Source organism: Podarcis gaigeae (assembly GCF_964106915.1).
Source record: "Podarcis gaigeae genome assembly, chromosome: 2".
Taxonomy (NCBI): Eukaryota; Metazoa; Chordata; class Lepidosauria; order Squamata; family Lacertidae; genus Podarcis; species Podarcis gaigeae.
This window is the reverse complement of record NC_139679.1, coordinates 22,388,069-22,532,247: the sequence shown is the minus strand read 5'-3', so window position 1 is coordinate 22,532,247 and position 144,179 is coordinate 22,388,069. Positions and strand designations below refer to the sequence as shown.

The following is a 144,179-nucleotide window of genomic DNA, read 5'->3' as shown; positions in this document are numbered from 1 at the left end:
GTCTTGCCTCAATGAAGCAGTTTTGAGGACTTCCCAGCGCTCTCTAAGACTCCTCCCCAGCAACCTGAGGCTGCTTTGTCTTGTCTCTCTTTGCTCCACCATCGTCAGTTCTCTCTGTGTTCTGGGAGATCAGGGGAGAGGGAAACAGGTCACATGACGAGATGGAGACTCCCTGTCTTCTTCAGCAACCTGCCCCCACACTGGCCCCCTCTTCTCCAGCCTCTGCTTCTGCCTTTGATTCTGGACTGCTCTCTGCCACAGCCTCTTCCTGCTCACTAAACCCTGTAACCTCTTCAGCTTCCGACACCTCCTCCTCCCAGTCTTCTCTCTCTGACCACACTTTGTTGTCCCACCACCAATCCCCTGGCTCTGAGCCTTCTTCCCCTGGCAGTTCCTCAGCTGGTGCCTCCCACCACTCCTTGGCATTCGGCGAGTCCATGACAAGGGAGCTGCTGGAGTTGTGTGTGCCATGTAGCCCTAAACTAGCCAGCTGTTGCCCGCAGCTGCAGTGGAGGATGCTGAACTAAAATTACACTGCCAGTCTAGACGACTTCTGTACTTGAAACGAAAGTGGGCACCATCTTGTCCTTTGCCTTGGGCAGCAAAAGGTATTGGTGTCAGGCATCAGAGGATCCAACCCCCCACGGTAGGTTGCCAGGAATGGATAAGACAAGGAGATTTCTTACCAATATTGTTTATTCAATATTCACAGAGAATGGCTTAAAAATGCAGCTTCTTGTAGTAAAAATTACAGTGGTACCTTGGGTTACAGATGCTTCAGGTTACAGACGCTTCAGGTTGCAGACTCTGCTAACCCAGAAATAGTACCTCAGGTTAAGAACTTTGCTTCAGGATGAGAACAGAAATTGTGCTCCGGTGGCGCAGCAGCAGCAGGAGGCCCCATTAGCTAAAGTGGTGCTTCAGGTTAAGAACAGTTTCAGGTTAAGAACGGACCTCCAGAATGAATTAAGTTCTTAACCCGAGGTACCACTGTATTATATATATAATGCAGCCTTTTGGAGTAATGATGTTGCTCCGAGTAAATCTCCACCCCCCCCTTCTCTCCTCCTTCCTTATTCGTCAACAGCACCACCCACCTTACGGATACCACTTAGGGCCATCTGTCTCCGAGCCCTTTGCTCGCTGGGTTCTGGGAGATGGTGGGTCTGGAATGCTTTCTAGTGATAACATGTTAGCCAGCTGCCCCAGCTCTGCCTCCCTCTCCCCCATTACCGTATTTTTCGCCCTATAGGACGCACCGGCCCATAGGACACACCTAGTTTTTTGGGGGGAAATAAAGAAAAAAAATTATTCCCCCCCCAGCTGCGGGGGAAGCCCGAGCTTTTAAAAGCGCACCTACCGTAGTTTTTAGAGAAAAAAGGATATCTTCCCAAAGCGCGGGGCGCTCTGCTTCAGCACGCCCCGCGCTCCGGGCAGCAGGCTGCTATCCGCAGCCTAGGGAGCCCTGTGGGAACTCCCGTGGGCTTGCTGATAGCTTCCTGAAGCCTGGAAAGTGAGAGGGGTCGGTGCGCACCGACCCCTCTCACTCTCCAAGCTTCATCGAAAGCCTGCATTCATCCCATAGGACGCACACAGATTTCCCCTTCATTTTTGGAGGGGGAAAAGTGTGTCCTATAGGGCGGAAAATACGGTATTTCTCAGCTTTCCCCCTCATCTGCCTCTGACCTGTGACCTCCTGCAAACCACTGTTGTAAATCTATATTGTCTTCCTCTTCTCTGGAAGGGACAGGCTGGGGAGGTGGTCTCCACCATTCCTCCTCTGTCCAGTCCCTGACAATTGGACTGGCCCTGTTTTTGCCTGTCGTTTGCCTGTAGCTTGGCTTGTCGAATAAGCCTCTGGTCTCCATCTGCCCTCGGTCACTAACAGCGAACAACAGTTTTAAAATTATACGTCTCGTCTGCAAGATGCTGAGGCTCCATTTACAACTTGAGGCAGGTGGATTGGCTGTCATTGAGATCTCCTGCTGTGAGTGCTTGCCAGATGGAAACCCAGTCAGATGGACGGTGTATTATTATTATTATTATTATTATTATTATTATTATTATTATTTTATTATTACCACCAGTCTGGTGCTCCACTTGTATGAGCAGGCACATGTGATGGTTCTATCCCAAACAGAATTGCATTTGGGGATCCCTCTACTTCTTCCACTGTTTCCTCCTCAAGCCTTAGTTGCAACTGGCCTGAACCATGTGGGCATCTTTTCCATGCATGTGTTTTCAATGGGATTGCAGCCAGCATAACAGGTGATCTTCACTGAAGTTGGGTCTCCAGAGGGAAGGCTTTGTACAGCATTAGATAACACCTTTTGGTGCACTCTTGCTGCCGTCATGAGATCCTGCTGAGGAGATTCCAAGTTGATCTTGGTGCTTGTGATGAGACGGAGACTATCAGGTGTGCAGGGATGGATGCAGGCCAGTTAGGGCTTTGGCACGGCAGTCCTTAATAGTAACAACAATAGCAACAGCATCATCATCATCATCATCAACAACAACAACTTATTTATACCCTGCCCATCTGGCTGGGTTTCCCCAGCCACTCTGGGCGGCTCCCAACAGAATATTAAAAACACAATAAACATTAAAAACTTCCCTGAACAGGGCTGCCTTCAGATGTCTTCTAAAAGTCAGGCAGTTGTTTATTTCCTTGGCATCTGATGGGAGGGCGTTCCATAGGGCGGGCGCCACCACTGAGAAGGCCCTCTGCCTGGTTCCCTGCAACCTCACAGTGAGGGAACCGCCAGAAGGCCATCAGAGCTGGACCTCAGTGTCCGGGCTGAACAATGGGGGGTGGGGGGTGGAGACGCTCTTTCAGGTATACTGGACCGAGGCTGTTTAGGGCTTTAAATGTCAGCATCAACACTTTGAATTGTGCTTGGAAATGTATTGGGAGCCAATGTAGGTCTTTCAGGACCAATGTTATGTGGTCTCAACGGCCACTCCCAGTCACCAGTCTGGCTGCCGCATTCTGGATTAGTTGCAGTTTCCGGGTCACCTTCAAAGGTAGCCCCACGTAAAGTGCATTGCAGTAGTCCAAGCAGGAGATAACCAGAGCATGCACCACTCTGGTGAGACAGTCCGTGGGCAGGTAGGGTCTCAGCCTACGTACCAGATGGAGCTGGTAGACAGCTGCCCTGGACACAGAATTGACCTGCACCTCCATGGACAGCTGTGAGTCTAAAATGACTCCCAGGCTGCTCACCTGTCCTTCAGGGACACAGTTACCCTGTTCAAGACCTGGAAGTCCTCCACACCTGCCTGCCCCCTGTCCCTTTGATCCATCTAACTCAGCATCATCCACACATACTGGCAGCAGCTCTCCAAGGTTTGAGATGGGGGTATGTGTTTCTCTTTCTCCCAAATCTACCTGAAGATGAACCTCAGACCTTCTGCATACAAGGCCACTGAGCTATGGCCTTTCCCCAAATGGACGGAAAGTGCTCCAACCTCCCCATCTTAAGAAGGCAGAGTATACCATTTTGCCCAGACCTAAGTCTTCCAAGCAGCCCCAAGCAGTGCATGTTGACATTTTCCAGCCCCAAAGGTATAAAGGTGTAAATTACAGTTGTGCTGGGAGAAACAGCCATAAGAGACTTGCCTGGGTACCCGTGTTTCTTCGTGTTTCTTACATTCTTGCCTTCTGTCTTTGGAATGGCACAGCGGAATCCGTGTTTACTATTAGTACTAGATCAATAAATTATTCTCTGATTTCCACCTCTTCTGTCTGAATGAGATCGTGGCTTGCAAAATTAAAAGGACGTGTTATTGCTGCTTTCCTCTAATTGCAGGGCATTTAGTAGTACCTTGCAATAAATCACTTTTCATCTAAGACATATTCTCCTCTATCCAGTAACAAATATAAATAAAAGTTAGTTCAATTAATCAAGCCACCCAGAGTGGTTGGGGGCAACCCAGTCAGATGGGCAGCATATAAATAATAAAATTATTATTATTAATTAGCTAGGAAGTTGGTTGCTTAAAAGAGGTATGATTTCATATATTTATATTTTTTCCTGAACTAGAAATTGATTAATGAAATACTCTGTATGTTAGCAGTTTATCTCAATTTCTCATTTGTGCTTTTGCCCTTCTGGAGTTGGGGGTCTCATATACCAACAGTAGCTGTACACACACACACACTGTGTGTGTGTGTGTGTGTGTGTGTGTGTGTGTGTGTGTGTGCATGCGCATATATACACACACGCACAAAATAAGACCCTTGCGTTCCTTCCATGATGCGGGGGGGCGGGGAGGAAGCAGTAATATGTGAGTTTGGTGAATTCTTATTCCACAGAGCTGAGTTTGGGCAGGCAGCAGGCCATGAATAAATTCATAGACTTTCCCCTCTGCCGCACCAGCCCTCCCCTTCCCAGACGTGGACCTTACTGTCACAAGCCCATCTTACGACTGGCAATTCCCACATCTCTGGAAGGGGGCGAAGAGGGGGGAGGGCTCTTCTTTTCAGAAGCCGAGACGGGAAGGCCCAGTGGGCTTGGGAATTTAGATGAGCCGGGCAGGCAGAAAAGGGAATGGCTTAGTGACGCCACCTTTTGCACCTGTGCTTCTGATCCATCCATCATGGGCACCCCAGAGGCAGCTGGCCAGCAATTAGGCATTCGCCGCCAAGCCTCACCCTGCCCTAAGAAAGACTGGTAGTGGCAAAGACCTTGAATTAAATTTGTATTTATGGTGTGAGGCCCCCCCCCCCATGCTACCGGCCAAGTGCCGTTGTCACTCTTCCTTTGCCAATGTCCTTGTATGGATTGTGGCTGCCTGTCCCGACACACACACATTTTGGGTTTATTATTTGAAATCATTTGCTCGCAGTGGTATAAAGAGGTCCATCTGTCTTTCTGAGGTTAGGATGAGGCTTGTGATTAAAGAGGGATGCTGTTGGTTTCGAATGGAGAATGAATGAGTGCTTTGTAGCAGCCTGTTCATCAGCTTGCTTTAAGGACCTACCATTGGCCCCAAATAACTGCTGGAAAATGAATCCAAACACTGGTCACATTGCACCTGATTGAATAGTCATGGGGAAACGACCAATGGAGGCGAGGACAGGATAATATGAAAGCAGTTTCCCCCTTCCTGTCTGAGATTTGCAGACTTGGAAAATGGAAGTTGCAAAGAATTTGAGGAATAAGGTAAAGGTAAAGGACCCCCGGACGGTTAAGTCCAGCCAAAGGCGACTATGGGGTTGTGGCACTCATCTGGCTTTCAGGCCGAGGGAGCTGGCGTTTGCCCACAGACAGCTTTTGGGTCATGTGGCCAGCATGACTAAACCGCTTCTGACACAACGAAACACCATGACGGAAACCAGAGTGCACAGAAACACCGTTTACCTTCCCTCTGCAGCAGTACCTATTTATCTACTTGTGCTGGTGTGCTTTTGAACTGCTAGGTTGGCAGGAGCTGGGAGCTCACCCCATCACAGGGATTCAAACCGCCAACCTTCTGATTGGCAAGCCCAAGAGGCTTAGTGGTTTAGACCACAGCGCCACCCACATCCTCATTTGAGGAATGAAGAGCCTGACATCCCATCTAGAGGTGCAAACAAAGACCAAGGGTTATGATTTCCCATTCTGCACAGCCAGTGCAGCAGTGAATTCCAGGGTCAGATAATTTAGGAAACTCTTTGGAGCAATGTTCATAACATGGCATGCTGACAATGGCTTCTAATGCCAAATTGGAATTCGGAGCCTCTGAGTTTTTAATAGGAGCTTGTGTCTAGCCTTCAGTCATGATTGCAGAGGGGTATAAGTGGCTTCTGCCCAGTCCTTCCAGGAGTTGCCAACATGGAGCCCTCCTGATGTCGCTGTGCTCCAAAATCCCACCATTCCCAGCTGGCATGCCCAATGGTTGAGGATGATGGGAGTTGTTCTCCAAATTAACTGGAAGGAACCACAGTGGCTGCCCCTATTATAAATGACTGGGGGTTCAAATGGGAGTGCCAGTGCTTAAGCAGAGTGCTGGCATTTGCTCATCAAAGGTTGTCATAATTGTAGAATAGTGGGTAGACATGGCAGACGACACAGCGATTTCTCCAAAGCTGCTCTTTATTTTGTAAGCTGGAACAGAAAACTGAACAGCAAACAGCTCAGCCGGCCTGCTTTTATAGGCAGCCAGCTATCAACATTGTAGCAACAACAACCCAGGGTTTCCCACCTAAAATAACTGACGTGGACCTGAGTGAAAACTATCTACAGACCTGAGTGAAAACTATCTACAGTATCCCCCTGCTGGCCCAGGGTGAAACTTCACTACATAACAATAATCCTCAACATTTAATATTGTAAAGGGCTCTAATATGTGCCAGGCATTGTACAAAAACAAAGACAAAAGTAAAGGGCAAGTGTTGTTGTTGTTGTTTAGTCGTTTAGTCGTGTCTGACTCTTCATGACCCCATGGACCAGAGCACGTCAGGCACTTCTGTCTTCCACTGTCTCCTGCAGTTTGATCAAACTCATGCTGGTAGCTTCGAGACCACTATCCAACCATCTCGTCCTCTGTCGTCCCCTTCTCCTTGTGCCCTCCATTTTTCCCAACATCAAACCGATCTATTCTGAAGGAAAACAGCCCTGAGTGCTCACTGGAAGGACAGATCGTGAAGCTGAGGCTCCAGTACTTTGGCCACCTCATGAGAAGAGAAGGCTCCCTGTAAAAGACCCTGATATTGGGAAAGATGGAGGGCACAAGGAGAAGGGAACAACAGAGGACGAGATGGTTGGACAGTATTGAAGAATTGAAAGCATCAATTCTTCGGCGATCAGCCTTCTTTATGGTCCAGCTCTCACTTCCATACATCACTACTGGGAAAACCATAGCTTTTACTATACGGACCTTTGTTGGCAAGGTGATGTCTCTACTTTTTAAGATGCTGTCTAGGTTTGTCATTGCTTTTCTCCCAAGAAGCGGGCGTCTTTTAATTTTGTGGCTGCTGTCACCAGGGCAAGTAGAAAGTTCCTATTCCTTCTCCTTCCCTTTTCATGCCAGGGGCCTCTCTCCACTCACTTCCTGCACCCCCTTTGTCTTTTACGGTTTCTGAACCACAGTTCTTCTCAGACCACATCCGGTTTATTAATTAACATTTTGCATAATCATTCTAAAAATAATTGTGCAACTCAGATGAAAATGCAGACTAAAATATGAGCTCTTAAGTATAGGGACAGAGTGCAGGAACTGGAGTGGGGCTCGGATCTTTGTGTGGCCAATAGCTAGCGAGCATTGATGCTTGCCTTTTCTTCTCAGTCCTTCCCTTCTTTAAAATGGGAAGATTAATTCATTGGCCCAGAGTTGTTACGAGGATGGCCGAGAAAAGGACTGTAAGACATTTAGCATGCTGAAAGTGCTATAGGAATGATTAATAGGAATAATGAATGTATGCAAATGTAGCCATTTGCATAATGTACTCTTAAAAATGGCAGATTAGCATAATTTTATTTGCTGGTCATGAGATTTTAAAAACTTTTAGTATGGAATCTTAGGCATGCTAGCCAAGGTCATCCCAAGCGTGGTGATTATTCTAGCTATCTATCCTGGCCTGGTGTTACCCAGCATACATCTGAGTTGAGCAGGGATTTGAATCTGGGGCTCTCCAGTCTTATCAATGACTGCACAAATATACAGCAATGGATAAAACACCGTTCATTGACATCTTGGACCTTTCCAGGCAATCCGATCATAATTCAATAAATGTCAATTTATTTATCCCTCATTTGTTGCGAGAGAGTCAGATATCTTCCTTCTAATTAGTGCTTCTAAAGCAGAGATCACATTCCTTTGCATTCAGGTGACAATATTTTCTTACTAGAAAACTGTCATTCTCCAGGCCTTCACATGTACATCCCAGATCATTTTCTTCCTCCCCTCACCGCATGCAACAATACATACTTTCCCCTCTCTCTTAACTCCTTGTCTAAATTTCACCTTGGTTTGACAATCTATATCAAGTACAGTGGTACCTCAGTTTTCTAACGTAATCTGTTCCGGAAGGCTGTTCGAGTTCCAAAACATTCGAAAACCGAAAACTCAATACGGAAAATTCAATATGAAAAACTCAGAACAGAAGCCATGTGGCATGTTCGACTTCTGAGGCGTGTTCGAAAACCAAAGCATTTACTTCTGTGTTTATGGCATTCGAAAACCAAAACGTTTGTCAATGGAGATGTTCGAAAATTGAGGTACCACTGTATCTATATCAGTACTGTGAACTCCTGAGGTCAGGGATCTGTCTTTCGCTTGTGTTACTTTGTGTGGCTGTGTACATACTATACCTTTAAAGTACATTCAAAGCACATTTCCCCCTTCAAAAAATTCTCGGCCACTGTAGTTTGTTAAGGTTTGCTGGGAATTGTAACTTGGCAAGGGGGTAAGCTACAGCGCCCAGAATTCACTGAGCGAAAGAATGTGGTTTTTAAAGGCACAACCTTGCTATGTACAGTGGTACCTCAGGTTACAGACACTTCAGGTTACAGATGCTTCAGGTTACAGACTCCACTAACCCAGAAATAGTACCTCGGTTTAAGAACTTTGCTTCAGGATGAGAACAGAAATCACACGGTGGCGGCAGGAGGCCCCATTAGCTAGAGTGGTACCTCAGGTTAAGAACAGTTTCAGGTTAAGAACGGACCTCCAGAACGAATTAAGTTCTTAACCCGAGGTACCACTGTCCACTGATGGTACTTTCCCACTAAAATAAGGTGGTGAGTACCAAAAGGACCGGAGGCAAAAAAAGAGCCAATGAGAAGCAAGAGCGAAGCATCTGTATCCTTTAGACAACTGTGAGGTTGCATAAAAGGTAAAGGTAAAGGTACCCCTGCCTGTACGGGACAGTCTTGACAGACTCCAGGGTTGTGCGCCCATCTCACTTAAAAGGCCGGGGGCCAGCGCTGTCCGGAGACACTTCCGGTCACGTGGCCAGCGTGACAAGCTGCATCTGACGAGCCAGCGCAGCACACGGAAATGCCATTTACCTTCCCGCCAGTAAGCGGTCCCTATTTATCTACTTGCACTTTGACGTGCTTTCGAACTGCTAGGTTGGCAGGCGCTGGGACCGAGCAATGGGAGCGCACCCCGCCGCAGGGATTCGAACCGCCGACCTTTCGATCGGCAAGTCCTAGGCACTGAGGCTTTTACCCACAGCGCCACCCGCGTCCCTGTGAGGTTGCATAAATACCCCCCAAAGAGCATCCCTTCCCTGAAGCAGCCTAAAGAGGACTGTGCATGCTCAGTAACTGCAGAATCAGTGTCAGTTGGAAAATAAAAACAGGGGGGGGATGGGTGGGAGTGGAATGCCCATCTTGAGCTTATTACAATCCATAGTCTTCTAGACCTAGAGGGAAAGCCTGGCTGGCTGGAGTCCTGAGCAATGACACAGATAGCGCAATGTGTTCATTTGCCACCTGCTTAATGTAATGTGTGTACTTCCTCCTCTCCCCTGCCTCACCATGTACAGCCTTGCATTTTTATGACAGGTGGACGTTGCTCTGGGACACTGTCTAAATGAAGGGTCAGGCTGATTTCTGGACCCTTCCAGGCTCCTGTGTGTTGCTGCCTGAGGCTCCGCTTCTCAGTGACCCCTGCAGCTATTTGCCTCCTCTTTCTTCCCCTTGAAACACTCACTACAAAGTTTGGGGCGGTGACACTCTGCATGCTTCTGAGAAGGAGGGCTGGAGTGTTGGGGGAACGGTGGCTGGCTTCTCATTATCTTGCCGGGATTATTGCTCAGGATCATAACACCTATACGTTTAGTCTCCTGGGAGTCTCCCCGTTGCCTTTCCCTTTCAAAAAGACCCGAGTGCTTTTAAATCAGTCCAGCAGGGGATTCAAAAGACCCTCGTAGCTCAGTGTATTTTGAGTGGGTGATAAGCAATGAGACGCAGTCATAAGAAAGCAATCATATATATATTAACTGAGCCTCCAGTTAACAATGGCTGTGTAGCTACAATGAGGCTAATGAGAAGCGAGAGTGCGGTGTCAGCATTCTGGGGGGGGGGGGGGAAACTAAGGTTCTTAGAAATATATGTTTTTAAAAAACTTTGAGAGAGGGAAATGCCTAATAACAGGGCAAAGAAAACAGCCCAATGGGCATTGAGCATGCTTAATAATAATAATAATAATAATAATAATAATAATAATAATTTATACCCCACCCATCTGACTGGGTTCCCCCAGCCACTCTGGGTGGCTTCAAACAGAATACAGTCGTACCTTTGTTCTTGAACAGAATCAGTTCCAGAAGTACTTTTGACTTCCGAAACCATTCAAAAACTAAGGCTTGGCTTCCGATTGGCTGCAGGAGCTTCCTGCACTCAATTGGAAGCTGTAGAAGCCGCATCGGATGTTCGGCTTCCAAAAAACGTTCGCAGACTGGCTCACTTTCGGGTTTGCAGCGTTTGGAAGCCAAAAGGCATTTGAATTGCAAGGCATTGCAGAACCAAGGTACGGCTGCATTAAAAACACGATAAAACATCAAACATTAATAACTTCCCTAAACAATGGGCCAAGAATGCGGAGTGTCTGGGGGAAGGGGTTGAAATTGGGAGAGGATGTGCGCTAAGGGAAATGGGATGGTGTATTCTGAAAGAAGGCATGGCTGTCAGGCTGCAACACTGAGCTGCAGTGCATTTTGCTGCAGGTCCCACCTGTAAATCCTGATTTTTATTCTTGGTCCTCAAAGGGGAGTGTGACCTAGTGAGAAGTAAGAGCCAAAGCTACTGGGTTTTGTGCTCATTCATCCATGGGGCTGGGGTAATAATAATAATAATAATAATAATAATAATAATAATAATAATTTATTTATAGCCTGCCCATCCAGCTGGGTTTCCCCAGCCACTCTGGGCAGCTCCCAACAGAATATTAAAAACACAATAAAACTTCAAACATTTTAAAACTTCCCTAAGCAGGGGTAAAACCTGTCAGAAGCTTCCTTATATTAAATCAGTATACTGCTCTGACTATTGTTGTTGTTTAGTCATTTAGTCGCGTCTGACTCTTCGTGACCCCATGGACCAGAGCATGCCAGGCACTCCTGTCTTCCTTTTTTTTTAAAAAAATAATTTTTATTAACTGGCCAAACACATCAAATTAAATCACATAAATATAAATTCCGAATTACAAAGCCAAATTTCTTAAATTTTGTTGGGGGAACCCATACTTCAAGATCCAAAGGGGGATTCAGATCATCTTCTTATTATTGCGTTAATGTCCAAATCAGTCCCAATCAGTGCAAACAAAGTTCATAATTCTATCCAGTCTTATCTTGGTGTTGCCACATCATATCTTGTTCGTATAATTTCTCTTTTTCCTTTACGATCTCTTCTGTTAGTCTCCTTAAGCCGATAGCAAGCGTAATAATCCTGTGTGGATTTCCCGTTCCTCCACTAAGTCCAGATGGTTTCCATATATCTCCTTCGTAGATAACATCACTTTTTCCATCGTAAATTTTGGCATTTGTCGCTCTTAAGTCCCACCGAGAAGTTGATTCACGATATGTAAACAACTCTGTTTCTCTCTTTCTCCTCCCAGACCCAAGAGCTCCCACAATGCCTCACAAAATGGCGACAGCAATTCCGAGTGCGACACTCCAAAACGCTTAGCTTTCCAGCTTCATCTTGAAACATTGCTTTGGATCGAAAGTTTATCTCCACACAGCCTTAAATCCACAGCTTAAGTCTTTAATTTCTGACTCATTAGGGGAGGGGGATTCTTGTTAAGTCACATAAAAAGTTAAAGGCAGGTTTTTCCCCCCTCCCCCCTCAGTCATTTCTCATACCGTATCTTGACGTTCTTCTCGTATTTTATTGTTGTCTTGTTATCAGAGATCTCTTCTGTCAGCAGTATTTACTCCCCTTTTTCCTTGATGTATGTGCAATTAATCACGTCCAAATTGTTTCTTTTAAAGATCATTGCAACCAGCGGCGCGAATTGGGGACGGCGTCGAGGAGTGCCGAAAATCCCACAGGAGGGCTTTGTGCCTAGTGCCCCCACCCCCACAAATTCGGGGGTGGTATAGGGCACAGCAGGCAAGGGCCGTCCCCCCCATAATCCTGGGGGGGTTAGGGAGGCTAATTACCCCCATCATAGCCTCCAAATTACCTCGTGTGGGTCGGAGAGATGTTATGTCAGCCATCTTCCGATGCGCCACCTAGTGGCCCCCGGCACTCCTGTCTTCCACTGCCTCCCGTAGCTTGGTCAAACTCAAGTTAGTAGCTTCAGTAACACTGTCCAACCATCTCGTCCTCTGTCATCCCCTTCTCCTTGTGCCCTCAGTCTTTCCCAACATCAGGGTCTTTTCTAGAGAGTCTTCTCTTCTCATGAGGTGGCCAAAGTATTGGAGCCTCAGCTTCAGGATCTGTCCTTCCAGTGAGCACTCAGGGCTGATTTCCTTCAGAATGGATCGGTCTGATCTTCTTGCAGTCCATGGGACTCTCAAGAGTCTCCTCCAGCACCATAATTCAAAAGCATCAATTCTTCTGCAATCAGCCTTCTTTATGGTCCAGCTCTCACTTCCATACAACACTACTGGGAAAACCATAGCTTTAACTATACGGACCTTTCGTTTAGTTTAGCTTTGACTAGTAGCTACTTTCAAAGGGCTCAAGCACAGGTCTTTCAGATCACCACATGCTTTTAACGGGAAATTGAACCTTCGACCTTCTGCGATGCAGAGCGTGTGTTGTATTCCTCTGGAGCTACGCTCCTTCCCTTAAACAGATTGGGGAATCGGCATTCCTGGACTGCATCTTGAGCTCTCGGTGCTCAGCTGTTTCAGCATGTGTAAGTGACACGAAGTTGCCATCTAACATTTTCTCTGGCCGCTTGCGTGGGGCAAGAAAGGGAATGTTTCCTCTCTCGGAGCTCATGTTCAGGAAGGACAAATGCTGGCCAGTTCCCTTATGAGAAACAACTGCCAAAAGAAATCGAGAATGTAACCATTTTAAAGGATATTTTGCTGTCACTCTACCTTAAACCTTAGTTAACTAGCAAACAAACAAATCTCCTGCCCAAAAGGTCACTATACCACAGGTTACCAAATGCTAATGGACAGGTGACGGAGGAGACCTATTGTCTTCATGCCACCTACTCATTGCCAGGAGCTCATTTCTGCTGCACAAGGTGGGCTCCCCACCCCCTGAGCTAGCAAGGCAACTGGGCTTCTATTTGTTGGGAAATCTGCATTCGAAATGACAAGAGAAACACCCCCTGCCGTCACCTGACCTTGGCTCATGTGGCGAAAACAGCTTGTGATGGAGCCACTGTGAAGCTGTCAAGAGGGGGAGATGCTCAGGGTGTGGGATTCAAGCCACATAACACTTCCTGGGTTTAACATCATGTCCTCAAAGCCTCACGGGTAGATTCATCCCTAGGCAGGAATGGGAATGCAAACGTCCCAGGTCCCAGCCTTTTCCACAGCTATGACTGGCTCCATAGGGTGGAATTTGCTGGGCTCCTGACTGCTTGTGCCTTGGATCAATCCTGAAGACAGTTCTTTGTTTTCCCTGCCATTGGAGCGCAATGACCATGTACGGGGCCTTCTGCGTGGTGGTGCCAGCTTCAGAACTCACCCCAGGGACACTAGCCTGGCATCTAGCAGCGCTCTCTCTCTCTCTCTCTCTCTCTCTCTCTCTCTCTCTCTCTCTGCACTAAGCGAAACCCTTTTTATTTCCCTATGCTGTTTAAATCTATTGACGTGCTCTACTCCAATAAATTATGCTTTGGTGTTTTCTACTACTTCGTGTTATTGTTTTCACTTATTGATTTCATTGTGATAGTTTTGATCTTTATTGTGTGCTGTCAGTGCTTTTCTTCGGGGGGGGGAAAGTGCTGGTACTCACCGTGAATTTGTCACAGTGCTGCACTTTTAAACAGTGCTTTTGTTCTAGAAAAAAAGGTGTTGGCCTGTGTACCCTTTAATAACCCCAGAAAAAAGGCACCGTGTCCAACATAGTGAATTCCTGAATTGAATTTGCAGGGCCTCCCTTGCTCCTGCAGTGCTGTCATTTCTCACTTTGCACTGAGCCCCAAATAAACATGTGAAAGAGTTGGCGTGAGAATAATATTTACATGATGTCCCAGATCTCTGATGTTAAGGGATGCACTGAGGTTGTCCTCGCTGAGAGTCCTGAAATCCCAAAGCTCGGAAAGTCTCTACAGTCTCTTAGCTTTCAGGAAGGTGTGCTTCAGGTTGGTAGAATCTACATTGTTTTTTGAGTGTGCTAGATTCCCAAGGTCCACTAGGTAGAGTAGAAAAGGTAAGGTAAAGGACCCCTGGATGGTTAAGTCCAGTCAAAAGCAACTATGGGGTGTGGCGCTCATCTCTCTTTCAGGCCAAGGGAGCTGGTGTTTGTCTGCAGACAGCTTTCCGGATCATGTAGCCAGCATGACTAAACCACTTGTGGCACAATGGGACACTGTGATGGAAGCCAGAGCGCATGGAAACGCCTTTACCTTCCCACCGTAGTGGTACCTATTTATCTACTTGCAGTGGTGTGCTTTCGAACTGCTAGGTTGGCAGGAGCTGGGACAGAGCAACAGGAGTTCACCCCATCATGGAGATTCAAACCGCTGACCTGCAGATCAGCAAGCCCAAGAGGCTCAGTGGTTTAGACCTCAGCACCATTCTGTGTAGTGTTTGCACAGTGGCTCAGTGGAGCCAACAGACATAGAATTATGGAAGGGTAGATAGCATTTCTGAGTTTATGTTCAGCCCAGGAATTTGATTTCATTATCTGAACTGAGCTCTCAGATCTTTCACACAAAAATCCATTCCTGGTTTCTAAGTTTTCTTCATTTCAGGAGAAGGTATGTGTGTGGAAAAGTGGAAGATTTGTTGCTATACTTATTAAGCTTGTTAAGTGAAATATACTCGGAGTCAAGAGTGGATTTCATGCTCTTTATTCAGCTCATAGTGGTGAGGAGGAATGGAAGTTCCCCCAGAATGTCTTCTTTATATACATTATTTACACAATGGCTCCCACGTGATTGGCTAATTCAGGGATTCTCTTGTAGGCCAATCACTTTCACCTGGAGCTGGATTGGGTGGCTTCTGTGGACCAATCAGACTGCTGCATTCTGGATCCTATTGTTCTAGGACCAATCAGGCTGCTGCATTCTGAATCCTATTGTTCTAGGACCAATCAGGCTGCTGCATTCTGAATCCTATTGTTCTAGGACCAATCAGACTGCTGCATTTTGGATCCTGTTCAACTCAGTACATAACATTAAGCATACCTACTTCAAATAATCCAGAGATCTAGGAGTGTATCCTGATCTAGCTTTTGCCCACCCATGTTAGACTGCTAAGACCCTATTGCTCCCTGCCCTCAGAACTCAGAACAGATGCCCGTGCTTTCCAATTTTGCTCCCACTGCACTCCATTTCTCTTTTAGGAATGAAAACAGAAGCTAGGAATCTCTTTGGCTCCCCGAGTAAGAGGTGTTCACTAAGCTTTTCCTCTATCTGCTTCTTTGTGAATGTGAGTTAGTCAGGGCTGAAAGATCAGGTCCTGGCCATCCCTTCTCCACCCCCACCCGCTCCAAACGCTAGGGGGGGGGGAGAAGAGAATACAAATGGGCTAAGAAACCTCTTGGATATTATTCATAATGGGGAGGAAAAACCCACAGCCCTCTTTGCCATTGTTTGCCTTTGATTTCTGATCCCTCACTCTCCTCTCAAGAGACAGATGGTATAAAAATATTGAAGCTGGGAGTCTAATTTGTCACAAAACACGGGAAAACTACAGCTAGCCTTTTATCAAGCCTTTTCAATTCTGTTTTGAGGTCTGTATACTGCGATCACACCCTCTGGTTAGTGCAGAATTGAGAGCTCTGACTGGGATGCAAAGGAGACTGAGTTGCATATTTTGCTTTTCTCTAATTAACCTGCAGATTCAATTACATATTACAGTATTTCAATAAAGATGGTGATCACTGATTAAATTAAATTGACAGTTTCTCATACAGTACACTGTCCATACTGGTCCCTTACATGTAGTGTAAGACAATAGAAAGTCAGGTATTTGAGTATAGTTCGGCTATGAAATATAAAGAAGCTAGATTTCAAGGTGCCATCTCTTTATTTCTGCTTTGAAGAGTTCTGTGTAGGCTGAAAGCTTGCTTCAGGCATTTTGAATGCTAGCTGTTCCAATAAAGGCATTGCTTCCGTTGCAGACAAATTCCTCGCTGCTGGGGAACGTATCACCTTAAAGCATTATTGCTTGGATCAAGAGTGGCACGCAGTTTGTTTACAACACTAACACCCGAAACTCTCTCACGGGAAAGGGCAATTCCACATTTTGCATGTGTACGTGATCAGTGAACAATTGGATTATTTGTATGGTGGCATCGATGTCCACAAAACCCTCTACAGAGTTGCATAAACAAAAGAAACAGAAAAAAGAAAGATTCTTCCTTGCCTCCCAAGGAACAGTGAAGAAAACAACAGAAGCTGGGAAGGGAGAGAAGGAAAGCAAGGGATGAATATGCTATCAGAGGTAGGTTACACCTAATTTGGGCTTAGTTGCAGTTGGGGGTGAGGATTAAGGGGTTCAATCAAAGCTTCTGGGAAAAAGTGAACTTCTGAGAAGGAATCTGAAGGTAGGCATTGAAGGATGGAGCCCCAGGCATAAGGAACAGAAAGGAAGAAGTCACTTAAAAGAGTATAAGTCCTGCGAGCAGTTGAGGGTTGAAGAGCTGCATGGGGAAAGGTCACAGGCAAGGACGTCCATCCAGTCCGTGCTTTTAGCCATAGCGGTACAAAGACAGAATCTTGGACCAGGATACAAATCCAGTTCCCTTTTCAGTCACTGTTTGGGTCCCTGCATCTTTCTTCTTGTACGGCTTCTGTTAAATGTGACCCCAGATGGGCTCTTTGCACACCCTCCCTCCAGCCAGCCCATGTCAGTCAAGGTTCTGGTTTCTAAGGGCCATGGTCAGGATCTGTCTGACATCCTGTGCAACTGCACTGCTGTCTCTAAGAGCAGAAAGAGAGAGGCAAATGATCAGAGGAAGGATGGATCAATAACAGGGCCTGGACCCAGCTCCTCTCCAGCAGCAGGCAAAAGGTTTTTTAAAAAAAGGTAAATGGTCCCTGAACGCTTAGGTCCAGTCAAAGGTGACTACAGTGGTACCTCGGGTTAAGAACTTAATTCGTTCCTGAGGTGCGTTCTTAACCTGAAACTGTTCTTAACCTGAGATACCACTTTAGCTAATGGGGCCTACTGCTGCCGCGGCCACAACTGCGGCCGCACGATTTCTGTTCTCATCCTGAAGCAAAGTTCTTAACCCGAGGTACTATTTCTGGGTTAGTGGAGTCTGTAACCTGAAGCGTCTGTAACCCAAGGTACCACTGTATGAGGTTGTGGCGCTCATCTCGCTTTTCAGGCCAAGGGAGCCGGCATTTGTCCACAGACAGCTTTCCGGGTCAAGTGGCCAGCATGACTAAATTGCTTCTGGCACAACAGAACACCGTGACGGAAACCAGAGCGCACGGAAATGCTGTTTACCTTTCCATCACAGCATTCCAGCCATGTACAGTATATGTGTATTGGTGTGTTTGTGTCCCAGTATTCTTGAGGCTCAGGGTCCCACAAGCTGCTAATCGTTGCATGCCTCAGAGAGACGTATAGCTCCTAGCTGACCGACCTTGAGGGTGGCACTGTGGTCTAAACCACTGAGCCGCTTGGGCTTGCCGATCGAAAGGTTGGCGGTTCGAATCCCCACGACGAAGTGAGCTCCTATTGCTCAGTCCCAGCTTCTGCCAACCAAGCAGTTCAAAAGCACACCAGTGCAAGTAGATAAATAAGGACCACTGTGGCAGGAAGGTAAAAGGTGTTTCCATGCGCTCTGGTTTCCGTCATGGTGGTTTAGTCATGCTGGCTGGAAAAGCTGTCTGTGGACAAACACCGTCTCCCTTGGCCTGGAAGTGAGATGAGCACGGCAACCCCATAGTTGCCTTTGACTGGACTTAACCGTCCAGGGGTCCTTTGCCTTTTTTTTAACCTTTTCTACAGTTTATGTGTATTGGTGTGTTTGTGTCCCAGGGTTCTTTAGGCTATGGGTCCCACAAGCTGCTAATCGATGCATGCCTTAGAGAGACCTATAGCTCCTGGCTGGCAGGCCTTGCCTTTGGGAAGGAACTGCAGACCTCTGGGACGAAGCTTCCAAGTGCGCTACGTAAAAAGAGGCTTCTGGCATTTTCATATTTCACGCTGATCGTACAAAATTGATTTCTTGAATGCGGAACCTGTGAGCTGTGTAGGAAACGAATCCTTGATGCACATTCTCAGCCATGATCCATGTATTTGCCATGCACTTGTGCAAGGAATTTGCACATATTCCCTTTTGTTGTGTGCATTTGCTGTACGTTGACAACTCCCGAGAACAGGAGACACAAAGAAAATGCAAACGTTTTGTGTGCTTATGTTTTCCATTTGTAGGCTGTCTTTTGGTTGTAAGTGAACCTTGACTGGGCTTCAGTAATTCACTTGCAATTTTTGTGATCGCGCGGGAAAGCATGGCCGGCATGCCAGAGTTTCCAACTAATGTGAAACTCGGCGAGGGATTGGATTTCTCACATCTTCCCCAGTTGTCAGAAGAGATATTTTCAATGAATCTGTATCTTCGCTGTGTTGTTTATGGCTCTGCCCTTTGCAACTAATGGAGCAGACATAGGGACATGGGGAAACTGTCGCGCCTGCAACTTGGCTTGCCGTGGGATTCGGCTGCCTCTCATCAGAGCTGGTGTTGTGTTAAAGAATTTCAACCCGATATCTGTCAGAGAAGGTGTCAGGAGGTCAGCCAGGACCCTTGGGGGATCCCCCTTGATAGCCTGCCCTGTCCTTAGGAATCATACACACTGGGTGCCTATTGTCATTGGGCAGAAACAAAATGCTTGCACCCTGCCCTAGAAGGGAGAGAAGCAGATGGGGGTCAAGAGAGCCAGTTGCTTGCTGGCGGCATTAACACAGAGAAGGGGCAAGGGTTCCCCAGCTGGTACAAAGCTCAGGCGCAGTGGCTGGAGTCAGGCAAAAATATCTGGAAATGTCTGATAAGCCAGCCCTTACCTCGAGGTGACCTTTGGAGCAAACACCTGTACGCAGCTGTGAATCTTTGGGTCTTGTCCTCCTTTTTCACAGTTTGGGATTCTGTGCAGCAGGAGGAAAGTAAAGGGAGCTCTGTGTTTTCCAAGGAAGTTTCAGTATTGGGAGTGATTCTGAGTGAAAAATATACTGCCTCTGAAGAATGATAACTAAAAAAAATTAAGAAAACAATGGTGTGGTGTGTGTGTGTTTTCCACAAATAATACAGGTTCGAAGGGAGAATTGGGCCATGCATTAAAAAAGGTAAAGGTAAAGGATCTCTGACAGTTAAGTCCAGTCACAAACGACTCTGGGGTTGCGGCACTCATCTCACTTAACTGGCCGAGGGAGCCAACGTTTGTCTGCAGACAGTTTGTCCGGGTCATGTGGCCAGCATGACTAAGCCGCTTCTGGCGAAACCACAGCAGCGCATGAAAACGCTGTTTTCCTTCCCGCCGGAGCGGTACCTATTTATCTACTTGCACTTTGACGTGCTTTTGAACTGCTAGGTTAGCAGGAGCTGGGACTGAGCAACGGGAGCTCACCCCGTCGCAGGGATTCGAACCGCCAACCTTCTGATTGTCAAGCCCAAGGCTCAGTGGTTTACACCACAGTGCCACCCGCGTTCCTGGGCCATGCATAATTTAGTTGCATATGAATATCCAACAGATTATTGTTCTGTGATCACATTTCATGCAGAGATTCCTATATTTTTCCCCCTTTGCATTTGTAGTTTTCTCTGTTGTGAGGGATCCAGGCTGTATTGTGGGCTTAACAGATAACAGGTAGCCTATTTCCTCAAAGATTACCAAGTTTAAAAGGTGCAGGAAGGCAAGTAAGGGCTGGATGAAAGGAAACCATCATATAAACCAGGGATGTGGAACTACAATTCCCATGATCCCTGACTGGGGCTGATGGGAGTTGGAATCCAACAACATCTGGAAGCCACAGGTTCCCCATCCTTGATATAAATGTACGTTGCACAGGTAGGTGCATCCATTCGGTGGATCTAATCCTTGGTGGGCAGAAGGCAAAGATTAAGGGAGAGATTGAGGTATTAATATATTTGATTTTTATGTATGTGTGTTTGTGTGTTCTTTCATCCTTCATCTCCCCCCCCCCAAAAAGAGAAAATAAATGAAACTTTCATAAACAGTTGGAGAACTAATCTGGGGTGGGTCAGATGTAAGTAAGGATGTGGGTGATGTATCAAGTGCTAACCAAGAGACGTCAGGCTTTTCTCAGGCACCCTGGAAAGCTTGCAACATCTTTCTCTTCCACAGAGCTTACTCAAGGACTGTAAAATGTGCATGAACATAATAATAATAATAATAATAATAATAATAATAATAATAATAATAATAATATATTTATACCTCACCCATCTGGCTGGGTTTCCCTAGCCACTCTGGACGGCTCCTAACAGAATATTGAAAACAGGATCAAACATCAAACATTAAAAGCTTCCTTAAACAGGGCTGCCTTCAGATGTCTTCTAAAAGTCAGGTAGTTGTTTATTTCCTTGACACCTGATGGGAGGGCGTTCCACAGGGCGGGCGCCACTACCAAGAAGGCCCTGTGCCTGGTTCCCTGCAGCCTTACTTCTCGCAGTGAGGGAACCACCAGAAGGCCCTTGGAGCTAGACCTCAGTGTCGAGGCTGAACGATGGGGGTGGAGACGCTCCTTCAGGTACACTGGGTCAAGGCTGTTTAGGGCTTTAAAGATCAGCACCAACACTTTGAATTGTGCTCGGAAACATACTGGGAACTAATGTAGGTCTTTCAGGACTCGTGTTATGTGGTCTCGGCAGCCGTTCCCAATCACCAGTCTAGCTGCAGCATTCTGGATCAGTTGTAGCTTCCAGGTCACCTTCAAAGGTAGCCCCATGTAGAGTGCATTGCAGTAGTCCAAGCGGGAGATAACCAGAGCATGCACCACTCTGGCAAGACAGTCTGCGGGCGGGTAGGGTCTCACCCTGCGTACCCTGTGTTCAAGGGAGCCCTGGTGCTTGGAATCTATCTCTTCCTTCAAACCTTGTGGCCCTCTGTCCTTTCAGCCCCAAACCCTCCAGTTTGGAGACCCCCCAACTGGATCTTAATCTTCCGAAGGGAAATGCTGGCCGCCTCCTCCCTCCTCCCCTCCACCTCCCAGGGTCCAGCAAGTCTTCGCTTGAAGCGGGCGCCGTCTAGAGAAGGGGGAGAGTCGTCTTCTTTGAGATGCGCCCATTCCCCCAGTAGGCCTGACGGGAAGCAAAGTAGCGGAACTTTCCCATTCGGAGGGCTAAACTGTGCCTCTTCCCTCTCAATTATTCTGTTGTGACGGGACCCGGAGACAAATTGGCATGTCAGAGGCAGCTGGAGTGGGTTTGGAAGGAGAATTGTGCAAATGAATACAGATGGGCTTCAGGCGGCTGGGCCGGCTCGCCATTTAATCCAGGGCATGTTTGCAATAAAACAAGCGCTTCCACGCCGGGGTCTAAATTGGATGAAAATTGTCCTTGAACGGCTACATAAACCAGGAACTGTTGGAGAGAGAGAGAGAAACAGGGAGGGGGCAAATAAACACTGGTTGTTTTTTAAATTAGGGCTCCCATTTGTCTGGATTTACCCGGACATTACCTGGATATTAGGCAACTCAATTTAAAAAAAAAAATCACAATTATTTTTTTGGCAATTTTGGGGTGTTCCTAAAAAAAAAGCTCAACTTTTGGAATGTCCTGGTTTTTCCTTTTTGCAACCATGGTGTACGCGAGGAGGGGCAGGAAAGGGCAGATGCGCCCCCCCCCATCAATGAAAATCAATAAAAATACATAGCTAACTGAGTTTCTGCCCTGCCCCCGCCCAAAATCCTGGCTACGCACGCCCATGATGGCAACCCTAGGCTAGGTGTACAGATTTGGAGAGCGGAGGTTGGGGGGCGGCTTTATTTTTGAAAGTGGGTTTGGACCGGTTTGGGAAGGAGCTGCACGTCTCCCAGGGCAGCCGGAAATCCATCTGTCTCCTCTGCAAAATGTAAGCAAAGCAAGGCGAGGGCCCGGCAGGGCTTTATTGAAATGAAAATTGACTTGATTGTTGGGGATTACGGAGCGTGGCATGGAACGGCGCGGCGGATAATAGATTTGTTAGCATAATAGAGCCCGTCGCCAGGAGCTGTTAGCGTCATGCCTGGGTGGAGAGCACGTTTTTGCGGACAGCTCGTACATCACAAGATGGAGCCCCTGGAGAGCCCACCAACAACAAGGCAAACAGCGCGCGCCGGATCCGACCCCCCCTCCCTCCGACATACCTGCTGACAAGGGGAGGGGTGTGTGTTTTTGTATGTGTGTTTGTAGGGTGGTGCATTAGGGAGCCAAGCGAGAAGAGGTGCAGGCCCGAGGTGTGTGTGAGAGGGGCTGGCTGGAGGGCAGGTGGGAATCGCCGTCAAGCTTTTATTGGCCGATGCTCAGCAAAGTTTTATGGGATCGTAAAATGCCCGGAGGCTGCAAGAAATGAGAAGGCGAGGGGATGCATAGAAACGGCACACTTCTCGCCCCTCTGGTCGCCGGCGTGGATGTGGGGCATCTCGCAGACAAAGGGGAGAAGATCGTGGGGATTAAATAGGCCAAGGCAGGCAGAATTATGCTAGGGTTGCCATATTATGAAGAGCAAAAAAGAGGATGCTATGACGGCTCTCATTTCAAATCCCCCTATTATATGTAGGCAATAGAAGCTGCGATATATTGCTGAGGGTGGGGGGCAGGAGAAGAATAGAAGAAAGCAAGATTTCGGCCACCAGTTTTGTCTAAGTCTCATCCAGAAAGTATAGCAAGAGACATTTGGGCAATTTTTTTAAAAAATCCACCCAGACAGAAATTTTACCCCTGAAAAAGAGGACGTGTCCTGGAAAAAGGGGACACATGTCAACCCTAAATTAGGTTAACATGTCTCTTTCTTTGGCGACCACTCGTAGTCGAGTAAGATTGTTTTCCATAAACACAGTTTTAGCAGTGAATCCGTAAGTGACTGTGGAGTGACAATAGCTTTGTAAACTTTTACCCTATTGGTCACCCACCTCTTCACACGTTCCAGCTTGTCAGTATCCTATGGTGCTCAGAACTGGAATTGGTACTCCAGGTGCGATCTAACCAAGGCGGAATAGAGTGAAACCTATTACTTCCCTTGATCTGGACACTATACTCCTGTGGGTGTCGCCTAGAATTGCATTAGGGTTTTTTTGCTGCTGCATCACACGGTTGGCTCATGTTGGGCTTGCAGTCTACTATGACCCCTGGATCCTTTTCATACGTAGTGCTGAAGTCAGGTCAAGTCAGGTCTGGGTTTTATCATTTGGTAAGCTAGGCTGATAGGCTCCCTAGCTGAGGAGGCAGGGCTGGTGTGCCCGTATGTGCATGCCGGGGGGGAGGGTGTTCGTGGGAGACTATGGTGTGGCCTCACCCACTTTTGCCCACATCCACAGCTGGCATGCAGCCCCACCTCCTCCCCCAGGCTGGCCGTAGGCGAATGTGGACTTTCAGCCACTCTTGATGTAGGGGCCGAAGAGCAGGGTTCTAAACATATCAAAAGAAGCCTGGCACTTTCCGCAGGTGCTCATGTGCCATATAAAAGTATTGCCCCGTACATACAAAAGATGAACAGGTTAAATCTGCAATGCTACTCTGGGCAAGGGATTTGGGGCATAATGGAAAACAGATTTGAAATTCACGGCTTGTTGTACGCTGAAAGAAAATTATATGAAAATGATGTACCGGTGGTATTTGACTCCTAGTAAACTAGCAAAAATGTCTAGAACAAGTACAAATACCTGCTGGAAATGTAAGGAAGAAGAAGATACCTTTTATCATATGTGGTGGTCGTGTAAGGTAATAAAGGCTTTCTGGGAAATTATATACGGTATACTGTAATGAACTGAAAAAAATGTTTAAAATAATTTTTGTAAAAAAAAAATCCAGAAACCTTTCTATTAGGAATTATAGGTACCAACATTTCAAAGGAGCAGAAAAGACTTTTTATGTATGCAACAACAGCAGCACGGATGCTACTAGCCCAGAGATGGAAAGAAGAAAGAGACCCAAAAAAGAGACAAATGGCAAACCAAGCTGTTGGACTACACCGAAATGGCAAAACTGAACGGAAAGCTCAGAAACCAAGAAGACAAAAAATTCAAGAAAGAATGGGAAAAGTTTATAATTTATCTAGTGAGAGCTGGACCATAAAGAAGGCTGATCGCTGAAGAATTGATGCTTTTGAATTATGGGGCTGGAGGAAACTCTTGAGAGTCCCATGGACTGCAAGAAGATCATACCTCTCCATTCTGAAGGAAATCAGCCCTGAGTGCTAAACTGGAAGGACAGATCCTGAAGCTGAGGCTCCAATACTTTGGCCACCTCATGAGAAGAGAAGGCTCCCTGGAAAAGACCCTGATGTTGGGAAAGATGGAGGGCACAAGGAGAAGGGGACGACAGAGGACGAGATGGTTGGACAGTGTTCTCAAAGTTACCAGCATGAGTTTGACCAAACTGCGGGAGGCAGTGGAAGACAGGAGTGCCTGGCGTGCATGGGGTCACAAAGAGTTGGACATGACTAAATGACTAAACAACAACAACAACAGGAGACCACTTTAGCAGATGAAAACATTAGCAAGATTTTAATTTCACTTTTAATGTAACAAATGTCATGGACAATATGGATAGACATAAAATATAGATTACGAAATAATATGCAGTTGAAAATGTTGACAATAGGATCCATGGAGGGGATGGGGAGGGGAGCCTTGAGACTCAGACTAATCTCTTTATATGGATGTGCATTTGGCATGGTTATGAATTCATATTCGTAAAATCAAATAAAAATGATTTTAAAAAGAAGATTTGGAGAAAGTCACTCCCATCCCTCCAGAATGACTTTAAGCCAGGGGTCAGCAAGGTTTATCTTGCCTGGGCCAGATCGGTCCTGCAGAGATCCCTTTGTGGGCACTTGCGATTATCGGCATCAGTGTAGACGCGGTTTTCAGCACCACGGAAGCAAGTCCCCGCGTCGCACTGCGCTGGGTTAGCGCAGCGTGCGAACAGGCAGCTCAGTTCAGGGGCGACTCGTGGGTCAGTCAAATGACCTCCGTTAAGCAGTAAAGTAAAGGGACCCCTAACCATTAGGTCCAGTCGTGGCCGACTCTGGAGTTGCGGCGCTCATCTCGCTTTATTGGCCAAGGTAGCCGACATACAACTTCTGAGTCATGCGGCCAGCATGACTAAGCCGCTTCTGGTGAACCAGAGCAGCGCACGGAAACGCCGTTTACCATCCTGCCGGAGCGGTACCTATTTATCTACTTGCACTTTGACGTGCTTTCGAACTGCTAGGTTGGCAGGAGCAGGGACCGAGCAAAGGGAGCTCACCCCATCGCGGGGATTCGAACCGCCAACTTTCTGATCGGCAAGTCCTAGGCTCTGTGGTTTAACCCACAGCGCCACCCGCATCCCTAACTCAGTGATAGGCCACCCCCAAAACAGAGGAACGGGAGGCTTAGTTGAGGAGGAGCACCCATCCACTTAGTTGAGGAGGAGCCTTGAACCCATTTTCAGTGCCTTCCACCTGCACCCACAGCTCTGCTATTCCTGACTTTGTCACCCCTATCCATGTGCATGAATACACACACACACACACACACACAGAGAGATACCACTTTATGTTGTATAATATAGTATCAATTAAAGTGTTTGGCCCTAATTGGTGATAATGAGCCAAGCCTCCCCAGAGATGCTGCAGGCAATTAGCAGGACCCGCCCCACCCCTCCTCCCCCCCAGCCCCATATAGTGGGCTGCCTGGCGGCAGGCCTGGCTCTCTGCCCGTCGGCTGCTCGGGAAAGCTGCTCTTTATTAAGGGCTCCTGAGGTGCAGGCAGGTCCCCGAGCTGTCAGCCCGGCCCGCTTTGCAGTCTTGTCACGCTGTTTAAATTGGGCTCAGCAGAAAGCAATTTAAAGAGTGTCAGGGCAGGCGGCTGACTCTGGTGGCAAAGGGCCCCCATGCCGGCGGCTTGATAAACGAGATCCAGCCTGCCACAGCGAGGTCGATAACCAGCAGGCTGAGCATGCTGTGGCAGAAAAGGGGGACGGAGCTGGGGGGTGACCCACCCCTCGCCCCTCTGAAACCCACTACCCTGCCTGGCAAGCTTGTGCCGTTCCTCACAGTGCCCCCTACTGGAAGTGGAATGTAGAGCAGGGCCTGAAATGTTATCCTGCCCTATCCGGCCTGCCTGGGCTGGAGCAACGCAGCTAAATGAAGTTAACCACGTTTGGGGAAATTTAGATTCACTGCATACATTTAAAGCAGGCTTCCTCAACCTCGGCCCTCCAGATGTTTTGAGACTACAATTCCCATCATCCCTGACCACTGGTCCTGCTAGCTAGGGGTCATGGGAGTTGTAGGCCAGAAATATCTGGAGGGCCGAGGTTGAGGAAGACTGGTTTAAAGCACAGCCGCATTCAAGGCATATGACTTTCCTCAAAGAATTCTGGGCGCCGTGATTTGTTAAGGGTACCCATGTGTTTCAAATGGGCATTGAATGGACTTTAAACATGTGGTTTGGCTTTTCCCCCAGTTTATGAGTGGAATGAAGTCAGGGAGGACATGACAGAATTGCATAAATTTATGCACAGTGTAGAGAAAGGCGATAGAGCGAACTGTTCTTCTCTTCCTCCTCTCTCTCTCTCTCTCTCTCTCTCTCTCTCTCCCTCATTCAATGAGGCCCAAAGGTAGAAGATTCAGGATAAATAAATTAGGGCTGCCATACGTCCGGATTTTCCCACTCATTACTGGGATTTCAAAGGCGGAATTGATGGGGGGTTTTTTCCCCAAAAGACAGCGCTTTGTCCTGGATCTTAGGCAAGTCAATGGACTTTCGGGTTTCCTTAACAGAAGCTCAAGGAAAAAGCCTCAACAACTTTCGGGGTGTCCTGGTGTTGAAACTGAATTACTCCTTCACAGAACACATCCTGGTCTGACTGCACTGGCTACCAGTTAGTTTCTGGGTTTGACCTATAAAGTCTTAAATGGCTCAGGACCGCAATACCTCAAGGACCCCCCCCTCTCCATATGAACCTCCCTGGACCCTGAGATCATCTTCTGGGCCCCTTCTTTGTGTGCCTCCTCCACAAGAAGTCTGGGAGGGAGGCAAAACGAGAAAGAGCCTTTTCTGCAGTGGCTCCATGTTTTGGCCGGCACCTTCGTCATACACCTTTAGGTCAGAAACTTTCTTCTTTAACCAGGCCTTGGGCTGATTGACATCTGATGCTGTTTTAAAATGTGGGTTGTCTTTATTTTTATTATGTATTTTCTGTTTCTTATACAGTGGTACCTAGGTTTCAGAACAGCTGAGTTTATGAACAACTTGGATTAAGAACACTGCAAACCCGGAAGTAGGTGTTTTGGTTTGTGAACTTTGCCTTGGAAGCAGAACATGTTCCGCTTCCTGTTGAGTGTGTTCCATTTGTAAATTGAGTCCCCCGCTGCTATGGGAAAGCATGCCTTGGTTTAAGAAAGCTTTGGTTTAAGAACGGACTTCCGGAATGGATTAAGGTCGTAAACCAAGGTACCAAATCACTGGTCGTACGATTACGATTGGTCGTAAACCAATCACTGTATTGTGATTGTATGTTGCAAACTGCCCTGAGATCCCCGGGTGTAGGGCAGTATAAAATTTTAAATTATTATTATTAATATTATTAGTGGTTCGCTTCCACAAGGGTGTGTGCGTGTGAAAGGCATCAGGGCATCACACTGGAGACTCGGGTTTAAAAGGATGTGTGATGTTTGTGTAGTTCAGAGAATGCAACTGAGCAGGGCGTCACTGTTCCAGTACTTCATACAGTATCGACCACCCCCATGCAACTTTGCACACTTCACAGTAGATGCTGTAGCTATCCGTGCATTATTCTAAGACGCTATCACATTCTCCAAGGTGCAACACATTGAGTATCACTGCGTGCTCGGTAAATGCAATATCCCTCCAGTGGAAGTTATCATCTCGACCAAAACACACACATATACTTTGAAACAACTGCGCTGTTAATGCTCAGTAACCCAATTGTACAGAAAGGTCCAATGTCTACAGGCCTTTTCTGACCTTCCCCTTCCCTGCTGACATTTTTAAAATGTGTTTAGAGAAGTGGCCAGAAAGTAACTGTGGATGCTTGTCTTTTGTCATGCTGGAAGGGTCAGACAAGAGGATTTAGTTCTCTCTCTCTAATTTTAATTAATCACAAAGAAACATTTCAACAATAAAAAAGAATTTAAATAATTCTCACATATCAAACCTCGAGTTCCCTATCTCTTTTTCAGCGGTTCCATGAATTTACCCTCTTTCTTCTTCTGCATATCCCAATTAACTCTATTTATTCTTTTTCTCCTCTATTTCACATATGTTTTAGAAACTGTAAGTTTTTAGCATAATCCTGCTAATGTCTTAGTTTGTTTGCAATTTGTTTGTAAATATTCAATAAATTATTTCCATTCCTTAATAAAAAGTTTGTTATCTTGATTTCTTATTCTTCCGGTAGGTTTTGCCATTCCTGCATGGTCCATAAATTTCTGTAGCTATTCTTCTTTCAACAGGACTTCTTCTTTCCATTTTTGGGCGAATGTCATTCTTCTGGCCGTAGTTGCATACATATATAAATATCTATCTTGTTTAGATAACTCTGATCCCTTAATTCCCAAAAGAAAAGCTTCTGTTTTTTGTTTACAAATGTAATCTTAAACATCTTTTTCGATTCATTATATATCATTTCCCAGTAAGCTTTCGCCTTATTACAAGACCACCACATATGAAGAAAGTTACCTTCTTTCCCTTTGCATTTCCAACACATATTTGATTTTGATTTATACATTTTTGCCAATCTACTTGGTGTTTGATACCATCTGTATAACGTTTTCACATAGTTTTCTCTTGAACCATAACGAGTTCTGTATCTTTTAAAGGAAAAAAACCCTACTTTCAGAGGTGTTTCCATAGGAATTGCCTAGCAAGATCAGACTGCAGCATTCTGCTTCAAAGTGCTACATGCCTTTAGACATATGAAGGTGATTTCTATTCAGTAGGGACGCGGGTGGCGCTGTGGGTTAAACCACAGAGCCTAGGAATTGCCGATCAGAAGGTCGGTGGTTTGAATCCCTGCGACGGGGTCGAGCTCCTATTGCTCGGTCCCTGCTCCTGCCAACCTAGCAGTTCAAAAGCACGTCAAAGTGCAAGTAGATAAATAGGTAGTGCTCCGGCGGGAAGGTAAACGGCGTTTCCGTGCACTGCTCTGGTTCGCCACGAGTGGATTAGTCATGCTGGCCACATGACCCGGAAGCTGTACACTGGCTCCCTCGGCCAATAAAGCGAGATGAGCGCCGCAACCCCAGAGTCGGTCACAACTGGACCTAATGGTCAGGGGTCCATTTACCTTTATCCAATATTCAGAGGTAGACTGCTGCTGTAACTAGAAGGTCTGTTTACATCAGAGATGGGGAGTCTGTAACCAGGAGGTCTCTAGGCTGGTTGGGGTGGCGAAACTTTTCAAGAACTACGGAGCACTTTCCCAAGATTTCCCACGCCATGAAGGCAGCTGTTCACTGAGTGCGACCCATTGACCTCATGCTTCCTGACAAGAAAGCCGGCTGCAGATATGAAGGGGCCAGTAATTTCACCTGTCACTCAGGCAAGGGATACGTTATTGAGCTGTGTGGCAAGTGAGATTGCAGAGTGAGTGAGGCCAGGATCCCAGGGGTGTCTTAGAGAGTGCCTGCTTGTCTCCCTGCAACACACCTAAAAGCTTTGTCGGGGTTGCAGTGATGACGGTGGTGCTTAAGGTTTATTAAGAAGTCCAATTCCAAAGAGCAATTGAGCTCAATCTTGGACCCTAATGCTGCAGAAGAACCAGATAGATCCATTTGTGGAGGGATCCAGTACGTGTGTGGGGTGAAATCAGAGTAGTGTCCTTGTGGTTAATCCGCTGTCTTGAGAGAAACACTGTTCAGCGAACCCAAACGCTACCTGGGCAGCCTTTCCATCAGACAGTGGCAGAGGAAGAAAGGGAAGCGATGGAGGACCACTCATCAACACAGCTGAGAGACTAGCAACTTTCCCTTCCTCTTCCCCTTGAACTGTTTTTTGTCCCAGCTGGTTATTAGTAGAACTTGCAGCTAAGAAGTTTTCTTTTTTTCCCTCATCCCTCCCAATCAACTTTCCTTTCGTGCTGTGTCTTTCAACAGTAAGCCTGTTTTTATCGATCTGCAAGCTTTTCTGGGGAGCCTGTTTTGCAGAAGGATGGGCCTAAAAACCCTTTCAAACAGGTAAGTAGAGGAATAGCCCAATAACTCTTTGGTTATGGAGAGTTGGGAAACCTGGTGCTTCCGTGGAACTTTGAATGCAGAAGGTTTCCCTGGCGAAAGCTCCCTTTTAGCACTCCCATCTGCCTGCAGCTCTGACTGCGAAGCTCAGCTGGGCTCCTTGAGCTCCGGCAGAATGTTTTATGGCACACGTTAAGGCTGGAGGCAGCCTGTCAAGAGAGGAGCCTTCTCCCTGGGCAGTCACGCCTGTTGCCTTGACAGGCTGGGAGGAGCGACACAGAACTAGACACCTGCCTGCTTTTCAACAAAAACAAGGATGGGGGAGGGGAATTTCCCCTCCCCCTGCTGAGCGTCACCTCTTGCCCATGCTTAATGAAATATTGAAGCAGGTTGCTGGTGACAGACAGCTGCCCGCCGCAGGCTGCACAGCAGCAAGGGATGGGGGAAGCATTGATATTAGATCTGAAGACTGACAGGGGCTAATGGATGGGTGCAAGGAAGCAGGCCGGGTCCTGAGTGGAGAGATTCAAAAGTCCTGCTGAAAAGATCCGCAGGGGGCAAGGGGCAAGGGGCAGAGAATCCCTAGATGGCTAGAATGCTGCAGGGGCAATGCTCTTGACTTGGTCACCATCCTTTGTGAGTGCCTGGAGGCGGTGGGAGGATGGATGGCGGCTAACAGATTGAGGTTGAATCCTGACAAGACAGAAGTACTGTCCTGAATGGGATAGCTGTGCCCCTGAAGGACCATGTGTGCAGCCTGGGAGTCATTTTGGACTCACAGCTGTCCATGGAGGCATAGGTCAATTCTGTGTCCAGGGCAGCTGTCTACCTGCTTCATCTGGTACGCAGGCTGAGACCCTACCTGCCCCCAGACTGTCTCGCCAGAGTGGTGCATGCTCTAGTTACCTCCCGCTTGGACTACTGCAATGCGCTCTACGTGGGGCTACCTTTGAAGGTGACCCAGAAACTACAGTTAATTCAGAATGCGGCAGCTAGACTGGTGACTGGGAGTGGCCGCCGGGACCACATAACACCAGTTCTGAGAGATCTGCATTGGCTCCCAGTACATTTCCGAGCACAATTCAAAGTGTTGGTGCTGACCTTTAAAACCCTAAACAGCCTCGGCCCAGTATACCTGAAGGAGCATCTCCACCCCCATCGCTCACTTAGATCCAGCTCCAGGGGCCTTCTGACGATTCCCTCCTGCGAGAAGTGAGGTTACAGGGATCCAGGCAGAGGGCCTTCTCGGTAGTGGCTCCCTCCCTTTGGAACGCCCTCCCATCAGACGTCAAGGAAATAAACAACTATTTGACTTTTAGAAGACATCTGAAGGCAACCCTGTTTAGGGAAGTTTTTAATATTTGTTGTTTGATCGTGTTTTTAATATTCTGTTGGGAGCCGCCCAGAGTGGCTGAGGAAACCCAGCCAAATGGGTTTGGTATAAATTATAAAATAACAACAACAACAACGAACAGATGGGAACGTCTGGCTGCCCCCCCAATACACACACAAACACACACACACACACAAGTTGAGGGGATGCTTCTGGCAAGTCGTAAATGGGAGAAGCTACAGCCAAGTTACTCTCAAAGGGACACAAGGTGGATGGGTGGATGGATCGCGGAGCAGTGGGGAAACTTGTGGGCTTATGCTCATGATTTAACAAGCAATGGTGTTCTTTTTATCTTCATTAGTAAACGGAATGCTTTCCAAGGAGGAAATCAAGGGAGATATAATAATAGCAATCCTGCTACCACCAGCTTGACAATCAGAGGCACCGATAACGGATTCTCTTCCTCCGTTTACAAGGCAATCCCATGCATATCTGTTCAGAATTGAATGGGGCTTAAAGGTAAAGGTAAAGGTACCCCTGCCCGTATGGGCCAGTCTTGACAGACTCTGGGGTTGTGCGCCCATCTCACTCAAGAGGCCAGGGGCCAGCGCTGTTCGGAGACACTTCCGGGTCACGTGGCCAGCGTGACATCGCTGCTCTGGCGAGCCAGAGCCGCACACGGAAACGCCGTTTACCTTCCCGCTGGTAAGCGGTCCCTATTTATCTACTTGCACCCGGAGGTGCTTTCGAACTGCTAGGTTGGCAGGCGCTGGGACCGAGCAGCGGGAGCGCACCACACTGCAGGGATTCGAACCGCCGACCTTTCGATCAGCAAGTCCTAGGCGCTGAGGCTTTAACCCACAGCGCCACCTGCGTCCCTTGAATGGGGCTTACTCAGATGTAAAGGACCGTGCTACTTTACAGTGCAGTCCTAGGCCATTACTCCCATTGCTTCCCACAGCTTTAGTCCCAAGTCAGCCCTCCATTAGTGTTGGGGCAGAGCAGAGTTGCCTTGCTGTCCTCTGTAATCTTGAATATGCAGATCACCCACCATCTACCCATTAGGCAAATCTCACATCACAAGAAACATAACTTCTTTTTTTTTTTTTTACAGTGTTTTATTACAGGCTTGAATTTTAATTGCTCCTGGGAGCAATGCAAATGCATCGGAAGGGTGGGATATAAATCTCTCAAATAAATAAATAAATGTGTGTGGAATTTCACCTGTAAGGTCATGACGCTAGTAGTGATGGACAACACAATCCTCATGCGACTCCTCTGAAATCGGTCCCATTGTAGTCAGTAGAGTTTTTGTTGTTGTTTAGTCGTTTAGTCGTGTCCGACTCTTCGTGACCCCATGGACCAGAGCACGGCAGGCACTCCTGTCTTCCACTGCCTCCCGCAGTTTGGTCAAACTCATGCTGGTAGCTTCGAGAACACTGTCCAACCATCTCGTCCTCTCTTGTCCCCTTCTCCTTGTGCCCTCCATCTTTCCCAACATCAGGGTCTTTTCCAGGGAGTCTTCTCTTCTCATGAGGTGGCCAAAGTATTGCAGCCTCAGCTTCAGGATCTGTCCTTCCAGTGAGCACTCAGGGCTGATTTCCTTCAGAATGGATAGGTTTGATCTTCTTGCAGTCCATGGGACTCTCAAGAGTCTCCTCCAGCACCATAATTCAAAAGCATCAATTCTTCGCCAATCAGCCTTCTTTATGGTCAAGCTCTCACTTCCAGTAGAGTTTACTGCCAGGTAAATGAGTGTTGGATTGCAGCCTGATAGTCTTCATCAGGGATTGATGGCCCTCCCATCATTGCTAACCATTTGCCAGCCTGCCTGGGGCTGATGAGAGCTGCAATCCAAGGTTGTTGCTGTTGTTGTTGTCATTTTTATAAGGAGGGTGACAGTTTCCTTGCCCCTGGCTACTACAGGAAAACATGTTAAGAGGCTCATACAATTAGACATAGTGCGGAAAAAGTGAGCAGAGATTTCCACACACAAACATCTCAAAATGCCACAACTCAATATGCTGCCCACAGAGAGCAGCAAAGATGGTCCCCCTTCTCTAACCTTCGTCTATTTGGTTGGTTGCAAGTCACTTCGTATTGTTGCCCTGGGCAAGATAAAACGACTGATGAAGTGACTGAAAACTTTAATCAGTAATAATGATAAAACAGTAATTGTTGGGGACCAGCTGATTTTTCAAACAAGAAGTCCAGAGAGGAGAGTTTGGAAGCATATTTTGCCCCACAAACTGAGTGCTTCACAAGTGGGCAACCTTGGATGCCATCTAGCATAAGTTACCCTGCAGGCTGTATATTGGCCCTCCGAAGTTTTTTGTGGCCCCCAAGACTACCCCAAATTTGTCCTTCAAACAAGCAAATAAGCAAACAAACAAAAAACAAACAAAAAAGGTCTAAATGACCTTGGAGGTTTTTAAGCAGAGGTTGGATGCTATTCAAACCTCTTTTCTGTGGACTTATTCCACATTCAGCCATGGGGGCAGTGTGCGGTTTATTATTATTATTATTATTATTATTATTATTATTATTATTATTATTTATATACCGCCCTATACCTGGGGGTCTCAGGGCAGTTCACAGAATAAAATTAAGATATAAAACCACAAAATACCTAATCAAAATGAAAACAACAACCCAATAGCACCCCCAACAACCCAGTAGCCCCCCAACAAAACCCCCCACATTTTTAAAGGGCATAGGATGTAAATTGGATCAACCAAAGGCCTGGTTAAAAAGGAACATTTTTGCCTGGCGCCTAAAGGTGTACAATGAAGGCGGCAGGTGAACTTCCCTGGGGAGAGCATTCCACAGACGGGGGCCACTACAGAGAAGGCTTGCTCTTGTGTTGCCACCCTCTGCAGGGGCATCACAAGGAGGATGCAGGGAATGTGGTCCTCCTCGGGTGACATGCCTAGGGAGGGTGACAACAAAACCCCCTGGGTGGATCGGTGTGGTGGTGCTTGCACCCCCGGTGGGCAGATTTTCACGATTGTTGCGATTGTTATTGTGAAAATCTGCCTGCTAATCGCACAGATATGCCCATGTGCAGTGCTGACACCCCCGGGAGGATCGGGCACCATCAATGGCGCCCCTGGGAGGATTGTCCCATCCCTGGGTGCACGTCATGTTTGCCACTGGGTTCCCCAGCGGCTCCCTCCACCACTGAGCCTCCAGACCTCTCAAGGAGGAGGCACACACAGAAGGGCCTCAGAAGATGATCTTGGGGTCCGGGTAGGTTCATATGGAAAGAGGTGGTCCTTGACGTATTGCGGTCCTGAGCCATTTAAGGCTTTATAGGTCAAAACCAGCACTTTGAATTGGGCCTGGAAACTCATTGGCAACCAGCGCAGTCGGACCAGGATTGGTGCGATATGCTCAAATCGTCTTGCAACCTAACCACCGAATTCTGCACCAGCTGAAGTTTCTGAACTGTGTTGCCCCCCTCATCCTGGTAAGCTGAACCCACACAACTGACTCTGCCCACATGTTTGGTAGCCTTTAAACCAGAGCTTTCCAAACCTTTTCATGTTGGCGACACACTTTTCAGACGTGCATCATTTTGTGCGGCACAGTAATTCAGTTTTACTAGCTATCCGGAGGTTAAACTAACTACTTTCCAGCCTCGGAAGGAGCGTTCACACCAGGGGTCAGCAAACTTTTTCAGCGGAGGGCCAGTCCACTGCCCCTCAGACCTTGTGGGGTCCAGACTATATTTTGGAGGGAAAAAATTAACAAATTCCTACACCCCACAAATAACCCAGAGGTGCATTTTAAATAAAAGCACACATTCTACTCTTGTAAAAACACACTGATTCCCGGACCATCTGCAGGCTGGATTGAGAAGGTGATTGGGCCGGATCCGGCCCCCGGGCCTTAGTTTGCCTTCCCATGGTTCACACGACACATCGACACACAGCAGCCGACACACTAACATAGTTTGGAAAGCTCTGCTTTAAACATTCATGCTATGAAACGAAACTGTGGGGAAGCGGCTCTGTTTGTGGAGCGCCATGATTTAGGAGGTACCTTTTCATCACTTCATAATGTGAACTCTGTCTCTTGAAATTCTCCGGCAGAACAATGCCATCAGGCTCCATGAGACAGGATTGCTCTGTTGTCTTGCTCCTTGCAATGAATAACTTAATCTCGTCCACCTGTGTACCAATTTGGAGGATATGACAGGGAGCAGGGGACATGTGTCAGCACGCAGGACATTTGTTCTATGAATCAGTGGGGCGTATCGGCTGAGTTCTCCTGAAATTAATGAGCATGACTCACTTGGGTCCATTGCATTTCATGGGCCCACTCTTAAGGCTGTCTAACGTTGGATACAACCCAATATTTGGACGACTACCACCCAATATCCCCTCGCTCTCTCGTTTTGGGAAGCTCCGCCAAAAAAATTGCGGTCACCGCAAATTACCAACGTTGGTTCTAAAAAGCATGACACAAAAGGAAACAAGAACAGGAGGGCAGAGGGGAAAACAAGCTCAAGCCCAAGTCCTTGAAATTACAGCTGATGTCAGTGACAGTTCTTTTTTTATATATAGAAATTTATTTATTTGGTTTTTCAGATTAAAATTTTACAGTCACGTATCAAACATACAACATAAAAACAAGATTCCAGGGATTTACCTCCACCTCTTTGTGGGTCCTATTGTTACTAATTTCCTCCTGAATCTTTTATGATAATCCAATTCTTTTACCTCTCCGTTGTGCCCACCTTTAAGCTATAAGTGATATTCCATTCCTACTAATGATTTAAACTGTTTACAATGGTTTTTAAGAGGGAGAGGGCCTTTTCGGTAGTGGCGCCTGCCCTGTGGAACGCCCTCCCACCAGATGTCAAAAATAAACAACCATCTGACTTTCAGAAGACATCTGAAGGCAGCCCTGTTTAGGGAAGTTTTTAATGTTTGATGTTTTATCATGTTTTTAATATTCTGTTGGGAGCTACCCAGAGTGGCTGGGGAAACCCAGCCAGATGGACGGGGTAGAAATAATTTATTATTATTATTATTATTATTATTATTATTATTATTATTATTATTAGATAGGTTATAAATTTTTCCCATTCCTTATTAAAATTTTGGTCTTTCTGATTTCTGACTGTTCCGCTTATTTTAGCCATTTCGGCATAATCCATCAACTTGATCTGCCATTCCTCTCTGGTAGGGACATTCTCTTCTTTCCATCTCCGGGCCAATAGCATCAGTGGCAATTCTAGCTGTTGTGCACTTGATAAAGAGCAGTCTGTTCTTGCAAAGCAGTCTTCCCCCTTATATCAGATCCAGGGGCAGAGTTGTCCCGAGATATCCAGGCCAGGCCAAAAGGCAGCTCCTGCCGCACAGTTATCCCCTCTATATACTGCCTGCCATCATATTAGATCTCAGGGTTGTGGTCAAAGCAGAAAAACAAGCTATCTAAAATAATATAGGCAGACCCTCAGGCCTTTGCATTTGGTGGGAAAGGGAAGGTCATCATCATCATCATCATCATCATCATCATCATCATTTATTCATTCATTCATTCCCTGCTCATCTAGCTGTGTTTCCCCAGCCACTCTGGGCAGCTCCCAACAGAATATTAAAAACACGATAAAACATTAAACATTAAAAACTTCCCTAAACAGATGTCTTCTGAAAGTCTGGTAGTTGTTGTTCTCTTTGACATCTGGTAGGAGGGTGTTCCACAGGGTGGGCGCCACTACCGAGAAGGCCCTCTGCCTGGTTCCCTGTAACTTGGCTTCTCACAGTGAGGGAACCGCCAGAAGGTCCTCGGTTCTGGACCTCAGTGTCCGGGTAGAATGATGGGGGTGGAGATGCTCCTTCAGGTATACTGAGCCGAGACCATTTAGGGCTTCTGTCTCTCAGAAGCACCACCGGGATATTGGCTTCCAGCTGCACCTCACTCTTTCTGCCCTGCTCCATCAATTAGGGTTGGCATACATCCATATTTTTCCGGACACATCCGGAAATTGCGCAGCATTTTGGCGTCTGGGCATATTTTTATGAAATCGGCAAAATGTCGTATTGCAAAGGGGGGTTTGAAAAAAAATCCCCAAAGCCCCCAAACTCAATTTTCTCGGGGGGGGGGGGGAGATGTTCCCCAAGAAAGCTCAACAGCTTTGTCCGGATTTTTAGTTTTGGGAATATGGCAACCCTGTTGTTGTTGTTGTTGTTTAGTCGTTTAGTCGTGTCCAACTCTTTGTGACCCCATGGACCAGAGAACGCCAGGCACCTCTGTCCTCCACTGCCTCCTGCAGTTTGGTCAAACTCATGCTGGTAACCTCAAAAACACTATCCAACCATCTCGTCCTCTGTCGCCCCCTTCTCCTTGTGCCCTCCATCTTTCCCAACATCAGGGTCTTCTCCAGGGAGTCTTCTCTTCTCATGAGGTGGCCAAAGTACTGGAGCCTCAGCTTCACAATCTGTCCTTCCAGTGAGCACTCAGGGCTGATTTCCTTCAGTATGGAGAGCTTTGATCTTCTTGCAGTCCATGGGACTCTCAAGAGTCTCCTCCAGCACCATAATGGCAACCCTACTAAGGACTATTCCCCCAAATGAGGTGAGAATGCAAACGAGATCCATCCAAACCACTGTTGTTTTTCGGAATACAGTGGTACCTCGGGTTACATACGCTTCAGGTTACAAACACTTCAGGTTATAGCCTCCACTAACCCAGAAATAGTACCTCGGGTTAAGAACTTTGCTTCAGGATGAGAACAGAAATCGTGCTCCGGCAGTGCAGAGGCAGCAGGATGCCCCATTAGCTAAAGTGGTGCTTCAGGTTAAGAACAGTTTCAGGTTAAGAACAGACCTCCAGAATGAATTAAGTTCTTAACCTGAAGTACCACTGTATTTCCTCCTAGGGAACTTATTCGCTAAAGCCTTGCTGCTCCCCTAACCAGAGCCAGGCAGGGGGAGAATGATGTCTATTGTTGGGGAAGGCAGTTTTTGTGTCCCCGCTCCCTCCCCACTTTTTCTCAGCTGGGATTTACTGTCCGAAGAGATGCACTGCGCTCCAGACCATATAAAATTAGTCATTTCCTAAATCCACCGGCCCTGCGCTAATAAATGGCAGCCGGGCCGTATATCACCTGCATGCCAGCAAACGCCAAGATTGATATCTGCAGGGCGGCCTGAATTAATTCCTTGGACAAGCGGCATTTATTAAGCATTCTGAGGATGTCAGATGAAGAAATCCATCCTCCCCTCGCTGGCAATTAGGCGGGGAGCGAAAGATCAGGGTGGATAGATGGGGCTCCCAGCGGGGCACAGATGCCAAGGGTCAGTGCCTGTCCTAGGCAATAAGCGCTCGGCTCCCAAGAAACGGGAGGAGGCCCCCCCCCCCGCCCTGCCCTTGCTTGCCAGCCCTACACTGCTCTGCAGTGGGCACAATGCTACTAGGAATAGCAAAAAATAGAGGATGGAGACAGAGTTCCTAAGTCCAGGTTGGATTTTTGTGCTCTTTCCGATGCCAGAATTCCGCAACTGTGCTTGGAAATAGTAATAAAGAAGGTTGTCTCTGAGCATATGGAGAATGCTTCTCCCCTGCCATGACAATGGAGTGATCACAATGATGCAGAAACCTGTTTTAAGATGTGAAATTATTTCCTATGTATTCCAATGGCAGTTGTAAGTGAGTTGTAAGTCTTTTCTAGCCAGTGTGGTGTAGTGGTTAAGAGCGGTGGACTCGTAATCTGGGGAACCGGGTTCGCTTCCCCGCTCCTCCACATGCAGCTGCTGGGTGACCTTGGGCCAGTCACACTTCTCTGAAGTCTCTCAGCCCCACTCACCTCACAGAGTGTTTGTTGTGGGGGAGGAAGGGAAAGGAGAATGTTAGCCCCTTTGAGACTCCTTCGGGTAGTGATAAAGCAGGATATCAAATCCAAACTCTTCTTCTTCTTTTTCTTTTCTAAAAAAAAGAAAGTCTGAAAATTGGGGGTGGGAAGGAGGGCAGCCTGTGTCACAGAATAGGGGTATATAATGGTATAAAGAGGTGTGGGATATAGCTATTAACGATAAACTAACATGTGTCATTAAGGTAAGACAGAGAATATGCAGGAAGAAAGATGTTGAGGAGATATGGAGAGTGTTTGTAGAATTTTTACTGTTAAAACAGAAAGGGGTCAAACCATCGCAAGTCTTGAAATTTTGGGAGGTTGGATAGTTATAATAGAATGGTGCACATTTTTATTCTTATTTATTTATGGTTATGATTTTGTATATAAAAAAACTATTATCACCTTTAAAAAAGGAAATAGGGGTATACTTCACAGGAAAATTTGGGTATCCAATTTAAGTTTTGCTCAAGCACTGTTCTTCACATGGGATGTGCACATAAGAAGCTCTGTGAGTATACCTGATTATGTCAAAATGTGAATGGGGGAAAGACATGTTTCCTTCAGCTTTACTAGTTAGGGATGTGGGTGACGCTGTGGTCTAAACCACTGAGCTTCTTGGACTTCGAATCCCCATGACAGAGCGAGCTCCTGTTGCTCTGTCCCAGCTCCTGCCAACCTAGCAGTTCGAAAGCACACCAGTGCAAGTAGATAAATAGGTACCGCTGCGACGGGAGGGTAAACGGTGTTTCCATGCACTCTGGTTTCTGTCACGGTGTCCCTTTGCGCCAGAAGCTGTTTAGTCATGCTGGCCACATGACCTGGAAAGCTGTCTGTGGGCAAACGCTGGCTCCCTCAGCCTGAAAGTGAGATGAGCGCCACAACCCCATAGTCACCTTTGACTGGACTTAACCATCCAGGGGTCCTTTACCTTTTTTATCTTTACTAGTTAGGGAATCAGGACGGTCCACATCCACCCTAGGAATTAGATTACTATTACTAGTAATACACTGTGTGTTCCAAAGCTAACATATCTTGCCTGAAAAAGTTTGTGAGTATATGTGTGGAAGCCTTCTTTTAAAAGCCCCAAACACCTCACTTTGCTAATCTTTGTACATGTTTGAAGCACCGACTGGCTGTTGCATTGGTATCATAAAAATAGATCCTCTCTCTGTGAATAATGAAGTCATAATGTAGCCAATTAGATTTGACTTTGTGATGTCATTGAAAACCTATGAAGCCAATTCACTGCTTTGCCCTCACTCTGAATGGGAGTGCTGGCATCCAAATGACGCCGAGGAAGGGAGCTTGGCTATAAATGCATGGATATTTAGATGCAGAAAGGACAACACCTCTGCTGTAACATTTTTGGACCCATGTGAGCCCAAGTCGAAAACTAACAAAAAGAGGTACCCTTCTTTTTAGCATAGGGCCAACAAACTATCTCTGAAATGTAACCTCCCCAACACCTTTTTGGCTCACATCTCCTCATGTATGGGGAAACCCAGCCAGATGGGTGGGGTATAAATAATAAACTATGGTGATGATGATGAGGATGTCACATTTGTACAGTCATACCTCGTGTTGCGATAGCTGCGGGTTGCAGGTTTTTGGGTTATGGACGCACTAAAACCTGGAAGTACCGGAAAGGGTTACTTCCGGGTTTTGGTGCTCGCGCATACGTGGAAACACTAAAGCGCGCTTTGCGCATGCGCAGAAGTGCCGAATTGCATCACGCACATGCGCAGACGCAGCGCTGCCAGTTGCGGATGCTGCGGGTTGCAAACGTGCCTCCCGCACGGATCACGTTCGCAACCCGAGGTTCCACTGTATATTGCATTTTACAACACATTTAAGGCTTTTTATTTGCAACTGTGTAACTGAGTCACATGTGACAGCCCTTAAGATATTTGAAGATGGCTATCATATCTCTTCTCACTCTCCTCTTTTCCAGGCTAAACATACCCAGCTCCTTCAACTGTTCCTCATAAGGCTTAGTTTCCAGACCCTTGATCATCTTGGTTGCCCTCCTCTGCACAAGTTCCAGCTTGTCAACATCCCTCTTAAATTGTGGTGCCCAGAATTGGACACAGTATTCCAAGTGTGGTTTGACCAAGGCAGAATAGAGCGGTACTATTACTTCCCTTGATCTGGGCTTCTGTGGATGCAGCCTAGAATAGTGTTAGCTTTTTTCTTGCTGCTGCATCACACGGTTGACTCATGTTAAACTTGTGGTCCGCCAAGACCCCTAGATTCTTTTCACATGTATTGCTAAATCTTTTCTGAGGGTTTCCCCAAACCTCTGGAGCAGATCTGGGGAGGGCATTGAGGGAGAAAAGAGAGTCCTTTTGCGCTAGCGGTTGCGTGTCGAGGTCCCCAAGCCACCCCCAAAGAAATCACAATCCACACAGAATTTTTGTTTAAGGTTTTTGGCATAATTTTGGCCACAACTTTATTAAAATACATAAATGTGAGTGGTTGCTTAGGCATTGGTTGTGACTATCTGTCCCCATTCAGGGACAGAACTGACTTCCGGGTTCCAGTGAAAGCCAGTAAGGGAAAACAATATTGGGGAGAAAATGGAGCCGGGCACCAGACCCTCACCTCTCCCCGCATGCTCCCAGAGGGGGATTCGGATGAAAGTATGGCGAGCCCCTGGATTCCTTTAACAGAATTCCCTTGCAGCAGCAGCACTGGAGGGGCAGGCACTGCCAACCACATCCCCTCCACCAATCAAAAATTAACCAATGCCTAACCACAACCTTACAAGTTGTGACGATTTGCTACGCAGTAGGCAAAAACCAAATGGCACCAGCCAATCAGTCAAATGGACAAAATTCCGACCAGGCCTCTGCCCCAAAAGCAGATGACCCCATGACAGGCATAACAAGATCAAACGCAAGAGCCCTAAATTAGGGAGGGTGGGCGGGTAATCCACTGCACGTAGCAAAAGAGAACGCTCAGTGCTGTGTGCCCTGCACATAAAACCCACAAATTGGACACATCAAAATTAGCCCAGTACCCCAAACAGCCCAATCACTGCCAATGGCCATCTAAACGATCCCGACCAGCAACTGAGGGGGTGGTCTGTCACACCCCACCACAACACGTGCTCTCCATGAAGGAGAATGTTATGTACTGAAGTTCTCACCCTGGGCCAGCAGGGGGATACTGTAGATAGTTCAGGTCCACATATGCAAATAAGGGATCGAAAGTGACGTTCAGTGATTGGATAGTTACAGAAAATGCTTACGGTTGCGTTCTAGTGGAGCTCTATATAAGCAGGCTGGCTGAACCCTTCAGTTCAGTTCTGTTCTGGCCTGTGAATAAACAAGAGCTGTTTGAAGAATCGCTGTGTCGTCTGATATGTTCACCCACAACTTAACAGAGAACACGCTTAATCCTAACGCCGACGGAACAAGTTAGTAAACTGGTGCCCTTTGTCTAGGGCTGTGGAGACCCAGATTCAAATCCTCACTCAAACCATTAAGTTCACATTGTGACTTTGGACTAGTCTATCTCAGCCTCGCCTACTCCCTTGTTGCTGTGAGGATAAAACAGGAAGGAGAATAAGACTTATTAGAGCCGAGCCATGGCGTGAGAACCAGGTTCTTGGGCAGTGCAGTTGCTCAAACTGACTCCCAGAGACAATATTCCTGGCAGGACAGGCCTGAGGCATTTTGCTGCCTGAGAGGAAGAACAAGATGGCACCTCCACAGTCACCTTCGTTCCATGTACCGAAGCTGACTGGACTGGCAGCGGAATCTTAATTTCAACAAAGGGAAAGAGACAGTATGCTTTGCCACACCTGAGAAACAGAGTGGCAGATCCGACCCATACATTCAGAGCACATCCAACACACAAAGAAAGCTCATGAGTCGCCCAGAGAACCCTGAGAATTGTAGTCCCCCCCCCCCCACAGAGCTCCAACTCCCAGCACCCTTAGCAAACTACAGCTCCCAGGGTTCTTTTGGAGAAGTCAGGTGTGGATTTAAATTTATGGTATGGATCTGCCAGTGCAAGGCAGACAGAGGGGAATATGCCAGAAAAGGTGGGGTGTGGGCAGGTCAGGAATAGCCAGTGAAGGGGGTGGTTGCTGCCTCCTGCTGTCAGGGACTGTGCTGAGGAGGGCTGCACTGAGGAAGAATGGTGGGAGCCATCCCTTCCCCCTGACCCTGAATCTTCCCAGGAGCAGGAGGACAGTATAGATTTGGAACAGTGGTTTGCAGAGGGGCATAGTTCAGAAGGCAGAAGGTGGGAAATACGGGATAGGGAACAGCTAACAGAACAAACACTGGAAGAGAGAGGGTTAACAGATTCATAGTTTCTGGATAGTATTCACCCCCCTTCCCCCAAAGTCCTGGAGAGCTCAGAAAGTGGCAGAACGGAAAACACAGCGGATCCAAACTCAGATTACAAGACGTAGGAGTGACATAGATTAGTAGGGACGGGGGGGGGGTGTTCCTTAATTGGGAGCACTGCCATTTCTAGGAGACGTGCTCTTTGTTCTCTCACTGTGATTATTAAAGAATCTAACTGGCAAGACGCTCCTTTTGTTTGATCTTCTTATTTACTGCAACGGGGAGGAAGCTGATTCCCCAAAGCCTGACACCCGCATACACTCCAGCATGGCTGCTGCCTAAGGGTAGGGCTGCCTTGTTTTATCCCTTGCTCTGCACAACACCCTCTGGTGGCGTAGCTGTTTCTGGGGGGTTCTTTGCAGAGCCCGTGGTGCCTTAATGTATTATGAAACAGGGCCCTCTGAGGGAACAGCCTTGCCAATTATCTGGAGCCAATAAGTACCCCTGCTTGGCTTCCTACAGAGTCTGTAGGGTAGAATCTACCCACAAATTTTAAAAAGCTGTGAAAATGCTTTAAAAAAAACACAACGTTTTGAAAAATACTTTGAGTTTGGCATGGCTCGCTCCCGCCATCTAGTGTCACATTTGTATATTGCGCTTTACAACGTTTTATTTGCAGCTGTGTAGCTGAATACTAGGTCTGCTTCCTTCTCCTATGCACCTCCTGTGGGGAGTAGAGAGCAGCTGGGAACCAGACTTCCAACAGCTGGGCTTGGAAGTGCCAGGGTATCCCCCTCGGTGTGGGGGGGACTCTTGTCTCCATGATATCGCTCCCTCCTTTCGTCGCATGTCCTCCCCCTTCTCCTCCCCCCCCCCGCCATATGCAGAGACAGCCAAGAAGAAACGCAAACATTTCGGACGGTGCGTCTCTGCCATCGATCACCTGCGCACGCCCCGCTCCAGTGAGACCCACTCCCCGTTCCGAGACAGGTTTCCGTGCCTCATTCCCGATTCGGCTCATGCCCACCTGAGTTGCGCGCTGACAAATAGACATTTAAATCAGACAATTAGCTGGCCTCCGCTACTGACATTTTTAATGTATTAATGTGCATCAACAGCTAATACATAGAAAATTCCCCTAATAACAGTGCTTGGGTAAAAGGGGTTGCTTTGCCGCTCTGGAGATGGCAGTGATATACGACTCCGATGGGGCGCTGGACCTGCAGTTCGCATTAATTACCAGCCGACTGACAGGCCGACGTGACAGCATGCAATAGGCAGCAACCCCTTTATAATATCTGAAGCCATTCTCTCTCTCTCTCTCTCTCTCTCTCTCTCTCTCTCTCTCTCTCTCGTGTGTGTGTGTGTGTGTGTGCGCACACACACAAATGAGAAGGATTTACATTGTGCATATATTTGTAAAAACTCCACACAGGTCTGTCTGCCTGGAGTGCAAATGTTGTAAACTTTACACTGTCATGCTGTAAGATATACACAATGTGTGCATGCCTATGTGTGGAAAACCTGAACTGTCAAAACCATACATATTTGTATGTGTGCATAAGCGGGGGGCCCAGACAGCTATGCATATGCAAAAGTGAATTAACTGCTATATACCTGTATAGAAAGATGTACACATCTAAATCTGTGTATTCAACAGGGGTGGATAAACCATGCATGCGAAAAGATGTACATGTGTCTTGAGTACGCAAGGAAGAGATAAATTTTCTATGTGTATGCAGTTATGCAAGAGCACCTAAGAGAAGTATATAAGGTAAATTCTGGTTGTATAAGAAGTATGCATGCATGCATGTACTGTACAGTTAAACCTCGGTGAAAATGGAATTCAGTAAACCTGTTTCCCTGCTTGTAGGAGGCTTACTGGGAAACCTGTATAAGAACCTAAAAGGAAGGAAACAAAGATCAACTTCGGTCAAGTCAGAGCAAAGCCTGATCTTTATTACTGCTGTTGCAATAGGGTGCACACTCACCCCACGCAGGAGGGAGGAGGAACCCAGAACAATGGTGTGCAAGCCCTTATATAGACTTTTGAATTTGCCCACCCTGTAGCTCAAGTTGTTGTTGTAGTTGAGTGGTTTAGTTGTGTCCGACTCTTCGTGACCCCATGGACCAGAGCACGCCAGGCACTCCTGTCTTCCACTGCCTCCCGCAGTTTGGTCAAACTCATGCTGGTAGCCTCGAGAACACCATCCAACCATCTTGTCCTCTGCCATCCCCTTCTCCTTGTGCCCTCCATCTTTCCCAACATCAGGGTCTTTTCCAGGGAGTCTTCTCTTCTCATGAGTTGGCCAAAGTATTGGAGTCTCAGCTTCAGGATCTGTCCTTCCAGTGAGCACTCAGGGCTGATTTCCTTAAGAATGGATAGGTCTGCTCTTCTTGCAGTCCAGGCAGTGGCGTAGCATGGGTTGTCAGCACCCAGGGCAAGGCAAGTAATTTGTGCCCCCTAACCCGTGGATTTGCGCCCCCTAACCCTAACCCCCAGATGTTGCGCCCGGTGCGGCCGGCCCCCCTGCACCCCCCACGCTACGCCACTGAGTCCATGGGACTCTCAAGACCACTCCCCAAAACATGATACATACCTCACAGGGAGGCCATATCCTGTCTGGCAGGCAGTGGCATAGCGTGGGGGATGCAGGGGGTGCCGGCCGCACCGGGCGCAACATCTGGGGGTTAGGGTTAGGGGGTGCAAATCCATGGGTTAGGGGGTGCAAATTGCTTGTCTTGCCCCGGGTGCTGACAACCCACGCTACGCCACTGCTGGCAGGATACTGATAATGGTCACTTGATCGCTTTACCTGGGCAGTCTGGCCATTCCTTTTGAGATGCTAAATACCGGACTTAGTTCCTGAATCCAGGTCGCAGGCTCACCCTATTCATGCACAAATACACCCTTAAGAGAGGATTTGTGAGCAAAGAGACAATGGGGAGGTTTTCCCATTTCCTTCCTCATTGTAGAGAGCATTTGAGGTGGCTGGAAGAGTCAAAATGGCTTCAGGATTGTTCTCCTGTACTATTTCAGACACGTGGTTTATATACTTATATACCGGTATGTGTTTGCCTTGTACATTTATGAACATATGAATTATATATATGGGAGACCTTAGAATTCCTATAACATCAGTTTTCAAATGTCTTGGCTGCCGAACGTTTTGGAAGCAAAACGCCAGAAACCCAGAAGTGAATGCTTCCATTTTCGAATGCGTTCCAAGAGTCGAACAGCTTCTGAGGCACATTTCTCAGTTTCCCCCTTTGAACTTGCTGACAGCCCTTTGATCCTCAGTTTTCGAACGTTTTAAAAGTCAAACAGGTTCGATTGTACACAATAAAAAATGAAATCCATACAAATGACTGGTAGGGTCTTTGTGTACAGGATGAAAAATAGTGCTAAAGATCTCATTTTATTCTACTAAAAGGTTTCTGTCCCACTTTTTGGTCCCCAAGGCAGCTTCCAAATTAGAACATCAAAATTCAAAAAATAATAAATAATTTTTTATTTAAAAAAATTACAAGATTAAAAACAGATGCAGTGAATCAGTGCATCTTCAGGAATATTATGAGCAGGGGAGAGAGAGTACAATTCTAAAAGCAGTGATCACCCAAGACTAATGCCTCTACTTTTTGCATCATACACCAGGTTCTGCAAATGCTAGAAGCTTAACACTTTATTTTATTTTACTTTATTTTAATGAAAACCTGGGAATGGGGTATTATGGATCTTCCATGGGGTACACTGTCCCCCTCCCCCCCCATCCTCCATCGATGCCTGTGTGCAACATCCTCATTTATTTCCTTCCCTCCTGTAACGGATGATAGTATCTCTGTGGTGAAGGTAAAGGACCCCTGGACGGTTAGACCCAGTCAAAGGTGACTATGGGGTTGCAGAGCTCATCTCGCTTTCAGACTGAGGAAGCTGACGTATGTCCATAGACGGCTTTCTGGGTCATGTGGCCAGCAAGACTAACCCACTTCTGGCACAACAGAACACCGTGACAGAAACCAGAGAACACAGAAACACCATTTACCGTCCCGCCACAGTGGTACCTATTTATCTACTTGCACTGGTGTGCTTTCAAACTGCTAGGTTGGCAGGAGCTGGGACACAACAACAGGAGCTTATCACCGTCATGAGGATTCAAACCACCAACCTTCCGATCGGCAAGTCCAAGAGGCTCAGTGGTTTAGACCACAGCGCTACCCATGTCCACCATCTCCACTCTGCCACTTCCACAGCATACAATTTAAAGCATTTTGGTTCCCTCAAAGAATCCTGGGAACTGTAGTCATATATATATATTTAAAAGCCTTCTAGGAATTGTAGCTCTGCGAGAGGCAAAATACAGTTCCCATGATTCTCTGGAGGAAAGCCAGGCTCTCCCATCTCTCTAGCTCTGATCAGGCCTGGGGAGATGCCGGAGTAATGAATATTCCTGGATTGAGGGGGGCCTGACACGTGTTTTACAAGTATGGGTTAGATGCCTGTTATAATGCATAATTGGTAGCATTGATCAGACCCGGCCACCAACGCTTAAGAGAATCGATTGGCAAAATCTGCCTACTAATTGAGGCATTTGTCATCTTGTCCAAGTCTGGGTGGGGAGGGGAGGAAGGGACAGGGCAGAGAGGTGAGATACAGCTTTGCTGGAGAATCACTGTTCTTGGGGTTCTCATCTCAGTCCCTGCCTCCCTTCAGCAACTGCCATTGGTTCTCTAGTGCCTTTTCCCATCCCCCTAGTCCATGGGTAGGCAAACTAAGGCCCAGAATCTGGATCCGGCCCAAACGCCTTCTAAATCCGACCCGTGGACGATCCGGGAATCAGCGTGTTTTTACATGAGTAGAACGTGTGCTTTTATTTAAAATGCATCTCTGGGGGCATAGGAATTCATTCATATTTTTTTTTGCAAAATATAGTCTGGCCCCCCACAAGGTCTGAGGGACAGTGGACCGGCCCCCTGCTGAAAAAGTTTGCTGACACCTGCCCTAGTCTTACCCCTTTGTTTGGTGATGGAGGGATTGGCAACAGAAGCAGTTAGGACCTAGTCCGTCTGCCTTGCTCTCCATTTCTTGAACTCAGTGCCAATTTACATATAAGCTAAACAAGCTATAGCTTATAGCCCCCCTCTCTTGGGAGCCCAATTTTTTTTTAAAGAAAAAACCCTGGATGTATATTTCCAACATACAAGATAAAAACAAATAAAATGCCTTTAGATACCTATTAGGCCCATAAATTATCATATAGCATATATTCAACACAAAAACCGGCGACAATTTGTTGTTGACAAAGGACAGCTGGACATATAAAGGGCCCCATTACCTTCAGTAGCTTAGGGCCTCATCAAACCTAAATCTGGCCCTGCTTGAACTTGATTAGCTTCTGCTTCTTGTGTGCATGTGTGTGACTCAGTGCTCCATCTGGCCGTGATGTCTACAGAAGTGGGCAAACGTGTGTGTGTGTTGAGGGCCGACATCAGGGGAGGGAAGCCAGTTCTAGCCTTCTTCCCTCCCTACCCTGTTAGCCTTTCCTTGACGTGAGCTCTGACAAGCCTGAAAGATCGATACTGCTGACCTTTGGTAGAGCTGGGGATCTGATGCATGACAGGTCAGGTGTGGCAGAACATAGGGTTGCCGTATTTCAAAACGTAATAACCAGGACACCCTGAAAGTTGTGGAGCTTTTTTTTAAAAAAATGTGTATTGCTTTTATGTATAATTTTACAATTTTTAATTGACACCATTACTCCCCTTGTAAACTATCGTTGTTGTTTTTTCTGGTCTATGACCGTAATAAATTAATTCATTCATTCAACCCCCCAAATTGTTGGCTTGTTTTAGACAAACCCCTAAGTTGTTGAGCTTTTTTTTTAAACAAAAACATCAGAAAACCTGTGAATTAGGACCACACTACAAGCCTAACAATTGCCCTAGGTAACCAAAAATTTAGACTGTGACTCCTCAAATCTACCCGATTCCAACTAAGCTTCTATCCAAACCCAGGTCTCAACACAGTAGGGTTGCCATATTTGAAAAAGTAGAAACCAGGACAGCCTGAAAGTTGTTGAGCTGTTTTTAGACAAATCCTTAAGTTGTTGGGCTTTTTAAAAACAAAAATGCCAAAAAATGCAATTTTTTTATTGGCTTGCCTAAGATACAGGACAAATCCTTGTTCGAAACTACAAAATCAGTTATGTCATAAGCAAAAACCTTTACCTTCACTTCTACCTCTTCTTCTGTTCAAAAAAGCTGAAGGTGCATTAGATTTCGAGGCAACACGGGGCTCATTTTCCTAAGAAATAATGCTTATTCCACAAAATGTTTACAAAGTTCAGCTATTGCAAAAGTTTTTCAGTGTTAATTTTATGCATTTTTTAAAAATCACCATGGTATTTAACAATAACATCTTATGTCCTTTCGAGGAAAAATTGTGAATTGCAGAATTTTAAATACCCGTCATCATCCTTGACTTCACTCAATTTTGTGTATAACACTTTTCCATTTTCTTCTAGTTGTGAGGGTGGGGGTGGGGAGGGGACTCACAAGTGCAGTAGCCTAGGGCCCCTCTTCATCTAAATCCGGCCCTGGTTAAGGGCCCTTTAAACCAGAGCCTAGGTGGAAGTCTGAAAAGGTAGGTGCATTATGTCTGCATCCTTACCTCTGGTATAGATAATCTCTAACAGGCCACAGGTAGACACAAGCGTTGGTCAAATCAGGAAGATGAGAACAAGCAAACAGCTGAAGAAAGTGAGTGAGGCAAAACTAAGATCAAAGGGCAGGGAAATGGCATGATATCTGCATAGAGATCCTAGTGGTTCTGTCCAAAGAACCAAGCCACGTGATGCGGGAACCTTTTTAGGCAGTGTGATAGGAATTTTGAGGTCTTCAATATATGGTAATGTTCATAACCGCACATACATAGATCAGCACAGGAAGACTGACCTGAAACCATCTTGATTCCTAAACTGAGCAAATGTTTTCTCTGCAAAGTCAAAGTGGAAAAGCCTCCCCATTGTCTTTTCCTTCACAAATCCTGTCTTAAGGTATGTCTGTGTTTGAATAGGGTGTGAGCCTGTGACCTGGCCCAGGAACTAAGTATTTATCATTACAAAAGACTGGCCAGGCTCCCCAGGCAATCCAATCAAGTAACCTGCCAGACAGGAGATAAACAAGGACAGGAGAAAAACAACATTCAAATTTTTTGTTTTAGACTGCCTTTTCTGTGATGTATGTATGATGTTTCTGGGGGTGGTCTTGATCTACAGGGTGGCAATTTCAAAAGTCTTTATAAGGCTTTGCACAACATTTTTCTGGGTTCCTCCTCCTCTCCTGCGGGTGAGGGCAGCACCCTGTTGCAACAATTCAATAAAGATCAAGCTTACTAGCTGCTTTGCTTCTCAGTATTCTCTGGTTGCCCTCTGTTATTCTCTCCTACCAATAGAAAACCTATGTTAGGACTCTATATGGGCTCTTGGATACCCAATAAGGGGGGCAATCTTTATTTACAACAGCAGATGATGGTCAGGGAAGGAGTAAATGGAACCATTTCAGTGACTCTTCACCTGCTTATTGCCCTCAACCACTGCTTTGGTGCTGAGCACCAGACCAGGAAACCTGTGAGCTCGGTTCAGACCCTACACTTGGTCAGATTCCTGGCTGGTGTGTCCATTGCTGCCGTGCTGAATGGAGAAATTCAGGACCTTGGATGGGTTTGAGCACATTGAACAAGAATCTGCCTTATTTTTGGACCTTGAGCGACACTCAGATTGACATTCTGACAAAGAAAATAATTTATGTACAATGTAAACAGCTGCACATACAAAAAGATACAAATACTTTCCCATTACCGTGTATGCCGTACAGATTCTGTTGAAATCTTATTACAGATAGGATTCTTTTTCTTTTGTATTGTATTCTTATCTCTTTCTACTCTCAAGAAACACCACACTTTATATTTCTGCAAGGACCGTCTGTTAGTCTGAATCCGAAAGCCAACCTTGGAGCTTTTGTTCTACCCTTCCTTGTCTCATGCAAATGACGCTGTGTACTTCAAAGGCCTTCTGAGATAGATTCTTCCAGCCTCTCAATTATTCTTCACTTGAAAGTCCCTAATTACCTAATTGATGGCTCTTTTCCTGATGGCTTAAAGCCGTCCCTTTGATCTGTGGACCCTGGCAACCACACCTTGCTGGAAAAAAGGAAAAAGTTTACACAGATGCCTTTAGGTCTTCTTTATTAGTGCCTGCATCTGCACATTCACAGGGCTGTGCAATTAAGAAATTAGGCATGCTACCCTGAGAATCCCAGGGGAAATAAAAATTACTATTTTTAAAAAAGGAGAATCCCAGGGAAAGTGGGATTGGGACTGGCAAAACTGGAATGGGCTATCAACCCCCTTCACACATGCAGCTTTCTCATATATCTGTATCTGTGTGTGCATGCTTAATAAGAGATCATAGAATCACAGAATTGTAGAGTTGGAAGAAACCCTGAGGATTGTCTAGTCCAACCCCCAGCAATGCAGGAATGTGCAGCTGTCCCATAGAGGGGTTGAACCTGCAACCTTGGCGTTATCAGCACCGTGCTCTAACCAACTGAGCTATCCAGCTGATGTTTTGAGACTATATTGATTGCCTACTGATGACCTACATGTCATTCTGATGTCAGAAGAGAGGCTCTGCTTCTTTCAGGATGTGGATGGAAAAGCAAAGTTTTGTGCCCTGGTTAACTTCCTGACACTGATGGCTAAGCTAAAGTTCCGTGTTTATCCGTGTTTACTCATTTACATTTTCTCAAGGAGGTATAATGTGACGTGGGTGACGCTGTGGTCTAAACCACTGAGCCTCTGAGGTGGGCGGTTCAAATCCCTGCGACGGAGTGAGATCCTGTTGCTCTGTCCTAGCTCCTGCCAACCTAGCATTTGAAAGCACACCAGCGCAAGTAGATAAATAGGTACCACTGTGACAGGAAGGTAAATGGCGTTTCTGGCGCTCTGGTTTCCATCATGGTGTTCCATTGCACCAGAAGCGGCTTAGTCATGCTGGCCACATGACCCAGAAAGCTGTCTGTGGATAAACGCCGGCTCCCTCGGCCTGAAAGTGAGATGAGCACCGCAACCCCATAGTTGCCTTTGACTGGTCTTACCGTCCAGGGGTCCTTTACCTTTACCTTTATATGTGGCTTTTGCTGAAGCCATGGAGCCTGCATTCACTCTATAAGACATTTCCCCTTGATTTTTGGAGGGGGGAAAGTGCATCTTATAGAGCGAAAAATAGATGCAGCATACAGTAATGCAGAGAAATGCACACACGCAGATTTACTCACAGAAACCACAGCCGTACACGAACACAACTCTTTTTCTCAGGACATGTGATGCCAGTTCCGCGGCTACTTTAAAGCAAGTGTCATCTGAGGCCAATATCTGTGTGCCCCCAACATGGCATTTCTGGAGGGTGGCAACATGCGAATGGGCATTTTCAGTGGTTCCTCCCTGCTTGTGGAATGCTCTCCCCAGGGAGACTTGCCTGGTGCCATCATTACATATCTTTAGACACCAGGAAAAGCCTTCCTTTCCTGCCAGGATGTTGACTTTTAATTATCTGTGGCCTCCTTTAGTGGATGGGATGTTTTAATCTTGCCTTTTAAAAAGATGAAGGTGCTTTGGATTTTTCTATGCTTTGTTTTATGGCAGTTTTAAAATATGTTGTTTACTTCTTTTTGTACATTGCATTGGCAAACAAAGGTGACTAATAAGTTTAATATAAATAAATATTATTATTATTTGCTTGTTTTGCTTTCTAAATAAATATAGCATGATTGATCAAACTCTTCTGATATTTGGTCTTCTATTGGTCTTTGCATCTTGATTTTATCTTTCTTTATTAATTTAGCATTGTACTGTGATTGGTTTTTTTTTTATTGTGCTCGATTTTTAGGCAGTCTTGTTTATTTTTATGGTTTTAAAAAACTTTTTTACTGTTAGCTGCCCAGTAGACATTGTTAATTCGGTTGTATATGGACGATGTAAGTAAATAAAACAAAAGCCTTAAATGCTGCTGGGATTTGTGCCACTAAGTGTTTATTGGGGAGAGAGCCTGGAAAGCCTTTAGGATGCAAGGAATGGCATCGATTTCTCAAAGTAGGTTAACTTTCACTGATGCAACCAGGTTTTGGCTGTGTTCCTGGATCTTAGGCAATTTGTGGGCTGGTATCCCAGGACGGATATGGGACGCAGGTGGCGCTGTGGGTTAAAGCCTCAGTGCATAGGACCTGCCGATCGAAAGGTCGGCGGTTCGAATCCCCGCGGCGGGGTGCGCTCCCGCTGCTCGGTCCCAGCGCCTGCCAACCTAGCAGTTCGAAAGCACCCTCGGGTGCAAGTAGATAAATAGGGACCGCTTACTAGCGGGAAGGTAAATGGCGTTTCCGTGTGCAGCTCTGGCTCACCAGAGCAGCGATGTCACGCTGGCCACGTGACCCGGAAGTGTCTCTGGACAGCGCTGGCCCCTGGCCTCTTGAGTGAGATGGGCGCACAACCCCAGAGTCTGTCAAGACTGGCCCGTACGGGCAGGGGTACCTTTACCTTTACCTTTATCCCAGGACGGACCAATGGAGACTGAGTCCTTCATTGTCCTATTCCCATTCTGTATATGCAAATATCTGATGCCATGAGCTGTGTCTGAGGGGCGAAGAGAGATCATGTAGCCCAGTGATTATACAGTGTAACGAGCTAAAGACAGATTTTTGCTTCATGCAACATTTGTCAAGTCCGTTTCTAGTCAAGCCTAGAGACTGAACAGAATGAAAAACAACAGGACTGTTTTGCTCCAAATCAAAGATGAGAAAAGAGAACCTTTCCTCAATTGATCAGGGATCATATACAATATTTTCCTAATCTTAACCAGTTAACAACTGAATGTAAGCTGGGACACGGGTGGCGTTGTGTTCTAAACCACTTACCGTAACGTCTTGGACTTGCCGATCAGAAGGTTGGCGGTTCGAATCCCCGCGACAGAGTGAGCTCCCGTTGCTCTGTCCCAACTCCTGCCAACCTATCAGTTCAAAAGCACGCCAGTGCAGTAGATAAATAGCAGTTTAGTCATGCTGGCCACATGACCTGGAAAGCTGTCTGTGGACAAACGCTGGCTCCCTCGGCCTGAAAGCGAGATGAGCACTACAACCCCATTGTCACCTTTGACTGGACCAAACCGTACAGGGGTCCTTTTCCTTTTTTAACCTAAGCTGAAACCTGAAAACACAATAACAGGTGTATCATACTGTGGAACCCCCTTGCCATTGGAGTTGAGTGAGAGACAATAAATTTCCTCTACGGTGGGCCTCTCATCTGCCTCAGGCAAGAGATTGGTTTGTGTATGTGTGTTTGTTCTTCTTTTATTCTTTGCCTGCGGTAAACTACCTCACTCTGTCAGTAACTCCTCTTGAGTTGAGTTTGTTTGTGTGCTGGGCTGGATGGGCCAATCCTGACCTCCCTGCCGTCCCTATAGCTGCCTGCCTGACAGCCCCATCACTTGCCCAATTGCCTGTCAGGTACCTGTCTCTTGGCAGCACATAAACGCCAGCGCCTTTGTTGTCTTTGTTTCCGTGACAACTTGCAAGCAGGGAAATGGGATGAAGGACCTAGCCTGCCCCGCTAGAGAGGATGGAGGAGCAGGGAAGGGTTCTACACCCTTCATGTGCTGGGCTTTAGCATCCTTTGCATATAGCAATATTAGTTCTAATTCCTTCAGTGCACACCAGCAAATCCAAACGTTCCCAAATTTAGAAGCTAGATCCAGTGAGTCTGGAACTCTTTGGGAAGACTCCATCTTGCACAAACACCCTTTGTTATAATGTATAATATTAAAGCAGCCGTGGAACTGGCATCACGTGTCCTGAGAAAAAGAGTTGTGTGCATGTACGGCTGTGGTTTCTGTGATTAAATCTGCGTGTGTGCATTTCTCTGCATTACTGTATGCTGCATCTACTTGCATGTACCGTATTTTTCGCTCTGTAAGATGCACTTCCCCCCCTCTAAAAGGGGAAATGTGTGTGTGTCTTATAGAGCGAATGCAGGTTCCATGGCTTCAGCAAAAGCAACGTGAAGCTTCCAGACTGCAGTGGCAGCTCCCACCACACTCCGGAGGCTTCACGTGGCTTTCGCTGAAGCCAGGAGAGCAAGAGGGATCGGTGCGCACCGATCCCTCTTGCTCTCCTGGCTTCACTTCTCTGGAGAGGTGCTGCGCAGCTTTCCCTCTCTGCGCAGCGCCCCTTCAGCAAAGTGGGAGGAGAAATGGAAGGGGTTCCGTTTCTCCTGCCTCTTCCCTGATGGGGCGCTGCGCAGTGAGGGAGATAATTTTTCTTAATTGTTCTCCCCCTCTAAAACTAGGTGTGTCTTATGGTCGGGTGTGTCCTATAGAGCGAAAAATATGATATGCTTGTGACCTTGGGCCAGTCATGGTGTCTCAGCCCAGCCTATATCACTGGGTTGCTGTGAGGCTAAAATGATCAGGGGGAGAATCATATGTGCCCCCCTGAGCTCCTTGGAAGAAAAGTGGGACACGTAATTAAATAATACACATATCTCTGAATGCATGGCATTGGTTATACCTATACATATGCCGTAGCCATGCATACTTATTTTCATGCATTTGTGTGCATTTAGAAATGTCTACATGCACATGTGCTTTTCTGCATGTATATTTGTAGGCATGCTGCACAGGCAAGTGCACACACTTTAGATGTGCATTTGTGTGTATTTGTACATGTGTAAAAAGCTAAAAAAGGTAAAGGACCTCTGGACGGTTAAGTCCAGTCAAAGGGTTGTGGAACTCATCTCACTTTTAGGATGAGGGAGCCGGTGTTTGTCCACAGACAGCTTTCTGGGTCATGTGGCCAGCATGACTAAACCGCTTCTGGTGCAATGGAATACCGTGATGGAAACCAGAGCCACAGTGGTACCTATTTATCTACTTGCGCTGGTGTGCTTTCAAATGCTAGGTTGGCAGGAGCTGGGACAGAGCAACAGGAGCTCACCCCATCGCAGGGATTCAAACTGCCGACCTTCTGATGGGCAAGCCCAAGAGGCTCAGTGGTTTAGACCACAGTGCCACCCGTGTCCCTAATGTACATGCTTATGCACATGCCTGCTTCGCTTATATGTTCATGCTGTTGTGCACGGACTTCATTTGTAATATACATGTCAACACTGTGATAGAACATTTTCATTGTTGGAATTAATTCAAATACTAATTCATATTTATAGATAGTATGAGATTTTTAAACAATGTGTGTTCATATAGACTTGTCTGTGTGTTTGCTGTTATTTTATTAGGCACTTTGTTGGGGTTATCTAACCAGCTTTTCAAGAATAAGAGGTACACTGTAGTGTTTGTTTTGTAATGTTTTAAGGCTACAATACTAAACACGCTTACCAGTCAGTAATTCACATTGAACAAAGTGGAACCTACTCCTGAGTAAACCAGCCTAGTCTTGCACTATGAAATAAGGACTGCCTCTTTAAATAGCAGGCATTTCAAAGAGCCCTGCGCTTGGCAAATGGCAACACTTCAGTCAAGGAATTCTTCCCCCTCCTTCCCCCGAATCTCTAGACTCAAATGTTCCTCCTTCCCACCCCAAAGTCTGTCTGACAGCCCCATCACCTGCCTGTTTACCTGTCAGGTATTTATCTCATGGCAATGGGGAAATGCCAGCAATATATTTCTATGACAACACACAAACAGGGAGTTGGAATGAAGGGCTTAGACTGATCCAGCAAAGTTGAATGCATAGAAATGAGAGGTTGAGAGCGGAAGAAAGCTAAGCCGAGCATCCTTAGCTAATTGCTTTCTTAGTACTTGGGGCATATTAATGGTCTTTAGCTCAGATGACAGGTCAGTGGACATGGGCAGAGTCAGGGACAGGATTCTTCAGGGTACCAGCGTTCGAGATTCATCCTGAGCAAAAGAGAGCTTTTGAAATGCTTGCGCTTCTTGAACGCTGGTCTCACACACAAACACACACACCCCATCAGACCCCCAAGTGGGAAAAGGCAAATTTGACAGTTTAAAGCCAGATCTTTTACTCAATCGATCAGAGTCCCCCACCCCCACCCCTCAGCAATCGATCTTCTCAAAGGAGTAGGGCAGGAAATCTTTAATGGATGTAAGAAACACAGTCTATGGGGCGTGATTGTGTGTGTGTGTGTGTTCAAAACGACCTGCTGGGATGAGACAGAAGGAGACCCAGAACTGCCCTGTCACCTGGTGTCATTTGCTGGGGTGGGGGGGAGAAACGACTTGGAAGCGGCTAAGCTGGAGGGTTAACGAATTAGGAAAGGCTTGTGTCGTGTACAGCAGGGCCAAGAACCAGGCCCTGTTTCTGCAGACTTGGCTCACAGCCCTGTTCTTTCCTCCCCGTACTTCCTCCTCCTCCTCCTCCTCTTGGCTAGCTGGTGTCTGGTTTGAGGAGGCTCTCGTGGTCTGTCTGCGCTTGGCTGGTCTCCATCCTTCACTGCTTTCTCCTGGATCCCCAGTGGGACGGCTCAGCTCAAAGCCAGCCAAGCATTTGTGCTTTGGCTCTGGAAGATTCTTGCTTGTCATTCCGGTGGGACTCACTGTCTTGCAACAGACAGACAAGGAGGACTGCACCTCCGTCCAAAGGTGCTGGGCAATATTTGGATGAATGATGGATAGATGTGGGAACGGAGCCAGAGAAAAACCCCACACCGACAGGAGAGAGGCATAGTTGCTGCTGCTGTTCATATCTTCCTCCTGCTCTTTGTTGTTGTTATTGCCTGTTGATCTCACTGGAGGGACCCATTTACTCCGGACGGAAGGCATTCTACATACTTCCTTTATTCTCCATGTCAGATTTTGCATTGTATTGTTGCCGCAGTTGGAAAAATACTCTTGCTCTTAAGTTATTTAGGGAACAGTACACTTTTCCTATATACAGTCGTACCTTGGATCCCCAACACCTTGCGAGTTGAATATTTTGGCTCCCGAACGCTGCAAACCCAGTGTTTCGGTTTGTGGACATGTTTTGGAAGCCGAATGTCCAATGTGGCTTCTTCAGCTTCCGATTGCGCGCCTTGGTTGTCGAACATTTTTGGAAGTAGAACGGACTTCTGGAGTGGATTCCATTTGACAACCAAGGGACGACTGTACAGTAGGCCTGCACATTTAACTTATACACATTCAACTTTACGTGCTTGGCAAAAAAAAAGGATTTTTTTTTAAGGGGGCAGGCATGGGGGGAGGGGAGAGGCTTTGGCAATCCCACCCACCATTGCACCCAAAGTGTTTTAACTACATTCACTTTTAATTTGTTTCCCGCCTTTCTATATTTCTATACAGAAGGCGGTTTACAGCAACAAAATATACAGCACATACCTTATAGTAATCTGCTCCAATACAAAAAGTCATTGTGATGGGATAATGAGCTGCTTGTGCGTAAAGCTTGATCCCTCCGGGTTTTGGCTGGTCAGCCAACCTGAGTCTCTAACGGAGCCCCCAAAGCATGACTCCGTCAGTCGCTGGTAGAATCCGACAGTGGGCGTCTACGGAACTTACTCCAACATAAAAGCTGTTTGACGGACATGCGCCTCCTGGACTCTCTGCGTGACAGCTTCCGGCGAGGGGTGGGGGTTCCTAAAGGGGGTCTTGTTACCTCCTCACTGTTCTCACTGGAAGTATCCCAGAGCCTCCCCTCCGACTCCCTTTCCCTTTGAGCTCCTGCTCTCCCCCTACTGGTTCCCTCTTCTGCTGCAGAGTCTCTCCTATTCTCCTGGAGCCTTTCTACCACCTGTTCTTCCGATGGCAGTTCCCTGACAGTCATAATAAAACATAACTTTAAGGTGGAACGACTTATATCAGATAAAGTAATATTCAATAATCTATTAGAATATAAGAGTACACAATAAAAGTAACTCTCGAAACATCAGCAAATAATAATTAAACAGAAGTTCACTCTTAACAATTACAAAAAATAACAACTAAACTATGATCAACACAAACAACTTCAAGTCACAATGCATAAAATGTCACAATACATACAAAACCATGTTAAAAGATCAAACTGAGAAATAAAGACACACAAATTGTACAACAATTTTTGTAAAAAAAAAAAAAAATCCCTAAACTTCTCTACCCCCTTCCCTTTGCTTTATTTAAAGTCATGGCCTGGGAGCGGCTAATGTGATTTCGGCTTTAGGCAGGATCCCCGGAACGTAACCCTCCATGTAAGTTGTGGGCTTGCTGTACTGTAGTATAGGGGTAGCCAAGGCATAGTACCTTCCAGATATAGTTTGCATTCCCTATTGTCTATGATGGCCAGGGCTGGGGGGAATTGGAATCCAACAACATATGAAGGGTACCAATTGGCTATCCCAGCCTTGGAGACTTTGTTTATTTGGCAAAATTTATATACCGCTTGATTGCAGTAAAGCCTCTAACTGGTATACAAGAAGAAAGGGATGCAGGTGGTGCTGTGGCCTAAACCACTGAGCCTCTTGGGCGTGTGCATCGGAAGGTCAGCAGTTCAAATCCCCGCAACCGAGTGAGCTTCCATTGCTCTGTCCCAGCTCCTGCCAACCTAGCAGTTCGAAAGCACACCAGTGCAAGTAGATGAATAGGTACCACTGTGGTGGGAAGGTAAAGGCATTTCCGTGCGCTCTGGCTTCTGTAATGGTATTCTGTTGCACCAGAAGTGGTTTAGTCATGCTGGCCACATGACCCTCGGCCTGAAAGTGAGATGAGCACCGCAAACCCATAGTCGCTTTTGACTGGACTTAACAGTCCAGGGGTCCTTTACATTTACAGTGGTACCTCAGGTTACATACGCTTCAGGTTACATACACTTCAGGTTACAGACTCCGCTAACCCAGAAATAGTACCTTGGGTTAAGAACTTTGCTTCAGGATGAGAACAGAAATTATGTAGCGGCGGCAGGAGGCCCCATTAGCTAAAATGGTGCTTCGGGTTAAGAACAGACCTCCAGAGCGAATTAAGTTCTTAACCCGAGATACCACTGTACCTTTTTATACAAGAAGATGACCACGCAAGAGGCCTTGAGAAGGGCCTCAGGAGGCACACAGGAGAAGGGACAAAAAGCGTCAAAACAGGTCAGGCCAAAGGCCCATCAAGTCCAGCATCCATTTCTCACAGTGGTCAGCCAGCTGCCTATAGGAAGCCCACAACCAAGACAAGAGCACAAGAGCGCTCTCTCCGCTTCTCATTCCCACCAACTGGTGTTTCTTCAGAAGTTGTGTGTGTGTCATGTAGTGGTTAAGGTACTGGACTGAGGCCTGGGAGACTTTGGTTCCAATCTCCACTCAGCCATGAAGGTCATTGGGTAGGTAAAGGTAGGATGGTAGGAAAAGTTGCTGAGCTTTTTTGACATATTTTGACATATTTTGGCTATTTTTGTGGGAAATCAGCAAAAACGACACTGCTGACATGGGCTTTCCCTGACATTTTTGCTGATTTCTGCCCAGATACTGCTGCCGATGGCGGCATTCCAGATGTTGTTGTTTAGTCGTTTAGTCGTGTCCAACTCTTTGTGACCCCATGGACCAGAGCACGCCAGGCACTCCTGTCTTCCACTGCTTCCCACAGTTTGGTCAGACTCATGTTTGTAGCTTCGAGAACACTATCCATTCCATATACATCAGGGAAATTCTGGGCATATGGTAACCCTAGAAACAGACTGCTGCACCCTTAGAGTTCTCTCTGCTTGGAGAATTGCAGCCTGTGTTTTTCTTGGAGCAATTATGCCTGGTATTCCAAAGTCAGGTGTGGTGTGTTGACTGTCTTGTTCCATGCCATTAAGAACATCGGAAAAGCCCTGCATCATCCTGTTCTCACAGTGGCCAACCAGATGCCAGTGGGAAACCTGTGCCAGGATTTTATCCCTTCCCATTCATCCCCACTCCCCATATTTCCGACTTTGATGGTTTCTTCCCCCTTCTAGATGACTCCACTCGCCGTCCTTTCCCTTAACCTCACACCGCAGCAGTGGGAACCTTTGATTGCAGGCCGAGGTCCTAGGACCCGCAGTTCCCTTAGATAATAAACACACGGACACAAATATTTGGAGTTAATGGGATAAAAGAGGCCATAACTTTATTGTTTATAGATGTGAGCAGTTTAGCTTAGGCATTGGGTGAAACTGGACTATATCACCATTCCTGCCCATCTGCAGGGAGTCCCACTAAGGGTAAACCACCAGCAGGGGGAGCCTTATTACATATGGCAAATAGGGGCACTCCACGGGGTCCCCATTGGGGTAATAATAATAATAATAATAATAATAATAATAATAATAATATATTATTTATACCCCACCCATCTGGCTGGGCTTCCAACAAAATATTAAAAAACAGTAATGCATCAAACATTAGAAGCTTCCCTAAACAGGGCTGCCTTCAGATGTCTTCTAAATGTCTGGTAGTTGTTGTTCTCTTTGACATCTGGTGGGAGGGCGTTCCACAGGGCGGGTGCCACTACCGAGAAGGCCCTCTGCCTGGTTCCCTGTAACTTGGCTTCTCGCAGTGAGGAAACCATCAGAAGGTCCTCAGAGCTAGACCTCAGTGTCTGGGTAGAACGATGGGGGTGGAGACGCTCCTTCAGATACAACATGGCCCTAGCCCACACCCAGGCTTCAGGCAAGATCCACACCCCCAGATCCCTTTAACAGGATACAGCCACCCCTCCATCCAAACCAAGGCTTACCCAATGCCTAACCTTACAGAGTTGTGACAATTGCTACAAACTAGGTGAAAACCCAATGGCTGGTGCCAATTTGCCAAGTGGAAAAAATTCCTACCTTGCCCCAACAATATGGCAGCTGACATTAGCCCATAGCAAGGCCGCTGTCATAGCAACACATAAGAAGAAAGTGGGTGGGCTGGGAGATCCATCGAGGGGGTGAGATGAGGACGCCCCCTGACCATGCTGCCGTTTAAATGGCCAGCGGCCACGTCGCTGGCTGTGCTGATTGGTCAGCCAGGGGGTGTGACGCGGCTGGGAGTCCCTATGATGCAGGCGGCATCCCTCCGCCCTCCAGCCAGGTCACTGGAAGGTCCTGGGTCCCCTGCCACAATACCGTCCACTGCGGAAGCTGAGCGGGCTTCACGGAAAGCCACTTTGGGTGGGGGCTAACCCTAGATACATCCTACTGGGGAGGGCTCAAAATCCAGGTGTGCAGCGAGCAGAGTTAACATCTGTGTCAATCACAGGACGAGGACCTGCTAATCAGCAGCGGTGATTCAGGGCCATGCTGCACCGCCAGCTCCTAGGGGGATAAGATGGCACTAAGAGGCAGCACTTCCGCATTAAAATTCATCAGCCTGTTAAATATTTAACACTCTCCCCCCTCTTCTATCCAAGCTCTATTCCCATGAAAGTGGACTCCACTTACCTTCCATATCTGGGAATGAAATGCTGTAATCTTACTTCCCATCGCAGGCATTTAAACCCCTCTTCCTTTCCCAGAAGGAAGGATTAAACCCAGAAGTTCTGGCTCCCGGCCGGTCTGTTTTAACTGCTTCTCCCTTTCTCTGTGACCTCACTGTCTCTGCGCATAGCCATCAATTCTCTAATGGAGCTGTGATGCTGATGACTCCTGCCAGCTAAGCGGGACCAGAACTTAGGGTGATGCCTAGAAAAAGGTTTTGTTTTGGTTCCTAACTCTGTTTGCTGAAGGCATAATGCGTAGAGGAGGGCTTTCAGAGGAAGAAGGGTTTTTCTCACCTGTCAACGTCACTGCTAGGCCACTAAGTGAAATTATTTGATCGGGTCAGGGAATACACAAAAGCTGCAAGAGGTCCGGATCTGTGCCACAGCGGCCTGCACACTCTGCGCCCAGAAGAAAACATGTGGAACCGAGTCTGCAGTTTGCTCCGAGAAAAGCTAAATTCCTGACTTACCCAGTACAGTATAGCTGGTACAAACATGTGAAATAGCAGCAACAAAGGCAGCCAGTGCCAAATCAGAGACTGCACCTTTTGTGCAGGTGAGGAACACCTGTTAGCAACATTGGCCCCCTGAGTGGTCATTTCAAGGGTGCATTCATGATGATTTGTGCTCATGATGATATTGGGGTGGTCATACAGAGCCTAGGACTTGCCGATCAGAAGGTCGGCGGTTCGAATCCCCTCGAAGGGGTGAGCTCCCGTTGCTCAGTCCCGGCTCCTGCCAACCTAGCAGTTCGAAAGCACGTCAAAGTGCAAGTAGATAAATAGGTACCACTCCGGCGGGAAGGTAAACGGCGTTTCCATACGCTGCTCTGGTTCGCCAGAAGCGGCTTAGTCATGCTGACCCAGAAGCTGAACGCCGGCTTCCTCGGCTAATAAAGCGAGATGAGTGCTGCAACCCCAGAGTCGGCCACGACTGGACCTAATGGTCAGGGGTCCCTTTACCTTTATGTCAGGCTTAAGGGAATAGGCTTCCTCCCCGCTTTGACAGTAGATAAGCAGAACAAAGGAAAAGGAGTCTTCTTACCAGTTAGAAACTTTAATGATCACAGCAAGAGAATAAAGAATCCATTTCCTAGGAATGACGGTGCTCCCAGTTAAGGGTCCCACCCACTTCCTCCCAAGTCACCCACATCACTACCACATCTTGTAACCTGAGCCCGTAACCACTGTACTCTCTTCTTGACACATTATCTGCTCTTCTTGACCTTGGGGAGAGTGGATGAATGCTTTCCACAGACAGTGAATCCATTAACTCTCTCCCCCCCCAGTGCTTCTTCTCCTGGCTGTTCCCCATCCAGTATTTCCCAGCTTCTGCTTTCTGAACTATGTCCCTCTGCAAACCACTGTTCCAAATCTATACTGTCCTCCTGCTCCTGGGAAGAGTCAGGATCTGGATCGGGGAGGGGGAGGGAGGCTCCCACCATTCCTCCTCAGTGCCGCCCTTCTGACAATAGATCTTTATTCACCCCTTCTTCTCTGGCAGAGCAAAGGGCACTATTTTGTGGTTTGCCTCCACTGCCGAATTGCCTTGGGCTAGCCCTACCCTATAGTCCAGGCATAGGCAAACTCGGCCCTCCAGATGTTTTGGAACTACAACTCCCATCATCCCTAGCTAACAGGACCAGCGGTCAGGGATGATGGGAGTTGTAGTCGAAAAACATCTGGAGGGCCGAGTTTGCCTATGCCTGCTACAGTCAGATGCTAGACTCCAACTCCCATCAGCCCCTGCGATCATGGCCAAGAGGTGATGGGAGTTGTAGTCCAGCAACATGGAGAAGACTACAGGTTGTCCACCCCACTCCTGCTTTGCAGTCTTGCCACTTGCGCCAGGGTTGCCATATTTTAAAAGTAAAAGCTAGGACACCCCAAATGTTGGTTTAGGAAGACCCCAAAATTGTATGTATGTATGTAGGGACGCGAATACTTCTCAGCACAGTCCCTGACACACTGCATGTACTGTAACTTCCTGCTGAAATCCTGTAACTTTTCATATCACAAATGTTCAGTGTGTGTGTGTGTGTGTGTGTGTGTGTGTGTGTGTGTGTCCCTCTTTTGTTACACAATAGCACAAGAGTGTCATTCCAGACTTCATTGATAACATTGGGAAGGAAGCATTGCAGAACAATTAACAAAGCAGAATTATGTGTGGACGGTCCAGTATAAATCTACCATAAATGCACCAGGGTGGCATTGAGGACATGTTGCAGAATATGCCTACAAAAAACCCCTAAAAAGTCAGGTCATGGTCTGATGTGTCAAGCACACCAGTATTTCCCATCCTTTGGAAACAAAACAAAACCAAAAACAACAACAACAACAACAACGCACCAGCCTTGGGGCATCAGTGTGGTTTTTTTAAAAAATTAAATATTAAAGTCTCCCAATCCACCTCCAGGTCGAAGCAAATTTATCCCAATTTGCATGGGGCTGGGAGGCATGCGGCTGAGTCAACAGCGCACAAGGAGATTGGGCTGATTAATTATGAATTAGGACAAATTGGCGGCCTGCTACTCACTAATCTATGTAAATAAGGACGATAATACTGTGAGTGCCTGAGCAAACAGGAGCTCGCTAAGGAGAGCCAGACAGGCCATCTCCCTGCAGTGGTGGGTCAGGGGAGACTTTGTGGTGCCATAAATTTTTATGGGGGTGTCGGAATGAAATTTGCATGGGCAATGAGATGCTGCCTATCTGGTGAGCTGCCCCGATGAAATGGATGCTGGATGCATCAATGGGTCAACTAACACAAAAAGGTGGGGGGAATGAATTGCTGTAGGCAGAGGGGAGCGACTGATAAATGGATAAACAGGGAGGGTGTCCCTCTTGTCTACCTGCCTGCCTGCCTGCCTGTTTACATATCTGTCTCGGTATGAGATTGACAAGGATGGTCTTTTATTAATGCAAGCAGCTAGGGTCCTGGGATACTTAACTCTTTGCATGTGTTTGTCCAGTTCTTGAAGTATTGGGATGGGCGGGGGGGAGCCCCATACCCTCCAACACTTCTCCAATGAAAATAGAAACGTCTCTCCAACATTTCTCCCATGAAAATAGGGACATCCGATTCCATACCCTCCAACATTTCTCCCATGAAAATGGGGACGTCCCATTCCATATCCTCCGACATTTCCCCCATGAAAATAGGGACGTCTGATTCCATACCCTCCAACATTTCTCCCATGAAAATAGGGACGTCCGATTCCATACCCTCCAACATTTCTCCCATGAAAATGGGGACACCCTAAGGGAAAGCAGGACATTCTGAGTTAAAATCAGAAAATAGGATGGCTTCTGTAAATCCGGGATTGACCCTGAAAAATAGGGACACTTGGAGGGTCAGAAGCCCTCAATTCGTTCCCTAAGCTCTGCCATATCATGCCTGCTCACTTGCAGCTTTCTGAAATCAGTACCGACAAAAGGCCATAGTGGATTGTGCCCCAGCGCTCATTTAATGTGAGCACCGGGCATGACAATGTAGATGCCTTATTCTTCTAAAGAGATACAGTGGTACCTCAGGTTAAGTATTTAATTCGTTCCAGAGGTCCGTACTTAACCTGAAACTGTTCTTAACCTGAAGCACCACTTTAGCTAATGGGGCCTCCTGCTGCCGCTGCGCCGCCAGAGCACGATTTCTGTTCTCATCCTGAAGCAAAGTTCTTAACCTGAACCACTATTTCTGGGTTAGCCGAGTCTGTAACCTGAAGCTTATGTAACCTGAAGCTTATGTAACCTGAAGCGTATGTAACCCGAGGTACCACTGTATATTTCAGTAGCAGGTCTGTTTCCTGAACAGGGACCAAAATTACAACTACTTTAAAAAGAAACGTGCAGAGAGAAGCAATGGGTTTTTTTAGGCCGTAAGAGGAAAACTCTACCATTTGCAGATGGGCAAATCCTTTATCAACATCCACCAAAGTGTTAACATGTGAAGTGACTCTCAGATAACCAGACCTGGGGCCTTCCCAATAAACAAATTTAGCACAAGAGTTCTGTACACTACATTGGTACCTCGGGTTAAGAACTTAATTCGTTCTGGAGGTCCATTCTTCATCTGAAACTGTTCTTAACCTGAAGCACCACTTCAGCTGATGGGGCCTCCTGCTGCTGCCGCGCTGCTGGAGCACGATTTCTGTTCTCATCCTGAAGCAAAGTTCTTAACCCGAGGTACTATTTCTGGGTTAGCGGAGTCTGTAACCTGAAGCGTATGTAACCCAAGGTACCACTGTACACTGATAAGTATATTCTGTGTTGCAAACAGAATAATGCAGTAGGCAGAACAAATGTGGGTGGTCTTCCTTCCTGCCTATGCCGCTGGGAATCTCATTCTGAGCTGAACTTTATATTAAGAGTTTGGTTTGATGATGTCCATGTATTAAGACTTTTTGAAATTGATGGATGGATGGACTGGCCCACCATAAAGTGGCGCAGACATTCGTTGTGCAAATGTGGGAACATTCCTGGTACCCAAACATTTATCATATGCATCTTTGTTCCTCCCACCACCAATTTTCTTTGGTTACTTGGTGGGGAATAAACTCTTATTTTTACTTGTTGTGACATTCCTAGACAGAAAGCAAAAAAATGTAAAAGGTAAAGGACCCCTGGATGGTTATGTCCAGTCAAAGGCGACTATGGGGTTGTGGCGCTCAACTCGCTTTCAGTCCGAGGGAGCCGGTGTTTTTCCACAGACAGCTTTCCAGGTTATGCGGCCAGCATGACTAAACTGCTTCTGGTGCAATGGAACACCGTGACAGAAGTCAGAGCGCACGGAGACGCTGTTTACCTTCCCGCCACAGTGGTACCAATTTATCTACTTGCACTGGTGTGCTTTCGAACTGCTAGGTTGGCAGAGCAACGGGAGCTCACCCCATCACAGGGATTCGAACTGCCCACCTTCTGATCGCCAAGCCCAAGAGGCTCAGTGGTTTAGGCCACAGCGCCACCCGCAACTCTTAGACAGAAAATACTTCTGAGTGGGAATTGACATCCACTACTAGTGGCAATCAATGAAACTCCAATCGCTTGCGGCTTTCCGAGCACAGTACACACCATAGAAACTGTGCACCAATAGTAATTGAATAATGGGATTTGAGAGATGGAAGGATCTGGTGGTCATCTAGTTTAACCTAGGAATCTTTGCAGCTACAGGGTCCTTGACAGATGGGCATAACAGAAACTCCCTGTTAAGATGTGTCTCAGTGTGCAACTGAAATCTGCTTCCATTATCACCTATTAGTTCAAGGACATAATAATAGATCAGGCCCATGGCCCATCCAATCCACCATTCTGTTGTCACAGTGGCCAACCAGATGGCTATAGGAAACCTGCAAGCAGGACCCCTTGTGCGCTCTCTGGAGTAACAGAAGGCAAGTCTTCTCCATCTTTTCTCCATAGCCTTTCAGATATTTGAAGACAACGATTGTACCTCTTTGTGCATGGGGCCTCGTGCGAATTCCTGTATGTGACTGCCTTTCGTGTAGGAAGTTCTTAATGTCTCAAAGTGCTTCCTCTATCCCCGAATCCAATGACATTCTTCCTTCGTGTGTTGCACCTGTGAAGACAGAGATCCTTGAACAAAGAGTTCCACTCCCTAGTTAGGAGTTTTGTCTGTGCTTTTAGGATGATGTAGATAGATGCTGCCACCTGGTGTTTTAAAGCATTTCCTAAGAGTAGGAACTTGAACTCGCTTTAATTTGAAGCAATGCAAAATAAAAATAAAACCACAGAAAGGCTACTGGGGCAGTGTTGCTCTTTCCCTGTATTCAAGTGAGCTTGCAACTTGGGAGATTTACTGCAGAGCTTGGAAGACTACTTTTGAGTCTGCTCTCTGACTTATTTAAGCAAAATGAGATCTTTTGGTCTTGACTTGGAACCCTTGTAGAATTCAAGTGAGCAATATATTTATCGCAATATTCAAACCAGATTAAGGGACGTTGAAAAACAAAACATTGAGTCAGCTTTAAATAAAAGTTGCTTACCCAACTTCTATGGTTTACAGATAACAGATAACAGTCACTTATATCTCAAAATTAATAATTCCAGTCCTTTGTTAGCCTGACTGAACGTTTCCCCCTCAGCTTTTGTGAAGGGCAGATATTTAAACATCCACAGAAGCAGCAGACATTGCTGGTGTTCTTTGAATGTGCCGGACACTGCAGAACATATCCTATTCTACTGTCCATTGTACAATCAGCTATGCTATCTCCTTATTTGGGTAGTCTAAAATCACGGTACAATGAACATGTCAGATTCTATCTGTGTGACATTAACCTGGAAGTAACTGCAAGGGTGGCTGAGTTTTTTTATCAACAGTATCAATTAGAGTGGTGAATGGCGCTATTTAGCAGGAAGAAATCCCAATGAAAATCCTCATCATTATATACAGTGGTACCTCGGGTTAAGAACGTAATTCGTTCCGGAGGTCCGTTCTTAACCTGAAACTGTTCTTAACACGAGGTACCACTTTAGCTAATGGGGCCTCCCACTGCTGCCATGCCGCCACCACACGATTTCTGTTCTTAACCTGAGGTACTATTTCTGGGTTAGCAGAGTCTGTAACCTGAAGCGTCTGTAACCTGAAGCGTTTGTAACCTGAAGCGTCTGTAACCTGAAGCGTCTGTAACCCGAGGTACCACTGTATTTTACATGGCTGTTTATTTGTATATATTTTAAATTTTTATATATGGATGTTTGTGATGTTTTAGTCCTGGGTGTGAGATGAGTGCTTAATTAAGTAACTGGCATTCCCATCAGAGATGGGAAACTGAATCCTCTTGGAGGGCCAGATCCAGGACTCCACCCCCATGGGCAACTTGATAGCTGAGTGGGGCTGCTTTGAACCCATGACTTGAAAAAGAAGAATCAGAAGTGCCGTCTAAATGTAGTCCTTTGCTACCCTGGCTTGCATTCAAGAGTTGCAAGGATTCTTCCTGCAGTTCAAGCAGTAGCTACAGAGGGCATCTCTTCATTCCTGATTCTTCCTTTACAGATTTTGAATCTGAAAAGTGCATGAGTTTACCTGTCTCACACCTGCTGCCACATGACCTGGTAACACAGGGCACTTGAGTAGCAGTCAAATGTAGTCTAAAACCTTGGACCATGGTTTCATTGTGGCGTGTTTTCCCTTTTTCCTAGGCAACTTTCATACCCTCCAACATTTCTGTCTTTTTTGTTTGCGTCTCACCATGTCTGGTGCACATATAGTTATGTACTTTTTGAACTTTCAATAAACATTAAAAAAAACCCAACCTAGTGGAATGCAATAAATAAATAAACAAGTTATTCCTGTTGACTGATTCAGATTGACCTCTTTGCTAAAAACCTGGATCTGGATGGGAATCAAGTATCTTATATAAGGTAAGAGACATGCAAAAGAGGATCATTGGAATGAAGCTTACCTGTGAAATGCTTGTGGTTTACACCCGCAGTAAAGTACTTGCTTTCTGTTTCCCTGGTCCTCAATCATCTTATCAATCAACACATAATTACAGATTTCACCATCTATCAGACGCAGGTCTCTATAATTTCCGATCCACTCTAGATATATCAACAATCATTAGCTGTTGATAGCTAATCCTTCAAGTGTTTTTCGGCTTGAAGGTACCTTCCAGCACAGAGGCTTGGTCTGCTGGTTAGTTCTGCCAGTTTTGGATATAGTTTACCCTAACAGTAAAGATAAAGGTAAAGGACCCCTGGGCGGTTAAGTCCAGTCAAAGGCGACGATGGGGTTGCGGTGCTCATCTCGCTTTCAGGCCGATGGAGCCAGCGTTTGTCTACACACAGCTTTCCGGGTCATGTGGCCAGCAGGACTAAACCACTTCTGGCACAACAGAACACTATGAGAAAAGCCAGAGCGCACGGAAATGCCATTTACCTTCCCGCCGCAGCTGTACCTATTTATCTACTTGTGCTGGCGTGCTTTCGAACTGCTAGGTTGGCAGGAGCTGGGACAGAGCAACAGGAGATTTGAACCACGGGGATTCAAACCGCCGACCTTCTGATCGGCAAGCCCAAAAGGCTCAGTGGTTTAGACCACAGTGCCACCTGCGTTGCAAAGCATCTTAACAGTACTGAGCTTTAGTTGGATCTGGCGTAATTGGACCACTCTTAGCTGTCAGGGGTGGGTCAAGTATATGCAGGAACACTGGGGGGGGGTCTTCCAATGCTTGGAGAAAGAATTGCTGGAAAGGCACCCAGACAAAACCCCTCTTTGTTCAGACACAGTATGCCTCTGAAGCTCCAGCTCTGTGCATGCTTGCTTGAATGCCAGAGAATGCAGTAGGTTTTTACTTCTGAGTTACGAGAGCATCAGATGCAGGCAAGCAGCAACAGTAGATGACAGTTTGGAAACTTTCTGAGGCCATCAGGACTGGGTGGGTTTTGGTTTGATCCAGGAAGGCAGTTCTGATGTCCTTAAAGCTTTACCAACAGGCTCAGAAGTATTAGCTTTCCATTTCTCCCATGCACTGCAAAAGGAGTTATGGAGGCTTTTGACTTTGAGCAGGCTCTGAAAAAGGACACTGCCCAATTATTTATGCCCTGGGGGACTGAAGCACTCACGCCCAAGTTGTGTATCCCAGGGGAAACAAATGGTAGTTAAAAAATCAGGGTAGCATTGGTTGAGTGCTAGGTATAGAACAGTACATTTTTAAGTCTGAACTTGAAAATGGAAAGTGTAATGCTGGTGGTTAACAATGAGGAGATTTCACCCCTCCCATATCCAAGAATCTGCTGATGTTCTCTGCTGATTCTCCAGAGAGGAGGGGGCGGTTTCTGCTCTCTACTTATTCTGCTCCAGCCTCACATCAAAGAGAGAGAGAGAGAGAGAGAGACTGAGTGTTAGAGAGAGATCGTCTGTATAGATAAGGTTGCTGCTAAGAGCAGCTGCAGACACTCAGTGTAGTGCAGCATTTTCGTTTAGACCTTATTTAGCTCTGTACATAGTTATGTATTATAGTTGTAGATAAAATAAAATAAGTTATTCTACAGAGCTGCTCTCCGAGTCGTTTATGCTCTGCTATACTCTGCTGTACCCTGCAGTGCGTCGACTGTCTTCTTGTTGGAGTGAATCCGTGCTCACAACTCTAAGCTGTGAGTCCACAGCACTTTGACCTGTTCCTGTGCAGAAGGTGGTCTCTGGAAGTGCTACCCACCTCACCTAGCCCAGTCGGGCTGAAGTGTATGAGTCCAGTTGGTGGCACTGGCTCAAGGGCGATGCTGACAAACAAAAGAGGTTTAAAGACTCCCCTGCGGATATGTGTTCACAGAGCCATGTGCCTCTCCATAGCTAGATAGCTCTCTCTGCTCCACCCATCCGGAAGGAAGAGTCCTGATGATCCCTCAGTCCAAATGCAACCATATCGCTGATCAGATTGCATAGCTGCTGCGGGCCAAAAAATTGAATGTAACCTTTGAATGCACATCTGTGCCAGTTTGCAGGAGCCCATGCCTCCGTTGTGCATTCCTACATGCTGCGTGTATGTGTGTGTTTTGTAATACACGTTAGCTTTCTCCCAACTGAAGCACAGAATGTTTGAGGACTGGGACATTCGCAGGCCAACCAAAATGCTTGTTTACAAAGCTATTGTACTACCAACCTTACTATTTGCTTGTGAAACATGGACCACTCATAAATGCTGTCTCCAACTCCTCGAAGGATTCCATCAACGATGTCTCCAAAAATTTTTACACATCACTTGGGAAGACAAGTGAACTAATATCAGTGTGCTGGAAGAAGCAAAGATCACCAGTGTTGAAGCAATGATTCTTCAATATCAACTTCGTTGGGCTGGCCATGTTGTGCGGATGCCTGATGATCGTCTTCCAAAGCAACTACACTATTCTGAACTTAAGAATAGAAAGTATAATGCTGGTGGTCAACAAAAGAGGTTTAAAGACTGTCTCAAGGCAAATCTTAAAAAAATGTAGTATAAACACTGACAACTGGGAAACACTGGCCTGCGAGCACTCCAGTTGGAGAACGGCCTTTACCAAAGGTGTCATGAGCACTGAAGATGCTCGAACTCAGGACGAAAGGGAGAAATGTGCTAAGAGGAGGGCACGCTTGGCAAACCCTCACCATGATCAGCTCCTGCCTGGAAACCTATGTCCCCACTGTGGAAGGACGTGTGGATCCAGAATTGGCCTCCACAGTCACTTACGGACTCACTTTTAAAACCATGTTCATGGAAGACAATCTGACTCGGCTACGAGTGATCGCCGAAGAAGAAAGAAGCAATTGGTGCTGTGTGGATAACTCTGAAATGCATGGATGAATTGGGAAAAGCCCAGCTCCGGTGATGATTTCCCTCCATACTGTGACAAAGGCCTTCGACACAGCTCCTGACTCTTCAGTGCTGTCGGTATGTTGGGTGTGCCACCGCACTGCCCTTTGGCCACTCTTCCCACCCCCTTTCCTGACAGATGTCCTGTGCCCAGTCCCCGCCCCCACCCCAGGAAAGCAAAGTCCAGCCTAGTGCAACGGGATCAAAGGCTTTCTGAGTCGACATTATAGCCCTGATGAAATTGTGCCGATGTTCCCCCCACTGGGAGTGAGACGAAAGGTGTGGATTTATGGTTCTGGAAACGCTGTTCCTAGGGACAAAGGAAACTGCCTTAGAGTGAGTCAGGCCATCAGTTCACTTAGTTCAGTACTGTCTGCTCTGCCTGGAAATGCCAAGAATTGAACCTGGAACCTTCTTGATGCCAAGAATGTCTTCTGCCACTGAGCTGCAGTGATTGTGTTGTTCAGATTTGCCTCCTCGATTCAGCAAGCGGCGGGGAGCCCAGAGTGGCTGGATCCAGCGTGCAGCAGGTATGGGAAGCTCTGACTATAGGAAGCATTGTGGCTGGGGAATCCTTTATGTTGGGAACAGTGGGGCCGTAGGGGGTAGGGCTAGTCGTTTTGGCACCAGAGGAAAACTACAAAATGGTACTTTCCCCCGCCGCCAGGGAAGAAGGGGTGAGGGAAGATCTACAGCTGGAACAAGGAGGGGATAAAGATCTTCATCAGGAACATGGGGAGAGTGAAGATCTACATTGGGAAACAGAGAGGTGGGAATCAAGTCAATCATACACACACACACACACACAGTCGTACCTCTGGTTAAGAACTTAATTCGTTCCAGAGGTCCGTTCTTAACCTGAAACTGTTCTTAACCTGAGGTACCATTTTAGCTAATGGGGCCTCCTGTTGCTGTCACACGATTTCTGTTCTCTTCCTGAAGCAAAGTTCTTAACCTGAGGTACTACTTCCAGGTTAGCGGAGTCTGTAACCTGAAGCATCTGTAACCTGAGGTATCACTGTGTGTGTGTATATATGTGTGTGTGTGTGTGTGTGTGTGTGTGTGTATATACACACACACACACACACACACACATATATATACACATATATATATAATTTTGACAAAGTAATAATAATAATTAAATAAGAATAAAATTGTGCACCCCACCACTGAGACCATTCCATTGTAACTATCCAGCCTTCCAATATTTCAACACCTCATGTGATGGCTTGACCCCTTTCCATTTTAACAGTACAAATTCTACAAACACCTTCCATTTCTCCTCAGAATCATTTCTCTTGCGTATTTCCCAACTTACCTTAATGGCACATGTTAATTTGTCATTAATAGCTATATCCCACGCTTCTTTATACCATTCTTCCATTTTATATTCTGCTTGCCCCTTCCACTTCCTAGCTATCATAATTTGTGCAGCTGTCAATAAATTTGTGAGCAAGTCCTTCATAGCCTGTGAACCTCCCACCCCTTATAAATAGATAAAAATGCTACCTCTGGACTTTTGCTCGGTCTTAACCCAGTGATTTCTGTTATCTCCTTAAACACCCTTTGCCAAATCAACTCAGTCTTACCCGATGGTTGAAGTCAGAATCAAAGACCATCGCAGCCAGGGGGTGGGGGACTATCTGAATAACACTGGGTGGGGGCCACTGTTTCTTGCCAGGAAAATCATACTAGCTCTTTCTAGTTACTTGTGGACATTCAGGAACCTGGAAAATATATACCTGAAGGAGTGTCTCCACCCCATTGTTCAGACTGAGCTCCAGCTCCGAGGGCCTTCTGGAGGTTCCCTCACTGCGACAAGTGAAGTTACAGGGAACCAGACAGAGGGCCTTCTTGGTAGTGGCGCCCGCCCTGTGGATGTCAAGGAAATAAACAACTATCTGACTTTTAGAAGACATCTGAAGGCAGCCCTGTTTAGGGAAGTTTGTTTAATGTTTTATCATGTTTTTAATATTCTGTTGGGAACTGCCCAGAGTGGCTGGGCAAACCCAGCCAGATGGATGGGGTAGAAATAAATAAATTATTATTATTATTATTATTATTATTATTATTATTATTATTATTATTACTACATTGGACATCTTGGGAGGAGGGAGGGGTGTTTGTATTATGTCAGCTGAAACATGGCCCAATTGGGCCTAATGCCCTTTAATATGCTGCGGGTGAGGGGGGGTTGTTCTTCATGTACCTGCTACCTTTTGCTCTCTCCCTCCTCAGGTCGCCAGTGAGATGTCTTGCAGCAGAGGGCCCTGCCCACAGTGAGGAGGTGCCTGGTGAACGATGGCTAAGCGGCTTCTGGTGGCTATTGCCCTCTGGGCCGTGGGAGGCCCTGCTGGGCTCCATCATCTCTACCTGGGCCGGGATAACCATGCCCTATTGTGGATGCTGACTTTGGGCGGGTTTGGGATAGGGTGGCTCTGGGAGCTGTGGCTGCTGCCGGGTTGGGTGACGCAGGCCAATCGCACCTTGGAACTGCCCAGAGATGGACCTCCACCTTTCAGCCCTATGCGTTTCCTTGGCCAAGCCTCAGTAGGCATCTACTTTGGTTTGGTGGCCCTGATGGGTCTCTCAGGCCTCCCGGGTTTTTATTTCCTGGCTCTCCCCCTGGCGGTGGGACTCGGAGTTCACCTGGTTTCCGCAGTGGGTGACCAATCCTCTGATCTTCAAGCTACTTTAAAGGCAGCCTTCATAACTGCACCAATCTTCTATGGCCGCTCTCTAGCCATCTTCCCCATCACTCTCACAACTAGTGTCACAGCCCAGCGACACCGGTGCTATAAATCCAGCAAGGGCACCAAGGAGAAGCTTGGTGCCCGACTGTACCGACTGGGCCTCGCCTACCTTGCTTTCACTACACCTTTGGCATACTCTGTCTTCTACAACACAGCGGCCACTGCCAGCTACGTAGCAGACACTATTAGATCCACGCTGGATTGGCTCAGTGTGTTCCCATCCTTGAGCAGCGCGCTGGAATCGGTGCTCCTCCTGCCCTACCATGCCTGGAAGATGCTGGGCTTCAGCGGTGGCTCCTTCCAGGACTGGGAGCAAGTTTTTGCCTTCGTGCACTCGATCCAGAACGAGAGGCAGCGGATGGCATTGAAGGTACAGGGCAATACTCTTCAGCTCAGTTTTGTTTTCGTGACGGTATACTTTATAGCAACTGGGCTAGAGGAGTGGGATCTGGGCAACGTCCATTTTGGGTGATGCTGTGACCATGTGGGTTAGGATACTGAGGGCCCCGTTTCAGAAGTCTTTCCAGAATGTGGGGTTTTGCAGCAAAAGGCTTCTGAGGGACTTTTACTGGCATTTGGCACCATTTTGGAATAAATAGGGCAATGTCAATGCCGTGATCCCGTGGTTTAGGATGCTGAGCTCCCCATTCCAGAAGACTCCGTGGAACATGGGTTTTGGGCCACAAAAGGCTTCTGTGGAGATTTTGGTGACGTTTGGCGACATTTTGGAGTGAATTGGGAGATAACAATTTTTTGGTGACCCCATTTAGGAAGTCTCTGTGGAATGCAGATTTTGGGGCGCAAAAGGCTTCTGTGGGGCTTTTGCTGATATTTGGCTCCATTTTTAAGTGAATCGGGCGACGTTGCTTTTTTGGTCATGCTCATATTTCTAGATTCATGGTTTTTGAATCTTCAGCCAACTCAAGGATAAGGCTAGAGTTGGACTTAGCTGGTAACTAAGGCTACTTTATCCATCTTTCAAGTGGAACTGGGAAACAGGAAGTTTGGGCTTTGGGAAGAGGGAATCGAAATGTCTCTATTCCCATCTTTAACACCCTCCTTTCAAATGTCAAGGAGATAAAGAACTACTTAAGTTTTAGAGGACATCTGAAGGCAGCCCTGTATAAGGAAGTTTTTAATGTTTGTTATTTTGCTATGTTTTATATATGTTGTAAGGGGCGTGGGTGGTGCTGTGGGTTAAACCACAGAGCCTAGGACTTGCCAATCAGAAGGTCGGCAGTTCGACTCCCCGTGATGGGGTGAGCTCCCGTTGCTCGGTCCCTGCTCCTGCCAACCTAGCAGTTCAAAAGCACGTCAAAGTGCAAGTAGATAAATAGGTACCGCTCCGGCGGGAAGGTAAATGGCGTTTCCGTGCGCCACTCTGATTCGCCGGAAGTGGCTTAGTCATGCTGGCCACATGACCCAGAAGCTGTACGCCAGCTCCCTTGGCCAATAAAGCGAGATGAGCGCCACAACCACAGAGTCGGCCACGACTGGACCTAATGGTCAGGATCCCTTTACCTTTACCTTTATCTATGTACTGGCTCACTGGGAAAACTCCAGAAAATCAGATAGACATGTGAGCTCAGCTACTCAGCAGCCCCTCTGCCTGAGTGATAATCCCTAGCATCCTGATACCTGAGTGCCAGACAGGTAGCCATTCCAGAAATTCCAGCCATTCCAGAAATAACAAACCCAGATGAAAACAAAAGGGTGTGATTAACTTGGCTGAGAAACAGGGAAATGTAAATATCTTTTTTGTTACACTTGATGGGTGTTTGGTGGAGGGCAAGGAGAACCATGGGGCAGGGTCCAGGATGCTCAGATTACTGCCACCAGACCTCCCCTTTCATGATGTAACCATGATGTAGTTTGGGGGGGGGTGTAAAATGGGAATTAGCAGCTAATAAAAGTTTGGGGGCTCTTTTGTTCTGGGCTTCCATCTTGTTCCACCTTGTGGCAGGTGGGAGTCCTGTCGCAACAGTCTTCAACAAAGACCAAGCCTACTGGCAGCTGTTTTGCTCTGGTATTCCTGGCTGGTGTCCTTGTTTTTTGTCCAAGGGAGCCCTCAGATTTCTCCGTTAACATAGGGCCTTGGACTAGACAATCCTCAGGGTCCCTTCTATTGGTAAAACCTATTTGGTGTTTCGCAACTTTCTGACTAGTTGCAGGACCTTAGCCAGACCTAGCAGAATAAACGCAGAATCCATGGAAGCAATTGTTGACTTGGCTGCAGGCAGGATAGCCGAAGCAGGAACCAGGAACTTATAGTTAGGTGTTTATTATATACAGTGGACTATTTACAGGAACAGAACACGGATCTTTTGCTAGCTCTCTCTGACACTACTCACAACTCCTACACTGACACACAGAACTCTGAACCTCTAAACTCCGAACTACCAGTTAGGAGGCCATTAATTATCACTCCTTTGAGAGAGCTTGATCAATCAGGGAGCGGTCTCCATGTCTCTGTTATCACCAGGCAGACTTACTCCTTCAGATTGCCTTCTGGCTGTCTGCCAAACCTTAAATGACTCTGTGTGAGTAGCTGCACGGACACAGTTTCCCAACACCTTCCAACTCTATGATTCTATGAAGGTCATTCTGCATAGGACTCAGCTTATACTGATCTATAAAACTAGGCAGTCGTTCTTGGCTTCCCCACCGACATCAGCCTCTACTGTGCCACTGGCTGTGAGGCCCACCAGGACATCTCCTCCACCTAACAGGCCTGAAATGTTTCCTCCTTTCCCTATTAGGTCTTAGGAATCCACCACGATGCCACACCTGAAGAAATCCACAAAAGCTACCGGGAGCTGGTGAAGCTTTGGCATCCAGATCACAATCGGCACCGGGCGGAAGAGGCGGAGAGACGTTTCATTGAGGTACAAGCTGCCTACGAGCTCCTCACACAGATGAGGAAGCCAAAGCCGACATGACGGACTCTGACTGCCTCCATAAAACACTGACGTTTATGTTGCTGGGGGGAATAAAAGCATTACGCCTTGAAGCCATGGTTCTCAAAAGAGCTTCTTAGCGTGCTCAGAGCAGCCCTACATTGGTCCAGAAGATGGAGGACACAAATTGTATAGTGAAATATATTTGGAGTCGAGTGTGGATTTCATGCTATTTATTCAGCTCATAGTAGTGAGGAATGAAAGTTCCCCCAAAATATCTGCTTTATATACATTATTTACACAATGGGTCGCACATGATTGGCTAATTTTGGGATTCTCCTGTAGGCCAATCAGGTTGCGGATTCACTTCCACCTGGAGCTGGATTGGGTGGCTCCTGCGGACCAATCATACTGCTGCATTGTTCTAGGACCAGTCAGACTGCTGCATTCTGGACCCTATTGTTCTAGGACCAATCAGACTGCTGCATTCTGAATCCTATTGTTCTAGGACCAATCAGACTGCTGCTTTTTGATTCCTATTCAACTCAGTACATAACATATAGTATGCCCTTCCACTTGGTCATCTGTTGACTTGGTGGTGCCAAGACTTCCTCCTCCCTGTTTTTCCCCCTTGCCCTTCAAATTCTCTGGGTCTGTTTTCCAGAGACTTTCCAGCGCTCTATGGCCTGGCATGATCCCTTTTCTTTTTATGTTGCCTGTCTTTTGACATAGGAGGAGAAGCAGTGCTTTCAAGTTTTGCTTTTCTGTCCTAGAAATATTTGTATTGAAGGAAGGATACATTTATTATACAAATAAAATGTTTGCTAATAATATTTGGGAGGTTTTTTTGGGGGGGACCACTCAGGAGGTTTGAAAACATATATAATATTTTTATTGTATTTTTTTTTAAGTACAAAAAAGAGAGGGTTGTCATATTTCAAAAAGTGAAAATCCGGACAGAAAAGTTGCTGAGCATTCTGTAGTTTTGCCCAAAGTTGTTGAACTATTTTTAAGGGAAATCGCCAACGTGGTTTGCCATTCATCTGGTTTCTCCCGGACATTTCTGCAATTCCCACACCAGGACAGTTTCCGACGGCTGGTTCCCGGCTATGTCCAGGAAATTCCAGACATATGGCAACCCTAGAAAAGAAGAATGGCATATAACCATTCATCCAAAACCACAGAGACTCAAAATCTAAACTAAAGAAAATAATGAGCACTGTCTCACATTAACACCAAATTTTTTGTTCCAGAAGGAAATAAAATCAGACATTTTTTTCCCTATACGTTTTTCTCTTGCTTGTACATAATAAGTTAGCTTATGATTTACCGCTTTATCCCAAATAGTCTGACCAGGGGAGATAGTGAGGCATCTTTCCCCTACAATATATTGAAATTGACATTTTTGATGCTATCAAAATAATAGTACCCATTTCTGCATCTACATTCCCAATAGTCTTCCAAGTAGTTGAAGAATACATTTATTGGGTTTCTTAGAATTTTGTGAGTTTGCTGGTGGGATCAACTGATAGGTTCAGATGGATCCCACCCCCACCCCCCACATTGCATTTTTAATATAATTCACCAGTGAGTGCTGAATGGCAATATCTTCAATTACAATACCTGTTGGTGTGTATTTATGGACCATCTGCATTGAGCAACTTCTCAATTGTTGGAGGAAATTACTGGATCTCCCCTGAAAGCTAAATCTATGACTGCTGTTTATAAATGCTTCTTGGACCTTTGTAAAGTAGATTGGCAGGAACCTAGAGAGTTGTGGAATAGGGATTATGCTATACAACCTAAACAATCGGAAATTGCTCTAGAATCTATATGGAACATTTCTCTAGATTTGAGGTTGATCCAACAAAAAATTATGTTTCGGGTAAATTGGACTGCGCAACTTCAGCACAGGAAGGCCCTGTTTAAGAACTATAGATGCTGGAGGCGAAATGTTGCAAATGCCTTGTCGTGGAATATGATGGTGAGCACATCCATGATGTATTCGTTTTGGTCTGAAATAGTTGTCAATATAAATTACGTATTGCCAAAAAGTTTCATATTTGCAATGCCCATGTACCGTATTTTTTGCTCTATAAGACGCACCAGACCACAAGACGCACCTAGTTTTTGGAGGAGGAAAACAAGAAAAAAAATATTCTGAATCTCAGAAGCCAGAACAGCAAGAGGGATCGCTGCGCAGTGAAAGCAGGAATCCCTCTTGCTGTCCTGGCTTCTGGGATAGCTGTGCAGCCTGCATTCGCTCCATAAGACGCACACACATCCCCCCTTACTTTTTAGGAGGGAAAAAGTGAGTCTTATAGAGCAAAAAATACGGTACTTTTAAAGTATATTTCTATAAGTATAGTAGTTAACAAGAGGTCAAAAGTACATCTTATGTAAGCCCTTATGGTTGCCATAAACCTCGAAGGATATGTTATATTTCACCACCATGGCAACATTTTTATAGTGTCATGTGGATACCTATTTGGACACTTGTATTGACTTGTATGTTTTATTTTAGATAGGAAATATCGGTGGCCATTATATTCTCAGTGCAACCTGACATTGTTTACTGTCATTATTAACCTTTCTCTGTCCTTTTTCATATTAAAATTGACACTTAAAAAACAAATAATGAAAAAGACATTCTGGAAGTTTTGGATATTACCGTATTTTTCCGTCTATAAGAAGCCCCCATGTAGAAGACACCCCCTATTTTGGGGGACTCAGATTTAAGAAAATGGGGGGAGACACTATGTGTGTATAAGACACGCCCTAATTTTTGACGTTATTTTTTAGGGGGGAAACCTAGTCTTATACACGAAAAGATACGGTACAACATTTCCAATAGATTTATAGATAATCTGCATTTTATTAAAAAGTCATGCAAGTTACAATATCTACAACAGGAGGAAAAATCAGGATGAGGTGAGCCAAGACCTTTAACAATTTTCAAGTGGTCCATGTGGGACCCCAGATTGTGAATTGTGGTGTTGTTCCTCACGCACAACTGCCTTTCCTAGGAGATGCAGATAGAGGTTTGTTGGTTTGAAAAGCCTGCAAGCTCAGCTGATCCCAGCAGGTGCTGCTGTTGAGCTGCTGAAAAGCAGGCTCCTGTTTTTTTTCTTTTAAAAAAATTCCTTGGGAAATGAAAAATGATCCTATGGTTTTGCACAAAGAAAATATGTGTGGGTTTTGTCTATATTTCAGAAGAAGCAACAGCACAATAACAGGCTGCAGACACGAATGAAAATAGGCTTTGTGCTCAAATCCACAACGGGCCATAACTGGTGACATTGGGGTCCGAGGGAAGAGAATTTCAAATTCTTATTCTGAATTCGAATAATGGCTCATCAAAGCTCAGTCATGGAACTTGTTTGCAATGCCCCAGCTTCACCTTGGGAATCTGAAGAGATCTGCTCAAGAATGACTCTGAGTATCATGTGCAAGAGGGTCATAACTAGATAACTAAATAACCAATACAAAACCTATCCTATCAGCTTGTATGTTTTGCGGGGAGAGGTGCTGAACAGGACTTTTCAAAGAGGGTGACTCTAGCAGCAAGTGGAGCATGTTGCCCTTTAGTTGCTGATAAATTGCTAAGAGTTTTGGTTGAGGAACAGAAATAATAATGATAATGATGATGATAATAATAATAATAATTCTATTGTTATACGCGGGTGGCGCTGTGAGTAAAACCTCAGTGCCTAGAACTTGCCGATCGTATGGTCGGCGGTTCGAATCCCCGCGGTGGGGTGAGCTCCCGTCTTTCGGTCCCAGCTCCTGCCCACCTAGCAGTTCAAAAGCACCCTTAAGTGCAAGTAGATAAAAAGGTACTGCTTTATAGTGGGAAGGTAAACAGCGTTTCCGTGTGCTGCGCTGGTGCTGGCTCGCCAGAGCAGCTTCGTCACGCTGGCCACGTGACCCGGAAGTGTCTCCGGACAGCACTGGCTCCCGGCCTCTTAAGTGAGATGAGCACAAAACCCTAGAGTCGGACACGACTGGCCCATACAGGCAGGGGTACCTTTACCTTACCCCACCCATCTGGCTAGGTTTTCCCCACCGTTCTGGGCAGCTTCCAGCAAAACATATAAACTAATAAAATGTCAGACGTTAAAAACTTCCCTTCAGATGTTTCCTAAAAGTTGTGTCATTCTTTATCTCCCTGACATCTACAGGGAGGGTGCCACTACCAAGAAGGCCTGGTTCTCACAGTGAGGGAACCACCAGAAGGCCCTTGGAAGTGGATCTCAGTGTCCGGGCTGAATTGCCACTTTTCTCCTATAGGAGAGCTCCTAAGGTGGCGTGTGTACGTTTATTTATTTATTTATTATTAATTTTTCTGTTTTAGAATTTAAGAGTATTCATTTAAACAACCTTAAAATATCAATGAATTCCCTGTCTTCTTTTTCCATGGTTCATTTTGCATAACATAAATCCCTACATATTTTATATAAACCAAACCATTCAGTATTCCATTATTACTTCCATCAAAATTCCATTATTACTTCCATCAAAATCTTTAAGCCCGACAGGCAGAAATTCCAACTTTTTAGCATAGAAACGCAGAATCGGTGATTGAAGCGTCACCTGTTGGATTTCTACCTGTCACGCCGCCGCTATTAACAGGCAAACCCACGTCTCCATTCGCGCAGGCGGAGGAAGAAAAGAAAGGGTTAAAAGAGAGACAGGCTTGTTTCCTAGGTGCTGCGGTATTGGGTAACCCGCGGCATCTCCGCCACGTTCCACGCGCCCGGATTGGCTTTTCGCTGCGAAGAGCAGCGTTACCCCCTTTTCACCTGATTGGCCGTCCCTTAACGAAGGAGCCCGATTGGGCGGGCGGAGGGGAGGCGGAGCTTCAGCGGCTCCGTTGTTCTCCGAACTCCGTCGCGCGCGAGGGTGGAGAGGCGGGCGGAGTTGGCGAGAGAGAGAGAGAGAGAGAGAGAGAGAGAGAGAGAGAGAGACGGGAGGGCCCCGCCTTTGCCTCGCTCCCATTGGCCGGCTTCCGTGCTTAAGCATTGGCTGAAGGGAGGAGAGGCTCCCGCGGCCCCATTGGCTGCCGGGGCTCGCGCACCGTTCGCTGCTCGCTCCCGTTCTCTGTCTCTTCGCTGGTGGGCGGGGCTCGCTTTCCCGGTGTTTGGCGGCGGCGGCCTGAGGTAAAGGGGGCGGGGGGGGGGCGGCGGTTGTGGAGACAGCGGCTGGGTCGTCGTCGGGGTAGGACGGGGCTCCCGGGCGCTGCCGCTTAAAGGGGTCGATGGAGGGACAGGGGAGGCAGGGCTGAGGCGAGCGAATGGGCCGTTTCGCGAAAGGAGGGGGTGGGCTTCGAGGCAGGCCGTCGAGGGGGCGGCGGAGCGGAGCTGGTTTGTGAGGGAGCGAAGGGCCTGCGCGGACGGCGAGGGCCTCTTTCCCGCAAAGCAGGGCGACCTGTGGAAGGACCGCGAGAGTGCCTCTGAGCATGTCCAGAGTGCATTTCCCTATGGCAGTGAACGAGTAGTGCGGGGAAGACCCCCAGCCCCGTCCCACAAACACACACACACATATTGGGGATTTGGCTTCCAGGCCGGAAGGGGGTTGTTCCCAGACAGACTGGAGCCGTGGCACTAAGGCTGCCATAAGTCCGGATTTTCCCGGGAGTTCAAAGGCAGAATTGACGGCTGGGTTTCCTTTAAAAAAGAAAGAAAGAAGACCACTGCAATTTCCTTTTTAAAAAAATCGAGAATTTTTGGGGGTTCCTTAAAAAAGGCTCTACAATTTCTGTTGTTTCCTTAAAAAACAGAACCAACAATGTTGGGGTCTTCCTAAAAACTAAGCAACTTTCAGGATGTCCTGGTTTTTACTTTTGGAAATAGTACCCTTTTTGGTACCACCCCGAAACAACGAGGCACTGGAATGATGGAGGCGGCGGACAGCAGAGTGTGCAAAATAGGGACGCGAATGAGAGGAAGCGGTTCCCAAAGGGTGTGAGCAGCTTGCAGTAGTCGCTGGTTTTGCTCTTTGCTGCTGCAAAAGCTTTGCATCTGACCAGCAACCATTTGAGTGGTTGTTGGTTTTGGGTTTTTTTTTAAAGAACAGTCTCCTGAACAGAAGAGCAGCAGTAACCTTTCTCTTGAAGGAGCAGTGCTGAGGGAACAAAAGCTCAAGAACTTTATAGCTTGAGTGTAGGTGGGAATGGGCCCAGTGCTTGGGGAGGGGGGGGAGGGGAAGGGGAGACAGGAAACTTAGGCTGAGTGAAGTTGAACAAAAAGTAAGGTTTTCCTAAGTGTGCAGAGAGCCTTGTTTGATTACAGTTTGTAGTGATTAATCATTTGCTGCTTTCGTTTGCCTACCATGTATGCAATTTATATTAAGTTATGTTGCAAGACTTCAGATTCAGTTGTATCTGAATATATGTATATATATTTTCCAGAAAGCTGCATTGCAAGCCTACAGTTCTGATAAGTAGGTAAACATTATGCAGGGAATTTGCAGGGAAAAGGCTGCCATACATCTGCATTTTCCCTGACATTACCAGGATTTCAAAGGTGGTATTGACTTCGGGGAATTTCTGAAAGCTGGCACTTTGTCCTGGATCATAGGCAAGTCAATTGAAAAATCACATTTTGGGGGCAGTTTTGTGGGAAAAGGGGGGTGGAGCTCACATCCAGGGTGTCCTGGTTTTTACCTTTGAAAATATGGCAACCCTACTGTGCTGGGACCTGAGTTTGAATAGCCTAGTTGGAATCAGGTGGCTTTTGAGGAGTCATTCTAAATTTTTGGTTACCTACCTCGTAGGGCAATTGTTAGGCTTACAGTTTGGTTCTAATTGTGTTGTGTTGGGCTAGGCTTGTAGCGTGGTTCTAATTGTGTTCGTGTTCCATTGATTTCAGTGGAATTCTCAGTTAGGGTGCTTAGAAACAACACAGGTATAATGCTGCACAATTAAAGAGCTGTGTAAATGATGGTATAGGTAAGCCAGTCTTTCAGATAAGCCCACAGAAGTTAACTAGCCTGTTGGACACTAACATAGGTAGGATGAAGAGCTCTGTCCCTACTCCAGCAGCCCACTGCATCTCTGTGCTAGGTTAGGGCTTTTATGAAGCGTAGTTGGCATTCAGGCCTACAATTCTCACATGCAATCTGACACTCCATTCTAGGGATCTTCTGACATTGAGACCTGGATGTATTCCAGAGTTTGTTACCCCAAGAATTTACACAGACCACCGAAATAAATAAAAAATGATCTCTATTTACTTATTGATAAGTAACTGTAAGGAGCAGGGAAAGGAAGAAGTGACCATATATTGGTTTAACACTTCCAGGAGGAGTCTGATTCTCTTTTATTTAGTATTAATGTTATAAATGATAAGGGAGGAATGGCAGAGATTTACATTGAAAAGAGACAATGAATTTAGCAGATGCTCTTGCAGCTCAGCTTGTTTGGAACATGTGAGCATGGCATTCTGTAATGAGTTCTCCCTTGAGGCCTCTCCAGGCCAGAACTGAAACTTCTTTCTGAGGTACAAGCTGTCATAGCAAAAGCTGAATGTTTTCAGGGGTGCTTCATCTGAAGGGGAGGAACTTCTGTCCTTTAGCAACCCACCTGATTTCTATATTGGGCACAGAAGAGGGACAGAGCACTCCATCTCTCTTGCAGCCTACACACTCACCTGCATGCAGTTCCTTGTTGCCTGTGCCTATTAGGCTTGTACTTTAAATACAAGGCTGAGATGAATCTCAAATTCTAAAGTGTAACTTAAAGTAGAAACCAATGAATAGTTACTTAAACTTCTTGAATTCTTCAGTGTGGTTTTAATATAGAGGCTTGTACTTCTCTACCTTGCTTAGAAAGACATGGGGTAAACATATTTGTTCGCTAGGGCATTTCCTATTTGTGTAATAAACCTAGTATATTGTGAACTGTGTGTGTTTGTGAGAATACCTGTAAGTTACAAATTATGCCCCTTTGAAAGATTCATGTATGTGATCAACAAGATTAAAATAGCTTGGTAAGGGACTATTGTTCTCAAAAGCCAATTAGCCAGCTGCTGCTGCACAATATAGATGTTGTTCAAATGTGGAGTGGAAGAAGATCTCCCTTTGCTTGAAATCACAAAATGAAAAAAGATTCTTACAGGTAATAGACCTCTGCTGTAGAGCAGCATTTCTCAGCCTCTTGGTTGTGAAGCATGTGCAAGTGGGTCATGGGCTTTATAAGCAAACCCAAAATCATTATTGCATTTAATTTACAATTAAGTCTTAAATAAATTGTTGCCCATCTGCAGTAGCAGAGCACACTCCTTTGCCCATGCACCAACTCCTGGAGCCCAAAATGCAAACATTTTTGCCAGACATCAGGACTGACTGTCAGCAGGCACTCTCACCCAGCTGGAGAGACATTATAACTCCTGGGTTTGGCCACAGCTCCATCCCCTGCAACCCTTTCCTTGTCAGAGGGCTCTGAGAAGGAGATGCAGGGAGGGCCTTTGAAAGGCTGGTGTGGGAGAGGAGGAGAGATGTCAGGGGTTGTTGGGTGTTTGTGTGTGAGATGGTGTTGTCTCTCAGCCCACCTGAGCTGGAGGAGTTATGTTTTTGTCCATCAGACAAACTTGCAGAATGAACTGCCAGTTTTCTTGATGTACTGGTCATTGGAATAAAAAACCCTACAGTACACAATTATTACTATTATTATTTTACATTTCACAAGTGTAGGCAAAAAAGCTTGAAAATAAATACCTGTTTAGGATTGCAGTCTATGAGTGCTGTGGTCCTCTGTATACTTCCCTGTGAGTAATTCCAGTTGAACTCAAGGGAACTTACTTCTGAGTAGATATTAGTATAGGATTGCACTACAAAACTGCCATCCTAAAGACACAGCACAGTCCTAACCATGTCATCTCAGAATTAAGCCCTGTTCAATACAGTGGCACTTTTAGATAAGTGCAGTCAGGTTCCCATCCTTACTGAGAAATGCATCTCACCGAAAACAGTGTGAGATACCTTCTAACTGAACATAATATGTAGGATTATGCTACAGGTCTGCAATCCTATGCCCAGTTACCTGGAAGTAAGTCCCATTTAATCTACTTTGACATAAAATCAAGCTTAAAGGTGGTGCTTAAATATTCCAATGCAACTGATTTGTGGATTGCACCATTTAAATGTGTCCCCAGGATTGAATGACTAGGGTTACTATACCACTGGGCATAGCTGTTGAGCAGATTAAACGCTTGTAATCTGATTTTACTGGTTTTATTAGAAAAGAGCTTGCTACTTTTAAATTGTTCTCAATGATTGATTATATTCATTGCATATACAAAACTGAGTAAGTCTATAAGTATTATAAATATTTTAGCAAATTCTGCATTAATGGGTGTGTAAGTAAATTTTTGCTTGGATGCCTCATATAATGGTTATAAAATAGGCAAAACTAATGATTGCAGAAGACCCAAGTTTCAAAATTCTTGTAACAACAAATCAATGGATCACCATATCAAGTAAATCTGGATTTGTGGGTTGCCATACCAAAAAGGTTGGGAACCACTGCTCTCTTCTGAAGTGTGTGTATTGTGATGTTAGGAGTCTTGCTAGTAGATTTAGTGTAAAATGTAGGCAGAACTATTGACTTGACCAGCCAACTGCATAAATGAACTTGCCACAGAATGCTTTAGAATGATTTCAGATTTGTTTGTAATTACTCTACAGTAGAAACCTAAAACTATTGTCCTACAACTCTTACCTTACTCTATTTTATCAACACTTGAATTTCCTTCTCGCAAAGACAGTGCCATGGAATGCTTCAGACAAATCAGCATGGAAGATAGTGTAGCAAACTTTTCAGATGATCAGATAGGTGGTATAAGTTAAATGTAAGCACAGTTCAGAGGACAGTGCAATAGTTCTGCTCAGGTATTTGTTTACTGATGGGAAGGGAGAAAATCACATTTTTTAAAAGTCTGTCTTTTCTAACTTATTATTAAAATAGATTCACTGAGTGGACTTTATTTTTCTGGAGTGTGAAGAAAAGACCCACAGTTCTCCACCTTTTTTTTCATTCTGTGTAGCTTTTTATACTTGTTTTACACTCATTTGAAGAGTTAGTTGAAAGCGGCTCACATACGATATCCTTGCAGACTTGTACTATCTGCACATGCTTGGAGCTAGACCTCCTTATTTCAGCAATAGAATTGTCATTTATCTTCCATACTTCCACTAAGCTATTTCATCTGATAGAGAAGGCCAGTATTTTCTTTCATTAATGTTAGGTCAGAGTTGTGAATTGCCACTCACCCAGTTGCATGTGGCAAGAAATAATTACTTCAAGATGACCAAATGTCAATCCTTTTCTTTTGGGGCCAAATACAACTTAAAATAGGTGCTTACAAAACAGTCTAGCTAGTAAGCAAATGTCATTATAGGTTTTTTAAAAAAATAAAAGCACATAGACACTTCAGTTATAATCAGCACACTATATGGCTGACAACCTTCGGTATCTGGCCACATTCAGAAGTGCTTTTAGCTATTCTTTGTGCTGCTTCTGAATCTTGTGCTCCCTGATTGCTTGTGTATTGTTCTGCAGTCAGAAACACATTCCTTCAAATGCCATTTTGGTGTGTTTGGCTCAAAGGTAAAATATTTCTCATCTGTTTCTTTGTCTTAGTTTAGCTGCTGTAGATTTAGATTTGTTCTTTTCCAGGTTCTGTTTCTTTAAGATTTAAATACATTATTTTCTGACATTTTAAGTGTGCTTATTTCACAACTGTCTCTTGCATAAATATAACAAATGTACCCAATATTGCTCTTACATTTCACACTTTGGTAATGTGCACTCCTGCATTTTTAATCTGAGATTTATGACTTAATCTGAGGCTTTTTTGAGTTTGAGGGAAGATTGATGGGATCCACAAATGTGCTTGCTAGTGGTGACCATATCTTTTTATCAAGTGAGGACAGCATGGACAAAGTCTGGGGGTTAATCCCTGGAGTTGTGCTGAGCTGAGGCACTCAGAAAGCAGTATTCTTTATTTACCATTGGCCTAAATTTGCTAGCTTCTTTCTGAAAGTTGTTAACTCTAAACTTGAGGTCTCTTTCAAGGGAAAGCAGGATAAAACTGTTTTCAATAAATAAAATAAACTTATTTCCTGTTCCACCACAAGGCAGAGCAATTATATTTCACAGGATTAGTTAAACATCTGGCTGTCATCTTCTTGTATGAATATATATACACATATAGTGAATGAATTTGTGCTCTGATGGTGTTTCCTGCTTGGCCGGGGGTTGGACTCGATGGCCCTTGTGGTCTCTTCCAACTCTATGATTCTATGAAATAAAAACAAAAGAGCCCTGCTGGATCAGGCTAAAGGCCCATGTAGTCCAGCAACCTGTCCCCACAGTGGTTAGCTAGATACCTATGGAAAGCCCACACGTAGGTTGTGATCCCTGGCAGCTTAGAGGCATGACACAGCTGATAGTGGATGTAGAATATAGCCAGTAGACATATGGCTAGTAGAATATGGCTAGTAGACATAGGTAGCCTTATCCTTTATGATCTGGCTAATGGTCTTTTAAAGCCATCTAATTTGGTGGAGGGTCACTACATTTTGTGTCAGTGAATTCCATAGTTTAGCCGTGAGCTGTGTGAAGGACTTCACTTTGCAAAATCATTTATAAAGCTTTTTCCTCAAAAACTTACTTGTCTGTTTTTGTGGATGTGTTTTCATTAAAGAGTACAGCAGAGTAAAATCCAACATAGCCATAAATTGTGAAACCATGCTTACCTACAGACATGGTAGATGTAAACTGCACGCTACTAATTTGATAGAAATGCTTCGTCTTGCTCTAAGACCTCTTGTTTTCAGTTAGGAGTTAAGCACATTCTTACATTTTTCTCATGAAATCAGCTAGACTAAAAAGCACTTTGCTATGGTTGGACCGGGCTCCAAAATTAGGAAGTGTTTTGCATGTGAAGTTCTGTGTAGTTTGGGCTGGATGTAGCCTTCCTGTTTGACAGAAATAGCTGTATAGTTACAGTCAAATAATCTGCAAAGAGCCCCTGATGAGTGTTAAAACGGGCATTTGGGAGCTGCTTCACAGGATATTAGCTATAGCCCTGTCTCTCCAAGTGCGATAATGCACTGTATGTAAGGGTCTGCTGATAATCAGGAAGTCTCTGCAGTGTGTACCTGTTTAAAATAAGTGTAGCAGTGTATGTCCAAGTGTATGTCCAAAAGTGAGTGTGGCCACACCATACACTTGCACGCACGCATGCACCCACAGGCTGAGCTGAACTGTATAGATCAGCTGAGGAGGGTGGTTATTGTCCCCCTGCCTTCTCATTAAGTGATCAATCTGGTGATGAGGGAGGGGCAGCTTGCATCCCCATGAGGCACTGGGCTGAGCAGAGAGGTTTAAACTTCTCCCCCACCACAGTGCTATGCATACTACTTTTCATTTTGATGCCACTGCCAAAATTGGTGGGGTCAGAACATTTTTTCACTGGGCTAGATCAGGTCTGAAGGCCCAGTTTAACCACTCCTGATTTATATCATAATCCTTAGGCTTTGTCCATGCCTCCCCTTTTCTCCTATGCTTCCTAGTCTTTCCCACTGTTGATATTTGAATTGTAAGGTGGTTTGCAGTGGGATTTGGCCTCTCTTTTTTGCCTTTGAAGCTTTGTGAAGCATCAAAACTATAGCTAGCATTGTATTAAATAATAAAATCCATTATATGGAAGAAAATCTATAGGAATTGAAGGCTGAGCTCACGACCACTTAGAATATAGATGGGTGCTTCTTGTTAGTGCTCAGATACAACTCTTAGTTCAAACTGGTTTGTTGGAATTGTTCACGCTGTAGATTTGCATGTTGCCACTTCCAAAATGTTGGCTTGAAATGTGGCATCTGAACGTCGAAAACCGAGAGCATGGTTGGCTTCTGGCAGGATTATGACTGCTAAGAGAGTGGCTGTGTGAAGCATCCCTTGCTTGCTCCTTTGTTCCAGGGCATGTGCATTCTTACAGCACTTAACATGTCAAGTTAGGAAAAACTACTATGCTTATATGTTCCCTTTAAAGCACAGCTTGCTCTATGTTAAAAGTGTAACTAAAAATTTAATCACTTGTGGCTTCAATCCGCAGGTTCAATTTCTCCATGTAGAGGATACTCGTGACTTGTGAGGCAAGCCACCATTTAGATTTCAACTGTTGGATCATGGTGTGATCTGCAGTAGTTGGGTGCGTGTTGCTCTTGCACCTGTATAATTGGCTTCTTTGGATTGAAGCTTAATACGTTCATGTGGTACACAGGACAGAGCTGTTGGTTAGTGGGGAAATGTATCACAACTGGAAGAATTGCCAATCTAACTTCTTAGTGCCTTAAATAGGGCAACTAACTTTGTCTCAGTTGTCTTCTGCTCTTCTTTAAGAATGAGTATAAATAGTGAGAAACTGGTGGATGGTGATGAGAACCAGGGTTAGCAATTCTGTAATATATATTTGTGTGCAAAAAGCTTGGTCATGATACATTAGTGAAAGTTCATATTTAAGCCTACCTAGTACAGACCTGCATTGGAGGGTATCAGTAAAAGCACCTTTTGACTACTACTACATGTTTATCAGTCTTAAATATGATTTTTGTGCACATGTTTGTGCATGTGCGTGCCCCCCTGCCCCCATTTGAAAAACTCAAGTTCTTCTAGAATACAGACAGATGTTCTTGGATTCCAACTCTGATCTTCCATGACCATTGGCCATGCTGACTGAGGCTGATAGAATTTGAAGCCCAACAACACTTAGAGCCTCACTTTCCCATTCCTAGTGAATTGTACCCGTTTTTGTATTATCAGTGTAGGCACTATTGCTTTCCAGTTCATATGATGCTATGCATGACAAAGTTAATTACTGGTTCTGGTAGGTTACATTACCTTAAGATGACAACTGCAAAAGGGCATTTTTCTAGACATCCTATATCAGAGGACATCTAGAAGAATTGTTGTTATTTTGCAATATGAAGTGTTTTCAATTAGGAGAAAAATGAGCAGCTGCTACTTCAATTACATACTACTACTCTGTTGCACTGTGTTGCTGAACCTTTAGGGAGTGCACAATTCCAGGACTTCTCTCCCATTCTTTTAAGTCTAACCCTTAGAAAATAACATTTTTTAAAAATACTGAAACTTGAAGTGCTGCTTCTGCTAATGAATTTTGAACAATCCTGATGTCCTTATAGTTTCAAAGTTTGTTTTACCAGAATGCAATAACTGCAGTTCTGGAACTGCAAGCTGTTTCAAATGCAGGGCAAAGTCTACCTGAAACTTTACAGAGTATCTCGATGGCTTTTTGTTGACCCCTTGTTCTGCAGTTCACTTTAAGCAACATGAATTGAATTCAGGTTTAAAAAAACAACAACTATTGAAGAATGCATTTACAGACCACAATATGTCTGCCAGACTAATAAATCAAACTCTTGTATGTTTGCTTTTTCAGAATCTGAAAAACAGCAATATGAACTGCTGTGCTTGTGCTTCTTGACAGAAGGTGATGCTAAGAGGAAAAATCTACAGTGATCAACAGGTTGTCCAAGAACGTTTTTGACAACTCGTCCGTTGCCTTGGAAGCTGGAGGATTGCTGTCCCCAAGCAGATATTTGCCATTTCCTGCCTTGATGCAAAGCAGCACTTGAATTAAACCTGCCACTCTCTGTTCCTTGAGGAAACAGATTCTTATTGCTGTGTAACTGAACACTAAATACAGGGAACCTATTATGTCTAAGAGGCAAAACCAAAAAGGTAAGATTTACGATACTAGACGGGCATATATAGTAAGGAGTGTTGTGTTACAGGCAAATGTCAAGTATGAATTTTTGTTCCTGCCATTTTAGTCCACAGTAGAAGATAATTACTCTAGATCGGCTATTCTCAAGTTGCCTCCCTAGTAAGAAAACACTCAATGTCTTCCAAAATGTGAAATGAATCCTAATAATGTGTTCCTTCACATCCCTTCCCTTCTTGACCCAAAGGAAGACAGCCCAGCAGCCTTTTGGCTTCCTGGTGTTGGAAATCAAGCAAACAAGGAGCATGAGAAAACAGGGTCGCTTCATGGTTCTCGGTACTTAACAATGAGCAAGGTGTAATGAGGCAAATGGTCTCCTATGGCAATGGGTTGATATTCTGCCCCTTGACCCATTTGAGAGACACACACATTTCTGATCTGTCGAGGAAAATCTGGTGTCTTTTCTAGGATCTGCCTCTGCCTTCCCAGGGAGTCTTATGTGCCTCTGAGAACCACTGGTACAAGGATCATACGTATCCTTCAAATCTGGTGTCGTTTGTGGCAGTTTATGTGTGCTGGTCCCGTGGGTTACCCGAGAGGTGAGGTCCCAGTCCGGTCCATGGTCGAAGGTGCACCGTGGAGGCAGTCCGTAGTAGCTGAAGCTGGGTGCAGGGCAGGGAGTCAGGAACAGGTATGCAAGCAGAGAGCCAGGCCGGGTCAGGAGCTCTGGCAGAAAAGCAGGACAGGTTTCAGGCAGGAACTAGCAACCAACAATGTTGCTCCTGCAACTTGGGACTGGGGCTGGCCGGCTTTTATCTGCCCCGAGGCATAGGGTGGCACCGATCCTCTGGTGACTTGCCTCTCCTGGCCTGGAGGCAAGCACTCCTCCTGCGGGAACTTAGTTCCTTATGCCTCTCTGCCCTGAGCCTCTGCAGCTCAGGAGAGGCTGGAGGGTTACCGGACCCAGAGGCAACCGCAGCTTCCTCTGACGGGGCTGAGAGTGGAGCACCTGCAGGCAATGGGTCCTCCATCACCTCAGGAGCCAGAGCAGGCTCAGCTGATACCTGCACCTGAGGATCCAGCACAGGTGAGGATCCTTCAGGCTCAAGCCCCAGCCCCAGCTCAGCTGGTTCTGGAGGCGGGGAATTCTGTGCAGGTTGGGATCCCTCATGTTCAGCATCCGAGTCCAAAGCCCAGGCCATTGCATTATGTCACAGAGGATTAACAATTTGTATGAAGGAGAATTTCACATTGTTTAATTTGCGAAGTCTTGAGTCCTTGAATACAAGGGACTTGTTAAATGGGTCTCTTAGGGCAGAACTAGATGTGGCTCCTCCTGAAAATGGTAGCTGCCTCCCAACTAGCGCCCCACTCCTCACGGTAACATCCAGCAAAACTTAACTGTATTCTGATGTCACAATGTTGTACATTTCCCTGAACACCCCTAGCAGCAGCAAATAATATAAAGTAGCAAAACACATCATTACATGAAATTGGGAGACAGGTAAGTTTTACTACATGTTATAAAGGAGAGAGTTAACATACACCTCGAGTTTCTGTCAACAGCTGTAGATTTATTGCCAGTTCTTTCTGGCTTGGGGTTGTGCTTTTCCTGTATGCGTCAGGTTTTATTTATTAAAAGCTTTGTATGTCACAGTTTGATCTAAAAGATCTGGGATAGCTAACAGTCCAATAGCAATAAAACTAATAATACAAAGTAACAGAGCAAATATTTTAAAATGGACAGTGCACAACAGGAAACAACTATTTAAATTCAGCAGCAGGAAACAGTGGAAACAGAAAACAAAAGTGCTAAACTTTGAATTCTAAGGTTCTCTTAAGAAAAGCACTGCCTTTGGCATGAATATCAGCAGAAAAGGATGGAAAGCTCTTCTGCTGGAGAGTAGCGCAGGTACGGTGCCACTGTCAAGAAGGCTTTGTCTTTGGTAGCTCTCCATCATAACCATTCGTGATTTCAGATGGCCCTGCAGCAGGTATTCTGAGAAAGACATCAGCCATTATTAAGATGCCAGTAGGCTCCCCTGGAACAACATGACTTGGAACTTGTGCCTTTATTTGTAACTTAGCCCTTCATGGAAGACTACACTGATGTACATGCCTTGTAGTCTTTTTCACAATTGAACACAACTTGTGAGCAACATGGCACACCTTCGACATGGCTAGTTCTGAATTTAAACCTTAATTCTGCTAGTGTTGATCCGCAACCCATTTTCAAGTTCCTGATTTTTATTGGTTGACTTCATTTTTTATGATTGCTTGGATTATTAAGAAAAGGTTGCTGACAAAAGAACTCTCCTGCATTTGCAGCAATCCTAGTGTGCAGCAAGGGACGCGGGTGGCGCTGTGGGTTAAACCATAGAGCCTAGGACTTGCCGATCAGAAGGTCGGCAATTCGAATCCCTGCCACAGAGTGAGCTCCCGTTGCTCAGTCCCTGCTCCTGCCAACCTAGCAGTTTGAAAGCACATCAAAGTGCAAGTAGATAAATAGGTACCGCTCTGGCGGGAAGGTAAACGACGTTTCCGTGTGCTGCTCTGGTTTGCCAGAAGTGGCTTAGTCATGCTGGCCACATGACCCGGAAGCTGTATGCTGGCTCTCTCTGCCAATAAAGCGAGATGAGCGCCACAACCCCAGAGTCGGCCACGACTGGACCTAATGGTCAGGGGTCCCTTTACCTTTACCTAGTGTGCAGCACAGTGAGGCCTTCCTGTTGCTGTAACCCCACTACAAACACAAGACCCAAACTGAAGAAATGCTTACAACCTCATGCAGTATTTACAGTCTATACACACTGTTACTATAAACAATGGAATACTGGTAAAAGTCTGTTTCAGCACCGGGTATTTTTCAAGTTCACGTAAAGCCAGTTTCTATTTGCTGGAGTATTTGTTAGATTCCATCTTGAGTTGTTGCCGAGCATGAATCCTCAACTTTAGTGTAATTCAAATTGCTTGCAAATTTATATTTCACTGCTCAGTATCTCACTGTATGACACACCTAACCAATTCCAGTTTAAATATCTCCTAATAGGTTCTTATGACAATCTCAGACTGTCAGAACACTTTCCCTTTCACTTCACCAACCCAAGAAATGAGCAAGCACAGCTTCAGACTTCTCAGTTTATATCACTCCCCTAACAAGACAATACCAGTTTTTAAATAACTGTTATTTCAATTGAAAACATGCTGCATTCAGCTGACTATTCTCATTATAAATCAAACTTCACATTTAAGCAACTAGGCGTTAATGTATGCAATGCAAAAATCCAAAACACTCCAAGTTGAGAAAGTAGAATGGTAGTGGGGTCTTTCTTTTCTCTTTTTTTAAAAAGATGTGTGTACTTCAGGTGTATGAATGTGTTCCTAAAATGTTAATGGAGCCTCAAGCATTTTGTTCTAACCTTGCTCTTGTGTTCACTGATCAGTAATTCTTCAAGCTCTACTTGTTTGCCCTACATACACATTATCTGACATGTAGTCTCTTGAAATAAAAAAAATTCTATCTCTGGGATTAGTTTGTTTGTTTTTAACTGTAAGGATTGTGCACAAGAACACTTTCCACACTTAATACTGCCCACTTGCAATAGAGGGTATAAACTATATTGGAATGAGCTATTTTGTCTTTTATATTAAATAATTGGTGGTGTAACAGGCAAATCCTGGACTATGTCTTACCAGTTGCCAGTGTTTCAACACACTGCATTCTATGGAAAAAGGCATTCTATTCTATTCCATTGACCATATATATATATATATATATATATATGTGTGTGTGTGTGTGTGTGAACCAACTTTTTATCTTGAAGCAGTTCACTTCTATGATACATCTTTGCTCTGTATTTTGCTCTTCTGATAACAGCCTGAGGATAACCTCTTTACATACTACACTGATGTTGCAAATCTGAACAAGTACAATTTTAGTCTTAGAAACTGTGCAGATGGTAAATCGCTTCAGAAATGAACTGAATGATTCTATAATGTAAAATAGTATTCTGATCAATAGGTTTGCTGTAGTTAATTTGTCTATTCTACTTAGAAGTTATTATATGGTATTTCTTGTAACCCTGTGTGATTTTGTGAACCTAGTGTGAGGATCAACTATATTCATAGGAAAAAAGTCATCCACTGCATAATCTAGAAGCAATAATGTAAATATCAATATATATGCCATAATATAACAAATATATAGGGATTTCTTTCTTGGAAATGACTTAGTTTGAACCAAGTGCTCCATATACAAGTTAGAAATATTAAAAGCAACCGGACTCCCCATAATAACTTCTTGGTAATAAAGTTTCTCCCAGGTCTTTGGCCAATTAAGCAATCTGTGGCCTTTACAACTGGGGGGTGGGGGTGGGGGAAAGGGTCTTATTGTTTTGTTTGCTACTATGTTATGTATTTTTTATTTTTATGGTGTGAACTGCCCTGCGATCCTCAGAAGAAGGGAAGTATGGAAATTTCAAAATAACTACATGAATGAATGAGTCTTGCTGCTGTGCCATAATGCCAGTATCTCTGAGAACCCCTCACCAAAGTAGCTGAATATGGTCTCTGTATGCCAAACAGAGATTACATAATTGACTGGACATTCCTTATTCCAGCTGCTAAATTGTTATGGGAAGTACTACTCACGCTGTGGAAAAAAAAGAGTTCTGACCCCCCCCCCCCCAAATCCTAGAGCAGACACTTTGTTCCAGACTACGTTATGTTCCAGTATAAATGCTTAATTACAGTTGCATTAATAATCTGTGCTGTAATGTCTGGAAACAAGAGGCATGGAAGGAAGGGTTATACTTTTATCATAGTCTTGGGTTACTAGCTTACAGGAATTATTTGTATTTTTGGAATTGCATCTGTTTACCCACACAAAAGGCTTGTGGGAAAGTAAGACCAATGCTGTTAAGCTACATAATCAATTAACAGTGACATATATGTATTGGAGAGTAAGGAAGGTGGGTGGGACAAGACACTGTATTCTAGCTATATTGTTGTTTTTAAATTCTGGTAGCTTTCACCCTTGTCTAGTGGATTATTGAAGTCTCTGCAAAAGCAAGAATGGGAAACCCCCGATGACACACTTTCTGGCACCAGAACTGGAAAATTGTTCTTGTTAAAAAGGCATTGGTGTTATACAGTCATAAACTCTGCTCAGGACAGCCCAACTTTTAAAGTAAGGCGTGCCACCTTTAGGTTATACAAGAGTTTGAGCAGCTTGGTGCCTGGGATTTTTTTCCAGGCTTGTCAGCAGCACTGTGAAGACCAGTCTTCTTCAGATGTACCTGACATACGGGCATTGCCTTACACAGGAGAATCTGGGCTCATTCTTTCTCCCCTTCTTTCCACTTAAAAGTACTGATGAGAATGTTTCATTCTGCTTCCTCCTTTTCTTACAATAAAGGGGAAAAGATGCCGTATTTTTTGCTCTATAAGACGCACCAGACCATAAGATGCACCTAGTTTTTGGAGGAGGAAAACAAGAAAAAAAAATATTCTGAATCTCAGAAGCCAGAACAACAAGAGGGATCACTGCGCAGCGAAAGTAGCGATCCCTCTTGCTGTTCTGGCTTCTGGGATAGCTGCGCAGCCTGCATTCGCTCCATAAGATGCACACACATTTCCCCTTACTTTTTAGGAGGGAAAAAGGGAGTCTTATAGAGCAAAAAATACGGTACATCTTTGTATCTGAAGCAATGGTATTATGTATAGGCTATGCAGTGCATTTTTTCTTTAAAAAATGTTTAGGAGTGCTACTCTCATTTTGACTCAAGAAAATCATTTTATCGTTCAAATTGGGGAAAATAAATACAGTAAATGGACAAAAGTACAAAGATTCACAAAATGTTTAGGGGTATGTGTACCCCTGCGTACCCCTAGGGGAAAAAACACTGGGGCTATGACTGCCTGAATCAATCCAGCTTAGCTAGTGTGGATCAGCAAAGATTCAGGCTTGCTTCAAACATTGCACACTTCCAAACATTGGCCACTGTCATGTAGTGCATATAATTTTGCCCACCTTTATTTTATTATTGCAATTTCTCATGCCTTTATTTCACCATCTGTATATGAACTGGGAAGCTGCAGTAAGGAAAACACATGTGGCAGTGACAATAAATCCTGTATAATCTTTACCCAGGCATAAAACAGCTGAGAACTGTATCTCTGTGTAGTGTTTAGTAGTTGAAACATCTGGTTTCTTTTTCCTTATTGCACAAGAACTAAATATTTTTAAATGAAGTCATAAAAGCAGAGTGATTTAACTGCCAGTTTTCAGTGGAAAAGAAGCCTGGTTTAATATTGTTGAAAATAATATTGCATCTTCACTGAAGAGATACAAATAAAATCCATTTTTCTGGACCTAGTTTGGTGAAAACCTGACATTACAGAACTCCTCAAGCTACAGCTCATAAAATTTAGCTAAGTTGTATTTGGAGTAAACCCTTTGAAATCAATAGATTTACTAAAATCAGTCCACTTCATTTTAGTGGGTCTATGCTGAGTATGACTTAGTAGTTCAGAGCAGTCTTCCCCAGCTGTTCTTTCATTCCCGCCACCCTCACAGGCATGCTTGGTAGGCACACGGGAGAGGGCCTTTTCAGTGGCTGCTCCCAGACTTTGGAAATCCCTTCCTATAAAAACTATACTGGCTCCCTCCTTGTTGCCCTTCTGCCAGCAAGGGTAGGCTTCCTTGTTCCAACAGGCTTATGGGAGTTCACTGCTTTTTATGAAAGCTCTGATGCTGTGCTATTTTTATTGTAATTATTGGTATGGTTTTAATAGATTTTATGTATGTAGTTTTAGTCCTGTTGATGTTCAATTGTTTTTTCTATGTTTTTAGCAGTTCTTATTTTTACCTGCAAGTCTCCTTGAGTCCCATCAGGCAGGCACACACACACACACACACACACACACACACCTACCCCTGGTGCCCTCCACATGCTTTGGACTTAAATTCCCATCAGCTCTAGCCAGGAAGCCTATGTTGGCTGGATCTGCAGGGAGTTATAGTAGAAATAATCTGGAGGGAACTAAGTTGGAGAAGGCTGGTTTAGTGTTTTGTCTAGATATGGGCAATACATTGGGTCTGTCTCTCAAAAAAAAATATTGAAGTATATTTAGTTGCATCTTCTGCCTCTAATGTCTGAAACGTGGGTGTTCATCTACCTCTTCAATAAAGTGAATAAGATACTGTAATATTTTGTGGTAAAATCTAAAATACCTGGTTCAGAGGAGTTGGGAACAAATCCAATTAAAATTATGTTAAATAAGAACAATAAGTATTCGGGTTACTTTGCTGTTCCACCCCTAAATTGATCCCACTGCTTTCAGACTGAGATCAGTTGTAAGTGAGGTTGCTTGGTGAGATGCTTACAAAATTCTAGCAGCTGACTTTTCAAATAGGAATTCTCTAGATTTTGTGCTAGTCTCACTAGTGCAAAGGGAATTCCACCCTCTCATGCCCTCAGGTGCCCCCAAGGACCCCCCCATCAGCTCAGGGGGACTGAGAGAACCCCCAGAACAGCACACAGCAGGAGGCGAGGGGAGATTGTTCCATCTGGCAAGCTGAAATGCTTGCACTGACAGAATGATCATCTTAGCGTGATGTTGAATTCTGTGTCTTTTTGGGGGAACTTAATTGGAATCTGATAAGCCACTATTGAAAGAGGGGCTCAAAACCTGTCATAGCATTAGATTACAGTATATTGAATAGCGTTCTGGGCTTGGATTGGAAAAACCTTGGCTCAGATCCCATCTCAGCCCTAACGCCTGCTTGATAGCATAGTCTCTTAGCCCTAAGTATCTTAGCCTATCTGCAGAGGGTATAAGAATAGAAATAACTAATGTAAGCTGTGCTGACTTCATTGGTGAAAGAGCAAGATATAAATCCACAAGGCTTTGTCACCAGTAGAGGGCCCGTCAGCTTCGCAGAAAAGCTACTGATCCCTCTGTCCAATTTGAGTCCTTTGTTGGTTAACTTGTTCAAAACAGAGTTCACATGGTGAACTCTTGTTTGGCCAAAGCAAAAGACAGACTGATTTCTGGCTTTTAATATATTAAGCACATCCTATTTTTCAAGATTCAGATTTATAATAGTCTTTAGTTAAAAGTACAGAAGTCTGTTTCTCACAGCCTGTGAGAAATAGTTCTCATACTTTCTGTTGCATTTCCAACTGTTGGAACTGTAGACACCCAGTCAAATTGAACAGGTGTGGATAGAAAAGCATCTGTAGCTTACATTTAAAAAGTATTAATTTAGTTTCTATCTGTACAGATGATCTGCAAGACTACAGATAACCGTAGCTGATCTGTTTAACATCTTAATCTGGAAAGTGACTTTACGGGAGGTGCTTTTATGAAACCAACAATTGAGTGGTTTTCTAACACCTGAATTCAACTATTCCTGCAATCATGAATGCCTGGGAGACAGCCTAATATAGGAGGCGGGCAGTAAAAGTAGTTTATATTGGGCATTGTCATCTGGCAAAGATTGTTGATTGTCCACCTGATACAAGCAGGTCTCTGAAGTATTTGCTTGGTTCACTGCACTCACCAACTTCTGATCTAGCAACGAGACTCTCATATGTGTCCTATTCTACATCATTTATTAAATTACTTGTATAATATGTTTTTGCTCTAAAGCCATGTGTATATAGAAGTAATCCCTATTGATACTGGGAGCTAGTTCCAAATAGTCCTGCTTACAGTTGTGGCCAAAGGTTATACTAAACTAATTATTATTATTATTATTATTATTATTACTACCACTACTATTACTATTATTATTATACTGCCCATCTGGCTTACAGCGTATATAAAAACATAATAAAACATCAAACATTAAAAATTTCACAATACAGGGGTTCCTTCAGATATCTTCTAAAGGCCGTATAGTTACTCATCTCTTTGACATCTGAAGGGAGGTCATTCCACAGGGAGGGCACCACTACCAAAAAGACCCTCTGCCTGGTTCCTTGTAACTTCGTTTCTCACAGTGAGGGAACCAGCAGAAGACCCTCTGAGGAGGACCTCAGTGTCTGGGCTGATTGAAATTTCCTCTTCAGATCTTTATAAATCCTTTGATTGTATTATTTACCATTTACTTTAAAGTAGTTATTAAAGAACCACTCTAAGCATGTTTACTATGTTGTCAAACTATGTCTTACCTAGGAATGATTGCATCCCATCATTATACCAGCAGTAGCTAACATGTGTTAAACTCCTTTCTGGTACTTCTGGCTTAGTTACCCTTGATTTTGAATTCCCAGTTCGAAAGAATGAGCAAGTTACAAAAGTAAACAACTGCAAGGATCACAATAATGGGCATATTCGGTTGTAACTACACCACTTAAAATAGTGATAAAATTATGGTCTCAATCTACTGATCCTCTGTACATAAAACACTTGGGCTTGCAGTTGGATTTTCTGTTACCTCTCAGCAACAACTCCCATTGTGTGCATCAGGAGTCCCAGTTGCACACAAATTTCAAAGGCTGGCTTGTTCTCCCAGGGAAGCTGCTGTTGAAAGATCAGAGGTTTTTTTAAACAACAACAATAACAACAACAACCAACAGCCATGCTGCACTTGCTCTTCCCTGAATCCAGACAACTGTGCAGATGTATCTACAGCTTGTTTCAATCATTTATCTCTTGGTTTCCTAAATTGAGCTCATAATTTTATCACTACTTAGAGTCATGTAGCTACAACTGTATCAGTGTGATCTTTGCAGTTACAAACTCACTTTGGTTGTTAAACAGAATTTGGAAGACATTTTGGCTTTGGGGCCCATACCTATTAATTAATTCTCCATTTCTTTTCCTGTTGTATCCCTTCTCCCCTATCTTCCTATGTACATCAGACTGTATGTCTATGGGCAGGGTGTATCTTTAATTTTGTTTATACAGCTGCTAGAAAGGAAGAAGAGTTTGGATTTGATATCCCGCTTTATCACTACCCGAAGGAGTCTCAGAGCGGCTAACATTCTCCTTTCCCTTCCTCCCCCACAACAAACACTTTGTGAGGTGAGTGGGGCTGAGAGACTTCAGAGAAGTGTGATTAACCCAAGGTCACCCAGCAGCTGCATGTGGAGGAGTGGAGACGCGAACCCGGTTCCCCAGATTACGAGTCTACCGCTCTTAACCACTACACCACACTGGCTCTCAGGAATGTTACTGGGGTTTTTTAAATTAAAGTAATTGTCAAAATTGAAAGCTCCTATATTTCCCATTCAATATTTAGAGCAAACCCTGACTTTTTAATTATTTGCAATAGGAACCAACCTTTTCAAAATGCAGCTCGGGAACCATGTTATTCCACCATCACCATTGATGAAATGTTCAGACATTGTCAAAATGTTGTGTTTTTTTCTAAGTACCCAAGGAAAGTTTCAGCTCATAATTCTTGCACCCTAACTTAATACTTCTCTTCTAGCAGAATATATATGTGCTTTTGAATTATGGTTTCTTTTAGCTCAGATGCATGACTTTTCTGTGGCTTATTACAGAATGATTCTAACTAATGCCAGTGCGGAAGACATTAGTCATAAATTTAATGTCTTCCCAATATAACTAGTTATAAATTCCATGGAAAAGCACTGGTAGGCATTTGAGCAATGCTCCTTGATGGTAACAGTACAAGTAAATATTTTTAAGATTCGTTCTGCTAATTCACCATTGTCAGAAGTATTAGCAATAGAGGCTGTAAATTTCAGAAACTGAAATGCCAATATCCCTGCATGACCCAGTTGTTTCTTTTGAGCTGATAGTAGAGAAGCAGATGATGTCCTAACCTTTGGACAGCTCAAAAGTGAATTTGCAAGCTACTTCGTGTATCTCAAAGTGAATGAGTACACTATGGTTGAGTGTATCATGTGTGACCATGTATTATCGGGGGGGTGGGATTCTTCTTTAGAGGCATTTACTCACACTTACATTGTAGGGAGCAACAGCTGGTCTCAGCTTCTTATGACATCTATGAAAAAATAGTTGCCCCTATGTATAATGGTATACATTGTGGGTGCTTGTGATGTTTCCACTTATTTCTTAGCATGTGAAATGGTTCTTGAGAGTTGGAGTTGATTAAAATATATACTGTTTCTTATATGCTACAGGTAACTGCATTTGTGGACTTGTGGTACAAAATTGATATCAAAATATTAGCTACATTAGGGGGATTTAGAAAAATGTATTTTAATATAACTATTAATTGCTATAGACACCTGTTTTTCTTAATCCACTGCATGTGTTGCATTTTCTTTTTTAGAATTATAAATTAGCATTCTACCTCCTCCCTAGTTACTTAAAAGATGGAATAATCTTTGTTTGTCAAATATTGACATTATTACTAGTTTACAAATTTCCAAAATTGAAGATGATTACAGGTTTTTTAATGCAATTTTTAATTTATCTAATGCTGTATTTTCAGATAGGACTAGATTGGCTGAACTTAAGAAGGTGCTTGAATTTCTTGCTGTTGCTTCTTCAGTGCAGCTGAAGGGAATGACTTGAGAGGACAGTTTCTCTCCTGTAATTTAAAAATTACCCTAATGGTCTATTTTGTTAAGTTTTCACTTATAAAAGCAGCAAGATTTCACCGTGCTCTTGGGTTTAAATTACTAGGTGTGACTTGCTGTTGCCTGTAAATTGGAGGGCAGCTGCTGTTAAATAGAATTGGAAGGTAATAACAGGATGAGTAATTAGAGGTGCCCTAAAAGTATTTCCTGGCATCTCCTGGATAGCAAAGAGTGTTTTATTCACCCATTCAACTTGCTCTGTATTATTGGAAGTGTTATCTTGGAAGCTAAGTGCCACTTAATGTTAAGCGTGACAGATGTGTTTCAAGTATGCACTGTCTGTGTTAGTGTGTGATGGACACCTTAACATTTGAAGGTATTTAAACACACAGGACCATGCAACAGACATGAGCTTTGGAGCCATGGTTGACTGTGTCTGCATGTGCAGATGTGAATATCCACCTCAAAATGCTACATCTCTTTTTGCATGTCTATAGAGCAGTCTTTTATACACACTGTAAAGTTGCCCTTATAGTGCAGTTAGAAATGTTTTCAAAGCGCCTTTTATGTTTGGCCTCTGTTCAACTAATTCTGGTGATTGTAAGATTTATCCCAACACAGTGGTTCTCCAAGTAGAAAGCTGCCCTTTACGGTAGAAGATCACTAGGTCTGTGGTTGCCAAGTATGAAGGAAAATGAAAGTTCAGTTTGCCCACCATCCTGGCCACTTTAACCAGGACAATGCTAGAGCTGTAAGATTTTCCTCATCTGTACCAATTCAGGCAGCAGATGATGATCATGTTTGAATTTTCTTCCCCATGCCTGCTAACTAGGAAAGAATGTTGAACCTAGCTTCCTTCCTTTTAGGGTTTTTTATTTGTTTTATTTTATTGTGGGGAATGTGGCTGCAGCCTGAAGTTACACAGTATAGAGAAAGGGCTCATTATAAACTGGCCAACAGCCTTGCAGTAAAAAGGGTCACTGTGACAATTTGAGAACAGCAGTGCCAGCATTGCACAGAATTTCTTCATACTATATCCTGTTTATTTGTATAGCTAGGCCATCAAAGAGATCTATTGAAAATACACACAACTTTGTGCAATAGTGAATTCACTAGGGGCAGGGACGTGTCTGCTTTTTGCTTGTAAAATTCTGTAAAGCATTGTCAGCCGTGATATAACTGAACACGATAATAATCTGTTCACCCCCCTTAATCTCCTAATAAACACCTGTCTGTGCTTGAAGTGCAGCTCCAATGACAAGTAGAAATCCCAATGAATAATTTACAGAAGTATGTTAGTTTTGCAGTACTGCCAAATGTGCATAATTTTCTTGTTGAAGATGTCATGTTTCATCGTTTTCTAGAAGCTGCTGTTCCTAATGTGGTGGATTATGCTGCATTGATAGACTTGTGCTGTTGATACCGTAATGAGAGGTTTTCAAGTATAAACATCTGATGAGTGGATCACCTTTTTAACAAGGAAAAGAAATTCAGAAACAAAAAGTTTTTGATGTGCTCAGAGATATTTTAGGAAAGCTTTTGGTGCTGATATGTAGAGCTAAGTTATCGTGCAGGTTAGTTGCAAGTTCTCCTTGGTCTATTTTCATTCCTTACTGGCATATTCTTTGTAAAACAGCAGGGTCTTAACCCTCCTGCGTTTTCCGCCTTCATAAGGAGGGTGGTTGTTCCTCACCTGTCTTCTCCACAATGTTCTCCACTCTTTCACTTGGACTTGGCTACGCTCATGCACGCCAGTGCTCATCACTCATATAGCTTGCTATATGCAAGCACATGGTCTGCTCTTGTTCAAAAACAAAACAAAACTGCTACATTCATTCTCATCACAGCACTAGGCTGAAAGGAGAAGTTTCTTCTTTGCTCAGCCTAGCACTGTGATGGGGAGGAGAGTTATCTTTTCTACTGTTCAGAGAGAGTGATACCCCCCCCGACCACCATCTTAGTTTGATGCTTCCCAGTGCACTGGTGGGGAGGAAGTTAGGCTGGCAAGTCATTTAAAACAGCTTGGCCGGCCTGATTCACTGCTTTGCCAACCGTCTTCTAGACAAGGGCAGCAAGGGAGAAGAGGTGGGGTCATTAAAGTGTGCAGGAGTGGTAAAGTTGGAGGAAGGTTATTTGTTAAAAACTTACTGCCTTGTAAGAGAAAGTATGGCAAGGCTCTGAAGTGCTTTAGTGCCAAGGAGTCGTGTCACATGTGGAAGTGGATGAGTTACTAGAATGGAGGGTCATCACATTGTCTGAAATGTGGGGAAACGTAGTGATTTGGTAGCAGAACACTAGTTTAAAGTGAGGAAACCAAGCTAAACCAGGTGACGCTATAAGTCATATATCATTTGCATATAAAGCTGGAAAGCAGCCTTACTTACAGTAAGTGAGCATAGGACCAGGGACACTGAACTTTTCCTCTTCCCATGCCTTACCTCTCCCCATGCCTGTTGAACTACTTTTCCCTTTTCCTGAATCACTTCCAAGGAAGTGTTCAGCATCCGTCTCCTCTCCGTTCATTCTAAAAGAAGATCCAGCTAACCTCCTATTTCGTAGGTGAGTGGAGTGAATATATGGAAAGAAATATTGTGCATGCCGGCATCGCATCTAGTTTGACCCTTGTGATCTGTACTTTGGGGAGTTGCATGGAAAGGTCAGTATAAACTGTCACTGATAACGGGCTTATTATGTAACTTCCACTACTGACGTGGCAGGTGGATGGCATATCATCTGTGACTGTATCCATGGTTGTGCTTACAGAAGCATGGATTACAATATGCATTCTTAAGATGTTTCTAAATCATGATATGTTGGGGTTCACTGATTATGAAGCCCATTTTCTGTCATACTAAATTAGAAGTGAATAGCTTGCCTTTCCACTAAGTATATCTTCTTGTTGGCATTGTTTTGAGAGAAGGTGCAGGGTTGGGTTTAACTTTAGTAGAGAACTTGGCAAACTGGTTGGATCTTTACAATGTTGGACAGTTGCTATTGAGCATCGTGTGTGTGTGTGTGTGTGAAATCACTCTCTCCCTATATGCACACAATGTTATTAACACTTGGTTATCTTTCAAGGTGTGGGCACTGAAACTACAGAAGTTTCCCCAAGAAAGTTAGGGCCAAATAATGGATAATGCTATGGTCTGCGAGGTGTTTCCAGGATTGCAGCTATTTAACAAACTAGTTTTGGTGTGGTATGAAAAAGAGTGGTTTAGAACAATAACCTTGAATAAAATGATTTGTAATGGCTACATACATGCCTTAGACTCTTTGTGAAAGGAAGCTGTGAACCGTTAAGGTTTTGAGTCTATGGCAGCAATGGGCAGAGTTCACACTTTCAGGATCTGCCTCATTTTTTACTGGAATCCCGAGAGAGCCACTAACTGGAGGCATGTGCAAAAGAGATAGAATTAAAGAATTCTAGGCCCAGGAATTTGGTTTAAGTCCCAGAATTGAGTGGAGCTCACAGCCCTTTTGCACACAAGTCTTTGTTCTCCCCCTCTGCCAGCTTTCTTCATTTTAGCGGCATGGGGGGGGGGGTTATTGTGCTAAGCAAGGTGCCAAAAATCCTGGCTGATACATTTCAAAATTCAAAATTCCCTTAGTTTCCAAATAGATTATGATCTACCTTCTACCCACCCCCTGGTCTATGGAATTGATCACATCCACTCAAAAGGAAGAGCTTCAGCGTGCCATGAGCTTAAGAAAAAACAACAATCATAAAGGGCAAACCTCTTCTGCTTTCAGTGGCTTGATCATACTGTGAATGCATACTTGCTACTCAAGTTCTGGAATTGCAAGCTGCTACTTATGAAAACAAAGACTGCTGTGTCATTGTTAGCAGGCAAGCTGAGATCTTAAGCACCTAAAGAGGAGCAGTTAACAGATAACTGTCTTGGCTGCCTTTTTCAACCATTTCTTAACAAAGGAAAGAGAATCCAGAGTCACGAAAAAGCATGTTTCATGAAAACATTCCCCAACAATAGCAGATCCTACGCACAACAACTTGCATCAAGGGTCAATGCAGTATCTATTAAAGTCAAACAAGAGATCGGTATATTGATTAGTTTGTGAATGAACTTTGAGAGATAGATGTTACATTTTTACTGCCTTGGAGGACTTTGAATTTTGGGCATGGAGGCAAGATACAGAAGCTAGATAAATTGTGAATGGGCAGTAAAATGGCAAGTGCAGTTCAATGTAAACAAGTGTAAAGTGATGCATGTAGAGGCCAAAAAACTTGATTTCACATATATGTCTGAACTGGCATTGACTGACCAAGAGCAAAGCCTTGGTGTTGTGGATTGCTATGAAGCTGTTGGTCCAGTGTGTGGGAGCTGTGAAAAAGGCAAATTTTCACGCTAAGGATGGTTAGGACAAGAATTGAAAAATAAAAGCACCAATGTCACAATGCCTTTCTAAAGATGATGGTGAGACCACACTAGGGGTACTGTGTACAGTTCTGGTTGCCTCGCCGCAAAAAGAATACAGTGGTACCCTGGTTCTCAAGCTTAATCTGTTCGGGAGTCTGTTCGACTCCTGAAAACCTTTTGAAAACCTAGGCATGGCTTCCAATGGGCTGCAGGAGCTTCCTGCACTCAGGCGGAAGCTGCAGAAGGATGTTCGGCTTCTGAAAAACGTTTGCAAACCGGAACACTTACCGTATTTTTCGTTCCATAGGACGCTCCGTCCCATAGGACGCACCTAGTTTTTTGGGGGGGAAATAAAGGAAAATTCCCCCCCCTTTATTCCCCCCCCCCCAAAACCAGGTCAGGGAACAGCGGGATGGCGGCACTGTGCCTCCCCGCTGTCCCCCAAGCTTGTGGGGCTGGCCGGTGTCTGCCCGGCGCGAGGGGCGTTCTGCTTCAGGGCGCCCCGCGCGCCGGGCAGCAGGCTGCTATCCGCAGTGTGGGGAGCCCTGCGGGAGAAGGTTTTTTGTTTTTTTTAGGGCATTCAAAATGATCAATGGGGGTGGAGCCACCTCTTCTATGAGGAAAAGTTGCAGGATTTGGGACTTTTTAGTTTAGAGAAAAGGCAAGTAAGAGGCAACGTGATAATGTTCCTAAAATTATGCATGGCATGGAGGAGTGAATAGAGAAATGTTTTCTCAATGTGCTAGAACTTACAGGCATTCAGTGAAGTTGAATGTTGGAAGATTCAGGGCAGAAAAAAAGGAAGTACTTATTCACACAGCTCATCATTTGAGTAGAATTTGCTCCCACAAGGGGCATCATGAGTAGCAATTGCATGGCTTTGAAAGAGGATTAGACAAATTCATGGTGGATAAAGCTATCAGTACCAATCAGGGCTATCATCTGCCTTCTTGGTAGGAGGCAGTATGCTAGAAACTGCAGGTCAGAAGAGCGCTGTTCTGCTTAAGTCCTACTTGTGCGTTTCTCATGGGCATCTATCTGGTTGACGACTATCAAGCAGTCAATCATTTTATTTGTATGCTAACTTTCCAAAGTTATAGCCATGCTCAAGGTGGCTAGCATAATTACCAACATAATAAAAGTAGTCATAAACAAGCAAACATCAATAAGTACACATTGAACCATTTCCAAATAAATCATAAGATCTAGATTAAATATACAAAAAAACCCCAATACCAGCAACACCCCACAACAATACCCCCTAAATGATACCCCAGCCAAGAGTCTGTCCAGCAGCCTCAGCTTTTGCAGCTGGAGTCAGCCAGGGTCCTGCCCTCCCAGGCCAGGTGGGAAAAAGTCTGGGAGGGGCAGGGCAGGGAGCAGGATGAGTGCAGGATTTTGGAATAGATTGGCTACTGGCCAGATACAACTGCTGTTCTTAAGTTCTTTCACTATAAACCCGGGGTAGGCAGAAGGCAGATGGAGATCTACAAGCAGATTGCAGAATGATTAAGAGTACATCAGGCGAGTTTCTGCCCCAAACTGTTTAACAATAGCAAAATGTATTCCCCACTCCCAATTGATTTTGAATACCTGTAGCGTCTCAAATGTAGATTTTTCTCTCCTATATGCAGGTAATCCCTGTATTTGGGTGAATGAGTTAACTGGCTCCATCCTTTTCATAAGTAAGCCCACAGGCCTTACTAGCCTGCAAAGGTCTTTATCAGCATGCTGAGGGATTTGAGGTCTTGATAGGACAGGCAACTGGACCAACCAAAAACGAGAATTTCAGAAGAAATGAATGCAAAGTTCCACATCTAGGTAGGAAGAATGAGATACACACATACAGAACAGTGTAGCACCTAGCTTGACGACAGGATATGTTTAAAAGATATAGGTGTTAAAACAGAAACTGAATATGAGTAGGAATGCTGAATAATTTTGTTCATTGATGCTCTCTGTGTTGTGGGCTGTAGTTCCCATAATCCCAGACCATTGGCCAGTATAGATAGTTGTTAGGAGCTATACAGTGGTACCTCGGGTTACATACACTTCAGGTTACATATGCTTCAGGTTACAGACTCCACTAACCCAGAAATAGTGCTTCAGGTTAAGAACTTTGCTTCAGGATGAGAACAGAAATCGTGCTCTGGCGGTGCAGCAGGAGACCCCATTAGCTAAAGTGGTGCTTCAGGTTAAGAACAGTTTCAGGTTAAGTACAGACCTCCGGAATGAATTAAGTACTTAACCTGAGGTACCACTGTAGTCCAAAGCATCTGTAGGGCACCATCTTGGCTACTGCATTAGGTTTGTCTTCAAACCATTCATAGCACAAGCTGTGAATGAGGTTTGTTCTTGGCTTATTGCTTGTGGTTTATGTGGGGGAAAACAAACCCAACCAGGGCTTAGCTCCCAACAGTACAGGTGCAGTAGGACCGAAGGAGAAGTGGAATGGTTGTGATTTTCAGTCTTTGCACCACCATGCTGCATGCTCACCTTTAAACCGTGGTTGAGCTTGACCATGCTTTGAAAGTGACATGTGAACCAGCCCACTAATTTTTGAGCGGTCTTCGAGGGCAGCCTCATTGCAGCACATTGCATTAACATTTCAGGAGTGTAAAGAACTGTAGCCACTCTCCCTCTGTTTGACATGGCTATACAGTGGTGCCTCGCAAGACGAAAAAAATTTGTTCCGCGAGTCGCTTTGTCTTGCAATTTTTTCGTCTTGCGGAGCGCAGATTCCCCGGGTATTAACAGTTTTACGAAAAAGGAAGCAGACTCGCAAGACGTTTTCGTCTTGCAAAGCAAGCCCATAGGGAAATTCGTCTTGCGAAGCACCTCGAAAAACGGAAAACCCTTTCGTCTAGCGAGTTTTTCGTCTTGCAAGGCATTTGTCTTGCGGGGCACCACTGTAGCTGGCTACGGGTACTTTGTGTCTTGAATGCCACTTCAGCCACCAATGGGAAAGTCAGATCTAAAAGCACCCTCAAAATTAACACCTGAATCTTTAGGGAAAGTGCACCCCCACCCAAAGCAGCCTGAACACCACCTCTCAGGTCAGAGAATGCCTGATCTCTCAACCACATAGGCTTTACCAGGGATTTCAGTAGTCCTGATCGTCAAGCCACTCCTCACTTACTGCTTCAGTCTTTTAGTTCTGAAAATTGTAATTGAATAACAGAAAAGGAGCACCCCTTTTGTGACGCACAAGTCCTAAAAGCAGAACAAATAAATGCGTGCTGGCAGTTATGCTAGCATTAAACAGAATTAGCAGCTGGCAGATCTTGATAAATGAATTGTAAAAACTGCAGTTTGCGTACCCAAGAGGGAGCGACAACATTAAATATTGAGTAAAGGTTTGGTGCTGTGATGGATTCCTCTGTGCACATTTGGTAGCTGCGTATTATCCTCAAGATTAGTACCAAACAACAAAGGCAGCATTGAGACTGCCCCAGTTGTCTTAACTGATATCGGACTAGTTCTGTTAGAGGTTACACTTCCTTCGCTGCTGCTTTGATCCTTCTGTGCTTTCCTTTTCTTTTGCCTGAGTAGGCTAACAAAGCAGAATGTCAACAACATGTCGGGGGTCTCACAAAACTGTACGGGTCAAAGCAGATCTTGCGAAAGATCGTCTTTCTGATCCGTTCAGCCTGGGCCTCCTGCTATGTTGAGCCTGTGTTGACTTCCAGTTCTATCAAGTGTAGCGAGGTGGTTCTGTGCATGCTCTTGCTACATCAGCAGCAGTTTGCCATATGCTTACCTGAGTTGAATTCAGTGAATGTTGGTGGTGTACATGTGGCTGAGAAGCAGGCATGGACTGACTGAAAATGGGAGCATCGGCTAAAGGAGAGGGTTGTGTGCATAGGCCATGAATCGTTAAGGCAATACTGTACATTGCTGCTCCCAATTTTCTGCTGCTGTTATGTTTGCTCTGAAGTAGAGCTAAGATTCGCAAAGCTATGTTGAAGGTGTGTCTAACCCAATGATAAATCTTGAAGATAAGCTTTAGTATGCCTAGGAATATACCAGACTAAGCTTCTGACCTTCAGAACTCATCACAAGCTCTTCCCAGGCAGTCTGATTTGGGGCTGGTCTTGCCATATTGCCAAGGCTGGCTGTTTTCAGAGTTCTGCTTCAAGGCAGTGTATACAATTGCTGCAGTGTTCAACAGGTGGAACCCCTGTGCACCAGGGATTGGATGAGACCTTTTAGCATAATCTCCAGCCTACTTTTTATTATCTTTCTGCCCAGCACAGTGTATATCTACAATTAGTCTGAGAGTTTATTTCCATCTTCTTGGTTCCTTTCATTCTGAATATTCTGTGATTCTCTCCACTTCATCAGATTCATCAGGATTTATTTTTGATGTGCAGTCCAATACTGTGATGGCTCAAGGAGGTACATTTGAAAACATGAAAGAGAAGGTAAGGAATTCCTGAACAGTTCTTTTAGCTGGGAGTTTGGCATGTTATATTGCTGCTAGATTCTTATGATCTGCGATGGACGGAAATTTGGAGTACAGTACATAAAAACCTCTGCTGTAGGCAAGGCTGTTACCCTTTTTGCTTCTTTGTTTGATTCCTGTACTACTGGTTTTGGGAGAAATGATCCCTCTGTAACTCTCCATTTCTCCTTTGCCTCCTTTCCTCTGCCATTCCTACAAGTGACTTTAGAGCCGTGATTGAGACATGTGCATTACCAAAAAAAATGGAGGGAGCTAGCATTTATTTGGGGGCAGAGATGTACTGGCCAGTTGCATTTGGCAACATATTGAGTCATAATGTAAGTGTTGCAGTAATAACTGAAGCAAAAGGGACCCAGGTGGCTTCAGTGCTGCTGTGTGTTCATGTTGCTTCCAGCTATAGCGTCTGTGAGAGGTTTGCTTCCTTGGGATGGGCTTCAGAAAAACATTGCCAGAGAAAACAACACTAATGGGCTGTTCCCAGAGCAAAACTGAAACTGACATCAGCTGGAAGAAAAGAAACTTAACTAGTTTCCTGTGTTGGAAGCAAGGGGAAATGTTTGACTTGGAAGCAAGTGGTTAATATGTGACCTGCATATCTCATTTTTCTAGATCAGTGCTGTGAGAGCAATAGTCCCCAACCGCAGCAACAACGAAATTATCCTGGTGCTGCAGCACTTTGATAACTGTGTAGACCGAACGGTGCAGGCTTTCATGGAAGGTGAGTTTTTTAATAACCAGGTTCTATCTCAGATGCTGGCTGTCATCTGTGATGGGGATAAATGGTGGCTAGGGGTTATGGTCCTTGCATTGTGAATATGTGCAGTTACAAACTCTTCACTTTTGCACCTAGTGTATTTGGTGTGGGTGTTTGTGATTCTTGGTTTTGTTGGGGACCAGGAAGGTAACATTTGGGGTGTGGAATTTGGTATGGAGAAAGACTGGAAAAGAAGGAAGGGTGTAAGAGTAAAGAGTTCCACTTTGAACATTTATTTCCTTTGCATGTTTTACATGCAAAGACAATCCACATAAAAGGGAAAATCAATCCTCAGCTCTGTAAACTGTTGAGGGGAAAGTCTCCTGGGCAACTATTTTACAAAGATCACAAGCAAGCATGACTTCCAAATATGCATCATTGTGGCAAAATAGATATTCCTGCAACTTTCACACAAGTATACATACTTAAAACAAATATTTGGTTCATGTAGGACATGTGTGCAAAGCCCCCAAAATACTGTTTTCTAACTTTTTAATGAAGAAGCAGCCATACATTTCTAGATTTTACTTTCAGTCAACGTGGGCTAGAAATTTGTTTCTCGGCTCATAAGTTTGTGTGCTTGGATCAGTAGAATTTTGCTTTAGCATCTGGGTTCTATATTGCACCATCCTGACAATATAAATTCCCACTTTTCCTGCTTCATTCTTTTGTATATGCTTATGTAGGTACATGAACATTTAAATGTTTATTACTTGAGGCTGGACAAGAGCCAGTTTGGTGGCCAGCCCAAATGTACCTCTCATTAAATGGTAATTGTCTTTAGACTACATAAGGAAAGTTTTTCTTGGCTTTTCTCAGAATGAGCAGCACATTGGTTTCATTCCTGAATATGTTTTCTTTCTTTCTTTCTTTCTTTCTTTCTTTCTTTCTTTCTTTCTTTGCATATACTCTTTCAGAATATATTTAGGATCCACATGAAACAAAAAGGCCATATTTCGGTATAGGATTGAAACTAGAATTGTACGCACAGAGTTCTTAAACTCTTTTGTCGCTACACTACCATAAAAAAAAACCAACCAATGTGTAAATTATCTATACAATGGCTAGAAATAATTTTTTAGTTACTTGGAAGTTAGGAGACTGTACTTCCAGTGCCAGGAAACACCTCTGTATTAATGCAGTTTTATTGCTCCAGCACATGCATGCTGCAACACATTGCGTGGAATACTGTGATTCAGAAGGGGCACACTTGAGTTCAAATTAGATCTCTGCAGCAGCCTGTATCAGTTTTATCTAGTTCTCGCTGACATTTCTTGTTCCCAAACCAAACAGGCACTTTGTAACATACAAAGACTTTGAATATCAGGAGAAAATTCCTACAAGAGCCCCTTGTATGTAAATCCTCATCCCTCCTTCGTTTTCCTGGCTCTAACTTCATGGAAATTCAGGCTCTGCTATATTTTACTCTTTGGTTTTTTTGGTCAAAAACTCTCAGAAAACACCTGGGGATAAGAGGATGGTCTGCTTTCCAACCCATGGGCAGAGAAGAAATATATAATTCTTCCCTTCATGTGCTATCTGCGCCACATCAGTTACTTATGTAACTCTAGATTCTCTTTTAATATCTCGTGTTACTATCTCCTTTCTACTTCACATTCATAGCGCATAATTCATAATACATTTCTGCTTACGATTTTTCTTTTTCGAAAACAGGTAGTGCCAGTGCAGTGTTGAAAGAATGGACAGTAACTGGAAAGAAAAAGGTAAGCCTTAATTTGGTCTTGAACTGCAGTGTATTGGGTTGGTTTGGAGTCTTTCTGGAAGGACCATGGGGCTTTCTAAGCCCATCTTCTTGTACCACTCACACCAAACGGCAATGACGCAAGAAAAAGAGAATCTGTCGTAGGGCAGCACTGCGTATTTATTACTAGATAATGTTGATCTGAGAAACTACTCCAGTGTCTGGTAGCTTTTGGAACAAAGTTTCAAAACCACAATTCACTTCTGCTTAGCATTATTGGGGTGTGTGTGTGTGCGTGTGTAAAATACTGCCCTATACCCGCAGGTTGGTTCACAGAATAAACAGAATATAAAACCACAAACCATTCATGAGAGATGGTATCATGTGGGAACATTTTCAGCTGGCATGCCGAAAAAAATCCTAGTCCTGCAAAACTGTTCCTTGGCACCTGTCTATTAGGCTTCTTCCAGGTTCAGGGGTAGTTTCCTGATTTCTTGATTAAATTGTTATCCCTTTGGCCAGTGAAAATGTTACTCAGCCATGTCCCTGGCTTCTAAGATTTCACAGTGTGGTTCTCACTCGCTGTCAAGCACACCTTTTCAGTTGCAAGGGCTAAAAATGGAAAGCTGCAACTCTCAGAGCCCATGAGAGCCCAGTGACACATCCTGTGCCTTTTCTGCATTTGTACAAAATAGTGGTGTGCACACATCTGTGAGTGCAGCCAGTCCTTCAGAATAATTGATGGTTGAGAGCAGTATTTTTAATGCTCTCCTGCACTAAAGTCTTTCTCAATGCAGAGTTGCCATGCATAGTACACTTGGGCCACATTAATCTCAGTCTGTCGGTTCTAATTGTTAAATAAATCCATCCCACTTTTAAGGGATCAATGCCTAGGACGTTCAGCTATAAAGTATCTAATTATCTGATGTTAAAGTAGTAATAATGATCCTGGAAATTAAGCTTAGCGTTTTTCTTTCCTCTCCCCCTTCCCCCTTGGTGGGGTGGATGTATTAATCCCTAGAACAAAAAGAAGAAAAGTAAGCCAAAGCCTCCTGCAGAATCGAGGGCCAGCCTTCCTGACCCCAGCAAGCCAGCATCCACCGAAGAAGAACAGTCTGTAGCTTCATCTGATAAGGGTGGGATCAACGGTTACCATGTCAATGGCTCGGCCAATGACACAGAGTCTGTGGACTCACTCAGCGAAGGTTTGGATGCGCTTTCCATAGATGCCAGAGAGTTGGAGGAGGGCGAGCCTGCAATGCCTGAGGTGCCTGATGGAGCAGGTTAGTTCTCTGTCAGGTTGTTGCCGAAAAGCAGTACTGCTGCTTGTGTGTGTAAAGAAATAGGAGGGCCTTGTTCTCTCCCTTCTGCTGTGCTTAAATATGTAATATAATAAAAACAGATTAAATACCTTTTTTGCTGTTTAGCACTTTTAACAGAAAGGAGGTCAGCTAGTTCTTTGGAAATACGGTGGAAGTTATTCCAGGTTCCCAGAGGAAGGAGATGGCAATAGGAGCGAATTCTGCTACAGTCGTACCTTGGAAGTCAAACGGAATCTGTTCCAGAAGTCGGTTCAACTTCCAAAAGGTTCGGAAGCCAAAGGACGGCTTCTGATTGGCTGCAGGAGGCTCCTGCAGCCAATCAGAAGCTGCGGAAGGCACATTGGACGTTTGGCTTCCCAAAATAGTTTGCAAACCGGAAGAGTCACTTCCAGGTTTGCAGCATTTGGGAGCCAAAACGAGAACTAAGCTGTTCAAAAACCAAGGTATGACTGTATAAGGTTGGGTATCTAAATTTTGCACTAAAGGCTCACTTAGAAGTGGCTTCATAGAGATGGATGCTAGTGTATCTTCTAGGTAGATGAGTGTTCATAGCACATTGTTCTTTCTGGCGATATGGTGCTCTGCCAAAACTATAAAGAGGTGCCTAGGAAAAATAGTTTGGGAACCCTGGCTTACATAATTGCACTGTTTTACTGTGTTATGATCTTCAAATGCATGAAGTAGGACCTTCTTTTCCTCCCTCTTTAGTAACATTAGAAAACGGGCTAGCAGACCTCAGTCCAAAGCCTGCCACCACACGGTCTTCCCAGAATGCCCAGCCTCTCCGGGTGCAGCCTGAACTGAGAAGCTCCAGCAAGCCGCTCTCCAGGCCTGTATCCAGCAACCATTCACCTGCCCCTTCATCTCTGACGATGCTGGATGAGGTCCCTGCGTCCTCTGGAAACAAAAAGCTAGGTAGGCTGGGTGGGATCTGTGACTGCTGCATGATTCTGTTGTTCATTTTCTAGGCTTCGCTGAGCACATCATAGTTTCGCCGAGCAGATCTGGAAACAGCTACAGAGTGACTACATTTGTTCTAATTACTGGGCTGAAAAGTTTTTATGTGTGCCTCTTCTTGTCTCACCATGGGGGTAGGAATGGATAGCATTGGACTAGGATCCGAAAGATACCTAGGTCAAGAGCCTGCTCAGCCATAAACAACACTAGATGACATTGTCCCAAGTCACTCTCAGCCTGACCCTCCCTCACAGCTTCTATGAAGGTAGAAGAGGAAGAACCTGACCCACCATATATGCTGCTCCCAACTCCTTGGAGAATGGTGGTATAAAAGATGAGAGAAATAAATGTGCCCACGTCAATGGGATCTTGAAAACTGGATATAAAATTGAAAGCTGTTAGCTCTTAGTTCCATATGCTGTAAAGAGTGTATGCAAAGGCATTAGAGATGTACAGTTGTACTTTGAAAGTCGAACGCCTTGGGAGTCGAATGTTTCGGCTCCCGAACGATTGAAAACCAGAAGTGAGTGTTTTGGTTTTCGAATGATTTTCGGAAGCCAAACGTCTGGCGCGGCTTCCGTGGCTTCCAGTTTGCTGCAGGAAGCTCCTGCAGCCAATCAGAAGCCATGCCTTAGCTGTCGAACGTTTTGGAAGTTGAACGGACTTCGCAAATGGATTCCGTTCGGCTTCTAAGGTACGACTGTATTCTGTTTGTCTTGTTCATGTCCAGCAGTCTTAGGAACATGTCTGCATGCTGCTCCTCAGCCCAATATAAATGAATCATTTATATTACTGTTCTGCAGCTCTTTGGGCTAGATTCAGCTAAATAATTGCACTAGCAGGAACCAGCAATATAAGTCCCACTGGTGCAAAGTGATTTTTCTCAGCTTTTTTTCCTCCATATACTGCCCTCCTCAAATCAGCTTTGGGATTAGAACAGCAAAAGAAGGGAAAATGGTTCCGTCTAGCACACAGAAATACGTGTGCTGACAGAACAATTGTAATAGCACAGCATTGAATTTTTTATGTCCATTTATTATCTTGTAAAAATGCATTAAGAAGACGTTTTCTAAACAATAAATCACCATCCTTGTCTTTCACTGTGTTTTAACACAAACACTGTGCTAGCTGCTACATTGGTATCTTGCACCTGGTGGGTCCTGAGTTGTGATCTTCCTGTGGAAGATTGAAACTGATAGTTCACCTCCTGCTTCCCCACTGCCTTGGTGGTAACTTTCCAAGCCTGCTTTAATGTCAGACTGCTGCCACCCCTGTAGTTCTTGTCCAGTTTTATGCTTGTTCTGCAAGTCCTGTGGTTGGGGAAGAAATTGCATGCAGAATTACTGAGCAGTCTCCCAGCTCTGAGGCTTATCCCCTGGATGGTTTGAGAACATAAGTCACCAGGCGAAATGTCTCTTCCCTGTTGAATTTGAATTCCAGCTCTGCTTCCCTTTGGGCTGCAGAGACCTCTTGTAAGGTACAGAATGTGTTAGGTAAGCCGGGGCTTCATTTGCAGAGCGCATTAGGCAGACAGTCTGCTGAAATTGAATTTAATTAAATTGCCTAGTGGTGGGAGGATTATGAGCGCTTTAATAGGAATGTTGCATCTTTGTTGAGCAGGCTATAGATGACACCCTGTCTGTTAACTGCCTTTCCTCCAGCTGCTATAAAACTAAGACACAGAGTTGGTTAACTGAAATCCTTTAATTAGTTGGTTTTCCTGCTCAATCGTTGCCCACTGTTCATATCATTTAGAATTTGTACTATCCTATATTTTTTCCACGATGTTCCTTACTGGAAACTTTTCAAGATCGTGTACATTTTTCCCATGACGCGAGCCAGTATCTCAAAGAAACCTGGTGGTTAATGAGAAGCGGCAGTTTCTTACCATTCCTTCCTTTAGTCTCCTCTGTTCCTGTCTCTACCTGTCGGCAGCAAGGACCTCCAAGACCTTGATTCTAAGCATGGCCATTATCCCTAACTTCGGGGAGAGATGAACATCCGTCTCCCAGCATCAATGGTTCACCTTCTCGCAGTAACAAGGGCTATAACAAGCAACTGGCAGTTTAGCTTAGCAGGGGGTGAAGACTTCAGCATGCCTTGGTGATGGAAATAAGCATGGAGATGTGCTCTGCTGGAGAGATGAGGCAGAGTGTCTATAACCTTTATTGCTCTCTCTTGAGTCTTTCATCTTTTCTTTTAGAAGAAACTACTCTTGTACAAGGGACGCGGGTGGCGCTGTGGGTTAAACCACAGAGCCTAGGACTTGCTTGATCAGAAGGTTGGCGGTTCGAATCCCCGCGACGGGGTGAGCTCCCGTTGCTCGGTCCCTGCTCCTGCCAACCTAGCAGTTCAAAAGCACGTCAAAGTGCAAGTAGATAAATAGGTACCGCTCCGGCGGGAAGGTAAGCGGCGTTTCCGTGTGCTGCTCTGGTTCGCCAGAAGCGGCTTAGTCATGCTGGCCACATGACCCGGAAGCTGTACGCCAGCTCCCTCGGCCAATAAAGCGAGATGAGCGCTGCAACCCCAGAATCGGTCATGAGTGGACCTAATGGTCAGGGGTCCCTTTACCTTTACTTACTCTTGTACAGATTTGAGTTTACTAGGGGGAAACGCCTTCTCAAAGTTAAAACTCTGAAATTTAATTCATAATTAGATGCCCCACATGTGCAAACAGTCCAGTGCATCTGGTGTATTCTTGAAGTCAAGGTATCATCTTCTGGTCAATCTGGTAATCTGTTGTTTTAAAAAAACAAATCGGTACTTCATGGCAATTAGTCAGTAGTTAACTTTGCATTAATTTCATTGCTGAATGCAAGCCCCACTAGGATGAGTCTCACCAGGAACTTTGATTGGGAACTCCTGAGTTGATTCTACTGAAGGCAGGGTTTACATTTGCTGCTGAATTTAAACTTTGTGCAGGATGCAAGCCCCGCTTTTACGAGGAACCTTTGCAGCCATGGCTTAATTCATGTGAAGGAAGAGAGGAAGAGTGCCCCTTAGAGTGTGTGCCCAAAACTTCCTTTTGAAATTGAATTGCCTAGCTTCAAGGGATTTACCGGTAGGCGGTCCCATGCACCTGTCAAAAATGCTCCATGGAGGATTGGCCAGTTCTGGATTGGGCCTTCAGGCGGATCCAGTTCCTCACCTCTGCTTTTATAGCAATTTGGAAAACTTGGATGGACTAACACTAGATGGCTTTGTGTGTTTCTTTCCCCCCGGCAGGTTCTAATATTGAAAAATCAGTGAAAGACCTCCAACGGTGCACTGTGTCACTGGCTCGGTATCGTGTTGTAGTTAAAGAAGAAATGGATGCCTCCATTAAGAAAATGAAACAGGCCTTTGCAGAACTTCAGAGCTGGTATGCTAACACCTGTAGAGGCTGAATTATTCAGATATGAATAAGTTTAACATGTCTTGGAAAAAGGCAACCATTTTACTTTTACGAGTGTTTTCCTTGGGGCCTGTCACTTGTAAGGTAGTCATGTAGGTAGTGTACATGGTCAAGTGTATCTTCTCATTGATGGTGGTTGTTTGGAAAGGCTGCCACCAGTAACTGAAGCTGGTGGTGGTCTTCATGTGACAAACCTGGCTGCCAATCCCAGCTATTGGACCCTGAAACATCATATGACAGTTCTGCATTAAAGGCGGCCACAATCTCCTCCCATTGTTCCTTGAAGCCGCTGAACTATGCATGTCTTGAAATGCCCACAACTGCAAGGAAAGCCCCCTTTTGGGGGAAGGGCTGAAGACGTGAAGCCCCTGATCTGTATGCCAATGGTTCCAGGTTTAAAAATCCCCTGTGAGGCCCTTGTTGCAATTGTGCACTCTGACGTGGCGAAGCATAAGTAAATTCTGAAGGAATAGATATTTAATTCAGGGGTTGCCAGTGGGGCACCCATGGGCTCAGTGGTGCTCTTGAAGTCTTCCCCTGGTCAGATGGCAAAACATCTGAGCCCCTTGGTCAAAAGGTGGCGAGGGCAGTCACCTCTGTCTTCCTTGAAAAGCACACATTGCTGAAGGAAAAAGTTGGAAGAGTGACACTCTTTCCAGTTTCCTTTTTCAACTCGTGTGCTTTCCAAGGCTCAAAATTCGCATGCACTTCCTCCCTGTCTCTCGGGTGAGTGGGCTCTTCCAGAGGGGAAACTGACTGAGGCAGTTACTGAGTTTTGCCCATAGTATTAGCATATTTCTGTAGTGGTTTCCCATCTGTGGAATGCTCTCCCCAGGAAAGTTCAGCTGGTGCCTTCATTATACACCTTTAAGTGTCAGGGGAAAATGTTCCTCTTTGACTAGGCCTTTGGCTGATTGGCATCCAATTCCCTTTTAAAATGTGTTGGGGGGGTTGGGTTGCTTTTGTTTTTATTATGTATTTCGTGTTTTTACATTGTGATTTTATGATGTAATCGCCCTGAGACCTGTGCTGTGGTCGAAACCACTGACCCTCTTGGGCTTGCCGATCGACAGGTCCGCGGTTCGAATCCCCTCAACAGGATGAGCTCCCATTGCTCTGTCCCAGTTTCTGCCAACCTAGCAGTTTGAAAGCACACCAGTGCAAGTAGATAAATAAGTACCGCTGCAGCGGGAAGGTAAACTGTATTTCCGTGTGCTCTAGTTTCCGTCACGGTGTTCCATTGCAGCAGAAGCAGTCTAGTCATGCTGGCCACATGACCCGGAAAGTTGTCTGTGGACAAACGCTGGCTCCCTCGGCCTGAAAGTGAGATGAGCGCCACAACCCCATAGTTGCCTTTGACTGGACTTAACCGTCCAGGGGCCCTTTACTTTTACCTTTATAGGGTGGTATACAAATTTAATAAATAATAATCAATTGGTCAAGCATTATTTTCGCCCATCAGTGCCCCTTTCTGTGGGTTATAATCTCTGCAAAATAAGAGCTCTAGTTTTGCTAGCTTAAAAAGTGCTCCACTTGTAACAATTAATTCTTTGCTCTTTGACTCACACTTGCGTCACGTTCAGAAAGGTCAAAGACCCGAGTGTGGTTCAGCAGCCTGGCTCAGATAAGTCTGTGTGTCCCAGTTGCTATGGGAAGGGTGAAGGTGGAATCAGCAGAAACCAGGAAGTTCAGTTCCGTGACACCGGGATATATAGTGCCTGTTTGGAAGCAAGCCAGGGGAACCTCCTTCAATAAATGTCAAGTAGAGAAGGTTCCTGCAGGGAGGCTTTTGTAGACAGGACTGATAAAACACTGAGCCTGGGGTCAGCTTGGCTCTACATTATAGCCAAGATTATTTGCCTTTTCCTTAAAACGCAGTGACGGGTCTGCTAGAAAGAATCTCTTCCACATTCCCTGTGGGTTTCAAGGCACAACTGTTGCACGGGTTGAAGTCAGTGCAGACAAATGAAATGCTTTTCTGTCCATTTCTGAGGAAACCAATTCATGTCAGTATGTAAAGCAGGAAGGGTGTCACAGGAGCAACCGGTTTTGGAAGAATTTTAGTTTTAGATGCTGTGATGGTTGACACAGCAGAATTGTTCCTTAACACCACAGGAGTTGCAGTAGGTTTTAAAAAGATGTTATATTGTCATATTGTCTTCCGTAAGACATACCAAGCAGTGGAACGAGAACAGAACACAATGCTAAGCTTTCTTTCAATAGATTTCCCTCCAGGGAACCAGCCTTCCTGTGGCAGACACAGTTGCCTTAGGCTGTGTGTGTGGTCCTTTGAGGTGCCATTTCAGATTATGTGGGCAACAGCATTTGCAGCAAAAGAATTAAGGCCACCTAGAACTGTAGAAAAGGGACGCAGGTGGCGCTGTGGGTTAAACCACAGAGCCTAGGACTTGCTGATCAGAAAGTCGGTGGTTCGAATCTCCGCGACGGGGTGAGCTCCCGTTGTTCGGTCCCTGCTCTTGCCAACCTAGCAGTTCGAAAGTACGTCAAAGTGCAAGTAGATAAATAGGTACTGCTCTGGCGGGAAGGTAAACAGCGTTTCCGTGTGCTGCTCTGGTTTGCCAGAAGTGGCTTAGTCATGCTGGCCACATGACCCGGAAGCTGTACGCCGGCTCCCTCGGCCAATAAAGTGAGATGAGCGCCGCAACCCCAGAGTCGGTCATGACTGGACCTAATGGTCAGGGGTCCCTTTACCTTTAGAACTGTAGAAAATTCTGAAGAATTAGAGCTTAAACCTCAAAGTCAAGGTTCTTCTGATTTCCAGGCAGTGAATTGATTGTCCGTGCCGTGTTTCTGTGCACTCAATAAAGTTATGTCACAAATTCTGGAAAGGGCTTGCAGTTTTCTGCTGCCATCTGTTGGCTCATTCTTTATACTGGTACTGATCCATTCAAGCTCACTGAACAGCATGAACAATTCACATGCCTCTTGTCCCTGTTCTTTCTGCATAGGGTTTATAGCAGACTTGTTTTTTGTCCACAGTCTGACAATATACAGGCTATGAGTGTAAAAGGTTTGCCCCTCTCACCTCGATCTTTTATCCTCCTTTTTTTCTAGTCTCATGGATCGAGAAGTAGCCCTTCTAGGTGAAATGGACAAAGTGAAAGCAGAAGCAAGTAAGTATTTTGTTTTGTTTTTAAAGAAATTGTGTTAATAGCATTTTTGTATGGAAATGCAGTGACTTAAAAACAAACAGTGAGCCAGACCTTCTCTCCAGCCCATTCCATGTCCCTTCCAAATATAAAATCCATTATCTCATAGGCAAAAATGGCATTAAATGAGTGAATTCTGAGTACAAATACCAAAGTCTTGCAGGTATGGGCAAAACTGCAGTTTCCACTGTTGTAACTAACCTGAGCAACAGGCCGAACAAGGGCTAGGGCACAGACAATGGGCAGGCTACCCACTGGAGTCTCATTTTTTGGTGTGAGAACTTGATTATGAAACTTAATTCAATAAGGCTTGTCTATAAGACGACTTCAGGAACACCTCAATAGCTCCATCAACAGTTGTGTCATCTGGGTGCATGGGTCTTATTTTAAAGAACTAAATGGCTAGGCATAACATACCAAAGAAATTGCTTCCTCCCTGTGTCCCATTATAATGTCAAAGACAGGCGCATATATCGTACCTTTTGCATCCCCCCCCCCATTGGAAAAGTAGCAGCTTCAGTGAGGTAACTATTTAGCAGGAAATCAATCCTGGGGGGGGGGATGGGTTAACACCACTCCCAACCCTTGGCATTTCACGTACAAGCAAGATTGCATTAATGTACAAAGTTGCTATTATTATTATTAGCGCTATTAGCATTTGATCCTATCCGTAGATCTCCAATATTGCATCATGTTTAGTCCTGAAAGCTCCAGTTTAACAAATGCAATTAGTCCAAGTCAGGGCAGAGTGTGTGGAAGCCTTCTAGGTGGATTCCTCATAACTATTGAACTCCTACTCCCTAGAGTTGGCCTTTTGGGGCTACGTACAGTTGGCGTTTTTAGCATCTGCTTTAATGTAGGTTTCAGTTTTGTTCATTAATTTGCTGCTTGCAATGAGCTGCTAATATCAGTGAGCCAGTGATTAGTATCACTGAGCTGGTTATGTAACTGCCTTGGGCACCATAACCGCTTGGTCTGCATTCCTTTACATTTCAGTGGACATCCTAAGCAGCCGGCAAAAGAAGGCAGAGGCGCTGAAGAAGATGACTGATGTGGCTGTCCGAATGTCCGAGGAGCAGTTGGTAGAGCTTAGAGCTGATATAAAGGTGAACCTTGGACTTCTGTGTGCTATGCTAGCCCTATTCTTACCATTAATCATGATTGTGGACTAAACAGCTGATGTAGAAGTCAGAGCAAAGTGGAGTCAGAAATAGTAACCATGTAGCCATAGCTTAATTCCCTGGTATCCTCCTGTTACAGGAGAATTGTAGCTGAATTTACTGTATTTTTCGCTCTATAAGACACACCAGACCATAAGACGCACCTAGTTTTTGGAGGAGGAAAGCAAGAAAAAAAATATTCTGAATCCCAGAAGCCAGAATAGCAGGAGGGATCGCTATGCAGCGAAAGCAGCGATCCCTCTTGCTGTTCTGGCTTCTGGGATAGCTGTGCAGCCTGCATTCACTCCATAAGGCGCACACACATTTCCCCTTTTTAGGAGGGAAAAAGTGAGTCTTATAGAGCAAAAAATACGGTATATTTTGCATGTAGGATGGCCCAGGCTCAGTCCATCGTACCATTTTGTGTTAAGGAGTACTCTTTCATACCTGAGCTGCGAAGAGTCTCTGGAGAATGTTTGACCTTGATAGGGTCAGGGTTGAGAGGACTAGGCTAGGCACTGGTCTTCCAACTGGTGGGTCACAGAATCATACAGTTGTAGAGTCGGAAGGGACCCCGAGGGTCATCTAGTCCAACCCCCTTCCTCGCAGGCAGGCATTTCAGCACATGGTTGCCCACCCAATTTAAAACCATACCAGGCCTTCCATAGCTTTGCTGATGTGCTAGCGGTTTTATCGCTGCACCGCTAGGAGTGGCCTGATTCGAGGTGGGTTGCAACAGGAGCACTACCACCATGCATATACATGGTAAAAGATTAAAAATTGGGCCCCAAAATACATGTCCTGGGTCTGAAAAGGTTGCACAGAGAGGGGGGGAGAGACTTGGTATCCTCTTGAAACGTGTTGCTGGAATTGTGCTGATGTTCACCTTGGTAGCGAAAGAACCTTTGAAAGAACACATTCTTCATAAGGAATCTCTTCTTACTGATAGTCTTTGGAACCAGCTCTGCACAGGTGTGTTTCCAAAGGTGTCTGAAGTTCTAACGTTTTCCTCCATCTGAATAATAGAAAGAACCTCTAAGGTATTCCAGACTTCTGCCAATGCAGGAAATCCACTGCTACAATATCCCCAATCGGTGGCCATCTAGTCAAAGCTAAGGTTTCATTAAAAGTTCTCATACTGATCTTTTTTTATTTCTAAAGAAAACCAAGATAAAGTGCTCAGATTAAATAAATGTATGTAAATTCATTTGCTTGCATAATGCATTTCAAAACATTGCATTCCCCTTTTTCCTGACAAACATTTGCACTTCACTGGTGTTCAGCATCTCGTTTAGAGAGAAATTCCAGTCTAGACAGGAACCTCTCAGCTACCAAGCAGAAACCTTTGCCTGTGCTTTCTCTTTACATTTGTTCTCACTTTTGTTTTCTAAAAAGTAGAATCATCTATCTGATCATGGAGCATCAAGCATGCTTGCTTCAAACACACAGCTCCAATAAATGCTCTTTTTTTCCCCTACCACCAGAGGGCAGAACAAAGTTGCATAAACATCCCACTGAGCTCAGACACACTGTTCCACCAGCAAGACCATGCATAATTTTCATCTCATGTAAATTACCATTAATGTAAGGTTACCAGACGTCCCCGGATTTACAAATCAGTCCCCATACAAAATCCATTGAAGTTGAAAAGTGTTCATTGAAAAAAATCTGGTAACCTTACATTAATGACACTGGAATGAATGTTTTGAAAACGCTTGCAGATAAATGGGATTTCCCTGCAATTGGAGGGCTTAGTTTTCTGCAGCTGTGTTGGTGAATCCGGAAGGTAGCATGTACCTTGGACACACTCTGGCAAGCTATGCCTTGGCAGATCTCTTGGCATCGGGGCCTCAGCTTGGCTCAAACCCTGAACATACTTAACAACGTCATTAATGGAACCTTAACATGCCGGCATTTTCCTCTTTAGCACTTTGTTAGTGAGCGCAAATACGATGAAGATCTTGGAAGGGTGGCTCGTTTCACTTGTGACCTAGATGCACTCAAAAGGAGCATTGAATCTTTTGGACAAGGTGAGCCAACCCCGTGTGTGTGTGTGTGTGTGTGTGTGTGTGTGTGTGTGTGTTATAGATAAGTTCTTCCTCTCATTTCCAAAGCTATTATAAAAAGAAATAATTTTATGGTACCCTAAAGGTGTGACAATGCCATGTTTTGCTGTGACACCAAATTCAGAGGAAGAGGGAATTGCTAAGTAAGGCTTTATTGGGGATTTGGACATTTCAAATTCAAGCTTCTGTTCTGCCATTCATCTGTCTTTTGTACTTGGGAGGTCATCTGCTTCAGAGCTCTGATGGTTGTACTAATGAAGTGGAAACAGGTGGGGGCTGCAACGAAATGTTGCAGTTCATTCTCCCTCCTAAAAGGAGGTGGGCTCCTGTTTTAGAATTAACCCCACGTAGCCATTCAACCTTTCCCCTCACTCCTTTCCTCTTGATGTATCGCTCCTTTTCCAATTGTTACTCTACATTCAGTAGCTAAATTCAGTCCCTATTGGACAATGTGTATTTTTTGCCACTTTAAGGTGTTTATCTTTTAAAGGGGGGAAAACTGCAAACCTTGGCATTTATGCAAGAATTGCTGCATTTTGGCTACAGTCCTGTGGCTGACCACCACTTGAGTTCCCTATTGGGAAAAGTTTGTAATATTACCACAAGGGTGCTGCAGGAACTCCCCCCCCCCCCCCATGTAACACATCACCTTTGAATATGCAGCACTTTATCTCTCATTGTTGTCAAGAGGAGGTAAATTCTCCTTTGACTCTGTTATAGAAGATGTGTGCAGGGGATTCAGATTACGACAGCCTCTTCCTAAGAGCTTGCCTTGTGTTCTTATTTCAGTTTCACACCCAAAGAACAGCTACTCCACCAGGTCACGGTGCAGCTCTGTTGCCACGTCTGTGAGCAGCCCAGATGAGCCCAGTGCCACAAGCACAGTATGTGCCTCTGTTTCTGCTCCGAGCCTTACGACGACCAATAAGAAACCACCACCCCCTGCAGAAGCTGCTGCAAATGCAACAAGCCGTCCATATCAGCCCTACCGTGAGGTAATGGATTAATGTTGCCTGTTGTGGTTGCAATTGGCATGTGGGTGGACCATGAGTACATTGCTTTGAATGGCCTTTGCTTGTAGTGTAAGAACGAGTGGCTGCAGCCCCTCTTGTTTAAATCTCAGCTTTGCATTCGCTGCCAGCCTTGCAACATGGAGGCTACCACAAAAGGCCAGACTACCAAAGCCCTGGGCTCCTTGTGGCCCAGAAAGGGCTATGGCTCTGTGTCTCTTCCACTCTTTTTCTGCATGCATTCATGCACCCTAAACGGCTTTTTAGCAGGCCAGGAGTAGAGGGAGCTATGCTTCCTCATGGCTGTGAATAAACAAGGCAGTTGTGCTGTGGTGCAGGGGTTCCCCCCACCGTGGTTGCCAAATTTCATTGGGACGGTCTGTGGTATATCTGAAAAAATACAATTAACAATCATACAGCATCTAGCTGCATTGCAGTTGCTACAAAAGGCCTTAAGGTGGTCCACCAAGACCCTCAGTGGTTTTCAGGTGGTCCGTGGGGGGAAAGTTTAGGAAGTTTAGGCAGGGCCATGTGGAAGTCGTCATTTTAATTTCCCATGGGCAACCGTTTCCTGTATGCTGGACTGATCGGAAGAGGCTTGCCTTTATTGTGTCCATTTGCACAAAAATTTAAAAATATGCTTAAATCCATATTCCCTGAAAATAGAATGAAAATCTGTTAGTACAGTGGTACCTCTGGTTTCGTACTTAATTCGTTCCGGAGGTCCGTTCTTAACCTGAAACTGTTCTTAACCTGAAGCACCTCTTTAGCTAATTGGGCCTCCCGCTGCTGCCGCGCCGCCGCACGATTTCTATTCTTATCCTGAAGCAAAGTTCTTAACCCAAGGTATTATTTCTGGGTTAGCGGAGTCTGTAACCTGAAGCGTATGTAACCCGAGGTACCACTGTAACTAGAAAGTGTATCCAATATAAAATGCTCGCTTCCATTTTTTTATACATTGTACAAATATGCCCAAGTGATGCCTTGCAGGTTTAAAGATGTGCTTGGCATCACTAATATCTTTTTTTTAAAAAATAACTTGAGCCTAGTTGTCTAAATGCTGTAACTCTGTTAATAGATGTGGGAGTGGGCACTGTCCTTTTTGAACCACTCCTAAAACAGGAGCCCGGCAAGACATTCTTGTTATACTGATTTAGTGGCGGAATATCCTTGGTGATTGTGTGTCTTGGCTCTTTGCTGAATGTGGCAAAACCTGCCAGCTGCCATAGCTATTGCTCACAGTAATCATCCCTTTCTTTCTGTTTTAGGGTTTCCAGGGTAATAGAAGATCTGGTCAAGGTTACAGGGCCCAAGTGCAACGCCAAAATGGGCCCCCACACCCCAATTCAAATCGGTACCGAAGTGGGCCTTGGTACCAGTCCAACTCCAGGTCCCGGCCACCTCCTGGAAACGCAAACAGCCTCAGCCAGACTTACTCCACAGGAACCAATGGAACTGGTGCTGAGCCTGGTGTGCCAGCCCCAACTGCACAGTCCCATTCGGGCACACTCAGCAAAGAAGCCAAGGCTCTGCCGCAGCGGAAACCTAGGTCAAGCCAATATGAGGCGGCCAATTCCTGAAGAGCACGAACTCTCTGCCACTTCCCAAAACTGGATGACGAGATTGTAGGACACACCTAGCTAGAGATATTAACAAAGGAACGTTTACACTTGCTGCCCCCTTTGCCACTTTTCTCTTCCTTTAATCATTCCTTTCTGGGAAAAGCGGCTCCCTAGCGCTTCTCCTGCCCTTGCTTTCTGCCCCGTGACATGGGTCAGGCTTTAGTGGAAAATGCACACATGATCTCCAGGCATGGCCTTGGCAAACCTCACTGCTGCCACCTCCTTTGCACTCTCTGGCTCCTCTTATTCTGGTGCCGTCCTTAAACATGGGCAGACTTTCAGCCCTAGAAGCAAAAAATTAAATAGGGGGGGATGTCTTCCAAGAACCCCAGCCCAAAGCTTTTGCTCTCCCCTCGCCCTCCCTGAATGCTGCTAGCCAGGCCTTACTCCTAACAGCAAAACTCTTCATGCTGGCAATGAGACAAATTGCTGTGAATTGTGAGACCAAGATGAGTGATCCTAATGGGAGGAGCCATTAAGAGAGACTGCTGGGATGGTTATTTTCTTTTTACATCTTATCTAAATACTACATTTGGGAAAACTGGGCTTGTATCTCTGTCTCTCACTAGAGAATGGAGAGGTCCAGTCCTCCTGAGAGAAGCATCATTTTGACTGTACGTCATGCATACATTTAGATGTCCCCTACTTTTAATGTTTGGTGAGGGATGGGAGGTTTAATTTGCTCCCGGTCACGATCCCATCGTCTGATCCTAAACTAAATTTCTAGCAATTTAATTAGCAGTGCTAATCCTAGGTGATTGCAAGTTCCAATAAAAATTGCTACGGTCTTTCTCTATCCTTGTATAAATAAAAATGACGTACATGTTTAAAAGACGGCGAGTCTCTAGTTTGTGCTGTTATTTCTTGTAATTAAAGAGAGTTTGTGGTGATGTGGGCTGATCAGATGAGTTCAGAGTATGTCAAATCTAATTTCTAAAGCGTTTAGCAAGTGGAACTGGTATAGTTCTGGCTAGCTTGTGTAATCTTAAGTTCTCGGTGCAGCTGTGACCAGTAAGACAAAATGGAAAATTTATTTGAGACACCCGATGGATAATACAAACAGCTTAGTCTTGACTTCAGGCTTGGCTTTGCAGGCCAAAGGGAAATAGCAGAAGAAAGATAAGAGGCTTCCGGAAGGTAAAAAAATGCTGTCAAAAGTGTTCAAAGCACATCTTGGTAAACCATTATGACCATGTGATGTATTTAGCTTCATACCCAAAATAGAAGACTGTTGAAAAATGGTAACTTGTCTGAGGGCAACCGCTGAGTTTCATAACAGAAGAGATATTTGAACTAGGGACTTTCTGGCTAAGAGATTGAGCTCTTAGGCATGACTTCCCTACTCTTATTATAAATTTAACATGTCTAAATAATTGTTCTTATAGGACAGGCATTAATAAATTGTGGTGTGTTCCAGAAGCACAGAACTGTGTAGGTTAGAATAGGATGGGGGCAATAATTGGCAAAGCAGTTCATTTAGAAAAGCATCACTATTACATCAACAAAATTCTCAAACCTGCCAGTCAACCGGAGGGCAACAACATCTACCTGGTTGCAGACCGAAGCGTTTACAACAGCGAAAAGGATATTCAAACATACCAAGGCGAATGAAGTACATTAGAGGCATGGGTAGTACGTAGTGAGAAATGAGTGAGGGCAGCATGTGTTTCCATCTTTCATTGCTTAGAGCAGTGTTTCCCAAACTTGGATCTTCAGCAGTTTTTGGACTACAACTCCCATCATCCCTAGCTAGCAGGACCAGTGGTCAGGGATGATGGGAATTGTAGTCCAAAAACAGCTGACGACCCAAGTTTGGGAAACACTGGCTTAGAGCACATTCACTTTCTGTCTTGGAAGCTTAATCAAGCACACCTCAGCTACTGGTTTGAGAAGAGTCAGGTGAGTGTTGGAACATAGGCAACAGATGTAGGGAACCTTTGTCCCTCCAGATGTTGGCGAACTGCAACTCTCAGCCAGTGGCAGTGGCATCGCTAGCTAGGGCTGATGGAAGTTGTAGTTCAGCAACAACTGGAGGGACAAAGCCATTAATCTAGGTCAGTGTTTCCCAACCTTGTGCCTCCAGATGTTTTTGGCCTACAACTCCCATCATCCCTAGCTAGCAAGACCAGTGGTCAGGGATGATGGGAGTTGTAGGCCAAAAACATCTGGAGGCACAAGGTTGGGAAACACTGATCTAGGTTACAGGATTAACCATTGCAAACAGGATACAGTTCTATTGGCTCGAAAGTGTGTAGTGGTTAAAATAGAATGCATGTTTGTTTTCCATATCCTTGAGTACAGAGTGTGTTTGCTTCTTTTTGCTGGTGTTCACCAATGGATCTAAGTGCCAACGGTGCTATCAAGGAATCCAAGCTCTGCATCCAAATCCTGCTTGCAGCTTCATGCCATCTCAAAATGTGATTCATTTTTTACCTTTTTTTTTAATCCTTTCTCCTAGTGCAGTGTTCAACTTGTAAGGGGAGAGGGGGAGCTAAGAGCAGGTGACCTCCTAGAATTCAGCAGCAGAAAATTCATGTTTTACAGGGCTTAGAGCAAGTGAGCTTATCCTGATTTTCCCAGTGAAGCCTTTTAGTTGTCCCCTGCTGTATATAAGCCACACATTTGAAAGTAAGAGAGATCCACTGACTCGCTTATTAGGAAGATGCTATGAGAAAGGTGTTTTCCTCAGCGAATATAATCCCTGGAGTAGCTTGTTTTGGTTTAGCTTTGTATAATTAGGAATATACTTAAGCTGAAATGAAAAATGAAGTACGTGGAAAGAAGTCTATCCGTAAACAAAGCCTTTAGCTTTGTGAAGTGGATTTGAATAATCTTCGTCTTACAAATGCCTTGAAAATTTACTCCTCTGGTGAGCCTAAGCGTTCTTAATTGGAGTAATTTTGGCAAACATCAGGTTTCCATTTCTCCCAGTCCTCTATTCCCCCTGCACCCATACGGCTGTCTCTGCTGCTGGCCTGCTGCTTGCCCACAGCAGGTGTAGAGGGTAGAATAACCTGCTGTACAGGTTGAATGAATGAATTAACTCTTAGGTCCTGTGCCAAAAGTTTGCAGGAAAGCATCTAAATACGCTCCCACTGCAGCACAAACTTTTGATCACCATTTTTCTTATAACTTGCCCTTTCTCCCCCCCCCCCAAAAAAAAATTAGAGTGGCTAACGAAATTCTTAGAAAGACGGTGACAAAATGAGCAGGGAGCGTGCCTATGTGTCTCTGGCATTGTTCGTTTTTTTTAATGAAAAAAGTTAAACGTTTTAAGTCTTCCTGATCCTGGAAGTCCTGAGCATGAAAACACTAACCTTGCCACAGAGGGTGGTTCCTCAGAAGTTTGCACCACGTGCTGGAGAGGCAATTTATTATTCAATTTAAACCCTAGGAGCAGCTTGCCTCTACAGTGGTGCCCCGCAAGACGAACGCCTCGCAAGACGGAAAACCCGCTAGACGAAAGGGTTTTCCGTTTTGGAGGCGCTTCGCAAAACGAATTTCCCTATGGGAAGACGAAATGTCTTGCGAGTTCCTACGGGTTTTTCCCCCTCCCCCCCTTTTCCTAAGCCGCTGATAAGCCGATCCGCTGATAAGCCGCTTATCAGCTGATCCGCTAAAAGCCGCTAATCCGCTAAGTTGTCAATGGGCTTGCTTCGCAAGACGAAAAAACCGCTATACGAAGAGCCTCACGGAACGGATTAATTTCGTCTTGCGAGGCACCACTGTATTTGTGTAAATGACTGCAGTGGAAAATGAAATGAAAAAAACAATTGCCTCTGTGTGTATATGTCTCTCCCCCACCCCCACCCCAGTGTTACACACATAGCTTTATTGAACAGTGGCAATGGAGGATATGCAGCATTATATAGTGGTCAGCTGTGAAATGGTGAAATTGGAACTGTAGAGTTGGAAGGGGCACCCAGAGTCATCTAGTTAAGGAGTTACCCAAATAATGGTTCTCAATAAGGTCAGTGTGTGTACTTAAATCTTTTGGGGAAGACTCCAAAATTGTTGAGCTTTTGTTAGACAAAAACCCCAAAGTCGTCCCCCCCCCATGTGATTTTTCAATTGACTTGCCTAAGATCCAGGACAAGATGCCACATTTCGGAAGTTGCCTCCAGGCGGCAATTCTGCCTTTGAAATCTTTGAAATACTCTTGGTACCGATTGCCAAACAGCCGCACTTATAGATAGGGCACTTTCCTTGTGGGCTAAGAGCTAGGAGATCCGCAGAGGAGCAAGCTGGAATTGCAGATGAAGCTGCCTGCAACTTCTCCCCTTCAATGGGCAAGCACCGTATTTTTCGCTCTGTAGGACGCACTTTTCCACCCTCCAAAAATTCCAACTGGCCTAGATCTGTTCCAACCAGCCAAGACCTGTTTCAACCAGTATGATCCAGTTTCAACCAGCTCGTACCAGCTCTAACCAGTCTGAAGTGGTTCCAACCGGTCGGGACCTGTTCCAACTGTCCTAGACCTGTTCCAACCAGTCTCAATCTGTTCCAGCTGGCCTGGACCCATTCCCAGCTTGGGCTAGTTCCAACTGGTCTGAATCAGTTTCAACCGGTCTGGTCTGGTTCCAACTGGACTAGTTCTGTTCCAACCAGCTTGAGCCAGTTCCAATCAGTGTGGGCCAGTTCCAACCGGCTTGGACTGGTTGGAACCGGCCTGGACCTGTTCCAACTGGCCTAGACCTGTTCCAACCGGCCTGGACCTTTCCCAACTGGCTTTGACCTGTTCCAGCTGATATGGGCCGGTTCCAACCGGCCTTGACCTGTTCCAACCGGCTTGGGCCAGTTCCAACTGGTCTGAACCGGTTGGAGAACAACCACATCTGGGAGGTATCCAGTTGAGCTAGAAATACCATTTGTCTGACTCGGTGTATAAGGCAACTTCCTATGTTCCTGTGCTGATAGTTGAACTATATTAGAAATCATTATTAGCATTACTTTTGTATGAGAATACAACCAAGCGAAAATTCTCACTTCCCCAAGGAGTTGCAGACAAGCAAAGTGTGCCACAGGCAACCCAAACATATTCCCTTGTTTCCCGATCAGTTGTGGAATTGAGTCATCTGTCTATATCGGGCAGTGTATTTGCTTTCCAACTTTGTAGAATTGTGCATTTAGCCAGAAGTGTTACATAAGAAACTGGATCCTTTTTTTCCGTTTAGAAAGCCACAGGAATATAAACCAGAATCACTGAAATGAAAGTTTTCCAATATAGTAAAATGCATGAAAACAGCCCTGTAGTGAGTGAAGTATTTTTTAGAAGAGGCGTCATTTGCTGCAACCCTGGTGCTGGTTGCTGTTAAGATGGCTAACCATAATTAGAGACACTGGACCTCAATTGTGTTTTGATCATTAAAGTAAACAGTTTTAAATTATTTCATAACAAACTGTGACCTTATACACACGTCACACTAAGCCACATTTATGTGTGGCTTTTTTTCCATTTACAACAAGGAAGGGGGAAATTCTTTTTAAAAGATCTCTAAAAGAGCTTAGAAGTTGGAGGAAAAGATGTAGGTTCTGACATTCTGGTCACTGGCCAATCAGGCTTATGCTGAACTTGAACCCAGGCAGGGAATTGTATGTGTACAAGTATGGTTCCACTGGGGAGAAAACTCCTGCTATGGCGTGGAGTGAATGAACACTAAATTAAAGAGCCAGTTTTTGTTGCGATCTATCATAACATGTAAGGGAAGCGGGTGGCGCTGTGGGTTAAACCACAGAGCCTAGGACTTGCCAATCAGAAGGTCGGTGGTTCGAATCCCCGCGACGGGGTGAGCTCCCGTTGCTCGGTCCCTGCTCCTGCCAACCTAGCAGTTCGATATCACGTCAAAGTGCTAGTAGATAAATAGGTACCGCTCCAGTGGAAAGGTATACGGCGTTTCCGTGCGCTGCTCTGGTTCGCCAGAAGCGGCTTAGTCATGCTGGCCACATGACCCAGAAGCTGTACACCGGCTCCCTCGGCCAGTATAGCGAGATGAGCACCACAACCCCAGAGTTGTCCGTGACTGGACCTAATGGTCAGGGGTCCCTTTACCTCTACCTTTATCATAACATGAAGTGGTGAGGAGAACAGTTCAATGGCAGAGCACATGCGCTGCAGTATGCTTGTCACAGAGCTAAAATTCTCAAACTTTGGTTCCCAGGATTCCTTGATGCGAGGGGGAAGCTAAAGTGAGAGAAGGGTGAGTGCAGAAACCTCTGACGTTTTTATCTGTCAGCTTGACTGTAGAAAGTAAGACTCCCGTCCGTTGCTCCACCCACTTTCCCCCTGGCCTTCCTTGCTCACTGGCATGCAGCACCTAAGGGAATGTGGCAGAGGGGGGCAGGAATCCCTCAGCTTTAAGGTGCCGTGAAAGTTGGTTACGCTGCAAAAACCTAAGCAGGCGACCCCCCCTCCAAAATCCATTGTTAACAGTTCTGCAGCAGCTTTTCCTGTTCCACTCCTTTTGCAATCCTTTTTATACAGTACACACACACACACACACACACACACAGAGAGAGAGAGAGAGAGAGAGAGAGAGAGAGAGAGAGAGAGAGAGAGACTGACTTTCCACCTGCTGCAGCAAGTAGCATACTTTCATTTTACCCCACAGTAGCAGGGGGGCAAATGGGGTAGCGACAAGCCCCACTGTCACATTATTAAAGGTAAAGGGACCCCTGACCATTAGGTCCAGTCGTGGCTGACTCTGGGGTTGCGGCGCTCATCTCGCTTTATTGCCGAAGGAGCCGGTGTACAGTTTCCGGGTCATGTGGCCAGCATGACCAAGCTGCTTCTGGCGAACCAGAGCAGCGCACGGAAACGCCGTTTACCTTCCCGCCAGAGCAGTACCTATTTATCTAGTTGCACTGGTGTGCTTTCAAACTGCTAGGTTGGCAGGAGCTGGGACCAACCAACGGGAGCTCACCCCGTCGTGGCGATTCAAACTGCCGACCTTTTGATCGGCAAGTCCTAGGCTCTGTGGTTTAACCCACAGCGCCACCCGCGTTCCGTCACATTATTACACACTTTTTAAAAAGCAAACTTCCTTGACATGTCTTCCATTGCACAGACAATAATATCTTAAGGAGGTTTAGAGAACACAAACTATTCAGATAAGAATTTGACTGAATAGAAGTCTCTTAACTAGCATTTAATCATGTACCGTAACAGCATGTGGAAAAGATCAAAGGTGTGTGGATGGTGTGGTGTTTTTTTTCTTTATTTCAAAGCAGTAAGCAGAACTCATTAATTTGATGCAGACTGTACCTTCTGGAACAAAAGGTGAGGGGTGAATTTGGGTTTCGTTTTTAAAGAGACGTGTCCCTCCATTTTGTACTTAATTTCAAAATGTCAGCAGATAAGAGGTTACTTACTTTATTTCACTGTAAAGATTTAGACTCTGTCCTCCAAGCCTATTTTCAGGACTGCTTGTGTGTTAAACACAGTAAAAACTCATACACAAAAGCTAAGAATAAGCTTATTTGTACAAAAGCAGAATAGAAATAACAGCCACTGAATATTTTGGTGTTTTGTTTTGTTTTTAAAAAAGAGGGCATTCCTAAAGCCACAGGTTCTGCATATGCAGGGAGGGTTTGAATGTGCTCATCAATATATGTCCTTTTAAACAGGGTGGGGTATTGTTTTTGTTTGTTACTGTGGCATGCATTTTTTGTGCTTTCATGTTGCAAACTGCCCTGTGCTCCTTGAATGAAAGGCGGTATAGAAATTTAATAAATGAATAAAATAACGTAAATATACCAAGGAGCTCAGAACAACAGCTGGCCCTGTGAGCTAGTTCTGACTGCAAGTACAGGGTTCCTCAAAATCACATTGTGTGATTAATTCCTAAGTGGGCATTAAAACCTGGCTTTCCATTGAAATGAAGTGGTCTTAGCAGCAAGGTTAAAAAGAATATGTAAAAAATGGATTGATAACGGATGAAAATATAAAGTTATAATTTGTTAAGATATAGAATTAAGATAAAAGCAAAGAGGGTAAGGATTTGCTGAATCAACCATGCGAACTGGAATACAAAAAAGGGAGGTGTGAGGAGGTCAGGGAAACAGGTAAATGAAATATAAGATATGAAAAGATTGATTTGTTTTTAACTGTTTTCTATCTATTTTTTCTGTATTTTGTATTTTTTCTATGTATTTTTGTACTTTTTATTTTTCTTTTTCCTTCTTTTTTATTCTGTAATTTCTTTCTCTTTGTAAAACTTTAATAAATATCTTTAAAAAATAAAAATAAAACCTGCCTTTCCAGTTTCCCGTTTTTTTCACCAGCGTGCATTTGCACTGTATTTCTGAATACCAGTTGCTAGAAACCACAGGAGGGGAGAGGGTTTCCCACAGACAGGCACTTGTGGGTACAGAATGCTAAGCTACAGGGCCGTCTTACCCATAGAGGTTAGTGGCGCGGGACGCCGGGGCGGCAAGTTCTGGAGGGTGCCAGGGAAGTGGCGGAGGCTGGACGTGGTGCCTCCTGGCATCAGCTCCCTGCCCTCGCCCGCTTCCGCCATGCTGCGCCAAAGCAGTGCCGCGCCCAGAGCCTCTGTCTGCCGTGGCCACTGCAGCACAAAGAAGCCAGCTGAGCTGGGAGGTGCCGCATCCAGCCTCTGCCTCTTCCCCGCCAGAGGAGCTGCCCTCCAGCCGCTGGCCGCCTCCTCCAGCCCCACCGGCAGCGCTGTCCTCCCTAAAAATCTGGGGAACGCAGGGGAGCTCCAGAGGGAGCTTTGCACCACACACAAGACATGCTTAAGACAGCCCTGCTGAGCTGGATTGGCTAGGGGCCTGATCCTGCAGGCCTCTTCTCATGTTCTTATGCCACAGACAAGTCCCTATTTGGTAAACTCCTGTCCCTATTTTATCCCTTGCTTGTTGCTTTATTGTTAATGTCGCTAACATTGCAATTCATCGTTGTCTAGCTGCCTTTTCCGGCAGGGTCCTTAAATGTTGAACCTCTGGGAGGGCGAGCAGCCACACCTTGATTCTAGTGTGCACCCACCCATGTGAATGTGTGTGTAAGCCCAGACCCTCCAAGGGTCCCTATTTTCCAGGGACAGTCCCGGATTTAGAGAAGTTGTCCTGATTTCTGATTTGATCCCGGAATGTTCCACTTTTCCTTAAGACGCCCCTATTTTCGTCAGAGAAATGTTGGAAGGGATGGAGTTATGCAACTCCCGACCTAAGGAGATAAGTAACTATACAACCTTTAGAGGACATCCCTGTATATATAGGGAAGGTTTTTTTTAAAAAAAATGTGTGTTTTTTTGGTTTTTTTAATAAAATATTTATTAAAGTTTTCAAAGTTATCTAAAATAGAAAAAACAAGAAAAAAGAGAAAAAAGAAAAAAGAAAGAATACATACAAAACACACAAAACACATACAATAACAAGTATAATTTCAATCCCTTATATTCATAAAACTTACTTTCCCGACCTCCTCATACCTCCCCTCTCTGTATTCCAATCTCTAATTAATTCAATTCAGTAAATCCTTCCCCTAATTTCTATTTAATTTTTAATCTTTCTTTTCTTAATACCTAATCATTACAGCTGAAAACCCCTTAATTTCTAAATCAACATCGTTCTACCATTCAATGATTTTACAGTATTTCTTAAGATAATCCTTAAATTTCTTCCATTCTTCTTCCGCCATCTCTTTTCCCTGGTCTCGGATTCTGCCAGTCATTTCTGCCAGTCCCATATAGTCTATAACTTTCATCTGCCATTCTTCAACGGTGGGTAAATCTGTCTTCCAATACTTTGCAATGAGTATTCTTGCTGCTGTTGTAGAGTACATAAAGAATGTTCTATCCTTCTTTGGCACCAATTGGCCGACCATTTTTTAAAAATGTTTAAGGTTTTATTATCTCCTGGTGGATTATGAAGTCCAGGAAGCATGAGGCCTCGATGTGCTTCCTTAATAAGATACGAGTGTATAACTGAGGAAAATTTAAATCTGAAATCTGCTGCGTATTAATACAGCAGGGCATTGTATTCTGCTGTAAGAGACCTGCAAATCTGGTGCTGTGTTTTAAGATCACTATTGGTGAATTGGCAACAATTAAGTAACAAAACCAAAGCGTATTTGGAATACTGCAAAGGGAAGCTTTTTAAAGGTTTTTTATGTTTCTATATATGTTGGAAGCAGCCCAGAGTGGCTGGGGCAACCATGTCAGGATATTATTATTGTTATGCATTGAAGTTCTCATCCTGGCCACCAGGGGTATTGTATGTATAGTTTTCACTCAGGTCCACGTCAGTTACTGTATTTTTCGCTCTATAAGACGCACCAGACCATAAGACACACCTAGTTTTTGGAGGAGGAAAACAAGAAAATATTCTGAATCCCAGAAGCCAGAACAGCAAGAGGGGTCGCTGTGCAGCGATCCCTCTTGCTGTTGTGGTTTCTGGGATAGCTGCCTTCTGGGATAGCTGCGCAGCCTGCATTCGCTCCATAAGACGCACACACATTTCCCCTTACTTTTTAGGAGGGAAAAACTGAGTCTTATAGAGCAAAAAATATGGTAAGTTAGGCGGGAAACCCTGGGTTGTTGTTGTTACAATGTTGACAGCCACCTGTAAAAGCAGGCCGGCTAAGCTATTTGCTGTTCAGTTCAGTTCCAGCTTACTTATAAAGAACTACTTGGAGAAATCTCTGTGTCGTCTACTATGTCCACCCACTATTTAATAATTATTATTATTATTGACACCCCTATTTTCATCAGAGGAATGTTGGAAGGCATGTAAGCCTACTGATGCTGAGGTATAGCCATGAGTTGCCATGTTAGCACAGCCGCACTCTCAGAACGGCCAAACCCTAGTTCCCTCCTCCCCCTGATAACCAATTGAGCAAACAGAGCGAATTACTTTTTAAATTATTATTCTTCGCATAGTGACAGTGCCCCGGGGAGTGCTGAGTCAGTGGGTTTGCCGGCAAGCGAAGCGCGCACCCCCCCCCCCCCCGCTTCTAGCCAAGTTTCCTAGACACCTTCCCATCTCTCTCTGTTAGGCCTGTCACTCCCACTAAAATTTACAGAGTCAAGAAAGGCATTGGAGGAAAGAGGGCTGTCATTTTGTTGTGCTGGGACCGGAGAGAAAGAAGCCCTGGGGTGAACCCACAAGGAAGATGGAGGCGCTGAGCAGAGCTTCCTATTTACACGAGTGGTTTGAGCCAGGACAATTGCGTGCATGGATTGGGGGGCTAGGACTCTTCATGCAACTCCGGTGTAAAAATTGCCAGCTTGGCAAAGCCCGGCGTGTGTGTCTCCTATAAATACACCACAGTTGCTCCATTCTATCATTTATGGCGTTTGTGTAAGAAAAAAAACAGAATTTTGGGACATGGTGTATAATGAGCTTAAGAAAATGTTTAAAAGAGTAAAGGGACCCCGGACCATTAGGTCCAGTCGTGGCCGACTTTGGGGTCATCTCGCTTTATTGGCTGAGGGAGCCGGGGTACAGCTTCTGGGTCCTGTGGCCAGCATGACTAAGCCGCTTCTGGTGAACCAGATGAGCGCACGCAAACACCATTTACCTTCCCGCCGGAGCGGTACCTATTTATCTACTTGCACTTTGACGTGCTTTCGAACTGCTAGGTTGGCAGGAGCAGGGACCGAGCAATGGGAGCTCACCCCGTCATGGGGATTCGAACCGCCGACCTCCTGATCAGCAAGTCCTAGGCTCTGTGGTTTAACCCACAGCGCCACCCGTGTCCCTGTTTAAAAGAGCGTTCCCCCCAAATCCAGAAGTTTTTCTTCTGGGAATAGTAACGACAGAAATCCCAAAGAAACAAATAATATTATGGGTGTACATGAGACTCGGGTTCTATTTGCACAAAAAATGGAGAACAGATACAGTACCATTGAGAGAAGAATGGCCTGTCAAAATATCAGAATACATAGAACTAGCCAGTATGACAGACAGATTAAGAAATAAAGAGGGTAAGAGACTGAAGGAGGACTGGATATTATATACGGAAAAATATTATAACAAGAAAATAATTATAACAGGCTGAAAAAATACTCAGCAGTACATGAGATTATGTAAGACCATGAAAATAATTTAGTAGTATTTATTCAACTTATGCACCGCCCTATACCCAGAGGTCTCAAGGCGGTTCACAACAAGACCACAACATATAAAATCAAACCAAAAGCAGTAACCCAATAACACCCTCCCCAAAAAGGCCACATTATAAAAGGGTATTGGATGTCAATCTGATCAACCAAAGGCCTGGTTAAAATGGAAACTGGCGAACTTTCCTGAGGAGAGCATTCCACAGACAGGGGGCCACTGCAGAGAAGGCCCGTTTTGTGTTGCCACCCTCTGGACCTCTCAAGGAAAAGGCACACGAAGGAGGGTCGCAGAAGATGACCTCAAGGACTGGGTAGATTCATATGGGAAGAGGCAGTCCTTGAGGTATTGAGGTGCTGAGTCGTTTAGTAGAGTAAGAAAACGCAGTTAAATAATAATAATAATTTATTATTTGTACCTCGCCCATCTGGCTGGGTTTCCTCAGCCACTCTGGGCGGCTTCCACAAAGACCAAAATTACACTAAGATGTCACACATTCCAAACTT

The 144,179-nt window shown here is 45.0% G+C and overlaps 2 protein-coding genes across 3 annotated transcripts; both read left to right on the top strand.

Moving 5' to 3' along the window:
- The first annotated feature begins 73,894 nt into the window (after nt 1-73,894).
- DNAJC22 (DnaJ heat shock protein family (Hsp40) member C22) lies at nt 73,895-80,612 on the top strand. The gene is made up of 3 exons (XM_083727787.1): nt 73,895-74,205; nt 75,917-76,801; nt 79,191-80,612. The coding sequence occupies exons 2-3, from the start codon at nt 75,980-75,982 to the stop codon at nt 79,368-79,370; spliced, it is 1,002 nt and encodes a 333-aa protein (XP_083583913.1). The 5' UTR covers nt 73,895-74,205; nt 75,917-75,979; the 3' UTR covers nt 79,371-80,612.
- A 3,729-nt stretch (nt 80,613-84,341) lies between these two features.
- Nucleotides 84,342-132,432, top strand: SPATS2 (spermatogenesis associated serine rich 2). Of its 2 annotated transcripts, none has more exons than XM_083727596.1 (13): nt 84,342-84,487; nt 93,791-94,092; nt 114,321-114,400; nt 115,051-115,159; nt 116,870-116,919; nt 117,919-118,180; nt 118,928-119,134; nt 122,402-122,537; nt 125,646-125,704; nt 126,737-126,846; nt 128,828-128,930; nt 129,756-129,961; nt 131,245-132,432. In XM_083727596.1, the coding sequence occupies exons 2-13, from the start codon at nt 94,068-94,070 to the stop codon at nt 131,554-131,556; spliced, it is 1,659 nt and encodes a 552-aa protein (XP_083583722.1). In that variant the 5' UTR covers nt 84,342-84,487; nt 93,791-94,067; the 3' UTR covers nt 131,557-132,432. The 2 variants fall into 2 exon arrangements, with proteins under 2 accessions (XP_083583722.1, XP_083583723.1); XM_083727597.1 differs by having other exon boundaries at nt 84,482-84,545.
- Nucleotides 132,433-144,179: the final 11,747 nt, after the last annotated feature.

Bases quoted from the DNA above. Each gene is read 5' to 3' on its own strand.
- DNAJC22 (XM_083727787.1), top strand. From the start codon at position 75,980: ATGGCTAAGCGGCTTCTGGTGGCTATTGCCCTCTGGGCCGTGGGAGGC. The intron at 76,802-79,190 runs GTACAGGGCAAT...TTTCCCTATTAG, and splicing joins GGCAGCGGATGGCATTGAAG to GTCTTAGGAATCCACCACGA.
- SPATS2 (XM_083727596.1), top strand. From the start codon at position 94,068: ATGTCTAAGAGGCAAAACCAAAAAG. The intron at 114,401-115,050 runs GTAAGGAATTCC...TCATTTTTCTAG, and splicing joins TTGAAAACATGAAAGAGAAG to ATCAGTGCTGTGAGAGCAAT. The intron at 116,920-117,918 runs GTAAGCCTTAAT...ATTAATCCCTAG, and splicing joins CAGTAACTGGAAAGAAAAAG to AACAAAAAGAAGAAAAGTAA.